Here is a 136,565-nt window from a genome sequence, read left to right as displayed (position 1 = left end):
TAAATGTGTTGTTTAAAAAGCAACAGACATTAAAGAAAATAAAGGAAATGTTTTAATTTTTGGTGTTTAGTCAAAGATGGAAACAAAGAGGAGGCTGTGGTGAAAATGACTGTGAGTCAAATGTGCTGTACTGTACTGTTTTACTTATATTTGACCTATGTCACTAATACCACCCACATCATAAAAACAAAAACTCAGACACAGAAACTAATAAAATGTAAACTTAACATTTAACAATTAAAAACCAAACTGAAATCAGAAAATCCACCCTGAAAACTAAAATAACATCAAATTCAAAGGTGGAAAATCCTAAACTAAAATAACAATGGCAGTGTTAATAGCAGTCATCTCCGCATAGCCTAAATTGAAAACAATTTGAGTACCTCACCCACTTTTTTTATACACAACACCAACCCACAGAGTCAGACAGGACATGACACACAGGACAAACCACTACATCACGATCTGTCATTGGTGGCGGTGTGCACAGCTCTAATGAAAACAAACCCAAATAAGGCAGCTGGCCCAAATAATATCCCCAGGCATGCACTCAGGGTCTGCTCATCAGAGCTGGATGGTGTATTCATAGACATGCAATCTGCCCATCCTTTAAGTCCATTACCAGTGTGCCCCTCTCTAAGAAACATACTGGTAGTGGATTTAAACGACTATCATCCTTTTGGACTCACACCAATCGTGATGAAGTATTTAGAAAGGATCAAAAAGACTGTCCTCGCTACCATGGACTCTTTACTTTATGCATGTGCGTGTAACACCACAGTGCATCAGTCTACTAGTGAGTCACCATTTGCTCTGATGTTTGGCTGAGATCCCCAGCTACCTGTTGAGTTTTTGTTGGGTAGGATTCAGGAGCCTGTGGTTGGTAGCACCCATCATTGGATTGCAGAGCATCAGACTCGGCTATGTCATGCTTTTGAACATGCTAATAAACGCTTGGAGGCTGCAGCTAATTGGCGTGTGACATGTCACAACCAGCATGTGAGGGATGCTCCCCTGCAAGAAGGTCAGTTGACTTACCTTAAAGAGGTTGGGCTTAGAGGCCGTCATAAAATTTAGGATGTCTGGAGTTCAGTGGTGTATCAAGTGCTACAGGCCCCAGACCAAAATGGATCAGTTTACACTGTTACTCTGTCGGATAACCTTAGTCACGTGAAACATGTCCACCGTTCACTACTAAAGAATAAGGTGGAGTATGTGACTACTTGTCCTCCCAGTGCTCCAATCCAACTATTAGAAACTATGCAAGGTGGTGAGTGGTTTTTATTGATTTATGAACCTACTCCAGCCCCAAGCAATTGCCAACAAAGACAGGAGACCCCTACTTCCTGCATACCAAGTGAGCCAAAACCCTCAACATCCTCTGTGGTGCTGGTCTGCACCGATCAGCTGCCAGTTACGGCTGGTGTTCAAAATAATATTGCTTCTTCACATAGGACTACTCGTGCTAATGCTGGGACGCACTCGAATCGGCATCATCTGCCCCAGGCAATAGGAAGTAGAACAACAGGGGCTGTGAACTCCCAGGCACCTGTGCCTAATATATCTACCCTGTTTAGACCTCAGCAGTGAGTGTCAATCGTTGGGATGACGATTCAAACCCCAGGGGTAGATTGCAGTGGGTTACATTTGGTGGATGTTGGTTCATACATGGTGTCTGTGAATGCAGCATGAACTTTCACCCCTCCGTTTGCTGTTAATCAGATGTTGGTTATGAGGGACATCAGTGGTCTATTCTTGAGCTCTCGCAACTTGCACTCATTACTGTTCAAGGTGGCAAAGCTCACAGGCTGTTAGGTATTAGAGACTGGATTCATTTCCCGTGACAATTGATGAATTTGTGTAACTATTAAAGGGTGGTAAGTGGGATCCTCATGGGTTATCTACAATTTAGTGTATGGTAGGGTGGACCCCAGATGACTTTTTTTCAATTCAATTCAATTCAATTTTTTTTTACATAGCGCCAAATCACAACAAAAGTCGCCTCAAGGCGCTTCATAGGTACAGAGAAAAACCCAACAATCATATGACCCCCAATGAGCAGGCACTATGGCGACAGTGGAAAGCAAAAACTCCCTTTTAACAGAAAGAAACCTCCGGCAGAACCAGGCTCAGGGAGGGGGGACATCTGCTGGGACCAATTGGGGTGAGAGAAGGAAAACAGGATAAAAGACATGCTGTGGAAGAGAGACAGAGGTTAATAACAGATATGATTCAATGCAGAGAGGTCTATTTACACATACTGAGTGAGAAAGGTGACTGGAAAGGAAAAACTCAATGCATCATGGGAATCCCCGGCAGCCAACGTCTATTGCAGCATAACTAAGGGAGGATTCAGGGTCACCTATATGCTTTAGCAAAAAGGAAAGTTTTAAGCCTAATCTTGAAAGTAGAGATAGTGTCTGTCTCCTGAATCCAAATTGGAAGCTGGTTCCACAGAAGAGGGGCCTGAAAACTGAAGGCTCTCCCTCCTATTCTACTTTTAAATACTCTAGGAACAACAAGCAGGCCTGCAGTGTGAGAGCGAAGGGTACTACAAGGTCATTAAGATAAGATGGGGCCTGATTATTTAAGACCTTGTATGTGAGGGGCAGGATTTTGAATTCAATTCTGGATTTAACAGGAAGCCAATGAAGGGAAGCCAAAACAGGAGAAATATGCTCTCTCTTTCTAGTCCCTGTCAGGACTCTTGCTGCATCATTTTGGATTAGCTGAAGGCTTTTCAGTGAGTTTTTAGGACTTCCTGATAATAATGAATTACAGTAGTCCAGGCTGGAAGTAATAAATGCATGAACTAGTTTTTCAGCATCACTCTGAGACAGGATATTTCTAATTTTAGAGATGTTGCGTAAATGGAAGAAAGCAGTCTTACATATTGGTTTGATATGTGCGTTGAAGGACCTGATGATGACCTCTTTATAACCAGAGGTGGGTCGAGTATCCAAAAATTGTACTCAAGTAAGAGTAGCATTACTTTAAAATATTATTACTCAAGTAAAAGTGAAAAGTAATCGTCAACAAAGTTACTTAAGTAAGAGTAAAAAAGTACTTGGCGAAAATCAAGTGTTTTAGGTACAGTAGCAGGGCTGCCCTGCTACCTAAAAAGGTTTTTTTTCTGCTCTACACTTTGAGTAGTTTTGTCCTTACTTTTGCTTGTTAATAACAAGCCTGTGGGCTTTTGTAACTGGTACAACATTTGCACTAGCTACTGTAATCTCTCCTGGGGTGTAACCCCCTCCCCGGGTGGCATTATCAACACCATTTAGTCACATTTACCGGTATTCTGCCTTCACACCACCACACATGCATACAGAATCAGTCCAATCATCTGTGAAAATGCTGTGAAATGACTGAAGCTGCATTTAATGCTGTCAGACTCTCTGAGAAGCTGCTGTTACTCAGACTCACCCTTTCTCTGTAACTGAGCTCTGAACTTCCTGTAAGATAGACCCCACTCAGTCAGAGTTGAAAACCAGACATCAAACATCAGAACTGTGAGCATTGGTATTACTCAGGGGCACGTGCTGAGTACACTGCCACATGCTGTCTTCACATATGAGTGTGTGTGTCACACAGTGGAAATTTGCATTTATCTTGTATATTGTTTTTATTCTGATTTTTAGTGTTTATTTATGAGTGTTTTATTTGCATGGTTTTATTCTGTTTCTATTGCATGGTTTTTAGTGTTTTATGTGACATGGTTGTTATCCACTGTGGACTGGCTGCACATGGGACAAATTAGCTGATAGGGACCACCTGCTGAGGCAGGGGTGTGTCCAGAGGTGGCCTATCAGCTGTGTAAAGACCTTTTAAAAACAGGCTAGCTGGGCACTGAAAGAGAGAGGCCCCAGACTGGAAGGTTAATGCGAGATGCCCAGTGTGATGCGGCGACCAAGTCCTGACCTCATGGAACGGCAACAGTAAGAGACAACGCGTGTGATTGGCAGCAGGGCAGAGGTTTACCTCTGCCTGCATTTGTGAGTAGGGTCTCTACTGTTGTTTACTGGGTGCAGCTGGATTGGGAGAGGGTCACCATGGCCATGAGCCAGGGCTGCTTCTGGGACCATTGTTCTGGCCCCTATTTGTTATGTTGCAGGACACCGACGCAAGGGGAGCTGTGGCGGTGGTCGCATCATGGATTCGGGTGCAGAACGCAAGCCGGGCTGGGAAGTGATGGGCCAGCGGAAGGACAAGAAGATGGGTGGCTCTTTCTTGTCTGCTGAAGACGGGGCTGGCGTGGACTCTGCTCTAAAGGAGGAATTCCTGGCCTGCTGATGGACCCATAATGAACATGTGGCCTAATTATAGCAGGGGGGGGGGTTTAGTGAATGTAGAAAATGGTAGTTTTTATGGGTTTTAGAATTGTTTTTAGTAGAGAGCAAACATTTTATTATGTACATTTTAAGGGTGTTTTATTTGTGCTCCCTGGCCTAGTAATAAACTGTTTCTGATCAGACCTGCTCCCTCTCTGTGCCCGTGGTATCTGACTCGCTTGCTCCCCCTTGTATTTTAAAGAATCTTTCTTTTTAGCGTGACATTCTGGCGCGACCGCTTTAGTGTCCGCAGCGCGTTACATGTGCACCACCTGATCAATACCAGAATGATAACATTTGCATATGTGATTGGGCCGATTACTGGTAGGGACGGGATAGAGAAGTGATAGGACTGGTGGCCTGGTGTCAGGAAAATAATCTTGCCCTAAAAGTAGAGAAGGGCAAGAAGATCATTACTTATCTGAGGAAAAGACACTCCAATATCACACAGAGGTAGAGAGGCTGAAAGCCTTAAATTCATCAGGACACACATCTAACAGTTTCTCAAAGATGCTGACTCTCAGGTTACCAACAGAAACATCAAGGACTGTGACCTGGACGAGCTGGAGCCATTCACTTCCATTTTTTTTTTTGTTCTTTTACTTTGTTGTGTTCTCGATGTCATCACACAAGTTCTGTTTTGGTCTGTCACAAGATGTGTCTACATCTGTTAAACTGGTAGCTGATAAGTAGAAGCATACTGATTGCAAAGAGGATTAAAATACATTTAGAGGACTTAGCATCTGAGGCTCAAAGTGGCAGGTCTGGTTATCTGAGTGATTCATTACGAAGATATGGTGGGTCATTGAGTTACGTTTTTGACGAATTTGATGTAAGGTTGTATTTTTTCTACAATTTCAATATTTTTTTTCACTCCTTTAGAATGTTGAAAATACTATTAAAGGAAAGCAAAACGTACTTTTCTGTCAAAACACAGGGCTGATTTCTATCATGAAATCATATAATACAAGTGTATTACTGACAGCAACCTTTTCATTCCATATATTAGACCAGCATCATATGAACTAAAGTGTCCTGCATTTTTCCCAACAAGCCACTAGGTGTTGGGTTGTGCACAAAGGTCAGCATTTTCGGTGACACTGGCTAAACACTTGCAGAAATTATTGCTATATATGTGGCATCACATGAAAGTGGAGCTTCAAGCTTCTAAACGTTCACATGTCGCTGATAAGCTATTTGCCCTGTCCAAACAGTATTCTGAACATATGTGCTCTTTGGCTTTTTCAAGTATATTACTTTAAAATGGTTTGCTGCCCTCACAGGTGTACTCTCACAGTTTTGTTCTGCTGGGCATTTAAATGAACTTTTGTGGCCAAGTTTGTGGCTAAATTGGCCAAGTTTCGGTGGACCATCAAATTGTGTTACATCTTATATTGTATAGTGGTTTGGATTTTTCTTTTTCAAATATGAACAGAACAGACGTAGTAGTAATTGAGAGGAGCTGTTTGGTGATTTGTAGAAAAGGTTCCTAGCTGGAATTGCAGATTAAATGCTGTGGTCTCAACGCAGCATGCATTCTGACCACAAGGCTGCCACATAACATTGTTGTTTCTTTTTGATGTGGTGCCTGGTCTGACATCGGCCAAAAAGTTAAACCAGTTGGCTTGAGTTTATTTCTTTATATGGTAGCGGCAGAAGATGCAATGCATTTTAGGAGTTTTCACAGGAAATTCAAGTGATCAGTTATTAGGATCTTAAATCAGCGAAAGGTTGGCAATCTGAGATAAAAGAAAGAGGACGTCATTTCATTTTTATCCAACCTGTGTTGGTGACTTTTTGTCGTTGTGGGTGTGTGGATTTTCTGGGTGGATTTTGTAATATAACTGTAAATAAAAGAGTACTTTTGTCTCGTGAACCTTTCTGGCCCTTCTTGATACTTTCACCCAGTTGTGTATGAACCTGCACATTGCAGAAGGGTATTATAGCGTGTCTTTGTGACACTTCTGCACATGTTTTAACGACTCTTGTTGTGAAATTGCTGAAGCACCTGGCCTGTCTAACAGCAGAGATAGGCAGTGAAACTGAAGTCGGGACTTAAGTGCAGCGGTCTCACCCCACATATTCACTATCTCTGCCTTCTTAAAGCAAGATGGTGAATCAGATTTCTGGTTTGCAGAAGCATGTACACATGCTGTCTAACAGGCCTGCAGGAGACTGGCGCACAGTGTACAAAGGCGCACAAAGGTGTAAATAAAAATGGAAACCTTTTCACTTGCATTGAATGATAAGTGAATGATAACAGCATAATTATCTGGCTTCATCATGTGTTTTTGTCTTTTTTCGGGGCCAAGGAACACAAGGAAAGGACATTAGCCCAGTGGAAATCTGTGCTTCGCCAAGTTTGAGATCTTTGGTTCCACCTGCTGTGTCTTTGTGCGACACGGAAAAAGTGAACGGATGGTCTCGACATGCATGGTTCCCACCATGAAGCATGGATGAGGACGTGTGATGGTGTGGGAGGTGTTTTGCTGGTGACACTGTTGGGAATTTATTCAAAACTGGAGTCACACTGAACCATCATGGCTAACACAGCATTTTACAGCGACATGCATCCCATCCGGTTTGAGTTTAGTTGGAGCGTCATTTACAGGACAATGATCCCAAACACACCTCCAGGCTGTGTGAGGGCTAACTGGCAAAAAAGGAGAGTGGAGTGCTGTGCCAGATGGCCTGGCCTCTACGGTCACCTGACCTAAGCCCAATGGAGATGTTTTGGGATGAGGTGGACCGCAGAGTGCTCAGCAAAAGGGCCAACAAGTGCTCAGTATCTCTGGGAACTCCTTCAAGACTTTTGGAAAACCATTTCAGATGATGACCTCATAAAGGACCTTGGACCACTGGCCAACACTCCAGTCCTTCTTCTACTTGGCCCAGTTGAGACACTTCTGACTTTGGCTCAGGCTCATAAGGGGTTTGACCCGAGGAACCCAACAGTTGTAGCCCATCTCCCAGATGCGCCTGAATGTGGTGGTTTTTGGAGCTGTGACTCCTGCCTCATTCCAGTCTTTCTGGATCTCTGCCAGATTCTTGAATTTCCTCTGGCTGATAATCCACTGAAGGCCATGGTCATCTTGGTCATTTTGCCTGTCCACTAGACTTTCCATTGATATGCTTGGACACAGCACTCTGTGAGCAGCCAGCCTCCTTAGCTATGAACTTTTGTGGCTTACCCATCCAATGGAGGGTATCAATGATTCTCTTCTGGCCAGTTGTGAAGTCTGCAGTCTTCCCCATATTGAATCTAACTGGGGCAATTGAACCAAATTGAAGCAATTTGATGACACCTGGGAAAACCTGTAAAATTTGGGCTGATGTCTTCACAGTATTCTAATTCCTGATTTTGTGGGTTTTATGAACTGGATGCCCAAATTACATACAAAGAAACATCTAAGTACTTGAAATCGTTTCAGTTCTGGCCCTTTCAGTTGCAATTTATTTGTTTTCCAATGTTAACTTGTCATATTTTAGTAATACGTGAACATCTGTTATAGTTACGTTTTCATTTCATATATAACATCGGTTTGTTTTAAGTGTTTTTCTTCTGAATTTTCTGGAGTATAATGTGTAATGTTGATAATGCACAATGCAAGGTGCCACATGATTCATTACTGAAGAATGTAAAAAACAGTTTAAAATGGTTTTCATATCATTTATTTTGAAACTTTCCATTAAATGGTTTTCAAATTTAACTTTATGTGTTTCTTAGTTTGAGACTAGTTGGTTAGTCTATCCCCCCTCGTTTAGTTGACTAAGCAATTAATTGCCAGGAACATCCCTGGTGTGCAGATGATTTAGGTCGTGCTAATAAGAATGGTTATGTTACCACTGCCATTTCCAGCTGAGGGTTTTTTTTTCTTTAATCTGAGTGGAGATCTTGTCATTGAGAAACTGATACTGCGAACCTGAGCCACCACTAGGCAGAGATGGGAAGTAACGATGTACAAATACTTCATTACTGTGCTTAAGTAGAATTTTCAGGTATCTGAATTTGTGGTCATTTTTTTGACGGCTTTTTACTTTTACTGCTTACATTTTCACTGTGATGATGTCACTTTCATTGTGACATCATCATCCCATAAGCCAATGCAGGTTTCACAAGACATTTTTGAATGAGGACATATTTATGTATTTGTATTTGTAATCTCTGTTATTTTTGTAAGAAAAAAAACAACCCAAAATTGGGGAAATTATATACAATGTATTGTGACACTCTCTATGACAATTTCTCCCAAAAACATAAATTGCACAACAGAGTCCATGAATATATATATAAAAGCTTGTTACATAGTAGAAGTATTTCAAATCAACATAAATTATTTACTTTCTAAATACAGTAATTTTTAGCAGTTCTTGCAGTTAGTGCACTTTAGCTCTCTGCGTCTAAAGGTTTGATCTTGATGTGGATGCCATTGAGTGAGCGGAGAACCAGTCGGGGGATGATCTTGGGTTTCATAGTGGGCTCCGCTATGAGCTGGTATCGCTTCAGTGTCAGAGCTGTCACCACTTTCATCTCATTCATAGCAAAGTTCTGACCGATGCAGTTTCTGAGGGAGGAAAATATTAAATGTAAGAAATATACAAGTGAATATTCTAAAGAACTGAAAAATGATGAAAATAGTTTGATCCTTCTGAGATTAGGACATGAGGAATATGAATAGTAGGGATGAGTATAGTATGTTATTTTTTAACATTCAGGGCCAAAGGTGCTTGCATTTTAAATGGGATCAATCTTAGATTACAGTGAGTTCCCCCTTTCCCCTACTTGCTTTAGCCTATCATAAAACCAGTTTTTATTGTGTTGATGTAAATGGGGTCAGTGCTAAGTTACACATTCACATACTTGAGACTACTACAAGCAGTCTCTATACAGTGATATAGTTTCAGGTGAGGACAAACCTTGGCCCAGCTGAGAAGGGCACAAAAGCATGAGGAGATCTCATGGCAATGTTCTCTGGTAGGAAACGCAGAGGGTCAAAGACCTAATGTAATACAGGACAAAGAAAGAGAGCAGTGTTATGTCTATTACTTGTTTTCTGAACCTTATCACTCTTACCACTTGCGCAGAGAAAACTGCATTCTGACACACATAATATAGTAAGTCATTAAACCAGCTTGAATCTGTCCTGAGGTCCACTTTGGCACCAGGGACCTACCCACCTCAGCAAATACAGCACTAGTAATTAATTTAATGCACCAGTTTCATGATTGCTTCTTCAGTTATTTGATAAATTATTTGCAGCCTTTTGAGCAGAGTGCTGAAAAACTTCATAATTTTATTTCATCATAGATTCTGTTGATGATGTATTCCATGTAGTAAGTTGTGCTGGGAATAAAATTGTCTTTACTTACATTAGGGTTTTCCCAGACAGATGCATTCCTGTGAATTCCATACACACTTATTCCAACAACAGAACCTACATTTGAAAGAAATGTGTACTTAGTTTATTATTATTAAAAGATTATAGGGTGTGTCTAGCTGATCATTATCATACAAACTAAGCAAACATACACCATATCCTCCTATGGCATTCCTAAGCCCATGCTCACCGTTTTAGTTCTGGGAAGGAGAGAGACTTTGCTTTACTGAAGAAAGGACTGGATAGTGTTCTTGGGCCTCACAAGCACTTTTCTGAAGATTATAAATATCAGATCTTGCTCGATCACTTGAAGTTCCCAAGTGACTGGATCAAAGATAAGAATAAATGTTGGAGATGTGGCTGGAATCATTCTGCTGAAGGCACGTTTAAGAAACCCTGCAGCACTTGTGGTGAGCAACACCTCCTTGTATAACATGTCCTTGCCAAGGGTAAAGAACAAAATCCCAATATTCTGACCACGTGTACTGCATCCAGTGTCATCTATGTTGACCATCCCAGTCACTCCGGTATGGTGACGTTGAAGGTGGTAAGAGTCAACTCCACAATGGGAAGAGGACCATGGACACCTTGCCGTGCTGGATGACGGTTCAGAGAGAACCATAAAATTGCCTGCTGTTGTGAAGTTCCTTGGCCTTGCCCAGACAGATGAGGTTCTGGCCCTACAAACCATTAGACAGGATGTCCTGCAGCTGAATGGGGGAAGCATATCATTGGAGGTGTCCACTAAAGGTAAGCCAAAGATGAGGCATCAAATACTGAATGCTTTCACAGCAGAACAACTGGCTCTAGCTGAGCAATCCTGTCCAGTGGAAACACTCAAAAAGAAGTACAGCCACCTACAAAGACTTCCCTTCAAAGGTTTCAGCCGGGTGAAACCTATGATCCTGATTGGATCAGATCACCTGCACCTTCTCACTCCTGTTTGACCGGTGATCCGGGGACCACCTGGAGGGCCAGTAGCAGTCTGTACTGAGCTGGGGTGGGCGCTACAGGGACTCGCCAAAAGTCTACCACATCCAGCGGATGAACAGGCATGCTTATGCTCGTCTTTCATCACACAGACACCACAGCTCTACAAAAATATTGAAAGGCTGTGGCAAATTGATGTCCTCTCTTTCAGAAATGAAAAGGAGGTCACTAGGTCAAAGGAGGACCAGTAGGAAATAGATATCCTTGAATCAAAGAACGGGTACAGTTAGCTACTCCATTGCTTCGCTGCAAAGACTTTCCTCAGGTGAAGGCACCTCAAGAGGCTGTCATGGCTCTTCAAAGAGCCAATAAGCATCAACTATGCAAGGACCCCAGCAGAGCACAGACATACAACCAGGAGTTCAAGACAGTGGAGAAGGCTGGCAATTTGGTAAAGTTGACTCCAGAGGAGGTGAATGGTTCAACTAAATCCTGGTACATTCCATGCCATCTTGTGCATCACAACAACAAAACCTGCCTAGTCTTCAACTGCACCTGCCAGGCCCCATGCTACAGCGTGGGGCCTGCTGCCAGGTCCCACGCTTAGCCCTTTGCTCCTTGGCGTGTTACTCCGATTCCGCCAGCATGCGGTGGCCATAAGCTGGGATATAAAGGCCATGTTCCATCAGGTACGTTTGCTTTCCAAAGATCAGCCTCTGCTTCGCTTTCTTTGGAGGGATGGACAACAGGAGGATCCACCTAATGTGTATGAATGGTGACTGTTACCATTTGGCATGACCTGCAGCCTTTGCTGCACCACTTATGCTTTACAGCAGCATGTGCAACACCACCGTGAGGAGGAATGAAGATGTATACGAATCTGTCCACACTGCCATTTGTGTGTCCATGTGGACAACTGTCTCCAGTCGCTTCTGACTCCACACCAAGCTAAACAACTCCTGGACAAAACAAGGCAACTACTGGGCATGGGAGGATTTGAAATACTGCAGTGGGCCAGTAATGTGCCAAAGGAGGTGTCCTACCTGCCTTCTACTGCCCGTTCTGACAGCTGTGAGCTCTGGCTGACTTCTTACCAAGCTGACCCACAAGAGTCGATGCTTGGATTATGTTGGCATTGCCCCACTGATACCTTGCCCACAGCACCAACTCTTCGCAATGCGTACAAGGTGTTTGCTAGCCAATATGACCCTGTAGGGTTTCTCCTTCCCTATACCACTAGAGGGAAGATTCTTGTACAGTCTATGTGGCTGGGATGAACCTGTCACCTGTGTCCTTTGTGCCGCCTGGGTAGAATGGAAGAAGGAGCTACCATACTTGCAGAGCATTACCATACCAAGGTGTTATATGCCACCTGTTAGTCAGTGCTGCTCTCACTGGAGCGCAGCTTGCTAAGATTCTCCAAACCTAGCTTACTCTACCGCTGCAAAATACTATCTTGTGGACTGACTCTACTACTGTGCTGAGTTGGTTGCAGTCTGATTTCTGCCATTACAAGGTCTTTGTCGGGACTTGAATTGCTGAAATCCAGGAGATCACTGGTTCTCACCAGTGGAGGTATGTCATGTCAGTGGAAAACCTGGCTGATGACATCACAAGGGGGAAGGGACTCTATAGTCTTTCATCAGCCAGCCATTGGGCTCAGGGCCCCCAGTTTATACAACAAAGTTCAGTGCACTGGCCCTACTGGTAGGGCTGAGACTTCAGATGAGGGGTTGTTATGTGGCCTTGTCACAGTGGCAAAGTCTCTTACTCCAGCCCCAGGAACTTCACATCTTGGGAGGAGCTTGTGAAAGCCACTTACCATGCTCATCACGGGGCAGCTTCTCCTCCAATGACTGCCACTGATCGTGTGGAAGCAGAGATAGCCATCTTAAAGTCAGCTCAATATGTTTCCCTGAAGATGTGATGGCCCTGATGAAGGGAAAACCTCTGTCCCCAAATAGTCAACTTTGTTCGCCCTGCCTTCAATATGATCCGCTTACTGGCCTAATAAGGGTTGGATGTCACCTGAGATGTGCTGAAGGTCTGGACTCAGACACCATACACCCTACTGTGCTACCTCCCGAACACCCACTAACTAAGCTCCTTGTCCAGTACTTTGATGTGATTTTGTTGCACCCTAGTCCAGAGCATGACTTTGCAGAGATAGGGCGCACTTATTGGATCATCAGAGGTTGACAAGTAATCTGGAGACATCAAAGACAATGTGTAGACTGCCAGAAATTCTCACCAAAATGGCCGACTTGCCCACAGGAAGACTCCAGATCCACAAACCTGCTTTCTGGTCAACTGGAGTTGATTGCTTTGGTTCCTACACGATCAAGATAGGCCGGAGGCATGAGAAGCGCTGGGGCTAAAAAATGTCATCTCTGTGGCCCATATTGGGTAGTACTTTAATAAATGTGATTGCTCTTAAGAAGCAGTATCAGGTTGATGCACTGCCTTAGCAAATTTGTTGTGGAGGAATTTGTGGCCAGCTTTATTACCGTTTAATCTTTATTCATGTTCTACTGTATTTCCTGTTCTTGATCGCAGAAACAACACCATATCACCCCTCCACATCCTCCTATACCATGCCATATCTCCTTGTACCTAAATAAACTCCACCTCTTACAATCTACTCCCTGGATGTCAGCCTCTCCTTCTGACCAAGGATAACTATTGTAGCAAAAACCAACATTAAACTGATGTGCACCATTCTGTACAGTGAGGTTGTAGAGTGCATAAAAATCTCCAACGCTCTGCTGACTCAGTAACTGCAGAGCTCTAAACCTCCTCTGGCATCAACATCAGCACAAAAACTGTGTGCCTGGAGCTTCATGGCTCATGGATTCCCATGGCTGAGCAGTTCCAGTGAGTGTAATGTGTAGGCAGCGGTGTACTTTCTGCCCATATATATGATAATAATCTGGTGCCAACATTTAAATACTTCAATTTGGAAGAATGAAGAACTGACAAAGCAATTACGCCACACGTTTAAGAGATTTATACTAGTTTATAGAAAAGAAACTCTATGTGACAATACAATCAAATAATACCAACGTATCCTTGTAGAATAATAAAGTAATAAGTATTAAGTCGATATAGGTCCTTTATGGAAATGTAAAAAAATTTAATTTTTGTATCTAAAGAAAAACAACGTCGGTTAAGAGTTTGTGTTTACCATGTAGCATGAAATGATTCCAAAAGCATTATTAAGTGAAGACATTTAATGTTTACTCTTTGATAATAACAACAGAGTAAAATCACTGACCTGCAGGCACTGTTCTCCCATCACAAAAGGTTACAGTTTTGGTGGTTTTTCTGGAAATTCCTGGTACAGGGGGGTAAAGGCGGAGAGCTTCTTTTATGCACATTGTAGTGTATGGGATTTTACTGAGATCCTCCCTTAAAATGAGACCAACATGCAGTGTTAGTGAAGTCAACTAATAAGAAATCTTGTTTATATGTCTCCTAATAACGTTTTGGTACCACAGAATGGCACCAACTTGTCTCCCTATTGCAATGTTGTCCTTTCACAAGCCTACCACTCCATGGTTTCCTTGTCATGCAAGGCCTCCATAATCTCCTTCCTGCAAATCTTCTGATGTTCTGGGTTGCAGGCCAGACAGTAGAGGATAAAAGACAGGCCACTGGCTGTGGTGTCATGGCCCTCAAACATGAAGGTGTCCACTTCTGCCCGCATATCTTCATCTGACAGACCCTGCTGGTTCTCATCCTGGCGTTGAAATAAAGGATATTTACAGTTGATAAAAGACAGAATGGACTGCACTATACTCTAACTGGGCTTCTCAATAAAAGTGCTTTGTTACTTTTGCTGCTCAGGCTCATTATATTACTGCATCACCCGACTTCAACTCAGCTTTAGCTGGATAACATTCATCCTTATACAGATACCTTTATAAAATTGGGGATTTATTCAGCAGCCAAGTATCAAGGTCCGATGTTCTTCTTAAGCCATATAAAGCACTAATTGTTTGTTTTTTAAGCAAACACCTGCCATGCAGTTAATTATTGATTTTAATTTTTCCTGCCAAGGACAACAATTTGCAATGATATACTCATAAAGGAAGCCAAGTCTACTAAGAGAATAAACATGCTAGCTGAGACAGCCCCTACAAGCTGCCGTTTAGAGAAGTTTTTGGGAAAGAAACTGGGCAAAACACTAACCAGTGTTGATCATTCTCTACACAAAAGAGATTTTGTATTCAGGTTGCTGCTCACGAGAATGAAAAGGCTGATCATCGTCTCTGTGTCAGAGGACATTAACATGCAGCTTGGCAACAGCATGCATCTTTGCTTATTTGCTGCATGCATATGCTATTTCAGCTTTAGGCCAGTACTTCAGATATCTGACACGATCTCAAGTTGGCACTTGCCTTATTTTCTGTATGACCTTTATGCAGGAAAACCCCAGTTTGTGACTTGCCTATACATTAAGCAAATCCTACAATGGGAAATGTGTTGAAGTAAGAGGCTGAAACTGATGACACATAACATACTCTTGCAAAGAGAAGGATGTCCAGAAAGTCCAAATATCTCTTTGCCTGTATTTGTCCAAGCTCCTTCTCTTCCTTTAGTGCTTCTTGCCTCTTTCTTATAACTTCCTCTTTAGAAAAGAATATAAAATGTAAGCATTTGTAGATCTGACACTATAATGTGAGGCTCACTGATTTTTGGCAACGGTTCAGATGAATCAAAGCAAAGCTTACCTGTATGACTGAGGGTCACCTGACGTGCTTTTCTGTATCTGAAACCATGTGGGCTAAGGTGGAAAATGAGGTCACTGTGGTACGGAAACATTCTGAGCCGAAGATCAATTAGAAAACTGAGGTCATAAACTGCTTTGATGTATGCATTTGTTCCACTGAAATGACAAAGGAGGCAAACATTAAATGCAGATTTACAACAACCAAAGACTCAACATAAAACTGACACTGTAAATGACTCTTTAAAAAGATTCATCTGGGCTCACCCCTCTGTCTGACAGTTGCTGTAGCAGCTGAAGGCACACTTCATAATGCTGTCCAGTGTCATGAGGCTCATGTGTTTAAACAATTCAAAAGGCTCATTTGTGCTTGCATAACTTTCCCACTTATCCTGCCAACAATGAGAGAACAGATGTGATCTCTCTGCAGGATACAGACACTGCTCCTGCTTTACTTCTATTTACTGACACGTGCTGACTTTGAGTTTATTTATCAATTATGCAACTAAATTGTCTTTAACGTACCAACATAGTCTCAGCAGACTCTGACATCAATTTTACGTATGGTTTCAAAACATCATAATGGAAACCTGGTGTTAAGAGCCTCCTGTGGCGGAACCACTTCTGACCTTCTGACACCAACAACCCATTTCCTGAAGAACATGTCCACGGGTGAGGAAAGCAGCAAAACAAACAACTCTGCACTTGAACAAAATGCTGTTGAAGGGAGACAAATGAGTCTTACCAATCCAACCCTCAATAAACCGGTAGACAAAATCATCTTTTGGTTCTGTTAGGAAACATAACAAATAAAAATGGTGTTAGGGACTTTTAACTTTACTACACAGTTATAAATGTGCATCAACACAACAACTACGTAAAACATTTCTCACACCTGATGATGTCAGGATAGTTTTTGCATAATCTGGATGCTGAATATTGATGATACTGAGAAAGGGGCCAAACCACATTGGGAAAACATATGAGTACTCCTGTCCCCATTTCACTACCTTGTCCATATCGGTCCCATCTTGTTTAAACTGAAAGAGAAAAAGTACAACTGAAACACATCACAGCAGGCAGACTTTACAACCTGTCAACTGTGTGTCTCTGTTTGCAGAATGGTGTTCTCCAACATGGTGTGGTCAGCTTTACTGGACGGTTACACATGTTACAGCTGCTGCGAGTGTGTTGATACAGTTACCTCCAGAACATGTCCAAACAGCCAGTGTGGCGGCGGCCCCCAAAAAGCTTGGAAGTTCCGCAGTGCTTCCCTTCTTTTCGCAAATAGAATTGTTAATTTATAAACCACGGCAAAAAGACAGAGCACAACAAAGACGTAATGCATGTGAGGCCAGCCCAGCTGAAACTCCGCGAAAGTTTTAGTTAGCTTCATCTTGCAGGTGCAAGTGTCTTCCGCCTCTGCGTGCAGGAAAACCTCCCCAACAAAGCGCAAAAGGTGATCTGAGCTCACCTTTCTGATAAGAGCTGGAGGAAAAGCGATGTTTTCAGTGCTGTCTCCGGTAGGCGGGGAGTCTGACACCCAATAAAACGCTGACTTCATGTCCTGACGGAACTGTCGGCGTTTTGAGCGCAGGAGTGCAACAGCAACATCATTACGGCGGAAAATGAGAACTGGGATGATGAAGATGCAAATATGGGAAGAGCAGAAATGTAGGTTTTCCTTTTGGCTATTCTGTTTGCCTTAATTCCCAAAGTGTAATTGTGTCAGTTGTTGTACTTTGCAGCCAATAAGTTGGTTACAAGTGCTTTGTGTGCACATGAAGTCCAAACTCCAGTGAGTTTAACCGTACAATAAACTGTACAAACAGCTCAATCACAGTTTTGGTTCAACCCTCACAAACATTATCTCAGCATAAAATACAATGTGAGAACATATTTGGCATCTATATATTAAAAAAGAAACTGGTTTGCGATGCACATTTTGTGTCTTAACACCCATACTAAATGTAAGAAGCAAATCATATGCCAGACCACATCAGAAAAACAGTGTGGGTGACAACCTTGCTAAATTTCCTCTGTACTGGCTGTTGGACCACTTCCGATGTGTCAGGCTCATTTAAACTGTTAAGCTCAATCTAAACCCTTTTGCTGAGAGGCAGAGTTTGTGATCTGTGTTTTTTTATGAGCAGTAATGGTACAGCCAGGATGCTTCATGTTCCACCCTGAAAACTAAAATAACATCAAAATCAAAGGTGGAAAATCCTAAATTAAAATAACAGTGGCAATTGTGATGAAGTGTTTTGAAAGGATCAAAAAGACTGTCCTGGCTAGCGTGGACTCTTTACTTTATGCATATGCGTATAACATGTAACACCACAGTGCATCAGTCTACTGGTGAGTCACCATTTGCTCTGATGTTTGACTGAGATCCCCAGCTACCTGTTGAGTTTTTGTTGTGTAGGATTCAGGAGCCTGTGGCCCCTACCTCCTGCATACCAAGTGAGCCAAAAAGCTCAACGTCCTCTGTGGTGCTGGTCTGCACCGATCAGCTGCCAGTTACGGCTGGTGTTCAAAACAATATTGCTTCTTCACATAGGACTACTTGTGCTAATGCTGGAACGCACTCGAATCGACATTATCTGCCCCAGGCAATAGGAAGTAGAACAACAGGGGCTGTGAACTCCCAGGCACCTGTGCCTAATACATCTACCCTGTTTAGACCTCGGCAGTGAGTGTCAATCGTCGGGACAACGATTCAAACACCAGGGGTAGATTGTAGTGGGTTACATTTAGTTCATGTTGTTTCATACATGGTGTCTGTGAACACAGCATGAACATTCACCCCTTCCTTTGCTGTTAATCAAGAGTCGGTTATAAGGAACATCTGTGGTCTATTCTTGACCTCTCGCAACTTGCACTCATTACTGTTCAAGGTGGCAAAGCTCACAAGCTGTTAGGTATTACAGACTGGATTCATTTCCCGTGACAATTGATGATTTTGTGTAACTGTTAAAGGGTGGTAAGTGAGATCCTCATGGGTTATCTACAATTTAGTGTATAGTAGGGTGGACCCCAGATGACAGTTTTCCCTCTTTTGTTACAGGCCTCACACTGCTGCTGTCTTGTTCTAGCCTCGTTGTAGTTTTACTATTGTTAATCAAAAATCAAATCGAATCAAAATTTATTTATGTAGCACATATTAAAAACAACAAAGTTGACCATAGTGCTTCACAGTCAGTAAAAGCATATAAACTGACATTGACTGGTTCCTTGTTTTATGGTATTTTACACATCAAGAAATGGGTAAATTGCACCTTTCAGATTGGAGTGAGGTTTGCAGTGAGACTACACGGGTGAGTAATTGGTGGCACTCCCCCTGTAGGTTGCCTCCCCAAGTGGGCGGTCACCACCATTTCGTTTCATTATTTTATTTTTACTTTATTAACTAACTCGGCTAGCACTGTGTCAGTGAACCTTGTCCTTTTAAATAATGTTTATTAATAAAGTGTTTTAAAGAACAAGTAAAATGTTTTTTTTCTGCTCTACACTTTGAGTAGTTTTGTCCTTACTTTTGCTTGTTAATAACAAGCCTGTGGGCTTTTGTAACTGGTACAACATTTGCACTAGCTACTGTAATCTCTCCTGGGGTGTAACCCCCTCCCCGGGTGGCATTATCAACACCATTTAGTCACATTTACCGGTATTCTGCCTTCACACCACCACACATGCATACAGAATCAGTCCAATCATCTGTGAAAATGCTGTGAAATGACTGAAGCTGCATTTAATGCTGTCAGACTCTCTGAGAAGCTGCTGCTGTTACTCAGACTCACCCTTTCTCTGTAACTGAGCTCTGAACTTCCTGTAAGATAGACCCCACTCAGTCAGAGTTGAAAACCAGACATCAAACATCAGAACTGTGAGCATTGGTATTACTCAGGGGCACGTGCTGAGTACACTGCCACATGCTGTCTTCACATATATGAGTGTGTGCACCACCTGATCAATACCAGAATTATAACATTTGCATATGTGATTGGGCCGATTACTGGTAGGGACGGGATAGAGAAGTGATAGGACTGGTGGCCCGGTGTCAGGAAAATAATCTTGCCCTAAAAGTAGAGAAGGGCAAGAATATCATTACTTATCTGAGGAAAAGACACTCCAATATACATCAGTCACACAGAGGTAGAGAGGCTGAAAGCCTTAAATTCATCAGGACACACATCTAACAGTTTCTCAAAGATGCTGACTCTCAGGTTACCAACAGAAACATCAAGGACTGTGACCTGGACGAGATGGAGCCATTCACTTCCATTTTTAAAAAAATTGTTTTTGTTCTTTTACTTTGTTGTGTTCTCGATGTCATCACACAAGTTCTGTTTTGGTCTGTCACAAGATGTGTCTACATCTGTTAAACTGGTAGCTGATAAGTAGAAGCATACTGATTGCAAAGAGGATTAAAATACATTTAGAGGACTTAGCATCTGAGGCTCAAAGTGGCAGGTATGGTTATCTGAGTGATTCATTACGAAGATATGGTGGGTCATTGAGTTATGTTTTTGACGAATTTGATGTAAGGTTGTATTTTTTCTACAATTTCAATATTTTTTTTCACTCCTTTAGAATGTTGAAAATACTATTAAAGGAAAGCAAAACGTACTTTTCTGTCAAAACACAGGGCTGATTTCTATCATGAAATCATATAATACAAGTGTATTACTGACAGCAACCTTTTCATTCCATATATTAGACCAGCATCATATGAACCTAAGTGTCTTGCATTTATTCCGACAAGCCACTAGGTGGTGGCTTGTGCACAAAGGTCAGCATCCTGGCTACACACTTACATCGTTTTCCATATTGTGCTAAGCATATGTGGCATCACATGAAAGTTTTGCTTCAAGCTTCTAAAATTTCACAGTATTCTGATCATATGTGTTCTTTGGTTTTTCAAGTATATTACTTTTAAAAGGTTTGTTGCCCACTTTACCACCACAGGTGTACTGTCACAGTTTTTTTCTGCTCGACATTTAAGTGAACTTTTGCTAAGCACTAACAGAATACAGCTGAGTATACACTAGCACAAGAACAAATACCAACTTGAAAGGCAAAATAAAAGGTTAGTAAAAAGAGAATTAGGATTTAAACTATTCTAAATGTCATGTAGCATGTTAGCATCTCTCACATGAAACAGTACAGTGCAGTTTATACAACGTATTACTGTTTTGAACAAATCCAGCAATGGTTATAAGTTCTCTGTGTCAAACAGGTAATCAGCTGGCTGTAGCTGGTTAATAAAGACTGTGGCCATGTTTAAGTCCACCATTAAATTGTGTTATATCTTATATAGTATAGTGGTTTGGATTTTTCTCTTTCAAATGTGGACAGAACAGACGTAGTAGTAATTGAGAGGAGAGGGTAAGTGATTTGTAGCAAAGGTTCCTAGCTGGAATCGCAGATTAAATGCTGTCGTCTCAACACAATATGCATTCTGACCACAAGGCTGCCACATAACATTGTTGTTTCTTTTTGATGTGGTGCCTGGTCTGACATCGGCCAAAAAGTCAAGTCAAGTCGGCTTGAGGTTATTTCTGCATGAGGCAGCGACAGAAGATGCAATGCATTTTGGGAGTTTTCACAGGAAATTCAAGTGATCAGTTATTAGGATCTTAAATCAGCGAAAGGTTGGCAATCTGAGATAAAAGAAAGAGGACGTCATTTCATTTTTATACAACCTGTACTGGTGACTTTTTGTCCTTGTGGGTGTGTGGATTTTGTAATATGACTGTAAATAAAAGAGTACTTTTGACTCATGAGCCTTTCTGGCCCTTCTTGATACTTTCACCCATCGTGCATGAATTGCAGAAGGGGATTTTAGCGTGTCTTTGTGACACTTCTGCACACGCTTTAACGACTCTTGTTGTGAATTTGCTCCAGCACCTGGCCTGTCTAACAGCAGAGATAGGCAGTGAAGCTAAAGTCTCGCCCCCCATATTCACTTGCATCTCTGCCTACCTAAAGCAAGATGGTGAACCAGGTTTCTGGTTTGCAGAAATATGTACACTTGCTGTCTAACAGGCCTGCAGGAGACTGGTGCACAAAAGGTGTAAATGAAAACAGAAACTTTTTCAATTGAACTGAATGATAAGTGTGCTCCGCTTGTTGCTGGAACAGCATAATTCTCTGTCTTTATCGTGTGTTTTTGACACTTAAGGGAAGCCATTGCTTAGTTTCTCACCCTTTTGACATAAAAGATATATAAAATTGCTTTGTCTCAGCTTCTGCAGGATCTGTTAAGAATCCTGTTGCAGATAGACTTTAACAAATTCTGAGACTTCTTTACTTCAAATGTTGTCTTATAGGTGCTTGCTTAAAAACTTATCAGATGGTTGTGCCAACTTAACCTTTTAAAGATCTCCTGAAGCTCCCATTTAGTTATTAGTTTGCAATTTTCTGACCTGCATTCAGTAACTGATGAAATGTGAAACTACTCCCTCCTAACTTTGAAACTGTTGTGGTTTACAGTATCTTTGACTTAAGCCGTCTCTGTTATTGGTTACTGATTACCAACCAGTCATGTCTTTTTGAATGTGTTGGTAATGTACACCACCAGGCAAAAGTTTGGACAACCCTTCTCATTTAATGTTTTTTCTTTATTTTTACAACTTTCTGCATTGTAGATACATACTGAAGACATCAACTATATGAAGCAAGATATATGTAATTATGTAGCAAAGAAAAAGTTGATAAAAAACTCTAAATATGTCATGGCCGAGGCCGTCTCAAAAGGAAAAGGACTCAATTGCTGGGCGCTGAACAGCACGTAAGTAGTTTGAGTGACAACTTTTATTTTCACCACAAGTGTTCACAACTGGAATGTGAGTTGCACAAGTGCTAAATACAACCACTAAACCTAAGAGGTTTATGCAGCCTGAGCTAAGTGAGCAATCTGGTCATTCGTCAGCGGAAAACAGCTGCTCCGAGGATTGGGCTGGAGGGAGAGTCAACCTGGGTCCGGGGAAAGGGTCAGAGTCACTGAAAATAGAGTATAGACATTCAGGTAGGGTTTGGGAGGAATATGGGCAAGCTGTGTGTTCTGAATCTTCCTGAATACTGCTTACTTGCCGCGGGTGGTCTGTAGTGGCGTGGAGGGGTTAGTAGTCCGGGTGAGTGGTCCGAAATTCCTGGCGTTGAGGCAGGGAGGCAGGCAGGTGAACGGGGTGAACAACCCGTGGGACTGGCAAGTGGTCCAGCATCCAGATGGGAGCTCTTCGGCAGAGATTTGCGTCCGGCAACTTCATACGTGGAAGGGTTCGCTGAGAATCTGACAAAGAAAGGTTGAGTGCGCTGGCCTTATGAGTCGCCCGTCTTAATCACCCACAGGCGCGAGCAATCAGCAGAAAACAGAGGCCCCTCCCAGGGTTGGAGATGCCGGCTCGGAGATGCCGGCTCGGAGGGAGACACACTAGCACACACCCGGACCATGACAAAATATGTTTTATATTTCAGAATACCTCCCTTTGCTTTGTTGACAGTGCTGCAAATCCTTGGTCTTCTCTCAGTGAGCTTCATGATGTAGTAATCTGACATGGTTTTCACTTTACAGGTGTGGTTGGTGAAGGTTCAATTATGGAATTTCTTATCTTCTTAATGGGGTTGGGACCATCAGCTGTGTTGTGCAGAAGAGGAGACTGTGTGAATCAGGCCTTTATGGTCAAATAGCTGCTAAGAAACAACAACTAAGGAAAAGCAACAAGCAGAAGAGATTTGTTTGGGCCAAGGAACACAAGGAATGGACATTAAACCAGTCTAAATCTGTAGTTTGTTTGAGTTTGAGATCTTTGGTTCCACCTGCCATGTCTTTGTGCGACACAGAAAAAGTGAATAGATGGTCTCTACATGCATGGTTCCCACCATGAAGCATGGATGAGGAGGTGTGATAGTGTTGGGGTGCTTTGCTGGTGACACTGTTGGAAATTTATTCAAAACTGAAAATACACTGAACCAGCATGGCTAACGCAGCATCCTGCAGCGTCATACATCCCATCCGGTTTGAGTTTAGTTGGACCGTCATTTATGTTTCAATAGAACACTGACCCCAAACACACCACCAGGCTGCGTGAGGGCTAACTGACCAAAAAGATGGAGTGCTGCGCCTCTAGTCACCTGACGTAAGCCCAATGGAGATGTTTTGGGATGAGGTGGACCGCAGAGTGCTCAGCATCTCTGGGAAGTCCTTCAAGGCTGTTGGAAAACCATTTCAGGTGACGACTTGATGAAGCTCAGTGAGAGAATGCCAAGAGTCTGCAAATGAGTAATCAAAGCGAACAGTGACTATTTTCCATCCATTTTCATCCGCTTTGTCCGGGGCCGGGTCGCGGGGGCAGCAGCCTAAGCAAAGAGGCCCAGACCTCCCTCTCCCCAGCCACCTCCTCCAGCTTATCCGGGGGAATACCAAGGCGTTCCCAGGCCAGCCGAGAGATATAATCTCTCCAGCGTGTCCTGGGTCTGCCCGGGGGCCTCATCCCGGTGGGACATGCCTGGAACACCTCACCCAGGAGGCGCCCAGGGGGCATCCTTGTCAGATGCCCGAACCACCTCAGCTGGCTCCTTTCAATGTGGAGCAGCAGCTGCTCTACTCTGAGCCCCTCCCGGATGGCCGAACTTCTCACCCTATCTCTAAGGGAGAGGCCAGCCACCCTTCGGAGGAAGCTCATTTCTGCCGCTTGTATCCGCGATCTCGTTCTTTCGGTCACTACCCACAGCTCGTGGCCATAGGTGAGGGTAGGGACGTAGATCGACCGGTAAATTGAGAGCTTCGCTTTTACACTCAGCTCCCTCTTCACCACGACGGACCGGTGCAGCGTCCGCATTACTTCAGCTGCAGCCCCAATCCGTCTGTCGATCTCCGGCTCCCTTCTCCCATCACTCGCGAACAAGACCCCGAGATACTTGAACTCCTCCACTTGGGGCAGGAACTCATCCCCGACCCGGAGTGGGCACTCCACCCTTTTCCGGCTGAGAACCATGGCCTCAGATTTGGAGGTGCTGATCCTCATTCCCGCTGCTTCACACTCGGCTGCGAACCGCTCCAGTGCGACTATTTTATGGAATCTAAAATATAAAACATGTTTTAAGTTATTTCACACTTTTTTGTTTACTACATAATTCCTTGTGTTCATTCATAGTTTTGATGCCTTCAGTGAGAATCCAAAAAACACATGAAAATAAATAAAAACATGAAATGAGAAGGTGTGTCCAAACTTTTGACTGGTAGTGTGTGCGCCCTCACAGGAAACAGTAATCATTTTCAACGTTTTTCCCCCCAGTCTGCTTCCAAGGCCTGTCACTCTGGTGAAACTGCACTCACTAAAGCTGCAAATGTCTTATCTTACCTGCTGGATATCAGCGTGTTTTTGACAGCATATGCAGCACAGAGACCAGTGTACATTAACTCTTGGCAGCTAAAAACTGCGGTGTTAAATTTGGAATAACCTTTGTGTTTGTTCGACTGCTTTGATGCTCCCTCTTCTCTTCCTCTCAGGTCTCTCTGTTCCGGATCATCAACCATCCTGGGACCTCTTTCTCCCCCTTGGCTGTCAGTTACTGATGTTCGGATCTGGAGCTTTGTCCTCCAACTTCTCTTATCTCCCTCTCTCCTCTGTATTTATGCTGTCCTTTTTGTGTCCCTTCTCTAGGTTTGTTTACACGTCGAGGCAACTGAATGTTATTTTGTGTATTTTTTCCAGGTTGGATATCGACGAGATCATGGAGGGGGGACTTGAACTAGATGAAGTAGATGGTGTCAGAGATATGCTGACAACAAAGGCCGTACCATTTACCCAAGATCATTTTTTCAGTCGAACTATTCAGTGGCCCCCCCGTGCCCTGTGAGTGGCAGCCCTGCCCACAAGAGGATAGAAATGTCTCATCATTGGATTAATATGACCACTCAGAACAAGCTTGTATTGATTTCTGGTAACCTTCCCCTCTTAAAGGACAAGTGGACTCAAAGATATCAGTCAGAGGTAAAGGTTTTGTCATTTTTCTTACATTTAATTAACCATAAACAACACTACAGTGTGAATTTGCCTTGATATAAGCTGATATTTCAGATTTACAATAAGCTGTATGTATGAGGAAAGACTCTAAATGCAATGCGAGTAATTTGATACATTGTCCACATTTTTAAGCATCAACTTTACAGTCTGCCTCTGTAAAATAAGGTTATATTCCAGAGATAAACTTTGATCATATATCTATGAATTGCTTTCATGCTGACTTTCCTTGCTTTTATAAGACTTCATATAAATGCACAAACATAGATAAATGATCTTCATTACAGGTCAAAGGGACCTCTTCTGTAAACAATAGAAGTAATTCGAAATATAAGCTCAATTAACCCTTTTTGTTTGGGTTTATCCTGAATACTAAAATACAGTGAAGAACTTGTTTTATCTTTTTTATGTTATTATTCTTTGGTGCAAACTGAGTGCTAATTTAATTTACAGCATAGCACCAGTTCTCTTCCTCTATTTAAAAATGGCCACAGTTGCTTGGTGTTTAAAATAGAAATATTAAGTGATGAGTGTAAAACTTAATATGGAAATGTAAGTTGTAATTACTAGAATTTTATCTACAACCTTACACTGCAAAAGTGCAATGCCATTTACTACAATTCTGTTATGTACTACTCGTTAAAAAAAAAAGCAAATTCTAGTACTTTCTGCACAAGCTTCTCCTTTAGTGTTTTTGTGTAAAAAGCAGATTTTTTTCAACAAGTAATTTTTCCTAAAACATAAACTGCACGGCAGAGTTAATTAAATTTTATGTGAAAGCTCAGTTATATGGTAGAAGGTAGAATCAACATACTTTTTTTACTTTCTAAATAAAGTAATTTTGAGCAGTTCTTGCAGTTAGTGCACTTTAGCTAAGTCTCTAAAGGTTTGATCTTGATGTGGATGCCATTGAGTGAGCGGAGAACCAGTCGGGGGATGATCTTGGGTTTCATAGTGGGCTCCGCTATGAGCTGGTATCGCTTCAGTGTCAGAGCTGTCACCACTTTCATCTCATTCATAGCAAAGTTCTGACCGATGCAGTTTCTGCAAAATACATAAAATGTAAGAAATACACAAAGACCTGAAAAACAATTAAAATAATTTGATCCTTCTGAGATTTGGACATGCAGAAAATGGAAAGGAGGGATAAATATAGTATGTTATCTTTTAACATTCAGGTCCAAAGGTGCTTGTATTTTAAATGAGATCAATCTTAGATTACAGTGAGTTCCCCCTTTCCCCTACTTGCTCTAGCCCAGTGGTTCCCAAAGGGGGCGGCACGGTATGAAAAAAACAAAACAAAGAATGCTTGGACACTGCTAGCATAATGGATAGGTTTTTGACAGGGCTCCCACACAAACGCAAAGCAGAGGATGAAGCATCGCCAAATATGGTTCCAAACCAACTTCCTTCCAAGCCAAAGACTAGAACATGGTAAATGGTAAATAGACTGGTTCTTATATAGCGCTTTTCTACTCTGAGCACCCAAAGCACTTTATACAACTCGTTCATTCACCCAATCACACACAAGCACTTTTCTAAGTTTTTCGTGCTATCTAACTATCATTCATACATACACATTCACACTCGGATGGATGCATCGGGGAGCAACCTGGGGTTGGTATCTTGCCCAAGGATATTTGGGTAAAACAATGGGGGGCCTAGCAACAAAAGTTTGGGAACCACTGCTCTAGCCCATCATAAAACCAGTTTGCTGATGGAAATGGGGTCAGTGCTAAGTTACACATTCACATACTTGAGACTACTACAAGCAGTCTCTATACAGTGATATAGTTTCAGGTGAGGACAAACCTTGGCCCAGCTGAGAAGGGCACAAACGCATGAGGGGATCTCTTAGCAATGTTCTCTGGTAGGAAACGCAGAGGGTCAAAGACCTAATGTAATACAGGACAAAGAAAGAGAGCAGTGTTATGTGTATTACTTATTTTCTGAACCTCATCGCCCTTATCACTTGCGCAGAGAAAACTGATTTCTGACACATAATAAAGTAAGTCATTAAACCAGCTTGAATCTGTCCTGAGGTCCACTTTGGCACCAGGGACCTACCCACCTCAGCAAATACAGCACTAGTAATTAATTTAATGCACCAGTTTCATGATTGCTTCTTCAGTTATTTGATATATTGTATGCAGCCTTATGGGCAGAGTGCTGAAAACGTCACAATTTTATTTCGTCATAGATTCCTTTGATGATGTATTCCATGTAGTAAGTTGTGCTGGGAATAAAATTGTCTTTACTTACATTAGGGTTTTCCCAGACAGATGCATTCCTGTGAATTCCAAATACACCTATTCCAACAACAGAACCTACATTTGAAAGAAATGTGTACTTGGCTTATTATTATTAAAAGATTATAGGGTGTGTGTAGCTGAACATTATCTTTCAAACAAAACAAGCATACACCATATCGAAAAATTTATTGTGACACAACTCATAATTCAGATGCAGGGGTTTTAAGTCCAGTTGGCACAGATACATAAAATCAAGCAGCTAGCCATGCAGCGTGATCAAGTGTAAGTGGTATTATTGCAAACTGGAAATGTTTAGGAAGTATAGCAACTCAGCCATGAAGTGCCAGACCATGTAAAGTTGCAGAGTGAGTGTAGAAAAGTCCATGTTAGCGTGAACTACATTACCCAGCAGCTTTGCAGTCATGGGATTCATGGGACTCCTGAGCTAGATAGCCTGACTTAGTTCATGGGCTGATGAGAGACGAGGGGAGAGCTGCTGGGAAGAAAAGCAAATAGCCCCCCTGTGTTTGTTGTAAATGGTGTGTGTCACATAAACGTGAGTTTACATTTCATTTTTAAGATGTTTTACCCTGTGTGTATTTATTCTAGCTACCTTTGGCATATGTGCTAGTTATAGATAACTATGGTGGCCCAGCTATTGGATAGTTTCTGGCCTTGTTCCAGCTTTATTTGTTCCCTTTACCAATTAATGTGACATTGTACGCTGTAACATGGGTGTATTACGTAGTGGTAGAGGGCTGGCTACTGAACAACTGCCTCAATATAACTATTTCATCTCTTGTGTTGGAGTGCCATCTTGTGACCCATTTTGGGTAGTGTTTTAATAAATGTGATTGCTCTTAAGAAGCAGTATCAGGTTGATGCACTGCCTTAGCAGATTTGTTGTGGAGGAATTTGTGGCCAGCTTTATTACTGTTTAATCTTAATTCATGTTCTTAAGTATTTCCTGTTCTTGATCGCAGAAACCACACCATATCACCCCTCCACATCCTCCTACACCATGTCATATCTCCTTGTACCATCAGTCTGAGTGTAAATAAACTCCACCTCTTACAATCTACTCCCTGGATGTCAGCCTCTCCTTCTGACCAAGGATAACTATTGTAGCAAAAACCAACATTAAACTGATGTGCACCATTCTGTACAGTGAGGTTGCAGAGTGCATAAAAATCTCCAACGCTCTGCTGACTCAGTAACTGCAGAGCTCTAAACCTCCTCTGGCATCAACATCAGCACAAAAACTGTGTGCCTGGAGCTTCATGGCTCATGGATTCCCATGGCTGAGCAGTTCCAGTGAGTGTAATGTGTAGGCGGCGGTGTACTTTCTGCCCATATATATGATAATAATCTGGTGCCAACATTTAAATACTTCAATTTGGAAAAATGAAGAACTGACAAAGCAATTACGCCACACGTTTAAGAGATTTATACTAGTTTATAGAAAAGATGCTGTATGTGACAATACAATCAAATAATACCAATATACCCTTGTAGAATAATAAAGTAATAAGTAATAAGTCAATATAGGTCCTTTATTGAATCGTAAAGAAAAGTCATTTATGTATGTAAAGACAAACAACGTCGGTTAAGAGTTTGTGTTTACCATGTGGCATGAAATGATTCCAAAAGCATTATTAAGTGAAGACATTTAATGTTTACTCTTTGATAATAACAACAGAGTAAAATCACTGACCTGCAGGCACTGTTCTCCCATCACAAAAGGTTACAGTTTTGGTGGTTTTTCTGGAAATTCCTGGTACAGGGGGGTAAAGGCGGAGAGCTTCTTTTATGCACATTGTAGTGTATGGGATTTTACTGAGATCCTCCCTTAAAATGAGACCAACATGCAGTTAGTGAAGTCAACTAATAAGAAATCTTGTTTATATGTCTCCTAATAAAGTTTTGGTACCACAGAATGGCACCAACTTGTTTCCCTATTGCAATGTTGTCCTTTCACAAGCCTACCACTCCATGGTTTCCTTGTCATGCAAGGCCTCCATAATCTCCTTCCTGCAAATCTTCTGATGTTCTGGGTTGCAGGCCAGACAGTAGAGGATGAAAGACAGGCCACTGGCTGTGGTGTCATGGCCCTCAAACATGAAGGTGTCCACTTCTGCCCGCATATCTTCATCTGACAGACCCTGCTGGTTCTCATCCTGGCGTTGAAATAAAGGATATTTACAGTTGATAAAAGACAGAATGGACTACACTATACTCTAACTGGGCTTCTCAATAAAAGTGCTTTGTTACTTTTGCTGCTCAGGCTCATTATATTACTGCATCACCCGACTTCAACTCAGCTTTAGCTGGATAACATTCATCCTTATACAGATACCTTTATAAAATTGGGGATTTATTCAGCAGCCAAGTATCAAGGTCCGCTGTTCTTCTTAAACCATATAAAGCACTAATTGTTTGTTTTTTAAGCAAACACCTGCCATGCAGTTAATTATTGATTTTAATTTTTCCTGCCAAGGACAACAATTTGCTATGATATACTCATAAAGGAAGGATTCTTTCTATTCTTTCATTATCGGTTGATTATATTAATATTATACAAATATTACACAATTATGTGTTTAAGTGATATAAATAAGATTTTTCAATTTGTGTGATTTTCAGTTAAAATGCACGAAAATAAAAAATTAATAAAAATTGGATCATTTTATGCGTTTTAATGTGTTTTAAACTGAACCCATGTCACGAAAGCTAAGTCTACTAAGAGAATAAACATGCTAGCTGAACAGCCCCTACAAGCTGCCGTTTAGAGAAGTTTTTGGGAAAGAAACTGGGCAAAACACTAACCAGTGTTGATCATTCTCTACACAAAAGAGATTTTGTATTCAGGTTGCTGCTCACGAGAATGAAAAGGCTGATCATCGTCTTTGTGTCAGAGGACATTAACATGCAGCTTGGCAACAGCATGCATCTTTGCTTATTTGCTGCATGCATATGCTATTTCAGCTTTAGGCCAGTACTTCAGATATCTGACACGATCTCAAGTTGGCACTTGCCTTATTTTCTGTATGACCTTTATGCAGGAAAACCCCAGTTTGTGACTTGCCTATACATTAAGCAAATCCTACAATGGGAAATGTGTTGAAGTAAGAGGCTGAAACTGATGACACATAACATACTCTTGCAAAGAGAAGGATGTCCAGAAAGTCCAAATATCTCTTTGCCTGTATTTGTCCAAGCTCCTTCTCTTCCTTTAGTGCTTCTCGCCTCTTTCTTATAACTTCCTCTTTAGAAAAGAATATAAAATGTAAGCATTTGTAGATCTGACACTGATTTTTGGCAACGGTTCAGATGAATCAAAGCAAAGCTTACCTGTATGACTGAGGGCCACCTGACGTGCTTTTCTGTATCTGAAACCATGTGGGCTAAGGTGGAAAATGAGGTCATTGTGGTACGGAAACATTCTGAGCCGAAGGTCAATTAGAAAACTGAGGTCATAAACTGCTTTGATGTATGCATTTGTTCCACTGAAATGACAAAGGAGGCAAACATTAAATGCAGATTTACAACAACCAAAGACTCAACATAAAACTGACACTGTAAATGACTCTTTAAAAAGATTCATCTGGGCTCACCCCTCTGTCTGACAGTTGCTGTAGCAGCTGAAGGCACACTTCATAATGCTGTCCAGTGTCATGAGGCTCATGTGTTTAAACAATTCAAAAGGCTCATTTGTGCTTGCATAACTTTCCCACTTATCCTGCCAACAATGAGAGAACAGATGTGTCAGAAGAAAATTGTACATAGCATGATCAGCTACATGAAATGTGTTTTGTATTGATCACTAAGCAATCCACATGTCTACGTAACTTTTTACATGAACTCTTGTGTGATAAACTTATTTAGCAACTAACAGCTTCCTCTTTTCTAAGAACATACAGACTTAGAAAAGGGGAACCTCAGCTCTAAGTTCTTGGAATAACTTTGTTACCTTTGTACACACACAAGCTTGTATAAACAAAGAACGCAGACAGTGACAGAGCGCAAGTCCGTGAGTGCCTCTTGCGAGTACGAGCGCTCTGTGACCATCCTCGCGAGTAAAGACAACTGCAGTGTTTGTGTTTTCTAACTCAGGCGTCACAGCTGAAGAACTGTGGGGTGATTCTTAGAAATCCCCAGTCATTTAAATTGGTCCTTCGAGCTGGATAGATGGGTTGCTGGCTGTGTCGTAAATACCCATCCTAATGTGTACCTCATGCATCCTGTTCTACGGCCCTGAAGCCATCCTTCATGTGTTAATTCAGTTTTTTTCATATCTGTCTCTCTCAACTTGAGTCAGAAGATGACCTAACTCCCTCTAGTCTGTGTTTGCATTTCGTGCTACAGACACATGTGGTTTTGGCATCCTGTTCATTTCCTGCACTTTTTCAGTTTGTTTCACTGAACACACAGCGTTGCCACTTTTAGTCACATAGAGGTGCTGCAATGTAAGCCTCTGTGGGCCTAATCTGTGAATTTGTGTGTCATATGAAGGATCTTTGTTTAAATCTTAGGGTGTTGTGATACTCATCAAAAGCAAGTGGTCGGGAGTCTGGTGGCAAATACCTCTCTGCCAACCTCTGAAGAGGCTCTAATGGTGGAAGGTCTAAAGTCCAATAGTAGTGGGGCTCTCCGTTTCCCTCACTCCTATAATTAATCTGTCCCTCTCCTTCTACCTCTTCATGATTTAACATTAATTCTGCGTGCATGCCTTGTGCTCCTGGCACTACACCAATTTTTAATTTCTCCATGCTCTCTCTCCCTAGGAGGTTGACTGGACAGGATGGATCGTATATACATTGATTTTTACAGCTCCTGCCACTTTCTTTATGCACTAGCAGTAGCCCTTCTGTTAGAGATTTTACACTAGTGTGACCTGATGCCGACTTAACTGTCAGGGTCTCTTTTGAAAATTTCAGGTTATTAGGTTTTTGATTTAGCACGGTTTTGCATGCACCTGTGTCGCATAACATAGTTACGTAAATTTTTAGTATGGGTCTCTGTTCTAACTGTGCAACTAGTTCATACACGTTAAACACCTCTGTATCATCCTGTTTTTCCTCACTTCCTTGTTCTCTGTCTAGTCAATCTTCGTTCCTACCTTCTCTCTTAGAAATCCCCTGTCAAGATGTGATCTCTCTGCAGGATACAGACACTGCTCCTGCTTTACTTCTATGATATTTACTGACACGTGCTGACCAACACATCACGACTTTGATTTTATTTATCAATTATGCAACTAAATTGTCTTCAACGTACCAACATAGTCTCAGCAGACTCTGACATCAATTTTACGTATGGTTTCAAAACATCATAATGGAAACCTGGCGTTAAGAGCCTTCTTTGACGGAACCACTTCTGACCTTCTGACACCAACAACCCATTTCCTGAAGAACATGTGCATGAGTGAGGAAAGCAGCAAAACAAACAACTCTGCACTTTAACAAAATGCTGTAGAAGGGAGAAAAATGAGCCTTACCAATCCAACCCTCCACAAAACGGTAGGCAAAATCATCTTTTGGCTCTGTTAGGAAACAAAACAAATAAAAATGGTGTTAGGGACTTTTAACTTTACTACACAGTTATAAATGTGCATCAACACAACAACTACGTAAAACATTTCTCACACCTGATGATGTCAGGATAGTTTTTGCATAATCTGGATGCTGAATAATGATGATACTGAGAAAGGGGCCAAACCAGATTGGGAAAACATATGAGTACTCCTGTCCCCATTTCACTACCTTGTCCATATCGGTCCCATCTTGTTTAAACTGAAAGAGAAAAAGTACAACTGAAACACATCACAGCAGGCAGACTTTACTCGTGTAAATTGTGTTGTTTGTCATCTGTGTGTGTCTCTGTTTGCAGAATGGTGTTCTCCAACATGGTGTGGTCAGCTTTACTGGACGGTTACACATGTTACAGCTGCTGCGAGTGTGTTGAGACAGTTACCTCCAGAACATGTCCAAACAGCCAGTGTGGCGGCGGCCCCGGAAAAGCTTGGAAGTTCCGCAGTGCTTCCCTTCTTTTCGCAAGTAGAATTGTTAATTTATAAACCACGACAAAAACACAGAGCACAACAAAGACGTAATGCATGTGAGGCCAGCCCAGCTGAAACTCCGCGAAAGTTTTAGTTAGTTTCATCTTGCAGGTGCAAGTGTCTTCCGCCTCCGCGTGCAGGAAAACCTCCCCAACAAAGCGCAAAAGGTGATCTGAGCTCACCTTTCTGGAGGAAAAGCGATGTTTTCAGTGCTGTCTCCGGTAGGCGGGGAATTTGACAATCAATAAAACGCTGACTTCATGTCCTGACGGAACTGTTGGCGTTTTGAGCGCAGGAGTGCAACAGCAACATCATTACGGCGGAAAACGAGAACTGGGATGATGAAGATGCAAATATGGGAAAATTAGAGTATGTAATTAAAAAGTAGATTATGAAGAAGTGCGGTTAAAAAAATATTTACAAATTCTATCAAAAATAACTTTGTTTGTTAACCAAAATAATTTCTTCTTATGTAAAGTGAACATCACACGCAAAAATGTAGGTTTTCCTTTTGGCTATTCTGTTTGCCTGTCAAACACTTGTTCCTTCATATTGTTACTACATACGTTGAGTTTATTTTAAGAAATATTGACACAATCAAATCCATTTAATTGACTTTATGATTAAAAAACTCAACAAGCAAGGAAATCCTTGACAACGCCTCTAACTTTATATTGTTAAATATAATCTGTGCAGATTATATTCATGTTTTTTTAAACGAATAAATACTCCAGATTACATATCATACTTAATTGCATGCTGATCTATGACAAATTAAGACACTTTAAAGTACTCAGCTCAGCACTTTTGGGGCGTTTATGATATTCATTAGAATTTAATCTCATTAATAAAAGTGTAATTGTGTTAGTTGTTGTACTTGGCAGCCAATAAGTTGGTTACAAGTGCTTTGTTTGCACATGAAGTCCAAACTCCAGTGAGTTTAACCGTACGATAAACTGTACAAACAGCTCAATCACAGTTTGGTTCAACCCTCACAAACATTATCTCAGCATAAAATACAATGTGAGAACATATTTGGCATCTATATATTAAAAAAGAAACTGGTTTGCGATGCACATTTTGTGTCTTAACACCCATACTAAATGTAAGAAGCAAATCATATGCCAGACCACATCAGAAAAACAGTGTGGGTGACAACCTTGCTAAATTTCCTCTGTACTGGCTGTTGGACCACTTCCGATGTGTCAGGCTCATTTAAGCTGTTAAGCTCAATCTAAAACCTTTTGCTGAGAGGCAGAGTTTGTGATCTGTGTTTTTATGAGCAGTAATGGTACAGCCAGGATGCTTCATGTTGGGTTTTATTTCTGCGGGGACAGGAATTTCTCCCATATGAAACAGAAAGGCTTCATTTTCATCTTTTTACTTGTTTGGAACTTCTCTACTTTCTCAGGAAACAGTGAGTATCTGATCAAATCATTACTTAACTAAATTCATTATTCAAATTGCTTAATTAAATACAATGTATTTAAAATACAATTGATGAACTGACTTTTGAATATTTCATATATTTTTCAAGTGACTGTTAATTTAAATGAGCAACGTGATATTTTGCGAGTCGCAACACAACTTAATTTTTCGCTGGGATGTCGAGCTGTGATACCGTGTCAGCATTACATCCATCGATCAGACTCTTTCAAATGGTTTTACAAGAAGGACCATAGCAGTAAGCAGGTTCAGTTATTCTTCCGAGATAAGAGGGGAATGCTATATCATCAAATATCCAATCCCAAATTGAGAATTGGATCCAATCATTCCTTGCTCATCAGCTCTTTTACCGAGGAGGATGAAGGTGTGTACTGGTGTGAAACTTGCCAAGAAACATGCCAAAAGTCCACTGACATCATCCGGTTGTTCAGTCTGACGTCACTAGCCGTGTCTGGGTCTAAACTCCGCTGCAGGTCCACATATCAAACGAACACTGTGGCATTACTGAGAGTTGAAAAACTGTCTAAAGTCTTTCATCTTTAATAAAATGATCAGCGTTCTGCTCTACCAGGTGTAACAATTGAGTTTAACATCCAGGCATCCATGAAAACGGAATTTATGACATTTAACGGAGTTAGAAGTTAGCAGGGAGTTAGCTCGCTAGCTTCTATCTAAATACTATATAGCACGTCCTGACTGCGGGGTTTTGGAAACAAATTAAAACGTACAGCTTTCTTATCACTTCCAGCATAAATGAAGACAGAAAACTAAACAGCAGTGACGTTTGTAGGGTTACTGAAGTTGGGCTAGCTGGTATATAATGATGTGCTACGTGACCGCTAGCGACATAGCTATGTTAGCATAATATAAACAAGCTAACTTTTTTTCCACTCGATAAAAGTTAACGTGAGTTTTCTCGGTGGTCAGAAACAAATGTAATCGCATGGCAGTATGCTGTAAAAGGACCAAACTTCAGCCAGGAGAACAACTGAGATAATCCATCCACAATACGAGGTTAGTCATTCATATACTGCTCCATGGGCTGGGCTGTAGTTACATCCTAAGGTTTTAAAAGCTGAGCTTAAATAAATGATTAGCGGTAATAAAAGCCGAGGGAGGTCAACAGGGATCACTGACTGTTTTAGGAGCTTTTTGAGATCAAATAGAAGAAAATACATAACATTAAACATGTTAACAACACAAAAGCCATATTAAACGCAGACTACTTTAGACCCGGAAGTAGGATTCGTCGCGTCATCACTGAACAACCGGATAGTGAAGAAAGGTTTGTCCTGCTGTCATATTTTTCTCCGTTAAGTCAGAATCTACCTGTGCTTATGGTTTTTAAATTTGCCAAAGATAATTATCACAATCCTTTACCTCTCTTTTTTCAGAGACGTGGAAAGACGTCAATGAGACAGTTTACATTGTTGCTGGCAGCAGTTTTCAGCATACATGTTCAAGTAAACTTGATAAAATAAACTTTTGGACTTTTAAAGCAACGACTGCTGTTGGGAAATCAGAAGTAAGAGCAACAACAGACAATTTGACTTTCAACAAGTCTATATATATTGGAAATGTCAGAAGAGAAGATGCTGGGAAATATACCTGCTGGATGAGTAGCTGTGTCGGACACAGTATTAAGCGAGTCACTATCAATTTGTGTGTAGTTACAGGTGAGAAACTAACACACAAACATCATTGTTTCATGATAGAAGATAACCTGATGTAACCTTTTGATCTTTACTTACAGTATATGACAGTAAGGATTCATCTGCATCTTGCGCTGTGACGTGCGGCATGAAATCAAATAATCCAAACAGAACTTCAACTACATCTGTGCCTGTACATCCACACGGGTCCCTAAAGTGCAATATAGATTCAGTGTTTGATGGATACACTACAGTTACTAAGAGTCCCACATTTAGCACAAACGCATTTAGCACAACAACAGGTGGGTGTTTAGCCATATGCTGTTTGTGAATCTTTTTCACCCGAATCAAAGAAATATTAATATTTAGCTTTTGGTTTAACAGGTTTTCAAAAAGAGCCTGAAGACTGGATCCCACTTATTTGTGGTATATCAGTATCATGTGTCATTTTAATGGCACTTTTAATTTTCTGGTTGAAATCAAGGTTACATTCAGGTAGGCTATGCAGCTGCGCCTCACTTCCACTTCCTTTGTATTTTATTGTTTTGTTTTTTTCTTATGGTTTGCTTGAAAAATTTTCCCCTCTGATTCTGAATATACTTCTGCTTCTGTCTCACCAAAGCATTTCCTGTTCAAATTTGTTGCTGTGGCTTGAATAGCAGGGTAAGTGTCTGTGCTGACATCGAGGTGTAACCTAAAACCCTCATGCAGAAATGAAGTGTGTGCGTGTTGCTTTGTCTGGGTAATGAAATGTATTGCTTTTTACTGCAGGTGGAAGAAGAGTCTTCAGTGGTTTATTCATCAATTATCATCAGGACACCGGGCAAAAGAATTAATCACATGACCTCTAGTGATTGCAGTGAAATAAAAGTATAGAGAAAAAAGTCCAGGATAAGTGCAGTCACTTTTATTTATATATAACTGAACTTTTACCTAATTTTCTGAAGGCAGGGCGGGTGTTTTAAAGTACATGGATCAAGATAATTTTAATGAGAAACTTTGAGTGTGATACAGATGTTATGTAACAACATTTTTTTTTGTTGTTGTTGTTGCTCAGTACAGAGGTGAGGTCCATTCATGAACTGCATGAAAGCACAGTTTCTGATTACCTTGCAGATCAAGTTAAGATAAAACAAATGTAGGTAAAGAAGTAATGTTGACCTCAATATTCTACGGCAATTAAATGCTGCTTTCACAAAGAGGAACGTTATTAGGTACATTAATTTAGTCGAGCTCAGCAATTAAAACAAATTTACAAACAATTTCTATTTTTTTTGTTAAAAGAAAAAATACTTTTTACACTAAATTTTTTTTACAGCTGTATTTTGTCTTGCAGTTTTAGGTTTTATATAATCACCATATAAAATATAACCGCAGTAAAAAAGCATCTAAGCAAAAGGTTGCATAAAGAAGGCTGTTAAAAGTGTTAAAACCCCAGCAGTACTGCGTCTGCAGTGTTAATCAATAATGATCATCAGTGATAGCAAAACAATAACACCCTGCAGACAAAAGGTTATAGTATGATTATTACTGATTATTACTCCGAATAGCCTATGTGAGTACCTCACCCACTTTTTTTATACACCACAACACCAACCCACAGAGACAGACAGGACAAGACACGCAGGACAAACCACTGCATCACGATCTGTCATTGGTGGCGGTGTGCACAGCTCTAATGAAAACAAACCCAAATAAGGCAGCTGGTCCAAATAATATCCTCAGGCATGCACTCAGGGTCTGCTCATCAGAGCTGGATGGTGTATTCATAGACATACAATCTGCCCATCCTTTAAGTCCATTACCAGTGTGGCCCTCTCCAAGAAACATACTGCCACATGCTTAAATGACCATCATTCTTTTGGACTAACATCAATTGTGATGAAGTGTTTTGAAAGGATCAAAAAGACTGTCCTGGCCACCTTGGACTCTTTACTTTATGCACACATACAGAATCAGTCCACTAGAAGGTAGTAACACATCTGTGAAAATGCTGTTAGTTGACTGAAGCTGCATTTAATGCTGCAGACTCTCTGAGAAGCTGCTCTTAGTCAGACTCACACCCTTTCTCTGTAACTGAGCTCTGAACTTCCTGTAAGATAGACCGCACTCAGTCAGAGTTGGACACCTGATATCAAACATCAGAACTGTGAGCACTGGTATTACTCAGGGGCACGTGCTGAGTGCACTGCCACATGCTCTCTTCACATATGAGTGTGAGCACCCCCCTAATCAATACCAGAATTATAAAATTTGCATATGAATCTAAAGTAATTGGGCTGATTACTGGCAGGGCTGGCATAGAGAAGAGAAGTGAAATGACTAGTGGCCTGGTGTCAGGAAAATAATCTTGCCCTAAATGTAGATAATAGCAAGGCGATCTGAGGAAAAAACACTCCAAGACAGAGGTAGAGGACACACATGAGGTTGGATTTCACCTGGTCTCACAACCAGCACATTGACTGTACTTTCTAAGATGACTAACAGGGCCCAGCTGCACTACTCAAGACAGGAACACTCTATTGTGCGAGACTGCACAATAAATCACAGGATCATCTTTTCATTAGTATATGACATTTACACCAACAGGGCTGTCAGCATTGCCCACATCAACATTAAATACAACACACACTCACAACACCACCAGTTAACAGGTAGGTGGTAGATTCTAAAGGTAGATGCAACAGGAGTCTGAAATCAAAGACTGTAAGTCTCAAATCAGACTCGTGAATAAGACAGTCAGTTATGCCTCTCTTCTACCCCATCAATATTATTGACTATTACTGTAATTATTATTACCTGCTATGGCACAAATTTGTAAAGACCGGTTTGCAAATATGGACAAAGCAGGTACAACTCAGGTTTTCAAACTCAGGTTTGTTTTTAAAACTAATTTTAGTGTTTGCATCTTCAATTCTTGCAATCTGTAAAATTTCCGGATTCTTTATTTTTATTTTATTTGAATAATTATTTTTGTTTTGTGTCAAGAGATTGGCAAAATTAAGTGTAAACTACTGCTTTTATTTCCACAGTATGTATGCCAATAAAGCCTCTAAACTTAATACTCAGTAATATATACTTTTCACAGTACTGTGAAAACAGTAATAGTTTTCACAGTACTGATAATCCATTCGTATAGCCGGTGTTAATAAAAGCAGAGTAGCCTAAAAAGCCTGTCTGTCCATGACGTCCATGTCCATTTCTTTCTATTTTATACACGGATGACCTGCTGTCGATATTTTAACACTACCAGTAGGTGGCTGTAATGAGCCTCAAAGTTGGATGTCTACCGATTTGACACACCAAAGGAAGACGCTTCTCATTCATTGTTGTTGCTAACTGTGTTCACTTTTTCTTTGATAACTAAAAAGACGTTTATTTCTTTCCGCGTTCGCTTCTTTATTTTTGAAAGGTAATATATTTTTAATGTTTCTGTAATAACATTGAAACGTTTAGCCTGTTAGCTTAAGTAACGTTCCGGTTAGCTACTAGGAAACAGAGTAGCTGTGTAGTAGTAGCCGTGTGTTCAGAACCCCGTTTAGGCCTTTGGTCTTTTATTAAAACGTTATCGAGAACGAACACTTAAAACATTTACCCTTTTTCCTCGGCTACTGCTCTTCGTGGTTTCGTAGACAATAATGCACTATAATTGTTGTTTCGAGTGATTTACACCTAGATTAGAAGGCGTTATCACTGGCTATTAGCGAGCTAAAAGTTACAAACTCTGTTACCTATGGCGACAGGTGAATTTTTTTTGTTAATGATGGCATTGCTCCATCAGATGTTCCGACATGTATATATGTATCTGCATATAATTTTCTTTCTTTAGGCTCAAAAACCTCAAAGTACCCGAGGAAAGATGGAGGCGCCACCTGTTACTGTAATGCCTGTCACTGGGGGCACAATTAACATGATGGAGTATCTGTTACAAGGTAAGATATCATGCATCCACCGAAGCTGAAGCAAGTAAGCAGGCAAATAACAAGCCCTGAGTGTTATACATAGCATAAGGTACTGATAGTGGCAATACTACAGATAGTAGCTTATAGTAACAAAAATGCAAAACAATAGCAATAATCATTTAATAGTTGCATTGTGCAACTGTTCAGCACAATGAGTAAAGTTACATGAGCAACATCCTTTGGTGTGAAAGTGAACAGTGTTACATATGTCACCTTTGACCTAAATTATTATGCACTAGCTCCTAAATAACAGCTAAATTCTTATTATAATATTATTATAAATAATTTTTAAAATGGTGCATTTACAATGTTTAAAACCTTATTTCTTAACTTGGTCACTCAATTGTAGAATACTGTGGGCCTTCTCCTGGACAATCGCAGTTTTGCCTAAAAAATGTATGGTCCAAAGTTTTGTCATGTATGATTGCTGTGAAGTTTTATCAAATACTTTTTAAGATATATTTTCTTTGAAATATGGACCATTGAACCTCTTCCAGCATTTTTTTTGTCATACATACCAGATGTTTGAACACAAATATCTGTTAAAGATAATACAGTTAAATGCATATGATTTCCATATCCAGATCTGCAGATCCAATCTGTCTCATATTTAAACGCACACCAATTTTTAATGGTATACAATTGAATTTCACAATAATGCAAAATGGAAAATTATTTCTTAGTTATAAAAATGAAAACAAATCTTTTTGGGGGGTTTAAATTTCATGCTGGATTGAGCAAATGTGAAGTTGTACCACAAAAATGAAAAATACATGCATAGTTTAACCCAAATAGACCAAAATTCTAAATTCTGGAGGTTTCAGATGGTATTCTGATAAAAAGATTTTGATTTATTGAGATAAGTTTAATAAATCAAAATGAGTATTTCATGATCTACTGAACTGTCTTATAATTTACTAGGTTTAAAATATTACTGCATGTGCCCTGAAAGTGGGTGGATGTGTATTTTTTTTGTTTTAAAGGAAAATCTTTGAGGTATTTGATATATGAAGCAAAAATGTCAAAGCAAATGTACAAACTATGGACGATCTGAGATAGTGGAGACTATATTTATAAATATAATATGTATAGAGTCCTGGCCATCAGATCAAATGTCATTTTTTGTATTTGTTCCTTGTGCACTTTATTTAATCAGGGAGTGTGTTGGACCAGGCCCTGGAAAGCCTCTTGCATCGCCTTCGAGGTCTGTGCGACAACATGGAACCTGAGACTTTTACTGATCATGAGTTGGTTTACCTTCTCAAAGGCCAGCAAGGAAATCCCTTCATTTTGCGTGCCCGCCGTTCCCTCTCCCACCCAACTGCTCCATGGCACCTACGCTACCTTGGTCAATCTGAAGTGGGAGACAAGAGTCGCCACGCTTTGGTACGCAACTGTGTTGATGTTGCTGCCACTCACAGCCTTCCGGAGTTCCTCAATGAGATGGGCTTCCGCATGGACCATGAGTTTGTCAGCAATGGACACATATTTCGTAAAGGTGCAATGAAAATTGTGGTCAGTAAGCTGTCACGCATACTTGTACCAGGGAATACAGAAAACACTGAGCATCTATCACTTTCATACCTGGTGGAGCTGAGTGTGTTGGCTCCTGCAGGACAAGACACTGTGTCAGAGGACATGCGCAGCTTTGCTGAACAACTCAAACCCCTGGTTCACTTGGAAAAGATTGACCCTAGCAAACAGAGACATTAGCCAGTTTTCCACAAAAAGGAACTTTCCCCGGGTGACTGGGAACCTTGGGAGGGACTCCATGACTTTCCACCAGAGGAACCAGGTCTAAGTCAACTTCTGAGGGAATTATTTCACTCTCAAAAAAGTTCCTTCTCAGGGCAGTATATTTTGAAAATTCAGTAACATTGGTGTTGGGGCTTGCAGCATTGAACAGAACTGATTGGCAGCCTCCTTGCACTATTTTAGTTAACTGCCTGAGCTATAGCTGATGTTATAGAGAGGGAGGTTGTTTTCAAGTGGGATAGTTTTTGAATGAAGGGGGGTGGAGGGACTAAACAAAGTGGTGAGTTAGAGGAATAAAATATTTTCTTTTTGTATTGTCTCACAACGCTTATGTTCTAAAGCAAAATTAAACATGGTCACACTTTTATGAAGCAAAAGCCATGTCTGAAGTTCTGGAATTTCCAGATTTTGTGTGAATGGAAGCAAAGATTCATCCTGTCCTCTGTGGCTGCTTTACTGTGTGCTTCAAAGAGACACTGACCTGCAGGTATGACACAAAGACCAGGGAAAAGAGACATAGACGCCTAATATGTAACGTCCTCATTATCAACTATAAAGCCCCACTTTTAAAAACACCTGTCACTTCATCAAAGAACTAATGTGCATAACCATTGTATGTTTTTTGTTTGTTTGTTTGTTTTTTAATAAAATAAAAAAGAGTCTATATATAGTCTTGGTTTAACAGTTACTGTTTGGTCAATTTTTAATGAGATAGAGAACATTTCAGCTAATACTGTCAAACATCACTGCATTCTACTAACTTTTACCAAATCATGGTTCTATAAGTTGGGCTGTAGGCAAGCTTATACCTGTGCTAACAATCAACACAATTCCTGGAAAGCCGAAAAATGATATTAGTTGTTTATTTTTGCAAATGATAACAAACTAGATAATATTTTCCATGTATCAACATTTCAAAACAGAATTTGAGATGTATGATTTTGGGTATTTTTCAGTTTATTTGAATCCTTTTTACATTTAAAGTTTCTTTTCAACACTCAGCTTTCATGGATATGTTCACTTCATCCCACTAGGGGTCTCTGTTTCTCTTCTTGTAAATATCCTGATTGAAGCAAATTGGATGCTACCTCACATCATCTACATGAGCTGTGGTTGCCATGGAAATAATTAGCTGTGAGATCTGCACATCTTTCCCCCCCACTCTAATTAGCTTTCTCAATTGCTTAATGATACATAGACCTGTGAAAGCCTTCCTTTCTTCCCCTCAACAAAAGCATTGATTTTCCCTCTCTTTCCCCTCTCATTTCTACTGTTAACCCATTAGTGGCTCTTTCATGGGAACATGAGCTGGGACTATTACACATGAAAGCACTGCATCTGCTTCAGGTTCTCCACTGTTAATATCGAAATCCAGAAAGGCCCATGCAGTAGTGTGTCAACATTATGGCCCGATCTAACTGCGGAGACCAAAGTAACTAATGCACATCCTGTCAGTTATGATAATAATGTTGGTAATAAGGCATGAGTGCTTCTAATAATACCCCTACAGGAAGATGCATTTGCAGAGATTGAGATGTAAAGTGACCGCGTGCATGTCTGAGGGGGAGAGCTCCAGGGCAGATGGCTGTCTCTACATGTTGACCTACCTGCGTATCATGGCTGATGAGGACAAACTCACTGAGGTGGAAAGGTGAGATGGCAGTGCTTCCACATGCATTTGGTGCAAGTTGAAAAACAACACAAAATGAACTTTGAACATTTACTAATATGTTAAAAATGTGTACTTTTCTAATCTTGTTTTGAAGTTAAGGTTAAATTGAACTGCTACTTGGTACACAGGAGTTGCCTGTCAGTGAGACTGGATTATCTGATGGAGACAGTTTTATGTTCCAACAACCAGAAGCAGACTGCCGGCCCTTAGGACTAAAGCATGATGTTTCAGCTCTGAGTGAATTATGTATTAAAGAGGCAGATGCCTCCTTGCCCAAGGCTTTATATGTCCAGCATGGATACACTACAGTCTACTGGCTTTCTTCCACTTAAACTTGTGTTTAGCACAGTGCTCTTTGGTGATGAGCTAGACTCCCACTGCACCTCCACTCAGCACTGCATTGCCTGGAGAACAGAGGCATAGTTAGGCTAATCAGTGTCTTGGCATCAAGCCTACTTGGCTATTGTGGATGTAGCCAGCCACTGACTTGCACAAGTAAGAGATTTAACTCATTGCTGGAGGCAATATGATCCGTTCTGTGGTTTATTTCAAGAAACTGAGACCAGAGCGACACCCTTTCAGAACGTGATATGGTTAAGGTTGCAGTACTCGAATGATTATTAATCTTATTCACTTTCATTGTTGGGTTGTTAATACTATTTCATAATGCCTGAAGCCTGAAATACTTTCATCATCGATTAATTTTTCAATTTGACGACGCAGAGAAGGGTATATTCTTTTTCATCGCTTACTCCCAGCTCCAGGAATATCAGTTTTCTTTTAATGGATCATCCAGTCTGTAAAATGTCAGAAGAGAATAACCAAAAGAAAACAAAGTACAAGTCTCATTGAAGTTCTTCAAAGAACAATGTTTTGCCATTATTGCTTATTTGTTTCTAACCAACAGACCAAAGTTTGACAGTATTTAATTTTCAAAGTGGTAATTGATCCACCCCCTAAAATGACTGACTCTACTGTGGACACTAACTGAAAAAGGTAATTTATTCTTCTAGTTGTGCATGTGCATTTTGTCTGAAAACATAGCCTTTAATAATCTTTGGCATCAGTGTATTATAACACAATTACACTCTCTTCAGCTTTGAGCATGAGAGCGGTGCATGCTGATTTCCCTCTCTGGACCATTTGGTCGTTCTCTGTTTTTAACGGTTAAATATAATTAATTGGCTAAGGCTAAGATTGTATTAGTTAATCATATTCTGTTAGCCCTCTGAAACAGGGATGGAAGCCATTACCTGCACATGCCTTTACTTTCCTCTTTACAACACAGTCTTAATTAAAACTCTTGGCACCAATTGTCTTCGCTGCCTCTGTTCATAGTTGGCAGTGAAGATGCCAAGATGCCACAGAAATCTGGCACTGGCTCGGGGCAGGAAGTCTTCAAGTCAGCCTACTTTGGGTCAAAGCCAAGAAGGGGTGAAATCCAGCGTCGCCTACTCAGAAATGTTCCCAATACTTGGATATGAGCCCTCTCCTTCCTGTGTCATTGAGAACCCATATGCTTGTTAGAGAGTGTGGGTTATTTGCTGAGAGGGGAGGGAGAACCAAAGGAGGTGCTTTCCCAGACAGACATAGATCTCCCTAGGGTGTTCTTGTGGCTTCTCTAGATTCCTCTACTTCCAACCGTGCTGGGCAGAATGGGGTGCAGGGATAAATTGCACAACACCACAAGGTTGTGAGTGATGGCTAAAATGCCAGGGCCAAAGAAATCCGTAAAGGTATTATAGAAATAGTTGGGGGGGAAGTGTCCCTTTCCTTATTTGAAAGAAATTCCAGAACAGTTTCTAACCATGCAAAATAACAGGCACAAAGCTCTGACTTGTTGTTCATGTGGTGCTCTGCCTTGCTTGTGGCTGACTGAGGTGATTATTGCTGTGCAGAACACGCTGTTCTAGGATCAGCCATTCAGTGCTTTAAGCCAGCCTTGCTGCCTCTGGTATGTCTGGTATGGGGACAACTTAGCCATCAGCCTGCAGGGACTGAAGTTGTAGTTTTTAAACTTGTGCTGCCAGAGCCTTTGTCTTTGACTCTTAGTTCTTTGCTTTTCCCTTTTTCTCTTGAGACTCACTCCTGCTGTGGGTCTCTGGATCTGATCGTTTGCCTTTTTTTTGATAGTCACAATTACTTTTCTTTCGCTTCATTTGTAATCAAGACACATTGTGTATTCTCGAGTGTCACCAAAATTGTGGCATTCATAAGTGTTCCAGGGGAAGCATCTCAAGTAGAACCTTGTCTCGGAGACTAGAGGCTACGAGAGGCTTGACTCGCTCCACCTCTGGTTTGATTGAAATTCTTGACATGCAATAATCAAAATACAATAAACCATCACCCATTAATTATATTTGTAGTCCGAATAGGGTTTCTAGGCTTATTACACACAAACTATTAGCAACATGGCATTTTAACCATGTGATTGTACTGATGCTGAACGTTAAGTCATTCCGTGACACACCATATGACACATCCTCCCACATTTAAAAGCGTGCTATTTTTGACGCATATTTCTCAACATCACTCATGTCTGAGTGCACAGTGTGGCCTTGTTGTGCAACTTTTAAGTACTGCTTCTGTCCACAGTTGAACGCAGGAAAAAGGTGGAGTCCTCAGACAGTTTGAGACACCTTTCTGCACAGGGGCTGTTTTGATGATGGATGTGTCATTGAAAATGTTTATTTTAACTAAAGTGTAGTGACTAGAATACACACGTCTAAGGGTCTGTAGATGATGTATAATTGTAGTGAAATGCATTTTTCCTCTTTTAAATATTTTGATGGCAATGGATTGACAGCAAAAAGCCCCCACAGGTTATAGCTGTTAAAATGCTTGCTTGGAGTGGCTGCCTCACTTCTAAATAATATTAGTTTTTATTTATTCATTCTTTAATTCTTTACTGGAAGTGAGAATCTACAGAAGCAGGACTGTTTTAAGGTATGAATAAGTGAATAAGTAATACTCTCCCTACAGCAACCATCACCACTGCATGCGTGAGTCCGCCTAAAGCTGTCAGGCAGTGTTTCTGTAAACATGTAAGTTCCGCAAATCTTTCTTAGATTGATACAGGTAAAAGGGTCAGGTAGCCTAGTGTTTATAAGGGGAGATGGCCAATCGGATTCAAGCACCTGTGACTCTGTCCCCGCCCAGCCGTCAGCTCTTAGAAGAAGGTGGTAGGATAAAGGATCGGAGACCCCAACGCCTCGACCCCTCGGTCAGTGAAGCTAAAGAATTGCGCACACGGTTCTGACCGGAGCTCAATGCGCCGGGCAGAGTGTCTTTGAGGCAAATGCGTTTAGAAATGACAATATGTAAGTCTTTTGTTTACCCTCATTTATGTGAAGTATGGAGGAGATATATATATTTCTTTCATTCTGGCATCTGAAGCACCCCCCCCCCCCCCCCCCCCCCCCGGATTAAAATCTAGGGTTAACTAATCTCGGTTAATCTGAACTAAATCTGTCTAATCGGCATAGAAAATTACACTCACTGAGGTATTGCCCGCAAATAATCAGCGGAGCCGGGCGCCATAAATTCTCCCTGAAGGGCATTTGGACGTTGCACACCGTGCACGCGACAATTTGTTACGCTCAGACTTTTTTTTTTTAAAGAGAAAAACCCGTGTCGCAATTGTGCAGGAATTTTCCCTTTCTCTGTGTTACACATTGTCTTGTTTTATTAGGGCTGGACACGGAGGCTGGCACACAAAGCGCCATGTGACGCTCCGCCACAAAGATCATTATGCGGAGTTTTGATTAAGAATTTTGGGTTTTTGCCCCCTTCGTTAGTAGCCTAACTGAGGCGCAGGAGAGAGGAGGGAGAGCAGCAGAGAAAAGAGGGAGAGCGAGAGAGAGAGAGAGTTCGGGATTTCGCTGTAATCATGTTTGGAGAGTATTGATTTCGTGAGCGCACTCCAATTGGCAGCATCTCTACTATACAGCGCCGGCGCGTCATCCTCGGTTCACATCGACGGAACGAGTTGTAAGCAAATGAGAACATGTGTGGGATCTGAGTGAGTGAGAAAAGGCAAGGGGTGATAGAGGGGAGCAAGAGGAGGTGTGATAAAAGCCAATTTTATCAGCCCGACGAGTGGATACGAGATTTGATTGCCGGACTATTTTTCCCTCCTTTATATTTTTCAGACAGGGAATTTATCGATTCGTCACAAGCGCACGCCTCTTCATTATAATTGCAGACAGTTGGGTGCTGTTCAGGCTGAATGGACTTGAATGTGCCGCTGCCAGCTTAATCCGTGCAGACTGGAAGATTTAATAATTCACGGTAATCACGCATTATCGCCTCAGTGGATGCTCTCTACACAGCCCTGGTGATTTTCCCCTTCTTTCCCGTTTCTTTCTGTTGTCTTCTGGAGGATTTATCGACGGCTGCTTTTGTCCTTATCTGAAAGATCATCTGTTGCTGCAACTGGATTGAGAAGCCCCCAAGACTGACACGGGTTTGAATGTTTTAAGGTGATGCGGACTGCCAAATAAATAGTTCAGTCACCATTAGATAATTTACTTCAGGTAAAATGGACAAGAAATTATTATTACTTTTATTACTTCTGCTATCTCTACACGCGAGGCTATGATTTTTCTTTCATTCATCATGATTCTTCTACTCCGCTGAATTGCCCATTATTGATTCAGACTGAGTTTAATAGCCATATTACAAGGCAAATTCCTACTTGAAGACAGCGGGATACGTGAATCGTGGAGGTATTTCCCCACCCTTGCTCTACGTTTGATTTATTCTTTTTTCAACTGAAGGGTAAATGTTGATGATGGAGGACGACGAATTAGACGCTCATCAGGTTGATTCGGATTTCGAGCCTCAAAGCCGCCCTCGCTCATGCACCTGGCCGCTGCCTTGTCCACAGGATTTCCCCGGTGGACACGAGGTGAACGTAGGTCTTCCACTGGCCAGCATCAAGGTAGAACCGGAAGACATCCCCGCTTGCAGAGCGGGGCTCGTGGGCGGAACGCCGGGAGAGCTGAAGCATCCAGCCGGCGCCCCTGCACCCACAGGCGCGACGCACCCATGCTTGGCTGGCGCAGCTCTGGATGTCACCGGACCCCTGCGCAAAGCCAAATCCTCCCGGCGAAACGCGTGGGGGAACCAGTCCTACGCGGATCTCATTACCCGCGCTATTGAGAGCACCCCAGAAAAGAGACTCACACTGTCACAGATATACGACTGGATGGTCCGTTATGTGCCCTATTTCAAGGATAAGGGCGACAGTAACAGCTCAGCTGGCTGGAAGGTAAGAAATAAAGCAGCCGGGCCAGCGTGACAAGGTTGTGATAATCACAGTGATAATATCGATTATTATTCCTGTTCACTAAGCTATTATGATTCTTTCACCCCGCGTGACTTACACGTTACCGTGGGATTCCGCGTCTGTTACGCATGAATGGTGCCATGCGTTATCTTGTCTTAGTTCATTACTGCCGTCAGTCATTTTAATAAATCACTGAGGCAAATTGTAATAGAGTGGAGTGGAATCACTTGTTACGTCTTTATATAGAAAAGAAAAAAATGAGACAGAGAGAGGAAAGAAAAAAGGGGCTTTTCTCATCCCAGCTGCAGAGAGCCTGGTCATCATGGGCAGCAGTGTTCATAATAGCGCATAAAATCCCCTCAGTGGGAATAGGACCACAGCGGTTCACGATGAATCTTACTACATGCTGCTAATAATAGGCAAACAGAGAAAATCATCCCATGCATTTTCATGCAGAGAGAAAGTCCAGATCTTTTAGTTATGATTAAAATATATCTAAGAATCAATTGAGTGACACTTGTAGGAGATCACAGGTCAACTGACCACCATGTAAATATTTAGTGGGGCGTCTACAATTGACCACAGTCCACTACCACCGCCTGTCTGGCTGAGAGCCTAGAGTAACCTCCTGGACATCTGCCCATGTTATCAGCCCCTGCTCCCAGCCTCATCTTGTTTCTATTCATTATAGGCAGCTGAGGACAGCGAGAGGGGGCAGAGGGATCAGCAGGGCAGCAGTGCTTGTCCTGATGGTGTAACTTTGCAGAGCTGAGCTTTGAGACTAGATGTTAGTTGATTTTCATGTCAATACAGAAAAGACGTGCTGAGTGTGATGGCTCTTTGTAGATGCAGTGCCAGTAGGTTATGTGTATGTAAGCAAGATGATTAGACAAGATAAGAGATCTTTCACATTAACTTCATGTTAAGCAACCACACTTCTCTTCCAACCTAATGCTTGGTGCTAAATTTATCTTGTTAAATACTTTCACATTATTTCTATTCATCCACAGGGTGTGCCATTTACACCATAACATATCAACAAATATCAAAGTAATGGCATGACTTCAACTTGCATTTGTCTTATCTTTCTGAGGAATTAACCTTTTTTCAAAACATAGTCTGTCACCAGAGCTGAGTCTCATTTTTTTTCCCGGGTGGGGGCCTCAGCTGTAGCACCTGACTGTCATTTTAAGCCTGTCCTGTTAAACTGAAATGACTGTTAAGGTGTGGCCTCAGGTAGACTTCTTCATTAGCTCTCCATTTACACCAGCAACCACGGGGCTTCTTTATCTTTCGCGCCAAAGCCCTACTATGCTATTTATGAAACTGCAAATTAAGGGTGTTGACAGTGGCAGTCTGAGGTCCTGTGCTATTTCAGGCCACAGGCGCGACGCGGGGCCCATTCCAGGTAATGATGGGGGATTAGGTAAGTCGTTTACAGCAGGCAGCCGTAATGTCAGTAACAGGCCTGACCTGGTTTTGGTCAGAGACAGAGCGGTAATATAAACATACACTTAGAAGTCACATGTGCAGCTCATCTAAAGGAACCAAGCAAACAGCTGGTGGAATACTGCCGCCCAGCAGCATACCTGTACATGCAACACAACATTCATCTCCAAGTTTGTAGTACCTGTGGCTCAATATATAAGAGTTGCATATGAAATCACAGGATGTCCAATCCATAATAAATGTATCAGTATGAAGCCACATGGACCCCAAATCCATCTGCCTTCTCTCTTACTGTACATGTGCATAAAACAGGTGCACTCTGATACATATAATTTTACAACCACATCAAGCAATTAAATTTGACACTAGTATTTGTGAGTTGGGAGTATTCATGACATTTTGATCCCAATCCACAATATTGCATGAGCAGAGCCTTTCATGTAAAACTCTTTTTTTTTCTATAGTGGCAGAGAAACAGGGAAAACAAAACAAAAATAATACGGTGATGCAATCAAATGAAATTAAGTGGTATAAGTTTGCAGTTTCAATGCGAAGTTCAAAGGTGGAGGTTGGTTTTCTTGAAAGGAGTGGTCGTGCTTTGGGGGGATAACCAACTTAAAGACATTGAAATCTCTCGAGGCTGTTGTTATTGAACATAGCGGTTCTAGAAAAATCTTATAGAGCAGATTGTGTTGCCGTGACTGCAATTGGAAAGGATGTGATGCTGGCTTGATGCTGGGTAGTAGACAGCCAGTACACCTAGACAGTGCCATTAAGCTCCTATAAATACCTAATGGCTTCTGACTTCTAGGAAGGCTGCAATATTCTGAGGTCACGGCTTCCTAATCAGCTCCTTAGTGGAGGGAGGATAGAACTGTGTTCTTGTGAACCCCTATTAGATTAGTGGCAACTTCACTGTCTTTTATTTTCTAGTTTTCTGTACATAAACTGATCCAACCCAGAAATTAATGGGATTTTGAACTGATGTTAGTGACTGATACTAAATCTCCTCCATATATGTGTGTCCTTTATGTATTCAAGGCTACTTACATCTGAGTAAAAGCATCCATGAGTGCATGTGGACGCATTCTGCATTTGTGCGTGGGAGAAGCACATGTCAATTGCAACAAAGCGTCAGGGTTGGTAGTGTTGTGGGGGCTAGTGCAGGGGGAGGGGCTGTCTACTTCTATTGGAGTGTGTGCTTGGGGCTGCTGATTGGTCTGACAGCATGTCACTGCGGTGAATGGTATATAGTCTTACTCTTGACTTCATAATGCCTCTAATGGCGGGGTACCACTTGGTGTCGGGATTGCCCTCTAGGCTCCCACAAGTTCATTAACATCAAGGGTGTTAGAAGATGCCATTGGGATTCTGGGGTGTTGTTTTATTGTATAAGCCAGTATGGGTGGTTATGGAATTCACAAATCCATAATACAGCAATGCTTTTGGTGTATTAAGTATGTTAAAGTATGTTAAGTATGCTTTATTTCTCTGTAATTGCAACTAATAAGCACTGATGTGGAATAATTTTCTTTTTCCGTCTACTTGAAACATATAGTTTTTCCTCATTGTGCGTGCTCTGCCAGGAAATTTTCTCATACTTGGAGTGGCCAGACACCAGGGGATTGTGCAGCAAGTTGGCAAGGGTGCAAGGCAGTCACTTAGACACTTTAATCCAAAGCAATTAGACTGTTATTTATAAAGTGTATTTAGGTAGAGGTCTGTGCAGGGCCACAAGGGCAAAAGTTCATGCACACACACACACACGCAAAAGAAAAAGGAAAAAAAAGAAATATCAGTCAAACCATCGATGGTTTGCCTGAAAGATTGCTCTCAAGAAAAAAAGCAGGAGGTATGACAGAAAAGTGACTGCAGCATTACAAAGGAAAGACAAATGGAATTTGGAGAAATGAAGAGGGAAGAAAGGAAAAATGTCTCTAGGTATACGTATAATCTTATCTCCTGTAAAGGCGCATAACCCCTGTCTCAACAGACAGTAGTATTTATAACAGAGTATGACTATATAACTTTATCTAATTGATTTATAGGTAAAGAGAGACAGACTCTCGTAATCCTGTCACAATACAAACGCTCTAGCAGCTGCTGAGCGACACTTGGCAAATATGAGGGATATGAATGTCAAATGTATAGCCGAGAATGTGTGACAGACTCTTCAGCACAATATGGAGAGACTTGAAACTTCCAATGTGTGTGTGTAGAGTTGTGTGCATACGTCTGTTATACGTGCATACGCTTGTATTGCCTGATGATGGCCGAGGAGAGTCTGGGAAGACTGGAAACTATCCTAGAATTCAGCTGATTCATATTTTATCCTCTGTCTTGGCTCAGGGGAGCAGAGTAATTTGAGAGTGCGACAGACACTCAGGCACACACACACACACACACACACACACACACTCACAAAATGAGAGCATATGATGCATGCTGGACAGATTTATGGTGTAGGATTATGAACACTTTACATCTCCCCGTGCCTCCTTCACCCAGAGCCAGGTTGCATTCAGGCAGTATATTCAGCTTGAACCTGGTATCTGATGCCAAGAAGCCCATTCTCACTGCATTTTCCCCTGCAGCCTTCAGGCAGCCGTGGCAGTTCATTTCTCAGTGAAAATGATTAATGTACATGCAAATTACCAAAGCATGGGCACGCATTCAAATATGGGAGACAGCAATCAGGAGACAGTAATATGAAAAACAATATAATTTTGCCTTTGATATTACTTTGCTTTCTCTTATCACTCTTTCTACCAGACACCCATGTTATCACCTCTTTTATCTACCTGCCTTTCTCTTCTAGTCTGTCTATCCATCTATTCATTATACATTCTATGCATTCTTTCTTTATTAGTGGTTTTAGGTACGAATGCCAGTTGAGGTGTGGAGTCTTTCTCAAGGGAGCTATGGCGTCAGGATTTTGAGCTTTAGCAGTCTCCTACCAGTGATCTAGACTGCCTTAAGCAGCATGCTTCCTCTTATCTAAGGGAAATCTCATATCTCACATTATCTCAGAGATAATAGGATAACAATGCTGGATTTTACCCAGCACAGCTCGTCTCAGCTTCTGAGTCTTTTGGAGGATGAGGCCGTCAAGTTCCCAATTCGACAGGGTTGAATTAATTTGGATGCCGTTCTCAGTTGAACTTCAACAGTTGAAGCATTTTTTAATACCAAGGCTATTACCCACGCGTTTGCCTTTTTTTTTTTTTTTTTTTGTACATTTCTTCTTTGGTGACATTTCTCAAAATATTAAATACTCTGTTCCCTTTTCTTCCCCATATGCATAGTGAAGCATAAAGAAATTGTCATTCTTTTCCCGTTGCACTATTTAGGGTGATGGTTTCCACCATTCCCTCAGGCGTACACATTTGCACGAAACACACAACACACTTGTGCCTCCTCAAACCACCCATGGAGGAACACTCTGTTCTTGGGTGGGGTGAACCATTTTTTTTTTTGGGCGGGGGGGGGGGAGGGGGCTGACCCGAGTGAGGAAGCTACTTTCTGCACTTCCATTTTGCTGTCTGATTTGTTTTGAAAGCTGTCTGACTCGTGGTGATTGGCTCATAAGGAAGGCGTGGCTCTGTTTGGTAAGCTCTCCGCGGATATTTTGGCCAAACTGTTCACAGCTGCATGGACAGAATGTGGTGTGTGTTTCACTCTGAGGCCATGTAAGGTTGATGCCATGGAGATTTGATGGGGTGCGGGGGGCTTTGAGTGTTACATCAGTGCTTTGTGATTAGGACATATCGCTTTTTATTTCCATGGAACCCGCACTGAAATTGGGGAAGGGAACAGAGTGAAGCTATGTCAGGGTAGTGCTGCTGGGCACACAGTGAGTCCCCGAGCATACACAGTGCCCACATTTCAATAAAAGTGAGCAAAAGCCACTATGTTCCTACTCCGTTAACCTTCCCACCACATTATACTGACACAGGGAACAGTGTGACTTGTGGTCTTGTTAATAAAATATATTCCCTATTACAGTCTGTTAGTTTAGAGGGATTGTTGAACAAGAGGTCGGTGGAATTAATAGTATTATTACTCCTAAAATAAACTTCTTAGAATAAAGCATTTTTCATTTAAGGCCATAAACACTTTCCAAAATGACTAATACACAATGAGTGACTCATCGTATAATAACAGGGATTGAAATGAAATGCCTCAGTATGGTGCTCCCGATGCGGTTTAGAAAATAGTTGTTGTACATGATTCAGTAGTGTAAGCTCAATGGATAGGATTCACACAACAGTTTTTCTAATATCTGAGATTTCTGGGATTTTTCAACCGCTATGTCAAAGTAAATCATTCTAATACAGAGAAAAGTGTGTCACGTCTGATCTGATGGCTAGAGGATGGAGTTATTATGTCCTAGAGAAATGTTTGTATTGCAAATGTATTAAATGGCTTTGGATATCACTTCAGCTTGTGAATAAAAATGTTCGAGCCCTCGTGGTGCTAAAAATTTTTGCTCTCTGTGTGTAGCGGCATGCTTGTTGCTCATATGTGTGTCAGCGTGCACAATGTGTCATTGTTGTGGTGTGCGGATATGGATGTTTCAGAGTGTGTTTCTCTCTCTTCTCCTTGTGTGAGTGCGTGTTTGTGTGTCTCTGTGTGCATGTGGGTGTGTTGGGAGGGGATGGGGGGGGGGGGGGGGGGGGGGGGGTTGATGGGCTCAGTGGGAGCCCGGGTCCCGGGGGAACAGCTCTCGTTAATAATTCAGACGAGGCTCATTATCAAGGCAGCGCAGATTTCTCCCTGATTCCACCTTAATTGCAGGCAGGCTGCTCCACTCAGGCAGACGGTAGTCACGCTGGGTTGACTCTCTCTGTCTTTTTCTCCACCACTACATGGCCTGCTCTGCTCCATTCTGTTCTGCTCCGTCTCCAGTACTTACCCATGTCACAGCAAGATGGCCCTCGGCTAGCCTGCTTCACATTATTGAACGCCTTAATAGCATAACATCCTATGAACATGCTATTTTGATATGTACTTAAAAATGTGCCTTTATATATGTGGATGATTAGATACAGAACATGCGCTATTTGAGAATTCCTCTACAGATGATGTGGCAGACTGTGGAGCTGAAACAGTAAGTTGTTAAAGTCATGGTTTAGCAGAAAAATACTTCTCAGTCTTGTCATTTACAGTCAAAAAAAAATGTTGTTTTGTTTCCAGCTTCTTAAATGAGAAGTTTAGTTATCTTGTCGGCATTGTATCGTAATCCTAAATTAGATAAAACTTGTGCTGTTGGTCAGACAAAAGAGGTTACTTACAGATGTTGCCTCGGGGTGCAGCTTTCTGACTCTTTCCATACTAAACAATTCTCTGATTTACCATACTGATAACATCAATTTATGAGCAAATAACAATCATTGGTTGGAGCCCATGTAGGATATATGATGTGTGATTCATTATGACTGGGGGTATAGTTACAGATCCATCAAAAACACGAGCAGTGTGATGCCTTATGTTGCACACTTCACAAAGCCTAATATGTTTTCCTTTCGTTATTGGCTTTGTGAATTATTATAATGGTGGGTTTATCCTTGAAATAGCCTATAGCCTATTATCATACTGATGACACAGTCGAACGTGTGTTGCCATGATTGATATGACGCTACAATAATACTCCTCTTCATGCCCATCTATAGGCTTATGTAATGTATCTTGTTTTCATAATTTACACTGACTGATGGGTTTCCATTCAGTCCATTCAGTGAAGCCCCGCAGAGAGTGCAACATAATGGGCCTGATCTTGTCATACATGTATATGAATATTTCAAATCAAGCCATTGTAAGTAGATGGGGGCTTTAGATAAACAACACAGATGCTTCTTCCCCTTTGCTGGTGCTATAAGATGAAGTGCGCTCCAAGCTGTATTTCTCTCCTAGCCTCAAAACTGGCTTCTCACAAATCACTGTGCCCATATTTCCTAATTCAATTTTTTCCCTTCGTCTGATATCTCTTCCTGTATGCAGGGGATTGATGGCCGTGCGCATGTGCATGTGTGTAAATGTGTGTGCTTAGGTGCATGAAGATTGCCGTGTCTGTCCCCGAGAAAGAGATGATGTACGTCGAGTTAAACGGAGTATTTCACAACGCTCCAATCTCCAGACCCTTCCTGGCAGCCGTGTGCCAGGTCTCTCGCTTCTGTGTGCCTGTCCATCAAGCCCCTGTCACGAGCCAAAGGACTGTGGGAGGGGAAAGTGGTGCGCGTAAGGGCCGTCGATCAGTTTACCTGAGGTCGGCGGAACCGGCGAGTGATGGAGGGAGCCGCCTCACAAAGGGAAATGTAGTTAACGCTGACTGATATGAGCAGGTGGATAGAAAAAAAGAAAAGAAAAAAATGATGGCAGCTGTGAGGAGGAGTTGCAACAGTTATGTGCAGGAAAGATGCTTTTTTTTTATGCTAATGGCTGGTGTGTATGCTGTGGCTGGACCATGGAGCTGATGGACGGAGCTGTGGAGGTCATCCCGGGGAACCACTGGTCAGCACCCTGCTGAGCTGTGACGTCGGCTCACCTGAGCTGAAAAGTTGAAACTAACCTTGAGGGAAGGAAAGGAAAAGATACGTGAATCTGTGGGCTTGTACATTTTGTATGTGTAAAGCAACCCATGTGTGAGCAAATGTGTGTGGGAGCCAGCATATGTGTGGGGAGGTTACAGGATTGGAGTGAGGTTGTTGGGTTATGAGGTGACTGCGAGACCAGCTGGGAATGAGGGGGAGGGAGTTTGTGTTGATGGAAGCTACGGAAAATCGGGGGTGGGGGGTGTCTTCCGTCCTTATTTGGATTTGTATGTCAGTGGCATGAATCTGGGTCAGGACACTAGGTCCGGTGTTTAGTATGCTGACCGTGTGAGGTCTGAACTCCGAGTCTGCTTATATCCCTGCATGAACCCAGCACGTCGGCCTCGTTGTCTCCTTATTCTCTCCTCTACCTTTCTGTCTCTCTCTTGGACCTTTTTTTCCACTTCTGCCACCCCCCCATCTTTCACTTTATTTTTTTTCCCATTCTGTGCCAAGAGCTCTTTTCTATCTTCTTTCCTGTGTCTCTGCATTTTTTTCCCTTTCCTTACTCCAGGCTTCCCCCCGCCACCACTCTGCTTTTTCATGCTCTCTTTTTCACTGTCAGTCACTCACGGCCTTCTCTTCTCTCCTCCCTTGTTCTATTTCACACTCTCAGTCCTCCTCACAAAGTAGCCTTTTTATCACTCATTTCCCTCTTCCCTCGCTCATTTCTCCTGCTCCTTTCATGTGCTTTTGAAATCCCCTTTTCATCTTTAGCGCTCTCTCTCTCTCTCTCTCTTGCCTGTTCTCTACCTCGCACACACATATACACACACACTGCCTCATTCAGTCATTCTTTTATTATCCCAAAACTAAAGTGATAAATGGGTCTCTTTCTTCTCCGTAAATGTCACTCGGGGAATTGTCTCTGCTCATTGATTGACTGGAGTAGAAGGATGGCCACACATGCACGTGTGCCAGTCGCATGCTCGTGCACACAGGCGGAGAAAAAAAAAAGAGAGAGAGAGAAAGAAGACAGGATAAAATGATCTCTCATTAGAAATAGAGATTGGCTGAGACTGCATCTGTCAAGGTTAGCGTCTAGCCCTCACAGGTCTAGCTTAGTCTTCGAGGCTGATGCATTATTTGAAGAACTTGTGCAGTTGGTTTATAATGAAACATCAATTCTCCACAGGACTTGGCATTCAGAAGTGCTGGGATCAATCACAGTTAAACAATCTGAGCTGGCAGGCCGGGCCGGTCTTGCCATTTTTTTTTCCTTTTTAAAGTGACGTGACAGAGAATATGTAGGTGTTATTCACAGTTTGATCAATTGGCATTAGCTTATCCTTAACTGTCAGAAAAGTATCAGTCAAGGATAGAAACATCAGAGCCATTTTTCAGACCAGACAGTGTGCCAAGTGTGTGTGTGTGTGTGTGTGTGTGTGTGTAAGTAAGTAGGGGTTAATAATGCTCAGTCATTTTCTTAATGTCTCATTCACCCTGCCTCAGGCACTGGAGCTTGATAAAGGTCAAGACTACTGGTGGTTACATGTCGTCTTCCCTTATTTCATTCTCCTCACTGCACGGCAGGGAGGAGGGGAAGGAGAAGAAAAGTAAAGTCCAAGCCAGTCGGTGATGCTGCTGATCTGCGTCTCTCCAGTTTCAGAACCTGGATAAAGAGATTTAATAGGGAGACAGTGGGGAGACTGGGGAAGCTGGCTCAGTCAGTGAAGAAGGGATGAAAATATTAAATTGTTAGATAGCGATAGAAGGACGGGGAGTGAGAAGAGAGGAAAACGGGGAGGGAGAGAAAAGAGCTAGAATAGTAGAGAGTAGATTACAGGGCTTCCAAGCAGGACTGGAAGCTAGACTTGGCTGCACTTCAGCTACACTCTGCACACTTCAGCTCAAGTGTGCGTCCATTAGTGCAGTCCCATTGCACTCAGAAAGCCGTGCACTCTGAGATGCAACACACACATATGCACACAGCCATTCACAAACAGTACATTTCTTATATACTGTTCTTACATGCAAAGCTCTACAGACATGCATCATAGTTAGCTTACAGTAGCTTTGGCCTCACACACACATGTAAGCCCCTCCTGCCAAAAAAGCTATACTGACCTGGTCTTGATCATCTTTGCCCTCCCACTCACTTTCTCCCTTTCTTTCTCTCTCTCTCTCTCTCTCTCACTCACACACACACACACACACACACACACACACACACACACACACACACACACACACACACACACACACACCATGTTCGCGATCCCTTCACTAGCCACCAGATTGCTTCCCGTCAAAATAAATAATTAAATGCGTGCAATAACAGCTTCCGAAAAAAGATCCCTCAATTAGTGCAAAATGGGTAAATGGCGCGGGGTAGGAGTGGTGGGTGGGAGGGGTGGTGTTGCGGGAACACACACAGACAGACACACATACACACTGTTACACGTACACACAATCTATTACATAAGGCAAACCATGACCCAAGAAGGTTTTTACGCCGTTGTGCAATGGTAATTTGCCCCTTCCCTTTAGCAATCAGCTTAGTGAAGTCTTTTCTCAAATCCTTACAAGTGATCCTTGCCCAAAGACTGGCTGGGGAGAGATCTAGATGAGTGGCAAGGAGGTGCAAAAGGGGCAGCTGAGGGGATGGCATTGTGGTCAGGGTTTCATGTGTGCAAATGCACCTTTGAGCTCTCGTCTTTCCTATATCTCTAAACACCTCTCCAAAATTCCGAATGTCTAAAATAAAATAGGTGGAAGCCATTCCCCTTTCTTTTGTTTGCTGGAGAAAGCGCTTAAAGGTCTAGAAGTTGTTAAGTTCCTACTTAAAAATATCTATGTGTGTTAGTGGTTAATTTAATTAATGTTTTATCGATGAAGGTTTGTGTTGTTTCGAACTGTTTAGCATATTAAATGAAAACATCGAGGGGGTGGTGGTGGTGGTGGTGGTGGGGGGGGGGAATCACATTAATTGCACCCAAAGACTAAAGGGTGGCATTTAAATGTCTTACTTTATCTGTGTTAAATTTGTTCTTCTTTTGCTTAAGAGATTATGGCAAATTTTTACACAGTACAAGCTGTATAACTGTTCCTCTTTTATGTACAAATGGTGGCTTGGGAAAAAAACTCAATTTTGAAGCATAGAATTAATAATCCTTATTTGAAAATGAATGGCGAGACAAAATCTTTATGATACAGACACTGTTGTACTCTTGTCATTAGCCTGGCTGTAGTGCTAAACTGCATTCTGTGCCAGGCTTGCTAATGTTTCATTGGGGACAAATGTATCACAGAATAGGCCTAATCTGTGTGTGATAAATGCTACGACAGTAAAGCACACAGATGGATGCCTGAACCTGGAAACCTCCTGAATAAGCAAACTAAGGCGAGAATTAGCGCTTGTGCCAACATAGCAATCTATATAAAAGTTGTTCTGCTTGTTTAAATGTCAGGCATGTTGATTCTGGTATTCAGTACGGGGCCTTGCAGCACAGGTCGCACACCTGGAGAGATAGAAGAAGATCATAAGGATCATTCTGTCTAAAGAAGGTAAGCGAAGGAAATGATAGAGAGGGAGGCTATTGGCGGGTTACGCAAATGACCGTGGACAAGAAGCGTACTGACACAAAGTGTCAGAGGAATCGAAGGATTGCTGGCTACACGATGAATAATCTTCTGAATGAAATGGCAAAGGCCTGGTGCAAATACCTGCAAGCGATGAAGCGCTGAGATGCAGTAAAGCAAAAGGGAAAAAGAAGTAAAAATGGGCTCATGTGGAACAGTTGTTTCTCCTTGCTGTGGTTAAGAGTAGGTCAAGTAGCAATGATGCTTAGTGCTAGGAAAAGATCATCTGTGTCATGCAGAGTGGGTGAAAATGGGAGCAATGGGCTGAGATGGAAAGATGTTACTGAAGAAGGGAAGTAGGTGGATAAATCTGGAGCTTGGGAAATGAAAAGCTGCAGCGCACCATGCTTAAGTGAGGGCATGGCCCGAGAGAGATGGGCAGGAATGGAGAGGGTCAATCAGAGATGTAGGGTGAAAGAGGGTAAGATGGGTGGAGGGAAGGAAAGTGACGGGGGAAGGGGGGTATGACAGAGAAGGGGGCAGTTCTGGGGTCTTTGTGGTGGGGTGATTGCGTGACAGAGAGGGAAAGTGCACTGCTGTGTGTAATGCTCTCAAGACGGATATAGAGACGCACTGCTCGACTCGCACAGTCACTGCCCCTCTCTCCCCTTTTCTCCTTTGCTCTCCTCCATTCTGCTCCCTCTCTTGCTCCCTCCGTCTCCACTAATGATCCTCGCGTCCTGCCACACTGCAGGGTTGAGTGATGCCCACTGACAGTCGCGCTCAGGCGGAAACGCTGCAGCCCCCTTCCAGGAGTGTCGTGACATAGACACACAAAACATATAGAGGTGTAGCACTGCTTCACATTCATGTAGCAGCCCATTGAAAAATGCTGGCAGATGTGTATTTGTGCCTATTTGAATGAGTATGTGACCAACGCTGTCTCTGCACGCAAGCCCAAGCCTCCTCCAAGTGTTGCTCACGGACATGCACTTGTTATAAATATGCCCTCATCGAGCTGCATCTGTCCTCAGGAATTTTTATATGATGGATAGACCTGGGCCATCAAGGTAATCATAGGGTAGCTGGCTAGTTAACGATGCAACCAACATGTCTTTGAGTTTTTCAGCTTGATAGCAAATAAACTTGAGATGCCAATACAGACATATGTTGTATAACATAGTTTTTAATCAAGCATTCCCCTGGCTAAACAGGATTTTCCATTTTTTTCTGCAGGTACAGTATCAAGTGTCACACTGCATGGGTAATCCACATTATTTTTGCAAATTTGACAGAACTGATGGAATTAGTGAGACAGAAATTGATTTTTTTTTTTTAAGGCAAAGTTAAAACATCAGTATCTTTTTAAATCAGCCACTTAAAGTACAGTGAGCATGAGCAGGTTTGTGATGCTGCCAGTTTTCAAATTGGAGTATTTGTCTGTGGTCCAAATTTATGGAAGTGTCCTAGTGAGGTACATAATTGTACAGGATCTATAAAACGTCCGCATATTACACATGGTGGAGGTTGTCTCACTGTCTGCTACCTCAGTGTTGTTCATTTTTAAAAGGAGAAAGCATGTGTTGAATCATTACTTTATTTTATTATTGAACGCACTATCCATCACTTCCTAGTCCTTTATATCCCCATACTTCTCAGTGAGAGGCACCTTACATTTTCCCGTTATAATCCAAGCAGAGATCCCTAACTACCATGGAGCGCTTTTGGAATTAGGTCACAGCATCTCATCCCTCTAATTATATGCTGAGAGTCTATGCATGTTAATGCATTGGTGTGCGTCTGTATATGCGTTGACATGGGTGCTCTTAATCTGGGGGCCTAATGGGGAGTCCTGGGAACATGCATTATTTTACATTTCTGCTATTCTTCACATCTTATCGAGATGTCTCCAACATCATTAGGAGAGTAGTCTCTGATGAGGATGGGAATATGCTTAGATAAATGTGTCCCCAGTTTAAAACCAGTGGGTCAGATAAAGCCATAAAATCCGCATACAATGCATTAACATTCAGATGCAACAACCTCCAGCTGAGAGAGTGTTTTAGTCTATGCGCCCCTTGTTGCAAGCAGGTTAAGATTCATTTAAGAGTCAAACCAACCATATGTGATGTGACCCTAAATTCTCCGTGGATATAAAAGATATTAAGAGTGAAAGAAGTCTTCACCTTGCTCCTCCACACCCTGTGAATTCATTCCATCCCCTTTCTGTGATGTATCCATGTAGGGGGCCAGGAAAAACATACCGCTTCTGCAGTTTTAATGTTGAATCATGTTTTTACTTATTTCCGGATGTCTGCGAAAACATGGCAGGGAACGCTGAGGTGTTCCCTGAAAGTATGTGAATCATTTTGAAGTTTAATCCCCAGAAAACGATTGTGCATCAGCTCAACGGAGCGTATGTGCTAAGGGCAAGGGGTAAACAATAGGATAGCACTTGGAGGTGAGACGATGAGAATAAGGAATCATAGTCTGTGTGAACAAGAATGTGTGTGTGTGTGGGAGAGGCAATAAAGGAAAGAAACACTAGCATAGGGCCAGTGTTAATTATATTTTCAGGAGGCTCTTAAAAGGTCATGGCATGCATCTGCACCCCCTCACTAGCCCACACCGCCAAAATTTCACTTTCCCTCCCATCCTCATTTCCCTCCGTCTCCTCCCCATTGCGATCTATCCAGTCATCAGCCCCCCATCTGTGCACATTAGCCATTCATGAACACACTCATTAGGGTGGGAGTTTGAAGCGATTGTGTTCACTAGTCTGCGGCTGGAGCGTGGCGATTAATATTTCAGCGTCTCCCGTCGAGGAGCTGAAAGCAAGTTTGGTCCTCTTAGGCTAGAAAAAGAGAGAGAGTGAGCTTCCATCATATAACCCTCACCCCACACTAAAAAAAAAAGAAAAAAAGGAGCAAACCTTTACCCCCCTCACTGCCCCACTCTCACACAGGCTGTGTACAACTTACAGTATTTTGGCTCCTCTTTTTCCCTTTATTGCATATGTGCTCATTACATACACACACATAAAGCCCTAACTCAAACTGACTTAATTGGTCTCTTTTTGTTTCACAAAAAAGAGGGAGGAGGGGGAGACTTGAATGGAGGAGGGGTAAATCCCTTCTTCTCTTGTCCCCCATCTCCTCGTTCCTCTCAGTTGGACAGGAGTGTCTTTTTCTCATCATCCTTCGTTTCACGTCCTTATGGGTTTACGGTGAAATTGGCCAAGCTTCTGTGTTCGCGAGTTCATTCAGAACAAATCAATAGCCTCCCTCATTCATACTGTACACATGCACTTAAAATATGAGAATTTGAGACAGCCAGGTGCATCATGGGTTACTGGGATGTCAATATTCGAAGCACTGCTCCTGAATACTGAAATCACCCTGACCCTACAACACAGCTCTCCTCTCCTTGATTCCACAAGTATCCTGCTTTAAAGCCATGTTCACATGAGCCTGGATTCATTTTGTACTTGATTTGAGATCTATTATAAAGCGGTGCTTTCAAATAACAGAAGTGTACCTTTGATAAACTGATAAAACATTTTGTTTTTCATCCAATACTCTTAAACTGCAAACACTTGACAGTTCAAGGATTAGTACGTCTTTCCCCCCCATGAACACGATGTCGGTGCAATCACTTTTACTTTTTCCTTCCTGAGAAAAAGCCCATTGTTCAACACGTTTGCGGACTCAGTATACTGTTACTTAGTGAAAGTCTGGGTGATGTCCACAAGAAGGAAATCAAAGTGGGCTTAATCTGTGGGTTACATCATTGATTTTTTTTTCCAAAGTAGCCTCCTCTATCCTTATGTTCCTGGGACCTAAACTTCAGATATTTATTAACTGTAAAGGGCTCTCATATAAGTATTAAAAAATGATCCTTATATTTATAATTATGCTACTTGAACCTATTTAAAATGACTTTTGAGCATCTGAACAAAAAAACAAAAAAAAGAACAAAAAATCCCCTAATTCCTAAGCATTGTAATATTTTTGTTAAAATGATTGAATTCAAGTGTGAAGTCTGCATATACTACCCTATGCGATATTATACTATATATACTGTTGTATATACAAAGAGTATACATACTTAGATACTCTTTGTTTGGCTGTACAGTGCTATTCTGTACTGTGAAGGACAAAGGGTGTCAGTGAAGGTCAAAGTTGGTTCAGGGGAGACACAGTCGCAGAGAAAATTGTCTCCATACAGCCTTTAACTATCTAAGCCTCTGTGATTTAGATCCCTACCACTCTTCTCTTCCAAATAGGCCCCCATATTCAAGACACTTCTTTTGTGTCTCACCCACCTCTGGCCTCTCAACCCCTCCCCTGTGCAGATAAACTGTGCTTTTCATTCTAAGCATGCAATTCTCATCTTCTTCTCCATATAGGTGTATGAATAAGTGGGGGTCTATGGGCTGTGCGTGAGTAAGTGGAAGTCTGCAGGCTGAAGTGCAGCATGTGGGTAGGCATTCATGGGAAACAGTGGTTGGTGCGCTGCACAGTGATGGCTAATGAAGTTCCTCTGCACCTCATAGCCCTATTAAACTGCTGCCCCCTACCTCTACCCACTTCACCCCCCACCTCTTGCCTTGTTTCTCCCCGAGGGAGAGAGTTGGCAGGGAGCAAGCCGGCTGCTATGGCAACAACAAGGAACCCTCCCTCTCCCACAGGTCTCCTTAGCAACTGGTAGCTTGGCATTGCGGTAATGAGTGTGCCCGGTGTGCCAGGCTTTGTGTCATGTTGGCAATGTGTGTGCAATGTACGTGTGTGAAAGAAGGAGTGAGTGTGTGTACAGGTGTGTGTGTGCGTGTGTGTTTGAAGATGAACGTGTGGCTGTTGAGTACACTTTGCCAATTTAGGTGAGACTTATAATGTGTGATGAGAAAAAGATATGGAGGCAGTCCTTGCTGAGGATCCAAAAAAAAATGTTTTTTTTATATTGAAATGTGACCAAACCTGGCACTTCAGCTGACATGACTCCACTTGTCGTCTTTTTTTCTGTCTGAGTATGCGCCTGTACAGATGTGTGGCTGTGGTCTGGATTTGTGCATTATTTTTCTTCTTCGAGATTGTGGTCATTCTTCTCTATACTGTGAAATTGAAGCAATTAAAGGGACGATCCGATTAATTTTTCATGCCATGTGCATGGCTGCCTATGAGTTTCCTGCTCTGCTGAAATTAAATTAAATGCTGAGAATGATTTTTATTAAAGTGCGATCAGAGGTGTGCACTGACCTTTAGAATGTAGGAAATGAGATTCTCATTGTTATGAATGAGATTATGTGGAAGCTGAGTGTGGGGAAAAAAAGCCTGGGCCCGCATTGATTCCATTGTTGGCTGACAGTTTCTTTGTATATAGCAGAGGGAGGTTTCAATATAATCAAATCCACACTGTGCCTGTTGGCTATTAAATGGACTGATACACAAATATGGACACACAGGCACTCACATAAATGCAGATTGACTTGCACACACTTGAACGCACGCATACCTTGCAGATCTTGTAAAAAAAAGAGCTGTAAAAGCCTCTCCAGAAACGTGTTGCTCTTTAACAAAAGCATGGCAAGCCCAGTGGAAAATGTTAGTTTGCTCCCTAGACGAGGTGTGAAGTGCGAGCAGGCGGCCGGCCCCACAGGTGGCCCAGCCCTAACACCTGTTGTGTGAATCCTCTGTGGGAGGGTGCGAGCTTTGCCTACCTTGCAGGTCCCAGTGGAAAAAACCACACCCATGCGATACTGTGGCACGTGCCCATTTGTGTGCCCACACGGCTCCCCCGTTTCGTGCGTGGGAGTTAGACGTGATGCCCAGATTGTGTCCCCTTTGTGCCCACCGGAAACACTCAGCTGCCCTTGGCATCAGCCGAGCGGATTTTCCGATCTCCTATCCGTGTCTCAGATGCTCTTCTAATCTGTTAGTATCTATTTTTACCCATCAAAACTGCAGCAGCCCTTCTCTATCCCAAACCCTGCCACCCCAATGCCAACCTTTCCCTCCAGGGTGGGCACGGCTGATGGGTCGCCAGCCATTGGCTGCAATTAGTGCACAGTCAGGCAGGAATCCCCTACCAACTCCATTACATCCCTCTTCACAGCCACTTCCTGATCTGAGGCTACCAGACACACTACAACACACTTGCTTTCCATTTTAAGCCTTTTTATAAATGGCACTCCTGCAGTGTTGTGGAATAATGGGGTCGGGTACAGAGCACCTTTCACAGTGCTTGAATCACTCTACTGTGCAAACTCGGTCTATTCAAGTACAATGGCGGCCAAGGGAATGCACATTTGAATTGTACCTGTTCACATTTGCCGCTTGGATTAAGATAAAGTTCTATTTGTAAAACGATGGCCATCGGCGAGTTGATGAGTTAGCATTTAGCCTTTCCTGTAATGATGATGGAAAAATTGAAACCTGAAGTTTCTGACTCTTCTTACAGTGCATAGCTGTTCGACAAGAAATTACAAAAGCTGCCAATCTTCAGAGATCCCGCAGTGATACACGGAGATAGAAGCAGTTCTTAATCCCAGGTTTATTTCTTCTTCAACAAGGGCTGCAATGTGCCTTGCATGCCAATGCAGTCGTGACCACTGCTGTGGAGGCGATGATGGCATGTGGCAGAGAAGTAACTGTTTCTCACCTCCTAATAAAAGAGACTCCTTTTTAATCTTTTCAATTTGATTGCATTCCAAAACAGGCCTGTCTGCCCATCTGTCTCTCTTAAAGAAGCCTCCTAAAGGGATTTTAATCATCTGACTCTGGGCTTCTCAGGCAAATAGCTACATCTCTCTTTTTCTCTCTCACACACACACCCGCGCAAACCATTTCCAATTTTCTTTCTTGTACTCACTGTCATAGTCTCACTTGTCTTTTCCTTCTCTCTGACACACCATATCGTCACAGCTTCATTGTGCCATATCTGTGCCGCCATTAGGCCCTTCAGTCGCTCTTCAAGTCCCCCTCAGACACATAAAATTCCCCCAACCCTGTCCCTATTAATCCACATGGCTCTAAATTCTTTATTTCCCTTCAAAGGGACAACGCGAGCCGTGACATCAATCACGGAAAGCGAATATTTAGCTGGCGCTAATTTCCACCAATAGCCTGGAGACAGGCTTAGCTGACAAAACTCATTCCTGCGCTGAACAAAACTGCTTGTGTTGAAACCTCCCCTCCCCCTGATCCCTCCTGCCTTCTGCACAGGCAAAAACAGCATTACAATAAACACAGTTAGCGCTTCTGTTACTCCCCCTTGATTTAGGCTTATCAAATGAATGTGCACCATAGAGGGATACCCTTTGACAATACATAATGGCTCCATTCTGCATGAAATGGTTTGGTAATACCAGTCGAGTGTGGCAAACGGTTTTACCCGGTGCCACTACAAGAACAGCTGCTGTGTTCTTAGCTGGGCAAGCGCACCACACTGCTTTACTCTTGAGGTTGTTTGAATCGGGTGAGTGGTTTCTTTTTGCTGGTTCCCAGACCTCATTCACAGTCCTTAGTTTCTCACTAAGTTCTGTTTGAATGAGTGCACATTCACCACAAGATGGGTCTTATAAACCATTTGACCTGTTTCCTCACTCCTCTGTGAGTGAGCGGGAAAAAACCCTGAGTGGATTCTGATGTTGCCCTAATGGAGGGGGATGGGGAAAGTAGGGGGCATTTTGAGGGCACCCATTTGTGTGGCTTAGAGGGGCCCCTTGTGCTACCGCTATATTCCCGCCCCTTATACCCAGGACCCTTCACCTCCTGCTGTATCCCCCAGCACAGCTGAACCCATGCCAGTCAATCAGGTTATCCCAGATGAATCACTGCATCCAACACAATACCTCCTACCCCCATATTACAGCTACTCCCAATGTTAATGCCTGACTGACATCTCGGGAGTGGCAACAGAGGGATATGTTGGGCATTAAGCCAATTTGTGCAAGTGGGAAAAGACAGCTAACTCACAAGCCTGTGGCGATTTAACATTGTTATATGACCAGTGGGGACATGGAATATTGAACACCCATATTGGCCTCATATTGCAGGTGGATTGTGTAGTTAGTCAGATGTTGATGTGCGCACTGACAGGCATTAAACGTCATTGATTTTGAGCATTAAGTAGGCCTCTCTAGTCTCTGAATCAAACTGAGTTTGCATGTGGAAGAAAGGAGGGAGAACTGTAGAGCCATCGATTGGTGTTGTGAGATTTCCAAAAGCCAAATGAATGGTTCTTGAAGAGGTTAGGAAAGAGGAACACATAAGGATGTTCCTGCTAGATTTGATTTATAGATTTCTGTATCTGTTATAAAAACCAGTTGAACTCCCACCCCCAACTGCTTAGTCCACCTGTGCAGGGTGGAAAAAGTGTCAACATGGGAGATTTGCTCGTAAAGAACATAATCTTTTAATCTGAGGACAAAGAGTCCTATCCCGTTGCCTTTGTCTAAATGTATAAATCAGCTATCAGGTGTTTTGGGCCTTAATGAGAGTTGAACCCAAGCTGATTGTTTCCTTGCAGTCACAAAAGCCTTGTTCACCTTAATTGGCTTTGATTGGTCCATAAACTATCACCCTTAGCCTCTTTTACTTAGTGGCCAAATTAACTCCTTACAGCCTGATTTAGCAGTATTTGATGAGGGTGGATGCTCTTTATATATCTGTGCAGGTTCTCAGTCAACCAGGTCATGCAATTCTTAATGAAAAGCAACTCTTTTTTTTGTGTGGTTTGTGACGTTTTACCTCTCATCCAAGGGCCTGTTCAGTTCTAATAACTGAAAAAAAAAAAAAAAGTTCTTGATTATGAAACAAAGAAGTCACATCAGTTCTTATGACTCCATCTTGTTCGTTCCAGCATTATGGTACCAGCACTGGATGTCGCCACATGACCCACTGGTTCATTCATTATTTAGAGCCTTCTCCACTAGCCTCATTGTATTAAAGGCGTATGATTTGAATAGGAAGTAGCGTGCTGAACCCAGGCATGTGATGTGTGTTCCTCTGTCATTGTATGTTTCTGTGGGCTTCATCGGACTGTCTCAGCAAGCCAGGGGGCTAAAAGAGAATTTCCATTTTATGAATATTTAATGCATAATAAAGTTTTCAATTTTATTCTATTCTTTAACCCATAGGGCTAAAGAATGTCACAAAGCCAACCCTCAAGGACAGAGCACAAATTGGAGGTAGTTGATTTGTTGGAGAAATTAAAAATATAGTTAACACCTGCCTCAGAAATCATACAGTAAAAATACACACAGGAACATTTGGCGTAGTTTTTAACCATATCCTATAAGGTTTTTATAGTGTCCCTGTTTCCCACATCAAACTCCCCTTACTTTTTGCTACTATAGGATCATAGCATATCCAAGCTGCCTGCTGTGTATGTGGTAACCTGGCATAGCTCTGTGTGAGACACCCAGCTGGGAGTGCCCCTGAATCAACTTGGGATTAGCCCAGGATTGTCTGGGATTACTCGGGGATGGAGAGGGATTAGCAGTGACTGCCTGTTTCAGGGGCGTGAGGGCCAGAGGCTGGTCAAATTGCCCCTGACTCAGAGAACAGGAGGCAGACAGAACCACACCCACTATGAAACCACCTGCAACCTTTGTAATCTTAAATTCTAGCACACACACAAATACGTGCAAACAGGATGACAGCAAAAAACATGTGGTAGAAAACTATCGAAAGCCAGCAGCCAGTAATGATGATGATGCCGTTGCTGGCCACCATCCGAAATCTCTCAAATCTCTCTAGCAGGTGGATTCATCAGATAAAGAGGGTTTGGGATGATGACAAATCCCTCCAAGTTCAATGGGGCTGCTCTTCCCTCATACGGGGATAAATCGAGATTTGAATCAGACAGGTCACACAGAGTTGTGGCATGAAGTGGTTCAGCTCTCTGAAAGATGCCTCATTTACCACCGGCCGCGATGGAAAGGCATGAATGCTTACATATGTTTTAATTCGGGCATGCACCGGACTTGATGGGGGATGATTTGGAGTGGTATGATAGGTGGATGAGCCAGCCAGGGTGAGACAGGGAGTTGGCGCGGCACGTAGAGAAGCCGTCAGAAGCAGGGAGCGGGCATCCCCTGCGGACTTGCACTGCCAAGATGAAAGGCTGTTTAGTGTTGGAGCAGCAGCATCAAACAGCCGCCTCCTCTTGCATCCTTTCCCCCATCCCCCACTCTCCCTCCATTTCTCTCTCTGACTCTCTTGACTCTTACCACAATATGATATAGTTCTGCCATTGCGCGTTTACCCGGTTGCCATGGTTACCCAGTTCTGGAGGTGTCACGGCGAAATAACCCAAGGAGGCATTCACAGATCACCTGAATTCAGCTCACCTCCCGTTTATATGTTCACCGTCGCAATTTGATTTGTTTCCCTGCCGTGCAATTCGCTCTAAATACAAATAATGTGCAACATAATGAAGATAGTGGTGTGAGTACCCCTCAGTCCGAAACAATCCATTGTATGTGTATATTCCCAAACTGCAGGAGATGCTTTTTGATTTGATATTGTCCTGCCTGAGCATCTAAATTACTTATGCAGCACAAACAACAGAATTATAACAACAGATTCCCTGACACTCGGAAATCGCTATTATTCACCAACCCTTGAGATATAAATGATTAAAAAATAGAAACTATATCCTTTGAATGACCGAGTCACTGGCTAACCCCAACCCATGCCAGTGTAGAGGATAATGGGAAAGTAATTGGTGGCACACTGTATAATTGAAGGCATAGAGATTGAAGCCAGAAGTTGGAAATGACTTGCGTTCAAAGAAGTGTGTAAAATAGGAAAAAGGAAAATTGAGACAAGTTGAAATATGAAGCATTTAGTGACAAAAAAGAAATACAGGACTGTGATAAAGAGAGAACAAGGGAGGGGAAGGGAGATAGGCAGTGAAGGTCTGTCAGAGGGTGAGATACATCCATTAGCCCTCCTTCCTCCCGGCTCAATCTTGTGATACATCCCCCCATTCAACCTACGTGAAGGAAAGAGACAGAGCTGGCACTAAGCCAGGCTGGCACCAACTTCAAACATACAGTACAGCTAACCTCAGTGGTTTACATCAGGCCAGCTAAAAGCAGAAGTAGAGGAGGACAGATGGATTGATGGAAATGAAAGTGGGAGGATTGACGTACATAGGGAGAATGTCTAAAGTCGGAGTCTTCGGTCATTTCAGGTGGGATAAGACTGACAGGGTGTTGCTTTATGCCAGCTGTAGCTGTTATTTGAGCATGTTTGTGCTTTTCAGTGAGCTCTAAATTTCCTGATTTTAGTTGACTCTGGTTTTGTGTATCTAATATTGGGAATGGAAGCGACCTGATAATTTAGGACAATTTTCTGTGACTCATCATGTATGGACCGGATGGTTTATATGCAATACTGACAGCTGTGCTTGTGGTTAAGGTTTTCTTGAGCATTGACTTTAATACTTGATGTATTAAAAACAATCTTATTTTTGTGTAGAACTTTTTAATCTAAATCTTATGCACATTTCCCTTATTTGAATTGTTTACATTTTTACATAAATAGTAATTGAAATGACATTCATTATATTACAGTTTAGTTTTATATTTTTCTTTCTCTTTTATCTTTCTGCAGAATTCAATCCGACACAACCTGTCCCTTCACACACGCTTCATCCGGGTGCAGAATGAGGGTACAGGGAAGAGTTCCTGGTGGATGCTCAATCCAGATGGAGGAAAAATGGGCAAAGCCCCGCGGAGACGAGCAGTCTCTATGGACAACAGCACAAAATACCTAAAAAGCAAAGGCCGGATCAGAGGCAAGAGGGTTGGCCGCCCTGGGATTGGAGCTGTGTCTGCTAGTGTGGGGCTCCAGAGCTCCCCTGATCATGGCAGCCCTTCACGGAAAGGCCTCCAAGGAGCCGGAGGTGCATCTGGAACAGATGGTGAGTTTGATGCTTGGACAGACCTCCATTCCAGGGCTAGTTCATCAGCGTCTACCCTTAGTGGGCGGTTGTCACCCATCCTCGCAGAGGGAGAACCAGAGGAACCAGAGGAGGGCGGCCTGTCCTGTTCCACCTCCCCTCACCTCTACCCGTCGCCAACTAGTGCACGCTCTCCATCCATGGGTGCTGGAAATCACTGTCCTCCTCTTGAGCAGCTGCCTCAGCTGGCTAACCTGACAGGTGCCATCAGTCTGGATGAGCAGATGATGGAGGATGGTTATCATCATCATCGTTCACAGCAGCAGCAACACCAGCAGCATCAAGCTATTGGCAGACATAAGCACCAAACTGCTGTCTATCACTACAACTCGGGAGTGAAAGGACAGGGCTCCTATGGTTCAAGTGTCTATGGGGCAACAGGCATGGGGATGCTGCGTCACCACTCACCCATGCAGACCATTCAGGAGAACAAACCAGCCAGTTTCTCTGGAACCATGCGAGCATACTCAAGCACTAATGCCCTTCAGAGTCTGCTAACAGGGGGTCCAGCTGGACAGCAATACTGTCCCAAGGACATGATGCTGGGACAGGAGAGGGAAAGCCATTCTCTGATGAATCAAGCTACAAATGGAGTTGGAGCCAACCATCACAGCCACCACCCCGGCCTCCACAATGGCCACAGCCACAATGGACTGCATAGTCACAGCTCAACTCATAGCCATAACAGAACTCACAGCCATACTCCCAGTCATAATCACAACAATGTAACCAACCACAACTCACCTCACAGCCTCACTCACAATGGTCACAGCCTCAGCCAGAGCCATAACCACACACCACCCCGGGCTGCTGCCCTGACCCCACGTGGCAGCAGCAATCAGTTGCAGACCTACAACCACAAAGCTCCTTACCTGTACAGCCCCCCGTCACATGCCCACCTTCCTGCTTCTACCACCCTCCCCCCAAATCCAGCAGGTATGCTCGGCATGCCCCAGGACTCGTGCCATGTTGCCACAGCTCCCCACCCACGTCACAACCATTACCCAGACCCACAACACCAAGGCATGAGTAATGGACCGTATCACCATGGCCTCGGGATGGGCAGTGGTACCGCTGGTAGCAACTACCATGGCTATCACCAACCTCACCCCCATGAGAGACTACCAGCTGACCTGGACATTGACATGTTCCATGGCAGCTTAGACTGCGATGTGGAGTCCATCCTCCTCCATGATATCATGGACTCTGGGGAGGAGATGGACTTTAACTTTGACTGCTCGTTAGCTCAAGGTGTGGGCATCGGCATGGGTATGGGAATGGGTGTGACTATGGGTATGGGGATGGGAATGAGTGGACTGGCTGGTCCACAGCAAGCCCATAGCAACCAGAGCTGGGTGCCTGGGTAAAGTCAAGAACAACACGTCTAACCCTCAGAAAGAACGACCCTCCTCATGAAGCACTGTGCTCAACTGTGACATTCCTGATTTGACACAAAGACTATAGGATCCACACTCCCATGTCTCTTTGTTGTCTTGACAATTCCACTGTCACCCCCCCCCCCCCCCCCCCCCCCCATTTTTTAAAAAGATCCCCCTCTAGTTCATGTCACATTAAGTTTTTCCTCAAATCAACTATACTGTGATGACAATCTCTCAGCTGTGCTTGCCCAACATCGCTTCTCATCTGCCATGAGAACTGAACTCTGAATGCACTTTATTGCAAGTGGGTCACATCTCACGGTGTAATGCCTTCACAGAGCAGCTCAGGCAGAGCTTGGCATGTTTTGTAAGGTGGCTTCAGTATTTGACAAGAACAAATGAGGAATAACAAGCCCTGCTAATAAAGTGTCAGATTTATGAACTGATAAAATTGGAGTCGTTTGCTTATATACTGTCATTTTTAAAGGTCGGGAGAACTGTTTTTGACAGTTACATGTGATTGGAGCCCTGAGTTTTCAAATGTAGTGGTACCGTAAGATCATAGGCATTTCTTAAGACTTATTTATACCTCAATTTAATATATTATTTAATGCAATATCCCTCAAGATTGGCTGAAATTCAATTGTACACTAGACTTAAACAGAGGTCCGATCAGAAGCCAGTTCATCATTTGAAAGACATTCACTCGTTCATAAGCTCCACGTAATTATCTTACATCAGCAGCCCTGTTGTTTATAGCTATAGTCTTGCACTTTGACTTTTCTCTCGGATGCAACATTTTGTTGTTCGGCTTCTTTGCTATTGGTTCGAGAATATTGTCATCGTGTCGTTAAATGGATTCTATCATTAGTGGCCAGCGCGCAATTTGGTGAATTAAAATGTCATATCACCTTGTCTCACCTGGGCCTCTTGTGCTAGTCTCCCTCTCTCTCCTTCTCTGTCTCCGTCTGCGAGTGGAGACAAAGTGACCATTCCTCACACCAAGCCATTAATGTAGGTTGATTGAAATTCAGCATCTTGCTTTTAATCTCCAAAGTGATGCGGCAGCGATGTGTCATTATTGAGAGGCTAACGTGTTGTCCTCCCATCTCTCACCTCGGCTGTCCGGGCCACCTCTTGCTTCTCCAGCTTAATGCGCCAAGAAAGTGAGACAAAATGGTGATTAACGCCAAGTCACTCTGCCTGCTGTCCTGCTCTGAGAAGGGCCAATGTCACTGGCCACATGCCTGCTCAAAATGGGTAAACAAAAAGAAAAGACGGAGACAAGGATAGAACAAAAGCCTGTTGTTGCAGTGGGATCAATCATCAGCCTTAGTTTCCATTCCTCTTGGATGTGTGCGTCTCAAAACAGGTCATGTACTCCTATTGTAAATCGTTTCCATTGTCTCCATTTAGTTCCCATGTTTTCAGTGCTTATACCCGGCACTTCAAATACTCAAACAGGTGAAAAGGGAGATGTTTAAGGAGAAAACAATCAGCCAATCTCAGTGGCATGAGTCTGTGTCTGATATGGTTGTAATGCTTCACAGCCATCCGCATCCACTTTTTGTGTGTTTATTCTGTTGTCTTGTAGTTGTTGTTGTACTGTTGAAATTGTAAGGACTGATGAAGACAGTGCTGAAATATCCATAGTGTAAGGGTGGAATCCACTGGTGAAATTATTTTGGTAGCGCAGTATGACCTTCCAAAGCTTCAACAGCGTGCACCCCTCCGATATGTGCTGTGCTCTGCTCAGTTGTTTCTGCGTTTGTGAGTGGGGGAGTCTGCAGTTAATTTCTCACTGGCCTTGAGAGAGAGAAGAAAAGAGGACACCCCTATTCTCTAATTCCCTCAAGGAGACTCTCCGCACTGGGTCTGTACAAAGTACGGCACACAAAGGAAAAGAAGGAGTGTGGGGGTGGGGGGGTTATTGTTAGAGCCAAAGGTCAAGCATGGCACAGACTATCAGACCCATTATTGAGGTAAATACCTTTATTTCAGGGCTTTTAGCGCACTGGTTCCATTTAATCTCTGAGCGGAAAATGCGTGAAATTTTATAAGCAACTGGGCCTCGCAAAGCGGTTATGTTATATCCTATGCTACAGACGTTTATCAATGCCCTGCTATTGGAAAGATAGCTATATATGATGTCTAATTTTCCTCTATTTATTTATGAAAGAGATTGGTCTTTGTCACTCCTAAATGTGGTAATCGTTTGAGTCAACGCCTGTCCCTTCCTCTTCTTGTCTGTTTTTTAAGATGTCACTCCCTCCGACCCTTTTACTGACTTTTATTTTGTACAAAATCTATATATTAAAAAAATTGTATAATAGTTTTTAAAATCTCAAAATAATATCAGTTTTGTTGTCTATTTCTTTTTTTAAAAGAATGTATCTCATCATCTGGTGACTGTTAAATAAATGAAATGCGAAGAAAACGATGTCTCTGTTGTCACATTTGTTTAAATATGACCATGTAGAATGATTTTTTTCCCCACAAAAAACACAACCAAGTGAGCTTTTCCTTGCAATTTAGTGAGTCTGAAGGGGAATTTTCCTGAGCTACTTCTGTTTGTCAGTTGCTTTTGTGCAGTAACTGACACGTCGAATATGTGTGAGCTGCTTGCAAATTCATTTTTTCCTTGTGTTTCCTTATTTTGTTATTAACATACAACTCTTCTCACAATGGGGCGACAACCCCTGTTTGCAGCATTTGACCAGGACACCAAGTCACTGCGTGTGGGAAGTGGACACCATGATTAAAATGGGGGGAAAAAAATTTAAAATCACAATTGCAGGGAAGCATCACTTGTGCTAGAGAATGGATGAAAAGGCGAGAGATAGGGTGAAGGTTTGTGTGTGTGTGTGTGTGTGTGTGTGTGTGTGTGTGTGTGTGTGTGTGTGTGTGAGCGAGAGACAGAACGAAAGAGAGAGAGAGAAAGATAGTTCCTGACAGACAAAACAAGGAGGCACCCAGGCAGCCAGACATAGTTGCCAGGATTGGAGTAATAGGTGTGTGTGCGTGTATGTGTGTGTCTGTGTGTCATAATGCTTGTTATGGCCCACAAAGCAGTATAGGTTGGCCACAGCTGTCCTGGTCCCATTGGAGGCGTTTTCACAGGAGTGTGCAGCGCTACAGCGCCATACTGCCAGGCCCCAAGGGAGCCTCTACCTCTACACATACTCTTTTACACACACACACTCAGACACACAAAGACATGCACATTCACACACACAAATTTGAAAATACCACAGATTCACACTTTTACACAAAGAAGCACACAGCACAGTTATGAAACCATACACACAGACACATACACACTTAGGCAATTCTCACTTAGATGTACAGTTTTAATTGACTCCACTTGGCAGAGCTTCTCTGGAGGGAAAAATGTGAGAAGTAGAGAGAATGAGAAAAATATAGGTGTGGAGGTGAGGAAGTCAGACAGCTTATATAAAAGCTAAATGTGCAAGAAAAAGGAAAAAAAACACTTAGTTTTTAAACAGCAGTCCAACACAGTCTGGTAACCTTATAAGATGTTTCATAATTTCACAATTAGCCTAAACTGAGTGTGATTGAGTGTAACTAAGACTGAGAACCTGGCAGAAGGCCAGTGTCTCACTGTTCTCTGCATATCTCCTGAGAGGGATGGCAGCTAGGGCAGACAGGAAGGCAGTCCAGTCCAGGTGCGGCGCCTCGGGGAGGTTCTGCTCTTCTGTTCCTCATTATCAGAGAGGGGGAGAGCGAAACTGTGTTAGTGTCATTATTCATCCACTCAGGCATCTGGGAGCAGGTCCTTCCTTACTTGGTGTAGTGATATTGTTGTAGAGACCGCCCTTGGAGCTAAAGGCTGGCTGGGGACACTACTAACTGTTAACAGACAGACCCACCCAGGCAAAGCTCCAGGGTAGAGATGTCCTTGAGTGCTTATGAGGATTCAGCACTTCTCACTTTCTGGCTGACTGCAAAGTGAAAAAAAAAAAGAAAAAGAAAACTGCTATATCTCCAAAATTCAGTTGGTCACTGAAATGATTAATTTTCCACTAGTGTGAAGTTGTATGCGATGCCTCCAAAATAAGACCTATTATTAGCCACCCCAGCCACATCAATTTTATCGTTACCCATTACTAGGACTTCACTTTTCCAAACAGGAGTTCAAATTTGTTTGAAAAAAAAAAGGGTCAGTTAATTGATTTATACTTATAACATTTTAGGATGTAGCTAGGCTCCAAAAATACATAAAAAGATGCATAATTAAAAGGTTAAACTGTCTGAAAGTATACAGATTGCATAACGTGTCGATGAATGATCACAAAGACAGGATTAAAACACTGGTGACATTTTACTGGTCAGTAGTAGTGTTGTCCTGAAGGTGACCACAGAGTGTTCAGCAAAAAAAAAAAACACCTCCAAAAGGTCACCAAACCAATGGTGCTGCTTGCAGAGCTGTTAAACCGAGGAGTAAAACTGATGAAAATTTGAAAGCGCAAACCATTAAGTTTTGTTAGCATCATGTTTCACCCCAGACAAAGTGAAGCGCAAGGACAGTTGAAAGGTACAGTGATATTTAAAGGAATTAAAAGGAAGCATTTCTTTGTGCTCTGTATTTCTAAGATCCTTCTGAAAGCTATGATTTGCCCTTAAGTTTAAGCACTACTGTAAGACATTTTAGAGACAACCACCATTCAAAGGATCAAAGGTTTGAGACATGGTCCTTTCTTTTTTTTAAAAAGGGAAAAAAGTCGCATTTTTGTCTGTATTGGTTACAGAGAGACAGGAACCGAGAGCAGATCCAACAAAGTCTGCTGAACGCTAATGATTAGGCTATGAGATGCCTCAGTACTCAATGTTTTCACAAGGGGGTGATGCCTGAAAGGTTATAATATGCACTGGAAATGTGTATTAGCTGTTACAAGATGCAAGAAAAGTGCACAGTCAAAGAACAGGTGTTCACCAAAAAGAGACCTCTCTGGTGCTGAGCAAAGGCGAAAGGTTAGTGTTGTCAGAAGTTCTAAGTAAGTCCTTGGATTTACTGCTGAAAGAACAGTTAACAGCTCTGGTCCTGACGAGACCTGGACAAAAGCAAGACAACATGTTAAAGGTGATAAGGTGGACGTCTTTTAATGCAATAAATATAGAGTCATTTTAGTCCAGTGTGTCTCACAGAGATCATACAATGATTCACCATTTAGTTTTTAGGCTGTATAAACTACATTGCAGAGGGGTCTTTGCATTACTTGGGATGGCTTCAATTTTCCTCATACCGATGTAAACACACCTTTCAGCACCAGCAAACATTAATAACTTGGATTCAGTTGTTGACTAATGTTGGTCCCTGTATTAAAAGACCTGTCGATCAATTTGGGAGTTTTAATGGGACTTTTCAGTGTTTGTGCTTTTGGCTATGGATCTACTTCTTCTTTTATGTTTCAGCAATAACCACAAAGACTAAATCTGTACAGGTAATGAACTTTTTCTTGAAGTAAGTCTCAAGATCAGATATTTTAGGATATCACAGTGTTGACCACCAAATAAACGGCCTCAAGCTAAAAAAATAAATTGAATAGTGTTCTAAGATATCTCAAGACCAATTATCTTGAAACAGCTTGATAACAGTGTTTATCTTTAATGAGAAACAAATGACATCTCATTCTAAAACAGGATATTGTCTTTTCTAAATTCATTTTGGCAGTGTGCAAACTACTTCAACCGTTGCTTGAAGGCTTGTATAAGAAGTCTGCTGCAGTTTGGAATAAATCCAAAAGGATGAATATGAAACATTGTGTGCATAAGGGGTTCCAGAAGTCTTTAAGTAAAGGTTTAATGTGTGGCTTAGAGAGCCGGCAATCTGCATTAAACTTTAAAGTCTAAGATTCCCCTCGCGAGAGTGTCCATCACTAAGATCCTGACTTCCTAAAAGCTACAGGATCCCTATCAAGACTTGCTCACCTCTCTACGATTGCTGTAGGGCATGGGTTCAGTAAAAAAAAAAAAAAAAAAAAAAGTTTAACAGCAACTTTCCAAGTATACTCTTAAAGACCAAACAAACACACTTGTACATTAATTTCAGGAACACTTACACAAGTTGTCCCATATCGTCATCAAACTGGATGATCTGTGTTTCCTTGTTTCTGTGCTAATAGACCTTTTAACACAGCAGATACTTTATTTTGTCTTGTCACAGTACGAAAAGAAATAAATTACAGGCGTAATTAATTATGGCTCAGTTTCATTAAGGTTCCCTGTAAGCCATGATAGTGATGCACAAAACCAGGACCGCCACTAAGTCGAGTGCAGCCATTATACTATATACTTCTCTACTTTCGCTATTGTGATTAAAAAGACAACGTCAGTCTAGTTTGTTGAAATTCTCTTCCAGTCGCTTTCATCATTGAAAATGTGTTTAGTTTGTTGCATGGCCATTCAGCTGTACCCATCGTGTAAGCAGAAGACCTACAATCTTGCTAAAAAGTGCAAATCACTCAAATAATAACAGCAGTTCTCCACTTTGACTCCAGTCTCTCTCAAAGGCCACATTGCCATTAGTTATATCTCAAAAATAGCCTCCATAAATTAATTTCAAAGTGCCTTTAAAAATAAAACTGATTATGTAACACGTCAAACATCCCTTGGGTGTCTTAGACTACAGATTTTTTTTTTGTGATGAAAGGAAAATGACCTACCAGGAAATCCTCCTGTCGCTCTCCTTCACACATTATTAAACCTATCACCGTCCTTAAAACTCCCAACCATCACCCTCCTAACTCTTAGCTCTTGTCCCCATTTTACCCTCTTCCAAGTGCAGAGACAGACAAGACAGATTTAATCAGATGTTTTCTCTTCCCCTCTGCTGTGATCCACTCATCAGGAGTGGGAGACAAGGAGAGCTGTGCGTGTGCAGCAGGGGGGTGACCCAAAGCGATGATGACATAATTAATGACAAATTAATGCTCCACCTGAGCGCCAACATCACCTCATCTCCCTCTTGTATTTCTTCTCACCTTCACCTCACTATCTCTGGCTTTCCTTCCTCTCTTACTTCGTTATTTCCTGCCAACACACATCGAGCCTGATTCATCCATCCTCCCTCTTCTTCTCCTATCTAACCGCATGCGGCCTAATCTTACACATGGGGGAGCTCATTGCAGCATTGTGCTACTGCGCAGCAACTAGCTTAACTCACTTGCACACAGTAAGGTGTGGAGTGCTAATAGGGAATGGGAGGCGTTGGGGGTGGGGGGGGAGGTGGAAGGGTGGGGGGAGGTCTGGTAGAGCGGGGGCCTGATTGGTGTCTCTAATTATGGCTTGATACTAAAGAGTAATTAATGAGTTTGTGGCTGATGGCAGCAGCTTTAGAGCATCAGACTCGATCGCAGGAGATAAGCGCTGTTTCTGCTGAGGCCACGCAAGATCCCGGGGGACAAGCATAGATACAGGCACACAGTCACGCACAGATGCAAACTGCTAATGTATTCATGGAGCATGATGCTGAGGTGATTTCTGGATAAATAACATATCTTTTGATGTCCTTTTCTGAACCAATCGCCAAGGAGGAGTGAAAAATTAATGTATGGTACAGCCCTGCTTTAGAGTGGTGGATAGTTGATAGCCTTTAGTTCAAACCAGATGTTGGAAAGCATTTCCAGTGTGCGAAGAACCTCACCACCTGAAGGTCACAAGTTGTAGCCTACCATTTTTATACCATATCATTGCCATTTTAAGCTTATTTTGGCACTATTTGCAAGTGAACATCACATGCAGTACTTTGGGCAAAAAAAGTACAATAAAAACATGGATGGAAGAAGAATCCACTCCAGTTTATGAGGTTTTGGGCTGCTTTTGAATGTTTTTCTGTCTTTTACTTTAAGGCTATAGGGGCATAAACCTGCCTAGATAAAAACTGAATATAAGACTCTTTACATTTATTTCAGACTGAATGTGGTGAATAAAAAAGTGTTTATCCAGATACGTAAAACCTGGACTTCAACATCAAATGGACCATTCTTACATAGAGGACACCCAGTAGTTCAATGCAGCCGCCAATGCAGTTTGTGTACAAAACATATTCTTGAATTTAAGCTAGAAAACCCCCTCAAGACAAACAAGTCTATTAAATAACTTAGAAGACAAGAAACTAACCCATAAGAATACTAAGACTGGTCTAATAATCATCACATATATTTAGCATGGTTTGCTATGGTAGCTGTGGAGTCTGTGATGTTATGTCTGTTGAAAAATTGCTTTGTACTTACTTATTTATTTATTTCCATCAAATTGATTCGAAGATTTTATTTGTGGTTAAAAATTTCCCACCATTATTAAAACTTGGAAGCATTTTGTTTAGAGCACGTATTTTGTTTTTCTTCCGATAATCTGAAAATCTGCAGCAAAACTAAAATCATGAATTTTGTTATTACTGTTATTCGTTATTCTACTTGTAGCTTTGTGAGAGAAAGTTGAGCGATGCTGTGAGGGACAATATCTGTGCTTTTGGCAGTGTGAGTGTGTATTTAGCTGCAGGAGACAAAGACAGAGGAAGCTTAAATATGTGTGTGGTTGTGGGAGACAAGGATCGAGAGAGAGAGGGAGGGAGAGAGAGAGAGAGAGAGAGGGAGGGAGAGAGAGAGAGAGAGAGAGGGAGGGAGAGAGAGAGAGAGAGAGAGACAGCGTGCTGAGGAGCGTCTCTAAAACAGGGGCAGCTGTAGTGTAGTTAATGAGCCCTGCAGTCGAAAGCCCAGTGAGCGAGCATGTTGTGTGTGCATGTGTGTCTCGCAGAGAGATAGAGACAGTAAATGTGTGTGCTCTCATGTGAGCGAGGTGAGTTACCCAATGTGCAGTCTTGCTTGACCCTCAGTCATCCTGTCACCTGGAACCAACGGGCCTTGGAGAAGAGAGGGCGGGAGGGAGGGTGTGGGGATAAAACAGAGACAGTGAGGAAGAGTTTTTGGGAAAAAAAAAAAAAGGCGGCGCCTCTCAGTCAGCTGAATAACTGGAGCAGACTTTCAGCATGGCTGCTAACAAGCTCTCTGTCTCTCTTCCACTCTCTCCCTTTCTCACCCACAGTTCCCTTTCATTTCTCTCTGTCTCGTTACCCCTTAGTTTCTTTGACCTTTCCAAAGTGGCACTTTAATGAACAGAGAGTGTGCATTCAGTGACCAGGTTACCATAAGAGATGCCTGACAAGAGCTCCTTATTATAAAACCTATGTAAAGAGACAAAGAAAGAGTAAGAGGAAGGCCTCTGGTGAGATAAGCTACTGCTTTTCACAGCTCAACCCCACAGGGAACCGAGCTGACAGGCGATATGAAGCCCGCTACCTTTATAGGAGCATGCTAGATGCTAACAGCTGCCCCTTCAGTGGCTCCTTAACCTGTTAATGCCAAGTGTATCATAGTCGATACATGAGTTTTTATACGTTTTTGAGACTTCTACGTCGTCAGTGAGATTTGTTTTCCCCTAAAAAACTCAAATAAATTGCAGAAAGTATTTTTAAGCTATAAACTGCAAAAAAAGGCCTCACCTTACTAGCAAATATGATACGATTAAAATATGACACGATTTATTTATTTATTTATTTTTAACAGTGACACTGGGAAAAAATAAATCTACTTCATGCTATGTAGAGATGCAACTGAGCATTCGCAAAAATATGCTAATTCACGACATGGTTACATGTTTTAACTTATGTTGTTATTGTGAATGGAAGCTACTGAGTCTGTCTGCTGAATTCTATCAAGCTGTCTAGTTGACAATGCATCTTTTTTATATATATTCATTGTGAATATGGGTTTAAGGGCGCTATTCATCACAGAATTATTATTTTCTTTACCAAAAAAAAGGAAGAAAAAAAAAAGAAACACAAACTATGCCCTGAGCTGTAGTTCACTAGAAGACTGTAACTGACACTGGCAACAACAAACAAAAAAAAATACAAATAAATTAAAAAAAATGTTTTTAGAGTATACTTGTACAGATTTAAACAGTGACGGTCTTCAAGCTGATCTATAATAAGCTCTATATAAATAAATCTCACATTCATCCATTCATTTCATTGAAATGATTGAACTAATTTTCAGTGTGGAAACTTGGCGAGTCACATAAGGATATCGAACATGCGTAGTTGGTGGATGTTTACTTTTAATTCGGGAAATGTTGAAACATCCTATAGAATAACTAAACGTAGTGGAAATGCATATTAGCAAACACACAAACTGGGTATTTCTAGTGACTTTGCCAGTGGAGAGGTCTCTTCAAAACAACAGCGGGCCCCCTGGTGTTAGAGGTTCCTGTGTTGGAGATCTGCCATAGGCCTGCCTATCAGGACATGAAATGGGGCCTCTGCAAGCAAAGTGGGTATTCTTGTGGATTTGGAGGGCAGTTTTTTTTTCAGTTTGTGAGAGTAGAGCCCTAACAGGCAATCACAGCAGAGGAGGGTGTGTGTATGAGGGCATCCATCATAATATTGTCTACCTAAGGGCCAGTTTCTCACACACTTGAATTACAGGGATAGCACACTGACAGCGGCACACACTGTCACTCACAAACAGGAGAAACACACAGTCATTCCCCACAAGTACCCCTCAGAAACACACATATACCAGTGGGTATACCAGTGCCTTTCCACACTGCTTCCACACACCTCCTAGACACACTGCCACATATGCACCCCCCAGTCACACGCTGTCCGCACACACAAACCTTGCCTTTTGCTATTCCCTGAGCTGGAGCAGCAGCAGCAGCACCAGGCAGGCAGACAGGATACGGTGTCTCGTACAGAGGAGTGCGGTGTGGTGGTGGTGATGCTTTGCTGAGAGGATTGGTCCAGTCTAGACGGAGGCGATAGACATCTCATTAGGCTCTCGCTTGCTCTCTCTCTCCTCTGAAGCACCCGTTGGCTAGCAGCCTGTCCTCACACTGAAGGCCAGAAAAGAGAGGAAAGGAGAGAGAAAGAAGGAGAGGTGAAGGCTTGTATAACAAGTGGAGGAGAGGAAAGGTTGGAGAGAAGAGGAGACAAGGAGAAAAATTGTAATGGAAAGAAAGGAGGGAGAGGCAGATGAAATGAGGAAGATGGGAGGAGGGAGCAAAGGAGGGGAAATTAGACAATGATAATAGCAATAATAGTCTTGATCCTCCAGGAAGCCCACTCCCAGAGGCTCCTTTTCTCTCTCTCTCTCTCCTTCTCTTTCTGTCTCATGCTCTTTCTCTTCTTCAATCCCTCTGCTACCCTCCCTCCTATCTTCCCTCCTGCTGCTGTTTCACTCTTAATTAATTTCTCACTACTCACCAGAGCCCAAAGCTGTAGCTCTCCTCAGCCGGCCTCCGAGACTGCTCTCAGATCAGCACTTCCATTGCCTTGGAGCTACAGCAGCTCATCTCTGCTTATACTTTGTTGGGCCTCAAATTATTGCTGAAGGTAGACCCACTCTGTGACATTGCCACGAGGTATAGATCTACACTTAGATCAGTTTCAGTTGCATAAATTACTGTTAGATCTGGCGCTGTGGCTTTACGGAGGTCAGCTGACGTTCTGTTTAGTGTGGCACATTCAAATGACCTGAACTCAAATCAGATTGTTTTCCAGGTCTGAACCAGTGCCATCCACCTCATCTGTGTGCCTGACCTGATGCAAAGAAATCCAAACTAATTCCACAAGAAACAAACTTTTACAAAATGCCTCTTAAACTACCTCACTTAGAAACGAAAGCAACTGAATGTTGGTGGATATTAAAGGATTATTCTGCTTAATTATAACTGGGAAATCCTTCTTTTAGGTTAAAATCAAGATTTTACTGAACAACATTGAAATGAGCACTCAGATGGACATACTTTAAAATAAAGCCCACACCATTCATCGTATACATTAATGATCCCTTGCAGCTCTCTCATCCAAGTTTCTAGATTTTATATGAAGAGATGAAAGTGTCAGGTATTTCATAACAAAGAATTTTGTTTTTAAATGAGACAATGACATCCAGGCAGCACCTGAGCTACAGCTGTGTATGAATGAAAGACAAATTATACGGCGCTTTCTCCTGCTAAGGTTGAGAAGTGTAATCCACGTGCATTTTGCTTTATCATCCCTTTTATCTTTAAGTGCATAAACCCCATGATTAGAATTCGCTAGTGTACTTCTACCACATCTTACAGACTGACTCCAATAATCAACATTGACTGTGTATGGTGTACTAATTATGCACACATTCAGTTTTTATGTGTAATTTGGATGTGGATGTTGTTTGGATGTGCTCATTTACTGTTTTTTTCCCTCTAAATGACGTGGTATAGATAATCTAAGTAAACTGCTGGTTTGTGCGCAGCCTGTCCAATCATATGTTTGTGTCTTTTTCCAGTGTCGCTGTTTTCCCAGTTTTAGCAGCAGACTTTATCATGGTTTCACAGTCAATATGAAATGGAATAATATAAAACTACTGCAGTAACAACCAGGTTGTAATAAAATGAATTACTCCTTGAACCCATTGCACTCTAATGACAAAATACACTTAATCTTTCCTTACATCAGCATCTAAACACAAACACGAGCACACACACACACACACACACACACACACACACACACACACACACACACACACACACCCATACACACTTAGCCCTCCGACCTTTGCCTTTCTCCCTAATTCCCAGCCCATGGTAATCCTAGCCCAGGGCATACCCTTAAGTGCTCACTGAAGCTATTCCTGCTAGCTTCCTTAAGCATTAAGAAGAGAGAACGGGCCCTGACCCAAGGTTTACCATCATCCACCCACACTCTCTCTCACACACAGTCTATCTTGTACCCCTGAGCACCAGGTCTCTTCCCACAGCAGAAATAGAGATAAAGAGATTCCTTCATTTCTGTGCTTCCTATAGCAGTAATTGTTCAGTGAGTTTGAGGAAGCTTGGTAGGGCTAAAGAAAGCAAAGAAAAAAAAAAGCAAGAAATTCAGCAGGCATTCTCAAGGTCGCTCCACAATGTGTGTAAAAGGGAGACAGAGGAGGAAAAATGCTTGGATGAGCTCAAGGCCATCCGTGTATTACATCCTTCCTTGGGGAACTAATCACTATTGGCCTTTAGGTTTCACCTTTAACCCCTGTGACCACCAAGTGGGCCACGTAGTAAATCCTATAAGGTATCCACACTCACAATGTTTATCGCTCCCCTTAGAGACCACCTGGCCTATCTATCCCAGTGAGTGCATTTGATTTGCATGGATATTCTCGGCTTTGAGCAGTAACCTGATTATCTTAAATGCCACGTTACGAGAAACCTGCACTGCTAAGGTGGAATGAGCGGTGAAGACAAAGATAGTTAGCGTGTTTTTAACACAAATTTCTAGACTGTGGTTTTGTCTATATTGGACTGGATTTAGACAAAAACCTCAGACACAAAGAATACACTGTAGTAGCTCTGTTTGTAGGAAAGGAAGGATCATTAATCAAGGTAATATGTGCTTCAATTCAAAGACTGAGTAAAAGTGAAAAGTTTATATACGTCTCTTTCCACTGCTTAACAGTAAACCGTTTGTAACATTCACATCCATGCACACAATAACCAGATTTTGCTCTATAATTGGGTTTCCTTTGTGCATATAAGTGTGTTCATTCTCTCCATTTGACCAGATCTTGTCCTATCCAGCTTGCTTTAGACAATTGTGTTTTGATTGGTGGTTGTTTTTTTTATTTTTTAACAGAACCTTATACAACCTCCCTTTAATTATTTGTCTATTACTTCAGCCTCTATATCCACTTCTCCTCTCCTCTGCTCTATCCTCTGCTTCCTTCCCTGGTTAAATGAGCCACAGGGGAGCATCAGACAAGCCTTAACCTAGCAGATGGAGCTTCCAGCTGGGTTAGAAGGAGAAAGAGAGAAACCATACCTTGTAATTGTATAGATTGTGCAAAGAAGGGCTCACAAGAAAAGATCCTTATCTTTAAAGTCAAATATGTTTGTTGAGTTTGTACACATTTCGTAGTATGCCATAGACCATGTTTTCCAGTTTTCTATACCAGTCTTCACAGTTTTAGAACACCCTAATATATGAGCTGTAGTACTCTGATATGAACCACAATGCTGTGGAGAGGAAACACATTATCTAGGTGTCTGGTACCTGTCTGAAAAAACAGATTAGTCAGAATCCAGACAGAATTAGACAGAATCTTGTAATAGTAATCTACATGCTGAGGCAAAAGTAGAGCCTTACACTGGAAATACAAAGGATAAGCAAGGTCTCACTTGTTGCATCCTTTACTGGGAAAAAAGAAACTAAACCCATCAGTGGGATTAGATGCATCAGTACTAATAAACCTTAAAGCTACAGTCTGTTTGTCTTGTGTAGAAAATACTTCTTCACTGACCGCACGCATTAACAGGGATTATAAAATAGTAAGGTATACAGAGAAACAAATAATAGACTTATTAATTCGTCTTCCTGGAACCTAAATACTTATTGCGGCCTTTTCTGTTATATGTACTTTGTTCTGCTTGTTCACCGGTTCCCTGGAAACTTAAAAAATCACTTCTATTCCCATCAGGGTGTGACCACATGACAAGCAAGGACCATATCCAGGGATTTACTCTGTCTATTATTTTGCACAAATTGTGCACATGTGTCAAAAATACTCCCTTTGATTGCACTGCTTACAAAGCAGTTGCATGAGACAGGTCCCTGAACCACACCAAAGGCATACCTAATACATGTGAACAGACTTTCTCATAGTTCTTGTTGTGTCTCCTAACCTGATGGAAATTAAGCTGAAGACAAATTCCCAGATACAATTTCTTAAAGTCATATGTCATCTTATTAGCTTCCAATTACTACTTTAATTTGAAACACATGTGGGCATGGTTATATTTGAAATCACAAAAAGCTATTAACTTCAGCATGATAGCACATCCCTGCATTTCAGTGTAGCCTAAAGCTGTCATTTGCACTATATAACAGTTCTTCAGTAAAAATCTAATAATTGGAAGAAATAATAGTCATACGATATGAACAAATTGTGCAGGACTGAACCAATGAATGAGTCGATCACTCTGCTGGCTAAGTTGGAGAAACTATGTATCTTGTACATGTGATGACATGATGTCTATGGGCATAGCTGGACTGGCCATCGGGCATACCGGGCACTTGCCCGGTGGGCCGCTGGTGATTTTTTGTTTTTAATGGGCCGATAGATTTTTTTAATATATATATATAGGAAGGGTATATATAATGAAAGGTGTTGGATTGGCCAGTTGGTCATGATCGACTTTGGGCTGGACCAATTACAGCCGAGGAGGCCGGATGGACCCTCCCCCTTGTTTAGCAATCACGTGGCTTTCACGCATTGCATGCCGGGAACTCGTGGCAAAACAATCCAAGTACCGCATCAAATGCAAGCATTTGCAGCACCGCAAAACGTTCATTCTCCGGTTCCAATACCTTCTTTTTTTTCTTTGCCGCACAAAAAAGGAATGTACAAAACAAAAGGAGAACAATGCCGGTCCGTACAAAGACAGACTTGACGAAAAGACAAAGAAAAGATACGAGGAAAAATCAAAGGAGTGAAAGGGTCAGACCCTTACGAGCACACAGAGTGGACAAAAGACGTCAGCGTGCTGCCCAACTTTCACCACGCTCAGATTTATAATTATACGGTTCTTGGAGTGAGTGCATACACTCATGAAGTTTAGTAACTTCAGGTCACTGCAACAAGCCCAGGTACAGTTTGCCGACGGATGGGTACAGGACCTTGAAATGCACCGTGTAGAACGAAAGACCATCGTACGAACAAAGGTAAGTTTACCAGTCTCACAAATCGTCGTCATAAATACACATTCGTTAACCGTTTATTAATATAACCTTTGAGCTCAACGGTAATTAATTAGTAGTGGAAATAATCTCTGGTAGCATCACAGAAATGTAGCAGTGACAATAATATTGTATGCTGTAATCGTACTGGACAATTAGTGATACAAAACAACTGTTTTATCCTGTGAATAAAAGTATATGTTTTTGTCAATGTACCATGGTAATAACAGAAGCGAAGCGCAATATTGTGTCAGGACAATTCACTATTTATGCACAATAAACAAAGGAGCATAGCGCGACAATTTCTGTTCAGCGCCAGACTTGCTTGTAACCTATATCACCAATTATGTTATAAAAATGACGCATTAACTACTACAAAACTCTGACCTTTGTGGGAATGCTTGGAGCAGACTAACATGTGAGCTGGAGTGTTCTGGGACGTTATATTCGGCATATCCAGACCATCCGTCTGCTCTTACTTCGGAAACATGGCTTAAAACATTTCTCTTCAACAACGTAATCCGATAAAAACGATCTCTCTACCCGTCGGCTTCCCGTGGCTGTCATGCGACCGGCTATTGCAGTTAATAATACAACAGCTTCTTGACATTTTTTGTGTTTCTTTTTATCGCTGTGTAACTGAATTCAATTGAAAGCCTGCGTGCGCTAGTACCTCTTGCCACAAGTTCCCAGAATCCTTTGCGGTTTTACCCCTGAATGACGTCACATTTTCAATCTTTATCCTGGTGGCCCGGTCTCTAGTCAAAATGCCCGGGCCGATTTTTTGTCCCAGTCCAGCCTTGTCTATGGGTATACGTTAAAGGTTAAGAAGAGGTATGTTGATACAGATAACCAAAAATACGCTGCTTTTTATACCTTGAGATATACATTTTCACACCACTTATGTGTTAAGATGATTCAGTTTGAAACAGTAGCTGAATTCACCCAAAAGGGCTAATCTGGTACTGTTATTGTCCATGTATCTAAGTCTTCAGTGCCATCTGTGCGGAATGAGGCATCCCACTACATCTTTACTTATTCTTCTTGTTCTCACATTTATAATAACACCATTATAACCTACTGTATAAGAAATTTCAAAGTGCTGTCAGCGGTCTACAGTGGCATCTCATTCATTAAGATTTGAAAAGCCCCGAGGTGAACTAAAATCAGAAATCCTATTGTGTACAGGGGGGCTGGGGGAGGGAAAAGGTAAGGGGTTCCACAGTACAGGCTAAGGGTGAGCAGACAAGCGGGCCGAGTAGACAGGGACTTCTCCCTAACCTCTCACCCATGAACACTGACACTAATTGAGAGGTCCATGAAATATAGATCATCTCTACAGTGGCAACCCATCGGTCTCCCTCTCTATCTCTGTTCCAGTGTTCCTCATGTCCTCCGTCTGCCCGCTTGAGTGACTCGAGATCAAGATTGCATGCAGACGCCGTGTTGGCATGTGCATGCCTCGCTTCACACTAGGTATATCAGGGATGGTCCAATGGGCATGATCAGCCAGGCTGGATGGTCAGTGTGTGAGACAAAGAAATGGACAGAAAGGAAGAAAGTAGTCTTGCATGACTGCAGTAGACAGTAATATGGGACTTGAGGAAAGGAGAGAATATTTTTTTAAGTATCTAAGGATATCTGCTTGTGTGTTCCTACTTGGTCAAAATTTCTTTGCATACAATTTTAGATCTAAGTTAAGGTTGTGTGTGTGTGTGGGTTTTTTTTTTTTTAAATGTATTTATTTATTCTGACTGTCCACATCAGAAGGAGCATCTTTACCACCAAGATGTTATCGTGGGCAAGAATGTGATGGGATGAAATGTATGTAAACATATGACCCAAAAGGATGCGCACCCAAATTCTCATAGTGTTGTTGACAAATTTGGGTGACACTGCACTTGCCACCCACTGTACTAGTGGGTGGCAAAGAAGGCTGTGGGAAAATGTTGAGAAGCTGGCAGTCTCAGTCGAGGTCAAATACACCACGTCGTTTTGGTAGTGAATGGATTTTGGATGTACAGAGTGCCGCCGTATACTAAGCATGATTTTGATGTTGAATGAATATGCAATTGTTAATTTTACTGCTGGCACAGAGTTATTTAGCCAAGCAGATAAAAAGTTGAGTTTAGTGGATGGGCATGTAGCATTTCCAACTTCTCTTTCAGACTTTAACTAATAGTGTAACATTTTGAAGATATTACTTGCTTATTTGGTTTCTTGAAATCTTTATGAGAGCAGCAGCCAGTTATATTAGCACAAACAGCTCAAAACTGGCATATTGCACTGCTAAGGAGTGCGTATGACTCCACCGGGCCAATTTTACACTTCACTTATGAAACAAATTTAATATAAGGTGTTAATAAGTGAGTTTCAAAGTGCTGGAAGGCAGATGTTACCTTTATTTTGTTCAGAGCCGGCCGAGATATTTTCCCTGCTTTCAGCCTTTGTCCTTTGTCAAGCTAATCTGCTTTTAGCTGTAACTGTGCTCTACAGTCAGCTTTAGGACAGGTGTCCAGTGAATTTTGATTATTATTATTATTAATATTTTTGTCAGACAAATTTCTCTTGTGACATTTAGTGCAAAATTTAAATCATATTTGCAAAGCATGGTCCAGATTGAGTGGAAATCCATCTGTCTTTCTCAAATAATCAAATTTTCAAATAATTTCCTTTACTTCATTTTAAATCAAGTGATTCTGATAGATTCCATGTGTAAAAAAATATCTTTTCAAAAAGTACGATTACGCATCAGACTTGTAAAGCTGTCCTAAAGTGGGTATCTCCAGTGCATACACATAACCTACTGTCCCAGCTTTCAAGCATTCCTGGCAAATGTTGCTTACCATCAGCACTTTGCCTTGGCTGTCAGTCGTCTCCCTGCTCGCTCCGATGGCGGGCTCACACGCAAGTGGGAAATCATGCCTGTGTGCTATTGTGTGCACAAGTGTGTGTTTCGCAGCTCTCATGTGCAGATGTACTTGACTGTTGGAGCACATGTGTGTTTGTGCATGATCAGCTGAAAAAGCTGAGCATCATTGTGGAACCGGTACAATGGAACAATTCTGTGTGTAGCTCGGTGAAAGAGCTCACTCTGTCTGGGAATAAGAGATCTTACTTTAGATGGAATACCCATGCTCAATTTTGCCCTTTTACAGATGATAAGTGACATAAGCTGACACTGAGGCCAGCCATGCAGTCAATTGTGGAGCTGTGGAAAGCCATTCTGGCCCACTCCAGCAGTGTTAAGCCCCTTTAAATCTCATTATCTCCCTCATCGGAATCTGCAGTGCATTTTCCACCAAATGTCACATTATAATTTGTAAGAATCCAAATCAGTCATACTTTTCTTTACAGGTAAGTGTGAGAAAATTAATGTAGTGAGCTCCTGGAGAAAGTCGGGCAATGGCCGAAAGGAAACAGATGGACAGTAGTGAGTGCTTGGTGTCACTGTCCAATAACTTCTTCCTTCATCTATTTTTTTTTGTATTATCAGCTTTTCTGTATACTGTGTGGAAGCTTCATATGGACTACTGTACATTAAAATGAAATATTCCCATCCTTTGTACTTTGATCCTCTTTTGCTTTTTAAAAAATATATATTTTATCGTCTCTTTGCTGCATATGTTTCCATATGCTGTAACGCTCTACTGCAATAATGAAAACAAATATAATAAATCTTATGCAAGCCACTATATCATTATCCTCTTTTCCTCATTTATTTAGGATCTCAACATGCTTAGGGTGGAAAATCCCCAGAGAACAGAGTGTAGAAATTAAACTACATCTGCTTTAAAGGCCATGCACTACCACACAAGTGTTTTCAATTACCCTGCTGATTAGACCTCTAGTTAGGTCAAAGCTGGGTGGATCTGTGCTGGGAAATACTTCATGTGAAATAAAACTATGAACCATTGGGGATGATAACAGTGTATATGCAGTGTTGGGGAGTAACGGAATAAATGTACCGCCATTACGTATTTAAAATACAAAATATGAGTAACAGTATTCCGTTACAGTTACCGTTTAAAAACGGGGTATTCAGAATACAGTTACTTTGTTGAAATAAGTGGATTACACGGCGGTCTTTTCCTGTTTGACATGTTAGGCTATCCCCTCTCTATTTTTGGTAATTCCACGCCGGTGGAAACCCAGACAAAACATGCATTAAGGGGCTCAAATGCCTGTGTCTCAATCTCACGTCTCATAATGACGTGAAGAAATATTTTTTAAAATTATTTAATATGAAGGCAATAAGACAGTGTCACAGGCATCGCCCTAAAGAATGTAGCCTCATGGGCGAGCAGAAACGGGAGATGGAAGCATGTAAATATAATAATAACCACTGCAGCCAAAAAGAGTGTCTGACGAGCCCAGTTGTAAGTAAGCTATTAAGACTCGACTGTACACATTTTCGTGTTTTCCTCTGAAACATTAAGTTGCGTTGGAGCAGCCTTTTGAAGAAAATATAATTTGATCAAACATTATTCAGCTTTAAATATTGTTCAGCTTTAAAGTTACTGTGCAACTGTGTAATAAAAATGTGTGCTCACGACTTTGGCCTTGAGAGCGATAAGAAGCGATCGCCTCATTCTGCAGGTGCAAGATATCTGCAAGCGAAGAGACTAGAACACCCAAGGCCGCTTTCCTTTTATGGAGTTGTTTTTCTGCTAATGCAGCACTTTCCTCACAACCCCCTCCTTAGGTTTTAGAGAATATATACCCATCCTCACAGAAAATATCAGGAATCTCCTGATGTGAGCTGTTTGAGAGGTTGTCTCTGTCTCAATAAAAGTTCACTGATTCCCCCATCTGCTGCAGGTGTCCGGTTGTCTTCATTCTCCGCCAGCCTGGTTAAGTCAATTCCTCCTTAACATCTAAAAGAACCTATTTAATGAAGGAAGACGGGTTCACTTTGTGTTTAATATTATTCTATTGCTGTTGTTGTTTTTTTTATATCCTTCACTTTCAACGTCTCTTGCTAGCAAAGTTGACCCAGACAACAAAGTAAAGCTAGTACGAGCCCGACACGGAACTTGATGTATTAGCCAGAGTTCCCTTTATGGTTTTACGGTTTTACGCCTTTACGGTTCGGAGCCGCGGACCTGTTTTATATACACCCTACTGTTACTCATTTTATATTAAGATTTAAATCTCTAGTTAGTAATGGTATGGCGAGTAACCTTCAGTAATAGTAATAAATCACACAGAAATAGTACATTCATGTAGTTGTAAAAAAGCATGATAATATATTATTTAATCCAAAGTATTGAGAATACGTTACGTTACTCAATGAGAGTAGGGCATGTATTCTGTAATCTGTGGTGGAATACTCTTTAAAAGTAACCTTCCCAACACTGTGTATATGTGTAAAAAGAAGAAAGAAGCAGAGGCAAATGAAGACCAGTTTTCAAATAACAACAACACAATCCAAGATCTAATTAAGTCACAAATAGTTGAAGGGACTATGATTAGACCATATATATTAAATTAGCTAATTACCCTGTAAATGATCTGTTAAGTTACCATACATGAATTTAGCACATACTTTGCACTTGCCATATTCCTAATAACCCTTAAACCTAACGATATTTCTCTTGTTTTCTTGAGTAAACAGGAGAAATGTGTTTTTTAGTTTTCTTGATATATATGTTTTTTGTTGTTATTATTATTATTTTTTACAATGCACTATTAAAGTGTTTTGCAGGCTCTTTGGAGTTGTCCCCATGTTTTCCTGCTAAATGGTCACTCTGACTTGTCAAAGCATAATAAGCTTTATTATAACTTTTCACCTGCTCATTCTGCCCTTCTGACAGATTCACACCCTTTGCTGCTATTTTCACTAGAAATATTGGATATTTTGCACATCCAAGTCCTGGTGCTGAGCTAGTAGATTGGACAGTTTATATTTTGGCTAACTTCACAGCAAACTTTAGTGTATTTTTGTGTTAAATCATGCTACGAATATTTTCTTTAACTCAGTCTTTCAATTCTAAATGAATTAAACTCTGTCTTATGTTGTAGAATATATGTTCTCATCCAAAATGTAAATGTATACAATAAACAGCCATTCTTCTATACTTTTCTGTAATGCCTTCATTCAGATGGTTCACAGTTTAACCCTGCATCACTGAGATTGTCAGTTTCTTCCTTCACCGATCCCCCTTTCTTTTTCTCTCCGATCCCAGTTCTCCAATTTCCTTTTCTCTCTCTCCCCTCATCCAGGTTTGTCGTCTGCCACTGTGGCATGCTAACACTCTGACAATGCAGGGCGCTGAATAATTGATGTGTGGATGTGAAAGTTTGATGCCTGACTCGCGGGCAGATTGAACCTGCAGGCAGCGTGCCTTTGCCCATCAGCCAACTCTCTGCTCTCTCTCCGACACTCAACACACTTCTCTCCTCTACACATACACACACACTCACCTCAGCAAAGAGTACACATATCTCCCAATGGAACCCCTTCACTTCTTCTCACAAACTCATTGTGAAAACTCTCAGATATTTGCTGCAAGATCCTGTAACTGTTACATATAAAAGCTGATCTCGGACATGTTGCACTTTGCCAAATACTTGCCCTATATCCTTATATTGTCCTGATTTATAGCTGGAATAAACAAATGATGGTTCAGTAAACACCACACATGTGAAAGAGCAAAGAAGTCATTTCATAAAAGCAACCGAAAGGATTTCAGAGCAGAACTCATATAATACAAACCTTATTACAGGATAATGAAACATGCAAAATCAGACAGTGTTTCACTGGGTGCTTGATATATTACCTCAAGAGTTCCTCCAGCAACAGCAAACCAGGAAATGTCTTTTAAATATTATTTTCATAACTTGCCTGCAGTGGACACTATATTATTATAGCTAAACAATATATTTCCTCTTGACAGCTTCACGACCTCTGAAAAAGACCTCTGCAGTTTTGTGAAATCAGTTTTGCGATTTCAACAAACTGCAGAAATCACAAAGAGCTGGATATAAAAGATTTACCACAGTCTGAGTAAATTTACATTTGACAAAAAGACAGGATGTAAATAACTGAAATTTAAAAGCAACCCATTTATAAATCTATATACTCATATATATACATTAAAGCATTTGATAGATTCGTGAGTCGTTTAGGCTTTTTTCAGATTAGATCATTGTTGAAATCTAGCTGCACACCTTTGCTGTTCTTTAAAAGATATTCACCTATAACCAAAAGCTGATTAACTATTGTTACCACAGAAGACAACTAGTGACCGCTTCAGCAAAATCATGAAGCATTTGGTTGGTAATTATATTTGAAGGAGACTTTTCTCTTTTCTTCTAATACTCAGTACACGCAGAAATTAAAGATGAAACCAGAGCTAAATTTAGGAGCACATCTTTTACAGCTAAAAATAACTTGGTTGCCAGCACATTATTATATTTAAATGATTGTTTTCCTGAAGTAGGGTGTATATCTGGGAGGTGTATATTACATACAAACCTTCTCAGGTTACATAGTTCTTCCAGTCACAGGGTTAAAGTTGTACAAAGTAATAATTACTGCCTCTGTGAGGAAAGTAGTCATGATGCAACGGATTGGTAGGGAGTTTGTGCTGCTGCTGATTGCCAGGAAACACTGTTTGAGGAATGGGTGGGAAAAAAAATAAATTTTCCAATTAATGAATTTGTTGATCATTTTGTCTGTTGGTTACTTTATTATTCTATGACATCTTGAAATTCCTTGTCAAGACTTCAGCTCAAGATCATTTAAAACAAAAAAGGCTGAGAAGCTGCAGGGTTTTAAAAAAACAACAACAAAAAAAACAACAACTATTGGTTATATTTTTGCACTTTACTCCAAACTGCTGACTGCATATATTCCTGCTCAACTGCTCAAATATCAGCCAAACACATGGCAGCAACCCAGTGAATTTAGGCATGCAAGCATGGTCAAGACAACCTGCTGAAGTTCCAACTGAGCAACATCCGAATGGGGAAGAAGTGTGTTTTTAGTGACTTTGAGCATAGCATAGTTGTTGAGTATTTCATAAATTGCTGATCTGCTGGGATTTTCCCACACAATAATCTCCAGGGTTTACAGAGAATGGTCTGAAAAAGAGAAAATATCCAGAAAGCCACAGTTCTCTGGGCAGAAATGCCTTGCTGATGTGAGAGATCAGAGCAGAAAGGCCAGACTGATAGAAAGACGAAGGGAACAGTAATTCAAATAACTTATTACAACCAAGGTATGCATAAGAGCTCAATGCACAACACATCAAGTCTACCTTAGGGATGGACATGCTGACCATGACCACAGTGAACCCAGCTTCTGATGGCTGCTCCAGCAAGGTAATGCACCATCTCACAAAGCTAAGATAATCTCAGACTGGTTTCTTGAACATGACAGTGAGTTCACTGTACCCAAATGGCCTCTACAGTCACCAAATCTGAATCCAATAGAGCACTTTTGGCATGTGGTAGCCCCTTATGGATGAGCAGCTGACAAATCTGCAGCAACTGTGTGATGCTATCATGTTAATATGTGCCAACACTTCTGAGAATTGTTTGCTGCACTTTATTTAATCAATGCCATAAAGAATTAAGGTAACTATGAACGTAAAAAAAATTGGTCCAACCCATTACTGGAATGATGTACCTAATAAAGTGACAGGTGAGTGTACATCCATAGATAAAGCTTCTAGTCATCTTTGTCAGTTACCACACCTGCTAGATACTAAGAGGAAAAAATAATTTATGATTATCACCATTGGATCTAGGAGTTACATACATTTAAAGTGCCTTGATGTGAGCATTAAAAAATATCTACCAGGTCTTCTGAGTGCTTGTACTGCTTTAAATATGATGTGAAAATCACAGTTTATGCCCTACGGATTTCTGTCTCATATTGATCCCTCGGGTAAGAACTGAAATGAGTCCAGAACTGAGCTTCATCTTAATGGAATCCAGATGGCTTAAGGCAGCAGGTGACGACTCCAGGTGAGTTTCACCTGCTAATGACGATCCTAATGGTAAAGTACACAAAGTGAGTTCTTGCTTTGTTCTGAGGCTTGACTCATAAATGTTTCTCTTTGATATTATACTGTTACTAGTTTTTACTTTACTCTCTTGAATGTAACTATTTTGCCGTACATTATCGGGCAATTTTGCTTTTTAATGTTAAATCTGCCATTTCAAAGACCGTAAATATATTTCTGCTAGAATTTCTGTTCTTTTTTTTTCTTTTTTTTCGCAGCTTTGCCTTTGTGATATATCATGCTGGGGAATCGTAATGTGTCATGCTCCATCTTCATTGTAAAAATAAGATGGTTATGTATACTGTAAGGCCAAAGTTACTTAGCGTGTCCTTGACACAGTGTTTTTTTTTATCCAGCTAATCCAGTGAGTGATGTTACAACCATATAGTTGAGGTGAGTTTAAACCATGGCTGAAATGCATGTAATCACTTTGTTGTCTGATCAATAAACATTTTAATCATCTGTCAGAGTAAATTTTTGAACTATCATTAACATGTAATTGTTTTCTGCTTCTAACGTGTGACAATGTGCTGCTTTTATCACACGCGACAGCAAACTGAACTGAATATCACTGAAGTTTGGACTAAGCAAAAACCTTTTAGACATCTTGGACTTTTATCTTTAAATTTCTAAACAACACAATTAAAAGTCGAACAAAGATTCCTGTGGTGCATTTTGATCATGTCTGGTTATCGGCCACTGGCAGTACTAAAGCTAGGCAAGAAACATAGATCACAATGTTGAAAACACCCATCCATCCATTTTTTAACCACTTATCCAATTAAGGGTCGCTGTAGCCTATCCCATCTGTCATAGGGTGAACAGTGGGGTACACCATGGACAGGTCACCAATCTATAGCAGGGCTATCACAGCGGGACAGATAAATGTTTGCTCTCACATTCGCTGATAATTTAAAATCAGCAGTTAAAATAACATCTATGTCTTTGGAATGTAGGGCTAGAGAACCCCGAGAAAACCCACAAGGAGAACATGCAAACTACACACAGACAGGTGAAGACGCAGTGAGATTCAAACCAGGAACCTTCTTGCTGTGATGACTGCTTCATCGTGTTGCCTCAGTCTGCCGAATGCACTTAAACACACAGACACAACTTTTATGTGTTCATGAGAGAAGGTCTGCGTGTATGCACTGCTACATGTGCATTTACACATACACAAAATGGAAAAAAGGATTGGGCCACACTTCTTAATCTTTGAAATCGGGTGTTTTTGATCCCACTGTGACAGATGTAACTCAAGCACCTACCCATACAGTTGTCTTTACAAACATTTGTGAAAGAATCAGTTGTTTTAAAGAGCTTATTGAATTTTTGGTGCAGAAATAGGTACCTTTGTGCGTGTCTGTGTGAGACCACATTAAGTTACAGGGCAGGGTTGCTGTGTGTTGAGCACTTAAAGGACACAAATGCTGTGGTAACTCAATAACCCCCTCTGACATTAACATCAGCACAAAAACCGTTCACCGGGAGCCTCGTGGCATGGTTTCCAGCAGCAGCTCCTGTAGGCATATGTGTAGATAACCAGTTACTGTTCATTTAGTGTAGGTGGAAGAACTAATTTCATCACATATCATAAAATGATTATGACATCATGATAGATTTGTGACATGATATGTTTGGTGGAATGAAGAGTTGGACCACATGATTTCCTGTGGGAAAGTCTCTGGCTACGTTTACATGAAGCCTGTTTTTCCAATTATAATTGGTTTTAAAGTCCGAAGAGAATAACACTGCCCCCAATAAATGCCTTAATCAGAATAAACAGAGCGCAGATTGACTGAAATTTCAACAGGTTGCATTCTGGCATTTTTTAAATTTTTCCATTTAAAATGCCAGAATGATGGCAACTATACAACTAAACAGACAATAGATACCCACCTTCACTGAGATTACCAAACACTTGCCAAAGAGATAAATGGATATCAAACTAAATGCTGAATTAAATATCTTGGCACAAGCAAAAATGCTAAAATCTCACCCGATGTTGACCCTAAATATCTAACTAGACTGATTTAGATCATAAAAATCATGAAAAAAATGTGTATTTAACAGCAGCCATTGTGTAATGGGCTAGCACTGGGGGCTGATATCAATCTGTTCAGCAACATAGGGTGTGGAGTGGAATGTAGGAGGAGGTGTCTAGTTTCTATTGTGGGTGACAGTTTTGTTAGCCAACGTGCGTGGTCGCTTTGTGTGTTTTCATTTGATTTATTGCTATGAATTTGTTGTTACACATTTGACAGTTACAGTAGCAAAGCCTGTTGCCAAGACAAACGTAAACCTGCAGTCAATGTGAAATGAGTTTTGCCCACTGAGTGTGGAAAGTTCTGATGTTATTCACTTAAAGGCCACAGAGACACATTTCACACACATATATATGTATATATATATATATATATATATAGTTGATTAGCTCTATATGTGTGGGTATTTTTTTCTCCTTTTTGTCTAACCATACCTATTAGTGACTATAATTAAGTGATGAGGAATAGGTGGGTGGATGGAACAGGAGGCAGACAGAGAAGGGGGCGGCTGGAAAGCGTGATTTAATTTGGTTATGATCTAATTTGCTTTGATTAAAAATGTATGCAAATCCCTCTTAGCATAAGGGATCAGTGAGGAGAGGCGACACCTCTCCTGCTTTCTCCCTCTTTCTCTCTTCCTCTCTCACTCCCGCTGTCACCCCTCCTCCTCATCCTCTACTTTTAGTCCCCCTTCTCCCTCTGTCTGTGGCCACTAAAGTGAGATGTGTGAGTTGAAAACTGCAAAGCGTACATGTGTGGATGTGTTGTTGGAGGTGTGTGTGGTTTTTTTCCCCTTTCTTTCTTTCTTTCTTTCTTTCTTTCTTTCTTTCTTTCTTTCTTTCTTTCTTTCTTTCTTTCTTTCTTTCTTTCTTTTTATTTTTAAGGCAATGAGAGGAGCCCACTCACATTGGGTGTTATTGCACCTCATATCTATTGGCCAGGTGTCTGCTACAAGCTGTATCTGGGTGTCAGGTTGTTCTGTGAGATTATGTGTACTGCATGTTTGTTTGTCCTGACCCCGTCTGCCAGTTAGCCCTGTGTGGGAGTGACTTTGCCAAGCAGCCCATGTCTCCCAGAGGTTGATCCTCCCCACAGCCCAACACTGAAGGTCACATTGCTGAACAGCATCTCCTCTGTTCATGTTCTTTCCCTTTTCTCTGCTTCTTGTTGATCTTTCTTTTTTATCATCCTTAAACACACACAGTGCCATGCCCTCCACCTCTGGCCACCAAAAAAAGAAGAAACCTCCAACCTAAGAATCAAGCCTCACACATGCCCGTGCACCGTAGATGTTTTCCTCCATGTGTTTGTTTGCCGGCTGCTTTCCATTGTGTGTGCATGTTTGTGATTCTTCTGCTGTATAAGGAGCAGGCCATCTAGGTAACTGCATCTATTTGCATGGGGGCTCAGAGTATTCATGTCACTCTCAATTTCTTCCCGTCTCTGCACTCTCTCTCAGCCTGTCACCGCTGCCTCTCCAAGTTTACTGTAATGAACTCAGGTTTGCCTCTGTGCTCCCCCTTCTTCTCTTCCGCCTCTCTCTTACTCATCGCCTGACTCCAAGCACCAGGCAACCAGCCAATCAGTCATTTAATCAGACACCCATGCAACCACTGTGCAGTGTCAGTTGGCCAACTATCATGCCAGGAGTAAGGGTAGATATTTGGTCAGAAATACCAAGCTGATTAATTCAGTAGATGGCTGTAATTGTTCATTCAGTTATAGATTAAGCCTTGGACTTGGTGTTGACTGTGGGGAAAATAAATACTGCAGTGTATGGTGTTTGAAAAGAAGCATCTTTAATACTACTTAGTGAATACATTTTACACATTCAAATGTAAGTACTGGAATTGGAATAGCAGTGGGGGGGGAAATCCCAATTGGAAACAGTAAAAAAATGTTACTTTTCACAGGGGAAAATGTATTATTCTATAATCAGGTAAGGATTTCACTGCAGAGCCATCACTTCATCTGTGCTGTTTTATAAAGTCCTCTCCCCGGTGAGTCTCTCTGCAGAGTTTACCTTAATTTTCTTACCACCTCTTGCAAACATTAGCATAAAGTTGGGCAAAAACTTTTTTTTTCAGAAATGTCCATTTTTTATTTATTTACTTTTTTTTACTGAATCACAAGTTACAGAATTTTGCCTGTAACTTTTTTCCTTACATTCTCTTCATTTTTAGTTTAGAATTGATGATTTTACAATAAACAAGCAGCAGAAAAAATAGAGGAATAAAATACAGGATTGGTCTGCACTGGAATGAAAACAAACATTGAGTTTACGTCTTGAGCACCAACAATTAGTTGACTAATAAGAATGTTTATTAAGTGATCACATTAATCAGCAGGAGCAGTTTGGTAAATGTTCTTTACTAATTTTTCTTTTTCTTTGTGTTTCTAATGGGACTGAACTGAATACTGAGCATTATCAGAAAAACATGCATTTTCACTGTTTTCTGACATTTTACAGATAAAACAGTGAACAGGTTATGAATCTTCTGTGTACCTAAGCTAATGCAGTACAAAGACAGACAAGCTATACAGTCATGTGAAAAAAAAGGTTTTACCAGGATTCTAAGCAGTCTTATGAAAAACTAAATGGACCTCATGATTCTGGACTTTGACTGGGACATTAGAACTTAGAACATTACATTAGATTCTTTTCTCTTTCAGTCATTTTATTGTAGATTTACTTCTGTGCATGGGATCATTGTCAAGTTGCACCACCCAGCTGAGCTTTAGCTGTCAGACAGATGACTCTAGAATACTTTCTAACACAAAGAAGTTCATGTTTGACTTAGTGACTACAAGGTGCCCAGGTCCTGTGACCTCAAATCATCACCTCTGCACCATTGTGATTAACAGTTGGTATGAGGTGTCTGTACTGATAAGCTGTGTTTGTTCTTTGTGTTATGACCAAATGTCTCCACATTTGTAGTGGAATTTGCTCAGATGCAACTTTGCAAATCTAAACTGTGCTGCCATGTTCTTTCAGGAAAAAGAGGCTTCTGCCTGGCCAACAAACTATACTTGTTTGGTCTTTTTCTTATTTTCCTGGTACGAGGTTTAACATTTAACATGCTAGCTGAGGCCTGTAGAGGCTGAGCAGCTCTTTGGTTTTTTGCAGTTTCTCTGATCTTGGCTTGAATTTGCTGGTACATTGCCTCTTGGAATGATTTTGGCTTCTGACACTCTGGCTATTATAGAGGTGCCCACACTTGCTGATGATCAATTAATCAAATACATATGATTAGGAGCACCGGGCTTATTCTCAGTTCCTATGAAGCATTAAAGGTGCATTAAAGTTTTTTTGCAGGATGGCACAGAAAGTAAAGAATTGCTCATGTTTAGATACTCCATTCGACCAGTGTACACTAGCTCTTTATCATTACTGATGTATTTCTGTTATTTCTGTCTAAAGCCTCCTTTTAGCATTGGAAAAATAACCAATTTTGCAGTCAAGATAAAACATTTTTACTTCACTTTAACACTGTTCTGAGTGCATTAGTGTCTAATGTAATGGTGCTGCCAAGCTGGTAAAATAAGCCTGAAGTTCTGTCTAAACACATAATAAATCTATCTTGTGTTATTATCTGTACTTTTGTATTCTTAATATGTTTTGCCTACTAACTGTAAAGATTTAAAACTATGTGCTTGTTCATGGAAATTGATATCTCAAAGTTAAATCTTGACATTTATAACCATCTGAAATCAGACAGGTAGTCAGTCACTTGAGTCAGGGAGTTTTTATAAGTCAGTAAATCAGACAGCTTATTACTGAGTCAGTTGGTCAATCAGTCAATAACTTAGCCATTCATCCAGTCAGTCAGCTAACTTGGCTAGTCAGCCATCCTGGCCGTGTCTGCTCTCTTACATAAGCAGGGCGACAGATGCTGAATCATCAGCTGCCCGCTGGAATGCTTTCTCTACCCAGAGGGTGCCAGGAGGAAAGTCAACGCACACGCACACATGCACTCATGCACGCACGCAGACACACACACACACGCTACTGAAAAATGCACATACATACACTTGACTATCTGTGCGCATTCATGCAAAAACTGTGCACATAATGGCATGCATGTACAAACACACACACACACATACTGTGTGTCATGCACTATTTCACATGGGAGTCAGTCCAGAGGGAAGATGTAAAAGAGAGAGAGAGTGAAACGAAGTGAAATAGAGGGACGAGAGAGAGAGAGAGTGATGAAGTGTGAGAGAGGTTGAGAGTGACACAAAAAGAAAGACAGGCTTACAGATAGACTGACAGAGAGTTCAAGAGAAAAGGAGAGAGAAGAAAGAAGAGTGAGATCTTCCCTCAGCTGTCTGTGAAGGTTTAGATGTGGTTTAAAGGGCTTTTCATGTTATGCAACTTTGAAGATGAAGCGTTTGATGTTTAGTTTGCTAGTTTGTTAGCTATTGGATTAATCTCTCTACCATCTACCTCTCTTTCCCTGCAATTTATCTGATTAGCGTTCGGAGCTTGCGTCACCCTCTTTTTGCCTTTGTCTAGAATGATACTCGGAAGGGTGTTTTTCAGTGTCTCTTCAGAAACTTGGCACCTATCATCTATTTATGGGAGAAGCAATTGAAACTGGAATAACGCTGCTATTTGCCCGCCTGTCTAGCCTTTCAAAAACACGACTGAAATGCTGATGGAACAATGACAACTATTTCTCCCTTTTTTCTCCCCCCTTCTCATCTCCCCGTTTCTCTCACTACTTCTTCCAATCTCGCCTCTCCACGTCCCCTCAGCATGGGTGATTCATTTGTCTCCAACACAATATAGCACAACATGGGCTCGCCGCAGTCCATATTGTCACAATACTTATTTGTTGAATGCTGAGGATTTCATAAATGTATTTCCACACTCTCTCCTCCCAGCATTTTCCTCCTTTGCCCTTTGTCTTTTCCCCTCTTTCACTTATTTCCCTTTCTCTATAGATGCAACACGCTCTTTCTTAGCTTCTCCCCCATTTCTATCTCCCGCTCCATCTTTTCCATCCCTCTTTTTTCCCCCTCTCTCATCAGAGGAATGTAAGAATAGAACAGGGGAAGCCCTCTCACCTCTCTCTGCACGTCGGCTAATTAGCATATTCATGAGAGGTTCCATAAATTATACATGAGATCCGGAGGGGAAACAGAGGCAGAAGAATGAGACGTGGACACACATTCTTACACATTAACGCACACACATGCACGTGAATTCACTCTCTTATGCAGGTACGCACACACACATTCTCACTTACTCCTCACCTCACACCCTCTCTCAATCACACGCCGCAGACTGTGAGATACAGACAGGTAATTGGTGAGAAAGAGTACAGTACATTGACAGTGTGCAGGGGAGACGATACACACAATATTGAAAAGGAGAAGTAGAAGTCACTCTTAGTCAAATAGAAAATGCAGCGCACAAACAGCCACAATGCTCAGAGTGGCTGTATTTTTCGCCACACTCAAAGGTAAGAGGGTTTAGCCACTAAGTAATGTTAATGCAGCCAGAGTCGGTGCTAAAAGGAAAATGTAAAAAAGATACTGTTAGATTAAGACAAATTCTGAGGCGATAGAGGGAAAACTAAATGGCTTAAATGTCCCAGGGATTATTCCAAAATGTGGTCCCTATATTAGAGGGGAAAAAATACTGCCTGAATAGCTGGAATGCAATTAAAGTTTAGCTGGTTGTTGTCTTTTGCTCAGGAAAGAGCCTTTAAGTTATTTACAATCCTTCACATTGTACCATATTTGTTTTAAATCCAATTAATGTGTTTTTCTCTCTTACATGATAGATTTCCCAATTTGGAGCCAGATTCTGACTCAGCACCCTGACAGAAGACTAGACATCTTTATCCACATTTACATATGGTCCAAAATAAATGCAGTGAGATGAAAGCTGACAGGAGACTGGAAAGGCTCCAAGAAGTGTGCTCTTTTGGATCAAAAGGTTTTTCCATTATATATAACATCATCACTGAAATAAAAAATAATGGTTTTGCTTTATGAGATTACCGAGGGAAAAATTGATCTGGTTAAACTTACCAATACATTAGCACAAAAAAAAAGATATTAAGGAAATTGTTTTGTTGTTTTCTTTTTTGTTTTGTTTTGTTTTAAAGACATACCAAGCATGTTGATCTATAAAACTTTACAAAACTATGGCACAATTAAGAGCCTGTTATAGCTCAGATTTCCTCATATTGCTTATTTTCTCTAACCGCAACCTACTAGTTACACATATAAAGAAAACTAGGGTTATGATCTGTACTTAATAGTTAATTAATTAATTAAAAAAATACACACACACATATATATGTGTGTGTGTGTGTGTGTGTGTGTGTGTGTGTGTGTGTGTGTGTGTGTGTGTGTGTGTGTGTGTGTGTGTGTGTGTGTAAAACACCTTTATTCTTCAACACAGCCTGAACGCTTGTCCTGAGCTCTTGTCATGTCTTTAAATGTCATGTCTTTTTGAAGACGGCTGTAGCACTCTTTGTTGTATCTCTCCTAATCTCCTCCACACATATTGACAATCAAAAAAAGTTCAATTCTAGCCTGTTGCCACTGACTGTCAGTGCAGTTTTTGTATAATTTTCTAAGACCTTTGCATATTACTGTAACACTCTGACAGAAGTTAAATAAATTATGTGGATTCCTACATGATTCCTACGAGATTTCTCCTACTGTATTTTTAAGCCAAAGCATTTTTAACACTTCTTGATTATTACAGCAGAAATCAGAAAAAATTCTGTTCAATCAACTCTTCATCACACATAAAAGGCAGGTATAACTAAAAGGGGAATTAGTCTGTATCTCAGAGGAACACATATTTATTGGTTATACTAGGCATAGTTTACACATGTATAAATAAAACCACGTTTAATTTACACATTTCAAAAAGTAAGATCTCCTCCTTTCAATACAGACTCCAGATCAATATCAACATTTTAATAACCAGACCAGGCATTTATGCTTTCCATGCCAAAATAACTACACTAAATTTAGATTTCAATGCACAGATGCACAACATCAATAAGATATGCGTACCAAGTACAAAAGGCAGGCCGCTTTTGTGCACATTAGACATCCTTGCTGTTAATTGCTTGCTATCATCGTTTAAGTGTTGTCACAGTTTCTTTATTCAGTAGGAATGATCAAATATAAACAAAATCATATTAGAATTGTATATTTGTCACTTCATTTGCACTTTTTTGAAGAACTGCAAACAGGTGACAGTCTGTTCAATAAAATAAACTGAAACCTGCACAGTTACATGACAGTCATCATTCCTCTTCATTTGCATTAAGAAAGATGTGCCGAGGAACTAAGTAGATTATATCAGAGCAAGATGTGCTGTTACAGGATAACGCTGTGCATTGCCATTTGTAGATCCATATGGCACTTAAAGCAGACAGCTAGGCATGACTGGATGATGAAATCTCTATTGAAATGGCAATAGAGAACCTGTTGTGGAAAGCAATGATTTTAACCTTGCTGGCATCATAACTGAAAAGGAAAACCATATCATATATAACACCCAGCACGCCCCTGCGGGCGGTTTATCCTTCAAGCTCGGGTCCTCTACCAGAGGCCTGGGAGCTTGAGGGTCCTGCGCAGTATCTTAGCTGTTCCCAGGACTGCGCTCTTCTGGACAGAGATCTCCGATGTTGTTCCCGGGATCTGCTGGAGCCACTCGCCTAGCTTGGGAGTCACCGCACCTAGTGCTCCGATTACCACGGGGACCACCGTTACCTTCACCCTCCACATCCTCTCGAGCTCTTCTCTGAGCCCTTGGTATTTCTCCAGCTTCTCGTGTTCCTTCTTCCTGATATTGCTGATATTGCTGTCAGGATATATATATATATATATATATATATATATATATATATATATATATATATATATATATATATATATATATGTGTGTGTGTGTGTGTGTGTGTGTGTGTGTGTAGTTTTGGTGTATTTCAGAAGTTGGAGCATATTTCCTTTGTCCTCTGCACTGTAGTGCTATTCCACTCTTTTCTTTTTCATAAATATGAATAACTAATTCTAAATGTGTGAGAATGTGCGCCTCTGTGTCTGCCTACAAATGTGTGCACGCCTGTGTACATCTGTGTGCTTATGTGTGTATGTGCTCCCTTAGTGCGGGTGGCAGCAGCTAATATCAGATTACGGATGTAAATTGGCAGAGTGGCTCTCTCTCATTATCACTAATAAGACTATGGCCTTGCTCCCTGCTTCCACCCACCACCAACCCCCACCCCCGCCCCCATCTCTCAATGGTCGGTTAAATGAGAGAGAGGTGATCAGAGAGAGTGAGAGTGCGCTAGAAGGAGAGAGCTCTGCACCTGAATGCAAACGATTAAGAAAAAAAAAAAAAAAGGTCCACATGTGCATGTTGATACATGTTGATACAACACACACTAATGTCAACCGTTAAACACCAATAGCAAAGCTTCACTTCACACTGTCACTCTAAAAATGTCTTAAAAGGAGATTGATTGAATTATGCAGTTTCTCATGTATAGATGATTTTTTTATAATCACCTCTGTAATTAAGCCTTTCTTTCTTTCTTTCTTTCTTTCTTTCTTTCTTTCTTTCTTTCTTTCTTTCTTTCTTTCTTTCTTTCTTTCTTTCTTTCTTTCTTATCACTGTCACACATACAATACTGCACATTAAACGGTGCACTATTGTACAAACTTACAATGTGAAAGCATACAAAAAGGTTTGCACGTGTTTGTCTCAGGCAGATATGCATGTATACACACCACCATTCTTCACACATCAATCTCACTACATTACACTTAATGAGACAGATTTATATATAGTCACAAAGATATCTGAGGCAGAACTAACGTTTTCCATACAAACCAGCACAATTATTTTCCCTACTTACTGTCAAAAGTGCTCTGTGCTTTATAATCCTTTATAAGTGGCGAATCACTTTGGTATATGTGTACATCACTGAGCATATGCATTATAATTAACAATGGCAGAAAGAAACTTAAGTTGTTCTAATGACACTGCTGAGTCACCCTCAATGATGTAGCTGATTGGATATAGGGAGCAGTTCAAACAGATCTCTGTAACTCATTCAAACAAGTGCATATGCTTGTTTGGAAATACACAAAGCAACAGAATGCGTGAGTATAAATAAATGTTACAGATTTTATGTATGAATACATAAATATATGTATTTCCTAGCACATAAACCTTGAATGAAGCAAAAATGATCACAAAATTGGGTTTAACCATGTATTAATAACTTTGTTCTAACAAAGAGACTCACTCACAGACCTAATATACTCAATGAATGCAATTGCATTATTTTTTTCCCTCTGTATTTCTCTCGCTCAATGTCTCTGCTTTCCTCTGCGTCTTACTCATCTCTCCACGGACCGTATTCACTCAGTAATTACATTTCAGCCATTATTCTCAGCTGACATTTCTGTACAGTTAATCATGCCCATTTTGCCATCACGTACAGGTCAAAGTGTGTGTGAATGAGAAGGGGGCAAGAGAGGGAGAATAAGAGAGATTCAACCTAAAAGGATGAAACTGCATGTGAATTGTGAGTGCCAGCCACGATGTCTGCTGTTAGCAGCCTCTTGTATATTATTTGCTGCACTTATCCATTTAAAAAAGAGTGTTGGTGATATATGTAATTCTGCATGTGTGTTTGTACTGTTCATCCCTGCACTTTATCATGACACAATATTAGACCAGGGTAATGATGTGCAAAGTAGTAATGTTCAGCCTTTCACTCTCACCAAGAGGGTCACAACCCTCGGCCTTGGATGCACCCTTGTATACACTTGTTTTTGTGTGTTTATGCGTGTGAGTGTGTTTCAAGCCAATCCGACTGGCGTCTGCTCATTCCTCTATCCACTGCAAGTCGTCTGCTGTCTTTTATTTTGTCTTTAATGACCTATAAAGGGACTGTTACTTTTTAACTAAACCATAAAGCAAGGTCATAAAAGGGGAGTGCAATGCTGGGCAATGGCCAAGCGCTGAGAGAATTGTGTGTCTCAGTGTACGCATTCTTGGGTGCGTGTGTGTTGGCATATGTTACCAGTGTGCCACAATATGTCAAGCTGAATTTCCAACCAAGGTGATATCACAGTCTGAAAGCGCTGTGGATCAACTATGTGTTAAACGCAAGTCTGTAAATTGATAAAGATACATAAACGTTAACCTTGCTTCACATAGAGATGAGTGGGTGGGTGAGGAGCAGGTCCAAGGCTAGAGCTTTTTTTTTCCAAGCCACTGTCTTGGAGCTGCTGTAGTGGGTGTAGAAAGAACCGAGCCTGGGGCGGCTTCAGCAGCGCTTCGTACATTGAATAAACCCCTTTACAACAACTTGTATCACGGAGAAATCTTTTATATTCCCACGACTGACACAGGAAGCTTATGAAAGAGCGCAGAGATGCTGAGAAGTGGTTGAGGCAGGTTCAACCAAGCACTACTGACAGTAATATATGGGTCTTAATAGGTGCATGCTGGTGAAATCTGCAGGAGGTGTAATTTCAGTAATACTTGTAACAGAAAAAAGCAAAAAAGTTTAGAAAACGGTGAAGTGCCTGTCTTAGAAGAAAGGTCTTTGCACCATGCATATTTACGTCTTAGTTAGAGGAATGTGTGGGTGCAAGTCATCGCTCCCTGTCTCTCTCTACCACCTCCTTATGCGCTGAGATTCCAAAGCCGAACATAAAAAAAGGGGGAAAAAAATAATTGCCCGTTTTAGCAGAGTGTAACGTTGAAAATGTGTGTCGCTCATGCAGAGCTTCAAACGGGCTCGGCGAGGAACAGAGAGCAAATCTTAGCACGCTGCGTTTAGGACATCAAACGGGCCGCAATCAACCGCTTCGCAGTGAGGAGGAGGAATGGGGAGGCAGGAGGGGCTCCGAGGTGGTGCCGGCAGTGGGGGCTCATTTCCTTTGACGTTCATGCACTTCTTCTTCACTCATGAGAAGAAGTTTAGGTACTTTAAGCATCTATTGAGAGAAAAAGAAGCACTGAATGCCAGACAAGGTATTGGGTTATAAAGATATATGCAAACGAAACAAAAGCCTGGAGGGGCTACATAGGTTGTGATTGCCGGTAAATTAGAAGGACGGAAGTACAAACCATGCGGGGCAGCAGACTGAAATCCTCAACTTTTTAAGATATTTCCCTGAGATGTCATCATCTTTTTGCAGCATTTTCATAATTAGAAGGCAATCTTATTTTCCGTGCAAGTGACAAGCTAGAGTGATTTTGGTTTTGGATTCAAGCAGCTTTTGTTGCAGCGACCCTGCAAGTGGAGCTGTTCTGGTGGGAAAGCTTCTTGTGCTATTTTGGAATAGTTTCAAATTCAGTGACAAGAAGAAAAAATTTATACACTTAGGAAAAATGTGAAAACATGGTCGCATATCTGGATCTCCTAATAAGTTTTATTATTTTACCATTTAAAATGTGTGAAAAGCAAGAAGGAAAAACAGCAGAACTCCAATACCTGTGGCACAGTGGGAAAGCTAGAGCTGTTTGTCCAGGTTTGGCAGTTCCATCTATGTGCTGAACAGTCCTTGGGTAAAACACTGAACCCTAAATATCTTCCAGTTTTGTGCATGTACGTGTGAGTGCACACTGTGCAGAAGTTTGTCAGACATAGCAGAGATTAAACAGTCAGGGAGATAGCATAAAATAGAGAAATATAGCAAATCCTGGAACCTGTACGCACTGCATAGCTCTAGGATTGGCCGTGTTATTCTGATTCATCCTGAAATATCTTAAAATTAAGTCTAACAGGCAAAAATAACAAGTTAAGTATTACACCTTTTATAAATCAAAAGGCTACAGTTGTCATTGTGATTATATTCACCTGTTAAGGTTAGCAAAGTGCTGACCCAAAGATGCTAGTTTAGTGATACAGTTTTAGGGTCAGGCTTACTAAAGGTCGTGTGCCAGGTCTTCTGTTACAAAAACAAAAACAAAACTGCTGTCGGTAAGAGGCACTAGTCAAATGCACAGTCTTTTTGTGGTTGGCGTCATTGTATAAATATTTCTAGTTTCCCTAGAAACCTGGAGTTGCCCTTTCACAGAGCAAATTTTGGGGAGGAGAGTATTTGAATAAATTATACATATGTGATTTACTAAGGTTTGCACACAGATACTAGTGCAGAAAGAAAAGGAATGAGAGCGCAAAAGCATCTGTGCAACTTTTCCTCATCAACACACATTCACACAGATCTCTGCACAAATTGACACATCACAAAGAGACTTATAGATATTTTTTGTCTGCAATATTAAAAAATATTACATATTATTACAGCTATCAAATGAACAGACATCTGAAGTGTGGAATATCAATTTCTGAATGTTGCAATATTAAAAATTGACTTTATACAACTTGCAGAAAAAAGAACAAGAGCTATGAGCACATTTAAACACATTGCACAGTAAAAGTACATTTTTTTAACATGCATTTGGGTTGGTATCTGATGGTAAATGTCTATTGCACATCCCATAGGATAGCTGTTGTACATAGATTTTAGGTCTGTAATAAGGCAGCCTTCCTCTGGATAAATCTTGCGATCTGTCTTCAATGTTAGGTTTATCCATAGGGCACCTATTCAAGACCCCCGACAATCCCCAGAAATTTTTTAGAGGGGTTTGCCCTTGTATCAGAAAATATTAATACTCCATGATTTGCCTCCCGTTGAGTTGAAATGCCACGCTGATTTCAGAGAGAAACACATGCATAAAACTTACACTGTATTTTTGTTAGCTTATTAGTCATCTAATCTGGTCTGCTTGCTTTTGAACTGCTAATTTACACTGATCATGCATGATTGCATTGGTCATGATAAAAAAAAAAGAACTGGCTTCTGTGTTTATGAATTAACCTATTGTCAGTGGATCATCCCAAAAACCCTGGATTTTTGGAATTGCAATATTACTCCAATTTTAACCCTTGGTAAATCTAGTCCTTAGCCTTATGAATAAAACAGATTTTTAGTTTCATGTTATGCTTTTATCACTTATAATTATAATTGGTTTTAGCAAAAATGCAAACATTTGCTTCTGAGAGTATTTGTGCTTTTCCTGAGATTAAATGATAATAATCTAAGTATCTTTGGGTTTAAACCATTCATCAACCTGGAGTACATATTGTATCCATAATACGGGAATGTCATTAGAGATACTTAACCTAAAGGGACAAATTTGTACTTTAAAGGGATGGGTTGACATTATTTGACATTGACATTTTAACAGACGTTTTCAGCAACAGTTGGCCCAACATGAATAAATGTCTCTGCATTTGTCCTTGAGCATCATCACGAATTGAGCCTGCTAAAAAAAAAAAAAAAACTGTTAAAAAGATTGTATGAATGTTAACAGTGTGAACACCATCTTCAGAAACTGCAGTGTGGTTCCTCAATGTGAAAAATATCTGTTGACAAAAATAACTAAACATATTCAAAATGTCAAGGTATGACTTTAATTGCTTTCCAATGTACCTTTTTCAAACGTTACAAATTTGCCCTTTTATGGGCACTGCCAAAGTGACAAACTGTTTGTTGGAAGTTGCTTTTAAAAAGCAGACAAAACATGTACGGAGAAACCTTTCCTCTGGATGCTTACTTCAGGGTAACAGACTGTTTTTTCATAAACCTGCAAAAGATTGACAGGCTGACAAGCTGCAATAAAGTGTTCTTTGATCCTTCTGCTGCTGCACTCATTTTAGTCATCAACTTGTAACTTTTACATTACAAAGATCCTCGCCTCCAATCGCCTCTTCAAACATATCACCTCTCTGCTGGTTTCACTGTATTTTTTTCTCTCCTTGCCTCACCACTCTTTCCTTTCTTTCTTTCCCTCATTCTCAATGCCTTTCTTTCTTAATGTTAATTCACCTGTGATCTTTCACTGCTCTCTCCGCGCTGTCTTTCTCTCTTTCCCCCTTTTTTCCTGCATCTCCCCTGCACTTCTTTTGTCCTTGATTACCTCGTAGTGAGCTCCTGGCTGTGTCTCCCTGCCACTGGGTAATGGACTATTTGCATGCAAATGGCAGTGCCTGGAAAGATTAGACAGGGTGGAGTGAATGGTGGAGGAAGCAAGGGAGGAGGAGGAGGAGAATGAAGAAAGCAAGGAGACAGGCAGACTCTACTGAAGGAGAGAAACCACATGAAAGGCAGGGATGAGTGCATTCTTCTTTTTATCGTGGTGGCTGTCTAGAGGTCTAGATGATTGTCTTCGTTAAGACGCTATTATTGACAGTTACTTCCCTGTGTGTGCGCATATATGCGTCTCAGCGTGGCTGCATGTTTGTGTGTCTAAATGTACATGATGCTCAAAGACTGAGAGAGAAAAGTTTGAATGTCTGTGCCTCCGTATTTGCATGTTTATGTGCGCCTAACTAGCTTAGCTCTGAACTTGGGGAAGATAGGGCACTGCAGCATCTCCTATTTCTGAAAAATTAAAGCTAGAGACCAAAGGTTTTTTGTCTGGAGAGAGAAGCCCAGGCCTCGCTGCCTCCTCCCCCTCCTCCGACTCCTCCAAATAAATAAGAATTTTTGATTACAGTAATCAGGGCCATTAATAATGCAGACGCTGTGATGATGCAGAGGAGATGAAAGATGGCTCTTCTCAACCTTTCTGTGTTAGGAGCGAGGGGAGATAGCTGCTAGCTAGCCACACATACATTTACACATGCACAAGTGAACACACGCACCCACAAGTATTCAGCATTTGTGTAGACTTGAGACCCAAACCACAACCTAAAAGAGATGTAAAGTTTTAGGGCTATTTTCATCCGACTCCCAATTATATTTGGTACAACAGTCCCTTCTCGTTTTACTGCTTAGAACAAGGGTTACATTAAGGTTGTTTTGAGAGTTGTTGATAGACATTAGATATAATATGCTGCAGCAAGTAGCTCTTTATTTTTTATGTTATTTCGCAGCAAGGACGGGAGACAAAAGAGTTGTGAAGCAGATTTGCAGGGTCGGATTATTCTCTTTAGGACTTTTTGAATGGTCCCTTTTGCACCTATATCTCTCATACTCACACAAAATCAGAACATTAAACATACCTCACCTTCCCCGCTCTGTCTCTGTTGCGTGCACACATACACACACATGTGCGCATGCACTTCTCACAGTGTGTATACCTTTCCTTCCCTGAGGGTGAGTTGGCAGCAGGCCAGCAGTGGGGAGAGAATGCATAAAGAGCTATTGTGGCTGTTGTCGTTAATCAGGGCCGTATGCTTTCTGACAGCAGCATGCAAGGAGGCAAGACTGTCTCTTCTATAGTCTCTCTATACACTCGCTCTTCTCCATTAGCTTATACTAGCCAGACAGTCAGTCTCCAGTTACAAAATGCTGAAGCTTAATGGCACACAATATCGAAAGAGAAAAGGAGACAGAGGGAGAGCGAGTTGTGGGAGAGAGGTGTATAGCACCAGGGTGGCATGTGCTGAATGCCTCGCCAGCTCGACAGCGCCATGAAATTCACGGAGTCAAGTTGTAGGTGAGTGAGCTGTGATAAATGAGGGGTTAAAGATGGAGCAGTTTGTGTGTGACTGAGTCTGTCTGCTGTGTGTCTACATGTTGGCTCATGTCTGCAGATCCATCTGTTGGCATGTCTGTGAGAATGCACTTCTGCTGGTCACATGGATGTATTTACATCTGGATTCAGGTCCATAGCCGTGCATATGCGCTCATATACATGTCTGGGTGCTCATCACGCATCCACAGAGATCATGTCAAAGACTGTCTCCTACAGGTGTAAGCCCCGAACATCTGGCTGGCACATTTCAAGCGCTCAGAGAGGCAGGAGGGGTGGGGCAAAGCCACAGTTGAGGGTAGTACCATAGTCATTAAAAAGTGGAGGACCCGGGGGTGGGGACTAGAACGGCACCACTATACCATACACCTGCTCCTTGCATGCTTGTCTGCCCACAAACCAGTATTCCTTCCACTATGTGTGCGTGGTGTTCACTGGCCACCCATGGAAACAACAACAAGGCAGACATCTGGAGCCAATCAAAACCACAACAGTTCATCAGGAGCGAGAGGGGAATTCCAGTTTAGAAATTAGGGTGCATTATTTTGATGGCAAAGGCCAATCAGTGATGATGGCATAACAAGCCATTTAATAGTAGAAATTAAAAGAGAAATGTCAATTTTCATCAGTATTGATTAGACCCTGACTAATACTTTGGTCGGCCAGTCATACTGGCCAATATTGTGCAGCAAAAGTTGCTCAGCTAAGTTAGAAATCTTGTTATAGCAGAGTTTGTCCAGTAGAGTGACACTGTTGTTTATCACACTGTCAGAACTATCTGCAGCACATGTAGTGGAGTATGAATCACAGCTAAGCAGATGATGCCAAGTTGCCAAGATGTCTCCACAGTAGCATGCTAGTCTTCTATGACTTTATAATGATGTCACCATTTTTTAAAAAAGATATTATAATTAAATCTCCACTTTATTCCTTTTCTGAGACTAACATGCCTCTGACCTCAAATACTGAAGAAAAAAGTCGTAATTTCGAAGATTTGATAATGGGTTTTCATTTGCCCAGATTTTATGCAACTGTATCAATGACAGTCATGACATGAGGCACTATGCCTTCAAGCTGTTTGTCCGTCTCTCTGTATGTGCATTGATATCGCTGGGACACCCTGAAGGCATTTCTTCAAATTTGGCACAAACCTCCACAGAGACTGAAGCATAACGTGATTAGAAATTGGTGGCCAAGTCAAGGCTGTTATACCCCACACAACAGATTTTGGCCAGAATTTTAAAATTAAAATGCTAGTTATCTAAAATCTTCAACAAATGTCTTCTTCTTTCAGCTGCTCCCTTTAGGGCTCGTCACAGAGGATCAGCTGCCTCCATCTCCCCCCATCCCTATCATACTCCTCTGTCACAGGAACCCTCTGCATATCCTTCACTATATCCAATCTGAATCTCCTATGTTGCCTTCTTCTTTTCGCCCTGTCTGGCAGTTTCATATTCAACATCCGTTGTCCAATATGTCTAATAGAATAAAATGTAATAAATCCAAACTGCCAAAGGTCAGCTTCACTGGGAGATTATGATGGCCTATCAATGCCATACCACAGGAACAGAGAAAAGCATATTTCACACTGGACCTAGTGCTGACTGTGGAAGGAAAGGCAGCCACTGTACAATCTTTGCTAAATCAAAAATGTGGGTAATCGAGAAAGAGATTTCCATACTGGGTCAGTGCTGTTCTTCAACAGGGTGGAAATTGTGCTAATGTTAGCCAAAGACAAAGGAAGAGGAAAGTTGGAAGGCATGTTAAGAGAGAGAACGAGAGAATTAAATGCAGGAATTTTGAGGTGAGCAAGAGCTTTAAATTTGGCGACTCTGAACAAAATGGATACACTGGACAAACAATACTGAATAAGGAGCTGCCAGGCAGGAGGAAAAGAGGAAGACCACAGAAAAGGTTCATGGCAGTAGCGAAGGAGGACATGCAGAGGGGTGGTGTGACAGGGGGAGAGAAGAGTCTGATACTAATTTGGTGCTGCTGCTTTTGAGTTGTCATCTTGAGCCTCTTCTGACTGTATAGATCTTCTATGTTACCAGGCAGGAGATGTGTGTGTGAAACATCCACCTTTTAAAATTTGTGGCAGGAACATCTAGATTTCAAGCCTTGTCTGCCATCATAAATTAACTTAATTTGCCAAGCTTACACTTAATACTTTTTAAAAATCCTTCAAAGGCTTAACTGCATTTATTACATGGATATAAACTGCAACTGGGCTGGTTGGCAGAAGGATATAACTGTGGGGATGTAATTCTAGTTTGACTTTCAAAAACAGAAAAATTGACAGTCACCTTTTGAGAGTAATTGGCCAGGTGTGGAAGGGTGTGAAAACAGACTGAGCTCCAAGCTTATTTTTCGGTTGGCAGCAATGAAGGCGTTGCACTTTCAAAGAAATGAAATGAAAAGTTCTGAGCAACAGCTGTGACTGATATAATCCAACACTTTCCTTGTTTTGCTTTTAAATGCACTCTTCAATTTGAAATTAAAGACATAATAGGAGATAGAGATACCTCTGTGTTACCTGTAAATTCAATATTTTATATTCTGCACGTTGTACATTGATCTTTTATTTATTCCCTGACTAATTCTGGCTTGTTTTCTATTCCCTCGATACTACTTTTTGATTCTATTTTTGGTATAATGCGTGTTTTGATTCAGTGGTTTCACTTTTGGAACTAGGACCTTTCAAAAGATTTTATCAAGGTTTCGTGAAGGTTGCGAGTTTTATTATGGGAGCCTCTGTATATCTTGCAGTGTAAACATCATGTTGACGCTTCGAAGACATTTCTGGAGACTCTGACTCTGTGATGTACCAACACCACCCCTACTGCGGTATGCAGAGGATTGTAGTTGGCTCTGGACAATATTTGACCTGTGTTAGTTTCCCGTTACATCATCTCCAGCAGGGATTAATGCAAAGTACAGATACACAGCATACAGCTTACACATGGATGACAGAAGCACAGTGCTGGATTTAACATTCACACTATGGGCACTTACATGTCAGCACACATCAGCTGGAGTCAACTATGCTCATGGTGTACGTGATTCACATGACAGAGCGGAGAGTTAAGCTCAGAGCAAAGATTCTCTATGTGGTCTGAAGCTTCGGTCACGTCAGCTTCAATCGAATCTGGGTGAGTCAGGTTGAGAGGGTGATGCATGGCTGGACTGTCAATGCTTGTTCTGTTCGATCTCTCATTGAGCCAGCACGAGTTTTGAGTCGAGCTGGTCCCAATTTACCACCACGCCTGTCTGGATTTGGCTTATAGTTGCTTCTGCCATGATTCACACTGATTCAGACTGGACGTCCACTCACTTTATCATCTGTTTTTATTTGACAGAGAGTCACTTTATATGACAGCAGCGTCTCTCCACCACAACTCAGCATGAATGTGCCGGTCCAATCTACTTCAGTCACAGGCCGTGAATCGTGTTGCATGTCATCTGATGCCTGCTGTGCCTGCAGATGCCAGGGCTGCCACCTCTGTTGTAGGGTAGGGCACAGGTCACCACCCTCTGGCTCTGTCTCCCCCCCCCCCCCCCTTTAACAAAAAAATAAATATTTTACCTTTCCCTCAGTCTTCCTATCTCCCACTTCCTTTCACCTTCCTCCCTCTTCTCCCTTCTGCTTCCTCTCCCCCTCCCTCGCTCCCTCCTCTTTTTCACTCCTCTGCACCAACACGTTAGTCAAATCTGCCCATTATGCGCTTCGTTGGTCATGCATCGCTTTTTATATCTGGCATAAAGCAGTCAATGACACTGAAAAGAGAGAGCACATGAAAAGGAAAATAAAAGTCCACACAGAGAAAGGAGTCTCATGGTTTGGTAGCCTTTAAATGTGAGCAACTAAGAGCAGGCATCAGTCATCAGTGTCACTGTCTGTTTTTTCTGAATGCCTCCTCGTCATTGGTGTATACAGGGTAAGACAAAAGGCTTGTTACAATAATTATACACTCTGCTGTTCGGCCTATCATCGGGCACAAAAGACAGGAGCATGTGTCTCAACAGGACCAGGCCAGAACTGTTTTACATAGAAAAGTGTTTGTGTAGATGCTTTTGGTTGGTGGTGCTCCAACTATATACGATTATTATACCAATAATAAATCAGGTTTACATAGAGTTTTCTCCACAAAGTTATAAATAACAACTAATATCACCCACAAGTTAAAGATAAAATGAATAGCATAACGTAAAAAAGACGTTTTACAAAATAAGAGTTTTTATTGAACCTCCTCACATTAAAAAAACAAAAATTAAATATTACAGTTTTAATGTCTATCATATTTTCTGCATCTTGAATTTTTTTTGAAATTGCAATGATGCAATGATGAATGAAATCTCAAAAACTCACAAATACTCCTGTATAAAATATAATACACTAGACTACACTAAATCACATAAATATTTATTATAATACTTTTTTGAAAATTTAAAAACAATCAGAAATACCACCCAGTTGTACATATTTATTTACAGTAGGAAGCTTCCCAAATTTAAAGACTGTAATCAATCAAAGTTAAAAATAGACTAGTCCTAGTCCTGTTAAGCATCTTTTGTAGCGTGCACTAAACTGCAGTATCCAGCCTTAGGTGATAGATCTGTAAGGCTTTCACAATCATCTCCTCAAAAATTAGACTACACTTCAACATTTAAATTTGCTTTAGAACAGGGTAATCCTCAATCTTGAAATCACAATATGCCATGCACGGTAGTATCAATATATTAGTTCATACAGGTCCCATTGGGGCTGAATGCTCTATTTTTAGGCCAAGCTGTAGGTTTCAAAGCAATTCTGGATCCTGCACAGTGTTGCAACTTTTTGAAATATAGGGCTTTGGCCGTGGCTATAGTTGCCTGTGATGAGAGTGAGCTGTGAAAACTATAATCAGTGTCAGCTCACACAGCCAGACCTGACACCGCACACTGCGAGATGCAATAGTGCTCTTTCGCTCTCACAGACACACACATATGTAGCCTTCATGCACACATGCTCTCTTTTTCAATCTGTCTCTCCTTCTCCCCGTCTCTGTCTGTCTCAGTCTCACACCCACGCTTTCTCTCCCTCTTTCTCCTCACTGTCTTGCTCTTGCACTCACACACAAACACAGATGGATGCTGGGTACCATTACAGGGACTGACCAAGCACACAGACATGGGGGAAGACTGGACAAAGAGATTGTCACTCCACATTCAAGTGTGTGGAGTGTGTATTGCTCTTACCGGCACCGGAATGGCAGGACTTGTGTCTGTCTATGTGACAGTGGATATGATTCCCAATGAAATGTCTGTGTGTGTGTGTATCTGCCTGCGTATGCTTGTGCATCTCCTTTTATCTTGGTATAGCCTCAGAGCAATTCACAGCCTGTCACTCACTCTCTGGGCTTGGAACTAAGCGTAAGAGGGAAAGAAAGATGGATTGGAGAGAGAAAAAGAAAGCAAGGAAAAGGAAGAAAAGAGAGAGACTAACAATTGGGAGAAAGAGAAGGGCAGTGAGGAGCTCGGGGGGGGGGGGAAGTGGGGGGAGCAAGAGAAGGAACGGAAGGGAGGGTGATATAGAGAGTAGCAGAGGCTGCTTGGTCCCTTGGGTGCATGGGTTAGGGCAGCCCGCAGGCGCAGTTGGCATGCAGCTGGGCACACTGTCGCTCAGTCCCTACGGCAGGCTGTGTGCTCGCAGTGCCCTCCCTTAGAGAGCAGAGGTCGAAGGGAAATAGGAGTGTATGTGAACAAGTGTGTGTGAGTGTGGTTGTGTGTTTGTGTGTGTTCATGGCTGCTGCCTCATCAAAAATGCCAACGCTGCTACGCATATCTGTTTATAGGCTCATTGCTCAGTCCTGTTGTTGCTCAGGGGGACCATTTGCAGTCACACTTGCATAATGATAATAATAGGGTGACTTGGAGTGGTTGCGAGTATGTGAGCATGCGTGCGTGCGTGCATGTGTGTGTGACTGGGCGTACATGTTTATGTGCACATTCTGTCCTTCTTTCTTTTGCCCTGACAAATACATTTGTCCATCGTTGTCTGCTCTGCAGTCCTGTTCTCACCTGATCTTATACTTATCTTATTAAATCCTTCCGTCTTCGTCCTTCTTCTCTACTCTATCAGCCCTCTAAGTTTTCTCCACCCTGTTTCTTCCCAGTGCTGTTTCAAGCACCAAGCACCCTACACACATGTCCTGGAGTGACCCCGTTGGCATGCTGCTAACGACCCGGGCACATCCCTCTTTAACAGTACGCCGGACGAAAGGTGAACATCGCGTCACATGCATCGCTGGTCTCCTTGCTCTTCCACCGAAACCAGCACCTCACCAACCCATCATTAGTTCACATGCCACATTGGGCGCGCTCATTTTTCTTCTTCCCCTTTTTCTAATTTTACAGGGCTGGGATCATTTTACACCCAGTGCGTTTTTTCTTTTTTTGTTAACCGCAGGGTGGTTTGGGCCTGCAAAGTATTTTACTGAGGGAGAGAAGCGAGTGAAAAACAGAGTGACAGTAAGCAGGAGGGCCTTGTGTATATACTGTAAAATTAAAAATCCTTTTGACTGTCAGTTTTTATACTCTTTTCGTGGGATTATATGTGTTCGCACGGATGGCAATTAATTTTTAAACATACATGAATCACCCAAAAATTACATCCATATTTTTGTTTGTTTCATGTTGCTACAGAGAGTGCGTGTAAATGGTAAATTGACTGGGAGTTTAAAATATCCTCTCATTTTAAGGGTGTAATTTAGGTCTTATCATTTATTTCATACAAACTGAGACAGCGTGTGTTAAGCTTACTTCACATTATTCATTTCAGACGTCAAACCCGAGTATGTTTTAGTGGCTTTATTTAAACAGGAAGATTTTTATATTTCCTCCAAAGTAAACTTAAGAGTCTCGTAAATATAGTGTGTGATTTGTACGCTGAACACTCCACAGTGGCCGTACAGGTGTCATTGATGCTTACAAGGACTGATTTCCTCTCTCAAGATGCCTCTACTCATTCTCAAGGCTGTTTCCAAAACCCTGCCAGCATAACAAGAACAGGGTTGCTCATCCTGCTAATTCAAAATCCTTCTCTTGAATAGACGAAGGACAAATTTTTTTAAAGATGGTGTGTTTAATCACATCAAACCTCGTCACACAAGTCTCGCTACGGCACAGTTTGCATGCCTCCTCTCTTACCTAACTTGACCTCGTACCACATGCATTTTCTGTAAGCATGTGTACGCGCCGTCCATATTGTTGGAACATCTGTGCCCACATATGAATCAGAGAGTCCAAAAAAATATATGTGTGTCATGGCACATTCCTGCCATCTGACTAACCACATTCCTGCCATAGCCTGGCAATTAAAAGCTGTTACCTCCAAATCCCCACCACATAGTCGAAGCCAGCAGTGAAATAAGAGCACAGAAAGCCCATTAAAATGGGAAGTGCATGCCAGCTTCTTAATCGAAACACATGTAAGCCATTAAGAGTACACTTTGAATTCTTCTCTCTGAGCTAAGGGGGGAAACAAGACACAGGCAGAGAGAGAGCCAAAGACAGACGTCAACCCACTGAGGAAATTTGGGATTCTCATCTCACTTTAAACAACTTCAAAGTCAGTAACAGACGGAAAGAAAGGGAGATAATAGAAATAGAGACAGTGACGAAAGCACAGACCATGTAAAGAGGAACTAGGAGCTTTGATTAGTGGGCTGGATGCTAGCAGTATATGCACTCTTTAAGCACTGATTCCACACTGCTGGGTCTTAGCATCTTCAAGCCCCCCACCCCCTTCCACATCTTTCAAATGGTTTGGCTGGGGGTTCTTTGAATTGGGTCCCTATGGCGACAGCCCGGCTGGCGGCCAGAGCAACACTCTTTCCTGATGCTGTTTGGAAGTGGCAGGGATCACAGAAGGCCACTTCTGAGCACTGACTCTGCAAGGGTTTTTCTGTCTGTCTCACTGGCTTTCTCTGTGTGTGGAGTGATACCTCTGGTAATTCAGTTATGTATAAGATGTTTTCTTTTTTACTTAAAATAAACATGCATATGTTTGTTTTTTTTCGTTTAAAAACTTGAGCAGTTTTAAAGCCCTGTCTTACTTATGCTGTATAAAATGCTCCATCTGTGGTTCCTTTCTGTCTCATTTTCTCTGCTTTATTCTTGCTCTCTTCCTCAATTTGTAATTCGAATTCAACCTCCCACTGACTATGTCTTGTGGTTGTTACATAAGTGAACCCTGCATCACACGCATATGTACACTCACACAGTAGAGTTTTCATTACTTCAGAGGACATTATTGGCTCGTGTTCATGTTCTTGAGGCAGCTAATACTTACATAAACCTAAATGTAACTCTACAACCTTAAACGGAGATTTCATTGCAAAATACTTACCTTAAGGGAACTGTGAACTGCATGTGACACATGCTTGTTGACTCACCTGTACAAAACTCCATTCATAGACTAAACTGATTGTGAATGGCACACACATTTATAGCATCTCTGTTCAGGTGTATCTGTTATATAAATATGTGCACTGCTACGTTACTCATGCCAATATTTAGTCAAAGAATGTAACCATTCTCCTGCAAATTAATTTTCAAGTATTTACTGATTTACTGTGCAGGGTTAAAATGTATCTGATGTAATAATTTCACACTGGCCTGCAGGATAGCAAGATATCAATCCATCAACCAGGACATGACAGAAATGTAATGGTGCTGTGTTAAGATACCAAGACCCATTACCTTTATAGATTCTATTTACAGAATTGATCACTTCCTTTATCAATTTTTGATCAATTTTCAGTGCTGTTATGCAGCAACAATACAAGTGTTTTTTTTCTTCTTTTTTTTAATCTCTGAGTCTAAACAAAGTATACAAAAATGTAACTCGTGTACAAAATCCTCTGCTATGAATTTATTATTACGGATTTGCAATGTGAACCTGTGATAAAAACGCATTAGAATTGGTCAAATGAAACTTGAGCTTATCAGTCCTATGGATCTGACTTTTCAGAACTGCATCTCACTTCCCATAGATTTATTATCTGAGGTATACATAAATCTCATACTTGTCAGCCTAAACATTACTTAGAGTCATGAAGTATAACATTTAAATTTCTTTATTATGATTATGATTATTATTACTTATTTCCTTTTTTTTTTACCCTTGGTGTTAACGTTTCCCTCTGTGAAATGTAAAACTTTATTTATCAAAATAATGAAAATCATGAGATTTGTCAGCTGTCCCAGAATTCTAGTACAAAAGTCCATACAAATACATTCTTTTGGGTCCTAAAAAACTCTGCAGGGCATGAATGGTTTCAGCACTGGCAGCTCTGTGGTAAACATACTACATGTGCACAAACACATATGTAATGGGCTGTGGTCAAAGTATTATTCATCCTCCTCTTTTTATTAGATATTTTCTTCACTTTGTGACCTGCTTATCAGTGCTTCTTTCCATTTGTTAGATCTGCTTTTTTCCTCATTCTTTGTCCTCTGTAAGCTCAACTTCTTTCTATCTACCCTCAAACATATGTATAAAAAACACTTGGATGCACCTGTTTCTCTCTATATGGTTCAACTTACTTTCATTCTTCCTGATTCCCTTCCTTACATCGTCCTCTGCCCATTTGTCCCTCATGTCTTTCCCTCCTGCTAAGCTAACTCATCCCTGCTGTTGGCTTATTGACCAGGGTCACAACAGAGGAATTCCCATTCAACCCTCTCCCTCTCAGTGCAACATAGGCAAGTCTAGCACACTGGCTCAATTACTGACAATGAAAACATCACTTGATTTGCCATCCATAATTACGAGAAAAAGGAAAGATGTTCAAGGTGAAGTATGTGCCTGTGTGTAAATTTCTTTTTAACAGGGTGCATTTGTTTTCTTTTGATTGGGCGTGCATGTACATGCATGGAATTACAGATTCAAACCAATCTTTTTGGGGATGGTGTGATATCTTGCATTTATACAAATAAAATATTCTCATTGTCTGTGGACCTGAATTAAATTTGAATTTCATTCAAAGATGTTTTCAGTACGGGCATTTATCCAGTGTTAGAATTTAATAGTGCAAATGAACTTCAAACATACAGATGCTACTTAAATGTTTAGCTCTGCTTTGTATCTTCATCCACTTAAGCTGGGCATACACTGTGTGATTTTTGGCCCATTTTGATCAGATTTTTCAGTCGTGCGACCGTTTTGGTGATTGGCCCGAGTTTGGCCTTCATCGTGCGTCGTGCATCGTGTAGTATACGTGGGGTAACGAGAAGCGATTAACACCTCACGACCAGCTCCCGATCATCAATCGCTTGGTCGGGAGGATTTCAAACCTGTTTGAAATCCTCAAACAGAGGGTGTCACCGCAGCTTGTCACACTGCGCACGAGCAAACACATAAATGTCGGCGAAAAAGACCGAGTAGCACGGCAGTGCAGCGTGTGATCTGGACACAAGCGATGTAGGCACTTGTAGAACTTTGGAAAGCTCATCCGAGCCTTCGATGTGGCCTCACAAAATTATCACGACCACAACAACCGGGAAAATAGTTGGATGGACATTGCTGCTCAATCACAGCTGCCTGATCAGTGTTTTTCATTAGCAATTTAGCAAAGTTGATGGTGGTGGTGTGTCTGTGTGAGTGAAAGAGAGTGAGAGTGAGCGACAGATTTTCTGTTATAACCTTCATTTTCATGGACGCACAGTGTGAGCACTCAGGTCGCATCAGAGCATCGGGCCGTATAGTGTGAGACCCTGCATCGTGACCTACGAACTTCTAACCTCTGCGAGTCAATCGTACAGTTTGAGCAGGAGCGGAATCGCACTGTATCCCAGCTTTAACCCTCAAGCATTCTCCCAACTTGGCTTTCTAGCTCTAATCAATAAATAGATCAACCAGTCAGCTTACTTGACACACGGGCCCACGCCGCACTTTTTTGCCATTTGAATGCCATGTAACCTACAGTCAAATTTAATACCATTAAAGGTGAACCTATAGACATGTCTTTGGTGAAGTAATAATTCACTCTTTAGAAATATATTGATGTTTGTGACTGGGAAAAAGAAACACAACCAGTGATCCAGTTGTGAGTTGTTTTGGTACCACCTGGTTGAATTCATATGACACTTAAGTTTTTTGCAGCCCTCTCCTCAGTGTTTCCCTCAATTCTTTAGCTTTTGGTAACTGCATATTTAGTAAAGTTCTGTGTATGCATGTTAACCGTTTGTGTTCTACTGGCATAATATTTGCAGATTTAAAGCTTTTCCTACTTCATCAAAAAATAGCACAATCCTAATTCTCCTTTTGGCCCTACAGGTCTGTTTTGCATGCTGCCTAGAGTTGTCGTCTCGTTTCTTTTTTGGGCATTAAGGGGTAAGGGCTTTCTATCCCTTAAAATGGCTCTCTTACATTTTGTTTGGCACGCTTACTGACCACTACCTCACAATAACCTATTTTACCTTATTTTAAGAGACTGTGCACCACAGGCTTTGTGGTTTGTGGTATCTTTCCACTGAAATCTGAATGTCAGGTGACATGTCCAAATGTCAGGTCAGACAGACAGTCCAAGGTTAGAAATAAGGTAAAAACAAAGGAAGACGCAGATAATAACTGCCCATTGACATACCAGATGTGTAATTGTAGTGACTGGATTCTTCTGGAGCACATATATGGCACATATGCATGCAAACTGTGTTTTGTGCAGTATGCATGTTTGTACAGCATACGTATGCATGCAAGGCTGTGCATGTGTGTACATTGCTCCCACAGGCAGACACATGGGAGCCTGAGGAGCGGTGAATATTACAGAGAAGTGGACCACAGAGGGACCAGACTCGTAGCCAAGAGACAGGCCCCACTCATAAATCCTCTCCACACTGACGCCTTTCCCCTCTGTCTCTCAGTCTCTCTCACTCTCTCTATCACTGTCTTTTCTCTTTTCTCCACTGTGCCTTTCTGTTTTGTCTCAATCCCCTACTTTGTCTGGCTTTGTCTCCATAGCTGGGAAAAGGGAGTTTTCACTTGTGAAATATTCAAAAACCACAAGTCTATCATATGAACAACTTGCAACCCTCTAGGTTTCTGAGCACGAGTTCATGGATTAATTCAGGAAGGAACAAGAAAAAAATGGGCCCATTATACTCCATTGGTATCTCAGTTGGAAACCCTACACAACAGCAACAACAGAGCAGTGTGCTTAAAATATTTAACATTTCGACCGATTTGAACCCTTTTTACAGTTTTATTAATACTTTTGTTTGTGCACAGGTGTCTAACATGCTACATGTATCATAATCAGTCTTTATATGTATTGTTTCTCCATGCTTTAACAACTGGATATACTGGAGAGAGTGCAGGAGACATAAGCCTGGATGCACAAGCTCCAAGCCATAAACAGTAATGAAGCAATGTCTAAATGAAATATCCAAAATGTGAATCTTTCAGAACTGGAGTCATTAGATCTAAATACAATCAATATAGAGAACTAAGCTCCCTGGGATCAATAAAGGTATTCTTATTCTTATTCTTAAGCAGCACCTAACTGAAGCCATAAAGGGGTGCAAGAAACAACTGTGGAAACTCTGAAGAAATTATATTAAATAAGTGCCCTGCAAAACAATACAGAAAAACAACTGCTACAGGACTGCTACACTTTTCTGCTCCAGCCCATTTGTACACCTTGACTTCCTCCCTTTTCTCTCACCAGCTGAGGTGTCAGAGTGGCTCGGATCTTTTCAGCAAGCAAAATGAGTTGTGAATAGCAGACATAAGATTGATTTTAATCAGAGAGCCTATAATTACATTGCTGTTGTTGTCACTGATGCTGACAACAGCCAGCCCTCCTATCTTCCTGTCCTTCACTATGACTATATCTTTTTTGTCTCTTGCCTGAAGCCTGTCTCCTTTTCAGTTGGACTGCATCTCACTCTGCTTTTCAGGGTTCTTCTGCTGCCTCTACCTGTCTTTTGTCTGCTTGACTGTCAGCCAGACTTACAGCATTTTCTCACACCTATTTTTATTTTAAATGCAACGAAATAAAAAAATGTTCTTAATTGTTTATGTCGCTTTCATTTCTTTGAGTGTGGGAATATCTTTCGGTGAAGAGGGAAAAAACCTTGAAATGGCAGCTGAGAACAAAATAATCTTGGTGTGACTCAGAACCTTCTCGTGAATTCAGGCGTCCTGTCTGGTCTTAGTGTTTGCTTCCCCAGTTATACTTTGTATGACTGTAGTGGCTGCTCAGTAAATCAGTGGCCTTATGGACCGTAAACGTTCCTTTTGTACAGCGTCTACCTTCAAGGCTCCCTTTGGGGCTAATCAGTCAGAGCAAAATATTGATAGGGAAATCTATATGGAAAATGCATACAGATGATGTGCATGATTTCTGTCTATTTATTGATGGAAGATTGATGAAAAAATCAATATAAATTAAACAATACAAGACTAAATGGTTAAAACAAAGATAAAAAATAGTGCATCATGCCTTGTATATTGCTGTACTGCAACAAGCGTTAGCATTGCATTACAAAATTTGCAGTGGCAGCAGTTACATGTGGTGGTCATAACTCAGTGGCTGGCTGATCACAATCTCTTTCTACCTTTTACAAAACTAGAGTTTTTAAATTACAGATTCAAAATAGCACTGGGAGTCAATAAGTAATCAACCAAATCCACAAAACATGATGTCATACTGGGTGAAAATTTGGATATTTGTTTTAGTTAAAACTGCTGGAACAAAAGAAAAACAAACCACAACATTGTTAGTTCATACAATTTTGTAAGTTCAGTGTTTACTGTAAAGCATAAGAAACATTTTGAGGTCGATGAGTCAGACATATAGTTAAGCTGGATGCTGACAATAAATCAAGTACCTTTAAACTTTCCCACTGCATTTGAAAAATACACAGCAATTCAACATTTAACAGCAGAATTAAGAGAACTGAAATATTAATCAGAAAAATTGTTTTTATTATTAATATTATTGTACTCTAGCTTTGTATAATGCATGAATTAATGCAGATTTAATTAACTCATTGATAACTGCTTGGTACAGGATTAGATATTCAGCAGTAAGAGCTGTCTGAGCTAAAAAGGGATATATTTAAAGTGAAACTGTGGCGAACAATTATCTACTTGGTTTCATTTTTCAATGGTTCAGTTTTGACCTTCAGCGTTGGTTGCTCAGTTGACACTGAACGGTAACACTGGAAAAGTGTTTATAGAAATATTGTTAATTTACTATATGCACAGCTGGTTTGCTTGATTTCCACCATGTCATAGTGTTACTGTAGGAAAGCCTTTTAATTCTCTCTCTCTCTCCTTTTTTCATCCTGGAAAAAAAAATTGTCCGATTATCCAAGTAGGACCTGGTCAGGCCGAAAGGTCCTACTTGTTCAGAAGCCTGTCGGTCTGTTGGTCCACTTGTATGTTTGACATGGCAGGAGGCAGTGTGGTAAACTCTGTTGCCTGCTGGCTCAAAGGACTTGTGACACTGCTCGTCCCCACGCGGTGCATAACATGACAGGATAGTATAGGTCAACTTCTCTCATCCCCCTCCATCACACTGAGTTCCAGCAGGCAGAGTGGACCCCCAGTTAAGTGACTGTGACTCCTTCATAAACACGGTCAAATGAACTGGAAACAGGGAGGGGGGGAGGAGATCATGCATGAGTATGGACCAAAGAAGCTAAAGGTGAGAGGATAACCACATACAGGTAGAGATACAGGGATCATGTGAGTATAGGGAGAGGGGCGGGGGGAGAAACTGGAAGGGAAAAAAAGAGACACAGAAAGAAGGGGAAAAGAGAGGGAGATTTGAGAGACAGAAGGAAAAGGCAGTATTAATATTCACAGACTCCCAGCGCTTCCTAAATATTTTATTACTTCCAGCTGTTTGATGTTAAGGAGACTCACCAGAGAGACACCCCCCCCCCCCCCCCAAACAACTAACACACACACACATTTACACTCACACACAAACTCACACTAATAAAAGTAGATACATGCACACACCATCACAAAGCCACATCGACAAACCCACATGCAAGTAAATACCAGCACATGCACACAAACAAAAACTCGCCGCCACAAACTCACACACAACATGCACAGAGACACGAACGCCAGCATAGGGGTAGACGTGCTTGCTAGTATTAAAAAAAAAAGGCACGCTTAACTCCCCAAACTGTCACACACAAAGTACCACGCAGCGTGGATCCCCAAATGTAAAAATGTATTTAGAAAAATTCATGCACATCCACAAATTGCACAGTACCTTGTGTGCATCGATCACAGTCTGTCTTTCACGTTTATTCATTTATTTATTGGCTTATTTATTTATCTGCGTATTCATTATTCGTTGGACTGACTTTCTTTTTTATTTGCAAGCTCTGTTCCGAAGGGAGAGCGGGAGAACATTCATCTTGTGATGAGAGCAGTCATTAATTCAGAACAGGCCCATCCCTCCTTCTATTCCTCTGTCAGACTGTCTCTTTCTCTCTGTCCATCAGACGGGCTCTCGCTCCCTGTCTCAGCCCATCAGTCCGACTTTCTGCCACCGTCTCTCCCTCTGTGTCAGTCTGTCTTTCCCTCTCTATATTTTCCAGACTCACCCATTCTTGGCCCGTGCCTCTCTCCCTCTCTCTTTCTTTTTTTTCAGTTTCCCAGAAATGCTTTCTCCTTATTTTGCACACTCTAGCCACACTGAGCAGACTAATTATGAAATCAATGCGTTTGCAGCTCCACACCATTGTTTTCAGGTCATCTTCAGAAAGATCTCACATGACCACACATCCCTCGCCACCTGATAAAATGTGTGTCAGACACAGTCCTGTGTCTATTCCTACTTTTTGCGTTACATAATATAACTGAACTCAGTATTCAGTTGTTTTCTTATTTTTATATGCATCATAAATTAGAATATTTCCTCATCGTTATTATTATTTGTGTGTGGCTCTGCTGAAAATAAAGTGGAATCACTACTAGAGGGGAAGAGGAAGTTTTTTTCCTAAAGTTTACTGTTACAAACCAAGATTTTCTCATTTTGATTTTTACAAAACCCACATTACTTTTAAGAGGATGTGTGTATATGTTGTGTTGAAATGAAAAAAATATTCAAAGCAGTATCATGGAATATCAAAAATTATCAGTTTCTAGAAACTAAAGCTAAAAATTTTGTTTAGCCTTTTCTGTGAAGTTGTACCTATACGGCATTAGCATGCAGACTGGATTTGTTTCCAAAAAGCAATAACTTGAGTCTGGAGATTTTAGATTTTAAGCGCTTTGGAGAATGTCCATGCTACATTTGTATTTCTCACAAAACAGACCCACAACCACTTAAACAACGCACAATAGCCTGTATTAGTTAGTGTTTTTATTTGTGAGGTGGAATCATGATCAACTCCTCTAGTATTTATTGATTATTGTAAAATTATGGCCTTTGCATTGTATTTCCAGTTGTAATAACCATCCTTGCAGTATTAGGGACTGCTTTGAAATGCACGGAGCCGTGGATTACAGCTTTTGCCCTCTGCACCCACTGTGATAGCACATTTATCTCAATGAAATGAGGAGCTGCCAATTTTTTACACATTTCTATTTCGGTTTGAACATAGTCTTACTGTGGCCATATTCTAACTCGGATCTTCCCTTTTTCTTTCCCGCTCTCTCATTTCGCTGCTCTCTCTCTCTACTTCTGATCCATCTACCCCCCGTGTTCCCAAGCCTGTTAATCAGCAGATTGTTAATGAAGGCCCAAGTTCAAAGACACACACAGTGAGAGAGCGCACAAGAGAGAGTGAGAGCGGGCGCAGAGCAGAAAGACAGGGAGGAGTTTTGGACCAACTGTCTGTTTGTCAAAACATGTCCACCCGTCTGTCTCTTTGCCTGTTATCTCTTCTGATGTGAGTCCCTCAATGAGCTTCCCGCAAGGACCACAACACAGCACTCGCTCTTTGGGTTTCCCTTTCATGTTCCATTAAATGTGAGCAAGTAGGAGACAGAGAGACAGCCAGAGAGGGTGAGAAAGAGATTAATTACATGTTTCAATAATGGAGATTAATTAGTATTATTTAAACATTGACAGTATCAACTAGTTGTCAAGCATTTTGCGAGACACACACAAGAGCTGTGGCCTTAATGGGTAAATTCATGTCTCACTGTGGCAGCCTAAAAGTCATCTCTTCACATTTTTTCCCTCCTTCCAAAGCCTTTTCAATACTGTACATCAACTCCACTGGCATCTGAAATTGTTGTTTTTGTGCATATCATTTCATGTTTATTTCTACCTATATTAAGATTCACCAGCTAGACATAATCTTCTTGACATTTATTGTTTGCTGCCTCTCCAGTCCACAGACAAAACACTGCTTTTATGACAGACAGCAGCACAGAGAAAACTCTGAAAGTGAAAATGGTCAAGTTCGGCTAACAAAACATACCCTCCCCCTCTCGACGAACGCTAACACAAAAGTGAAAATACGGAAAGAGAAAAATCAGACCTAGTGGAAGACTAGTCACTGTCCCTGAAAAAAACCCATTTAAATGGGTGACAGGAAACGGTGAGGGGAGAGGGAACGACGACGGAGAGCGTGAGCTTTCAAACCACATCCCGACACCACAGGCCGACTTCACCCTTTTTAACAGCACTATATTTCCCCAAAATGTATCAGCACGGGACAGCATGTGAAAGCCAAATGGCAGTGAAATCTCTGATAAATCAAGGGAAGTTTTACTCTAGAGGGAAGTTCTGTCTGCTATAATCATTTACGAGGGAGTGACTGCAAGATCTGCAAATTATCACAAGTAAAATTAACTTGGACTTGTGGGCACAGCTTTGTGCTCATGCAAATGCGTACATATTAATGCAAACACGTACATCCACCTACAGCTAAATGGGCAAGAAGGAACAAAATATGTTATCGTAGTAGATCCCAAAATAAGGATCAGTCTCCGTTTTATTTGGTAAGATGTTACATCTTCTTTTCCTACTTGTTTTTCCAGCTTTGCTCATTCCAGGAGGTAGGCGTGCTTTTCCTCTACACTAACCAACTTCACATGCTCTAACACCTGGAAACTGTCTGGTATTAGCTTAGGTGTTTTACGGTGAGCCCTGAAAATGAGGCTTATCTCCGTTAGAGCTCATATAGGCTAGGTTTGTGTGAGTGTTTTAGATGTATACTAAAGTAACAACATCTCTGGTTGAACTCTCAGCGAGGGAAGTGAGAAAAACCAAACAGCAGGCATCCGCCTCATACTTAGCTCTACAGGGTGCGTGTGTGCGTATTTCTGCATGTGTGTTTATTAGTGTTTGTGCCTGTATGTTATGAGTGTTTGTGCATCCTTTCTCCAGCAGGACCCCCAGATCAAAACCGCAACCCACTCTCCCTCCCCATGCCTCTCTCTTTCTCTTTCTGTCTCTCTCTCTCTTTCTCCATCTCTCCACCCCCTCTCTCATTAAAAACTGCAGGCCCTGGCTTCTAATTAAATCCCACTTGAAAAGTCTTAAAGTCAGCCTCAGATTGATTCAATTTGCATTTCTGAACAGAGAACATTGCCTAAAAGGATTAATAAATTGGACGAAAAAATGCCTTCTTTCTGCGCCATGCCGTCAGAGCTTGTAAGACAACATCCAAAGAGAAATATCCCCCCTCAACAAACGTCTATCCAACATATGCTCTTGCTCGCTCTCTCTCTCTCTTGCATTTCCCTCCCAGGATGCCAGCAGAGTTGGGAAATGTGTATCAGGACTCTGCGAGTGTGTGCGCATGCATGTCCTCGTCTGTGGAAAAAGTGCAGAGTCCTCTGAGGCACGGATGGGAAGGAACACACGCAATGTGACTCTCGCTATGCGTACGTGTCTCGGTGTGCGCGCGCGTATGTTTGTGTGTGTCTGTGTGTGAGAGGGGCGACTTTGTTGGAGCGTGCCAGAGTGCCGAAAGTGACAAGGAGGCACAGTGGGAAAAGATCCTTGCTGTACTGTCTGTATGTGCAGAAACAGACCACGGTGGTGGAGCCATGCCATTGGCTAGTGTACACCTACAGGCAACATGTTTGGAAATTTAAAGACTCGTTGCCAAATTTGAGAGCCAAATTCAATTAGTGCGATAAAATGAAAAGAGCAAAAGTAAGACATTCTGAACAGACCAAAAACTGACACGGCTTCAAAAAGAAAAGAGCAAAGACTAATATGAGAATTTAGATTCTAATAGACACAATGGGTTGTTTTGAAATTGTTCATGTACAGATTTGTTGTATTTATTGTGGAACAAAATAAGGGAAGATTACCTCTGAAATTTCTTCTGATTACAGCTATCAAAGGCATTTGTATCTGCAAATAAAGTGGTGCAATTTTTTTAATAAACGTTTGCATGTGCTTTGAGTATGTACAATCAAATATTTCAGTGTTTTCAACTCACACATTATTATAGAAAAAATGGCCTCAGATTATGTTGTTTATCTGGTTTGTATTACCTTTATCAAATGTCTGTGTTCATTATGTGGTTACAGTCACATACTGTCTTTCTTATAATGTCATTTTTTCCCTTATAAATTTTGTCTTGTGTGTCTTGAAGAGGTTTTAGGGAATCAGCAGGCAATTGGTTGTAAATATCACTTTGTATTTCAGTAGATTTTTACTGACTTTTTTGAAAACTGTACTTTGATTGGGGGGGGGGGGGGGGGGGGTATTTATAGAAAGCCGACTGTTGAGTGGGACACATTGTCACTGTTGTTATTTGCCAGTCAAACTAGCTTGTATAATGGCTGATGGG

The 136,565-nt window shown here is 41.5% G+C and overlaps 4 protein-coding genes and 1 long non-coding RNA gene across 10 annotated transcripts; 3 read left to right on the top strand and 2 right to left on the bottom strand.

The window, feature by feature from the left end:
- Positions 1-8,614: 8,614 nt before the first annotated feature.
- LOC113031370 (cytochrome P450 4B1-like) lies at positions 8,615-17,045 on the bottom strand. 2 transcript variants are annotated; one of them, XM_026183379.1, is made up of 12 exons: positions 16,573-17,035; positions 16,264-16,408; positions 16,114-16,158; positions 15,894-16,021; positions 15,636-15,760; positions 15,373-15,527; positions 15,163-15,269; positions 14,188-14,378; positions 13,914-14,047; positions 9,702-9,766; positions 9,249-9,331; positions 8,615-8,896 (listed from the first exon to the last, which is right to left on the bottom strand). In XM_026183379.1, exons 1-12 carry the CDS (start codon positions 16,930-16,932, stop codon positions 8,719-8,721), a joined length of 1,716 nt encoding a protein of 571 aa, XP_026039164.1. In that variant the 5' UTR covers positions 16,933-17,035; the 3' UTR covers positions 8,615-8,718. The 2 variants fall into 2 exon arrangements, 1 of the variants encoding a protein (XP_026039164.1); XR_003273724.1 differs by lacking the exons at positions 8,615-8,896; positions 9,249-9,331 and adding an exon at positions 12,891-12,971 and having other exon boundaries at positions 9,716-9,766; positions 16,573-17,045.
- An 8,319-nt stretch (positions 17,046-25,364) lies between these two features.
- LOC113031372 (cytochrome P450 4B1-like) lies at positions 25,365-33,885 on the bottom strand. 2 transcript variants are annotated; one of them, XM_026183381.1, is made up of 12 exons: positions 33,619-33,885; positions 33,293-33,437; positions 33,143-33,187; positions 32,923-33,050; positions 31,260-31,384; positions 30,997-31,151; positions 30,804-30,910; positions 29,632-29,822; positions 29,360-29,493; positions 27,656-27,720; positions 27,206-27,288; positions 25,365-26,437 (listed from the first exon to the last, which is right to left on the bottom strand). In XM_026183381.1, exons 1-12 carry the CDS (start codon positions 33,808-33,810, stop codon positions 26,266-26,268), a joined length of 1,542 nt encoding a protein of 513 aa, XP_026039166.1. In that variant the 5' UTR covers positions 33,811-33,885; the 3' UTR covers positions 25,365-26,265. The 2 variants fall into 2 exon arrangements, with proteins under 2 accessions (XP_026039166.1, XP_026039167.1); XM_026183382.1 differs by lacking the exons at positions 25,365-26,437; positions 27,206-27,288; positions 27,656-27,720 and adding an exon at positions 27,732-28,138.
- Positions 33,886-34,418: 533 nt separating this feature from the next.
- LOC113031376 (uncharacterized) lies at positions 34,419-38,088 on the top strand. 3 transcript variants are annotated; one of them, XR_003273727.1, is made up of 6 exons: positions 34,419-35,123; positions 36,547-36,828; positions 36,906-37,106; positions 37,189-37,299; positions 37,427-37,467; positions 37,576-38,085. It is a non-coding gene; the product is annotated as an uncharacterized LOC113031376 (long non-coding RNA). The 3 variants fall into 3 exon arrangements; XR_003273728.1 differs by lacking the exon at positions 34,419-35,123 and adding an exon at positions 36,422-36,437; XR_003273726.1 differs by lacking the exon at positions 34,419-35,123 and having other exon boundaries at positions 36,384-36,828; positions 37,576-38,088.
- A 1,689-nt stretch (positions 38,089-39,777) lies between these two features.
- Positions 39,778-43,177, top strand: med18 (mediator of RNA polymerase II transcription, subunit 18 homolog (yeast)). Of its 2 annotated transcripts, none has more exons than XM_026183384.1 (3): positions 39,778-40,216; positions 40,634-40,736; positions 41,923-43,177. In XM_026183384.1, the coding sequence occupies exons 2-3, from the start codon at positions 40,664-40,666 to the stop codon at positions 42,477-42,479; spliced, it is 630 nt and encodes a 209-aa protein (XP_026039169.1). In that variant the 5' UTR covers positions 39,778-40,216; positions 40,634-40,663; the 3' UTR covers positions 42,480-43,177. The 2 variants fall into 2 exon arrangements, with proteins under 2 accessions (XP_026039169.1, XP_026039171.1); XM_026183386.1 differs by lacking the exon at positions 39,778-40,216 and adding an exon at positions 40,226-40,547.
- A 4,610-nt stretch (positions 43,178-47,787) lies between these two features.
- LOC113032252 (forkhead box protein O1-B-like) lies at positions 47,788-76,797 on the top strand. Its single transcript, XM_026185049.1, has 2 exons — positions 47,788-49,465; positions 72,666-76,797. Exons 1-2 carry the CDS (start codon positions 48,977-48,979, stop codon positions 74,379-74,381), a joined length of 2,205 nt encoding a protein of 734 aa, XP_026040834.1. The 5' UTR covers positions 47,788-48,976; the 3' UTR covers positions 74,382-76,797.
- Positions 76,798-136,565: the final 59,768 nt, after the last annotated feature.

Source organism: Astatotilapia calliptera, chromosome 11, assembly GCF_900246225.1.
Source record: "Astatotilapia calliptera chromosome 11, fAstCal1.2, whole genome shotgun sequence".
Taxonomy (NCBI): domain Eukaryota; kingdom Metazoa; phylum Chordata; class Actinopteri; order Cichliformes; family Cichlidae; genus Astatotilapia; species Astatotilapia calliptera.
This window is presented reverse-complemented; position numbering and strand designations above follow the sequence as displayed.

Bases quoted from the DNA above. Each gene is read 5' to 3' on its own strand.
- LOC113031370 (XM_026183379.1), bottom strand. From the start codon at position 16,932: ATGAAGTCAGCGTTTTATTGGGTGTCAGACTCCCCGCCTACCGGAGAC. The intron at 16,409-16,572 runs GTAACTGTATCA...TTTCTCTTTCAG, and splicing joins TGTTTGGACATGTTCTGGAG to TTTAAACAAGATGGGACCGA. The intron at 15,270-15,372 runs GTAAGCTTTGCT...TCTTTTCTAAAG, and splicing joins GGTGACCCTCAGTCATACAG to AGGAAGTTATAAGAAAGAGG.
- LOC113031372 (XM_026183381.1), bottom strand. From the start codon at position 33,810: ATGAAACTAACTAAAACTTTCGCGGAGTTTCAGCTGGGCTGGCCTCAC. The intron at 33,438-33,618 runs GTAACTGTCTCA...TTTCTCTTTCAG, and splicing joins TGTTTGGACATGTTCTGGAG to TTTAAACAAGATGGGACCGA. The intron at 29,494-29,631 runs GTAGGCTTGTGA...TCTCATTTTAAG, and splicing joins GACAAGGAAACCATGGAGTG to GGAGGATCTCAGTAAAATCC.
- med18 (XM_026183384.1), top strand. From the start codon at position 40,664: ATGGAGGCGCCACCTGTTACTGTAATGCCTGTCACTGGGGGCACAATT. The intron at 40,737-41,922 runs GTAAGATATCAT...TTATTTAATCAG, and splicing joins GATGGAGTATCTGTTACAAG to GGAGTGTGTTGGACCAGGCC.
- LOC113032252 (XM_026185049.1), top strand. From the start codon at position 48,977: ATGTTGATGATGGAGGACGACGAATTAGACGCTCATCAGGTTGATTCG. The intron at 49,466-72,665 runs GTAAGAAATAAA...ATCTTTCTGCAG, and splicing joins ACAGCTCAGCTGGCTGGAAG to AATTCAATCCGACACAACCT.